This window comes from Oncorhynchus nerka, linkage group LG3 (genome assembly GCF_034236695.1).
Source record: "Oncorhynchus nerka isolate Pitt River linkage group LG3, Oner_Uvic_2.0, whole genome shotgun sequence".
In the NCBI taxonomy this organism is placed as follows: Eukaryota; Metazoa; Chordata; class Actinopteri; order Salmoniformes; family Salmonidae; genus Oncorhynchus; species Oncorhynchus nerka.
The window spans coordinates 28,138,490-28,282,668 of record NC_088398.1 but is presented as its reverse complement, the minus strand read 5'-3'; the positions used below and the strand labels follow the sequence as shown (position 1 = coordinate 28,282,668).

The 144,179-nt window shown below is 42.7% G+C and overlaps 1 protein-coding gene and 1 long non-coding RNA gene across 2 annotated transcripts; one reads left to right on the top strand and one right to left on the bottom strand.

The window, feature by feature from the left end:
* Positions 1-12,273: 12,273 nt before the first annotated feature.
* Positions 12,274-29,631, bottom strand: LOC115106175 (sal-like protein 3). Its single transcript, XM_029628738.2, has 4 exons — positions 28,186-29,631; positions 14,673-17,837; positions 14,137-14,480; positions 12,274-13,977 (listed from the first exon to the last, which is right to left on the bottom strand). Exons 1-4 carry the CDS (start codon positions 28,265-28,267, stop codon positions 13,537-13,539), a joined length of 4,032 nt encoding a protein of 1,343 aa, XP_029484598.1. The 5' UTR covers positions 28,268-29,631; the 3' UTR covers positions 12,274-13,536.
* Positions 29,632-32,359: 2,728 nt separating this feature from the next.
* Positions 32,360-126,449, top strand: LOC115115043 (uncharacterized). Its single transcript, XR_003861320.1, has 4 exons — positions 32,360-32,459; positions 32,561-32,627; positions 125,420-125,545; positions 126,091-126,449. It is a non-coding gene; the product is annotated as an uncharacterized LOC115115043 (long non-coding RNA).
* Positions 126,450-144,179: the final 17,730 nt, after the last annotated feature.

The following is a 144,179-nucleotide window of genomic DNA, read 5'->3' as shown; positions in this document are numbered from 1 at the left end:
TGTAGTTGCCTGTCAGTACGTGTGTCTCATAGCTTCACGGTCGTTTTGTTGTTTTGTGTAGTTTGTTCAGTGTTTATTCTTCATTAAAAGAAGAATGTATTCTTATCACGCTGCGCCTTGGTCTCATCATTACGACGAACGTGACAAGTTTGGGATGCCCATATCACCTTGATGCCCAATGGAGATGGACCATAGACCGAAAGGTTGGGAGAATAACTGATACAATCAAGGTCCCTAACCCCCTCCCTGAGAACCACGAGATCTGTGTGTAGGGAATAATGTAGGGCTGGAGGGAGCCGGTGTGGGAGATAAAAGGCCACATCAGAATGATGATCTCTATTGATCGGCAACCTTGGGCCCGCAGAGGAGGTCCAGCATTCGTCACGTCGAAGCTGAACCCAATAGCTGATCCACGCCGCCTCTGATGGATGGAGCCTGCTCTCCAAGTTTGTTTAATTGATGACATGTTTCTTTTGAGGTGGATCACCACTATGTTCTACTCATTCATTGATTTTCCAAAACACTTTTTTTCTCTCTTTTCTCACTTTTCTTTCATGACCCAACTACACAAGATAAACTCCCCACTTTGACAAGCGCCCACACCAAGTGGTGTATCCTTCAAGAGGCCCACGACCAGCCGGTTAGATCCTTGAGCACCACTGATGAATGTACCTCTTTGTTAGTGTAGAGGCCTGCTCGGTGTTTCGACTTCAAAGTATTATGAGAACTGATTAAAAATAAAAAAATGTTTCCATCTTCTCATATCGCTATCCCCCAAACATGGATAATTGAGTCACTGATGGTGGGGCACAAGGCTGAGTTGAGAGAAACTCACACGTATGCACATGCCACATGTTGCCCTCCCTTATATTTCCCCTTTGGTTTGCAGTGATCTTTAAGATATTGCGTGCCTTATTTGATACTTTTACATGATTTTCTATGTGTTGCTGTGTTTCTCCCTCTTGTATTTCCTAATTGATTTATTGTAGACTCATCTCCCTTGGCTGGTCTCCATGGCCATCTTAACTACCCTGCAGCAGCATGGATTATCTCTGCAACTAAATGTATGGTTGGTGTTAGCCAGACAGTGTTGGGGAGTCGTGAACTACATGTAGTTCAACTAGTAATTTAACTACGTCATGCCGTAGCTTATAGGTAGTTGAACTAAATGGACATCTTGACAGTGTTTTCAGTCGCCAATACATTTAGTGGTGTAGCTTTTGTGGCGTCAGACCTGCCTAATTGTCTCTTGAAACGTTGTTTTTGTGTTTAATAGTTTTAATTGCACATTCTGATTATAGAGTGATCTGTTAATGCAATTTTAAGTCTGACATTTCAGATTTAGATATGATAATATATCACAAAGTAGTTTGGATGGAGTAACTTTAGTTAGTTTTCTTAAGGGTAGCTTTGGTGTAGCTTTACTTCTTCCAGTGTGAAGTAATTGGTAGCTTGGTAAACAATATTTTCACAGTAGCTTCCCCAACAGCTGCACTGTGGTCAGACAAGCTTCCTGTTTAGATTAAGACACAGCGGAGCCGGCACGAGATATGGCTTAGAAAACGTACCTCTATCCAGGGATGAGAAACGCATTTCACCACAAATTGTCCTATTATCCCAACTGCTACACCGAGAAGATTGAACGACTGCTCGCTTTGAAGTAAACCGTAGTTTTCGTCCTCATGCTAGCTAGCAGTACCCACAGCAGCCATTATGGAATGACACTTTACGTTGAACATCAAAGGAGCTGAATGGCTGATACTGCCATTCCAAAAGGGCTGCTGTGGCTTCTGCTATCTAGCCCAAGGACAAAAAAGTATGTTTCTGAGCCATATCTCACACCGGCTTAATCTGTGTCTTAATCTAAACAGGAAGTCTGTCCGACCCCAGTGCAGGTGTGAGTCAGCGTAGGGTCGGAATCTAGTATTGCTAAGTTGGTGTGAATGTGTGTGTGAATGGTTTCCACTACCCGGGCGGAAAAAAACCTGGACCATTGTTACTCTAACATCTGCGACGCATACAAAGCCCTGCCCCGCCCTCCTTTCGTAAAATCTGACCACGACTCCATTTTGTTGCTCCCAGCCTATAGACCGAGACTAAAACAGGAAATGCCCGTGCTCAGGTCTGTTCAATGCTGGTCCGACCAATCTGATTCCACGCTTCAAGATTGCTTCGATCATGTGGACCGGGATATGTTCCGTATAGCGTCAGACAATAACATTTACGAATACGCTGATTCGGTGAGCGAGTTTATTAGCAAGTGCATCTGTGATGTTGTACCCACAGCAAATTTTAAAACCTTCCCCAACCAGATGGCACCATTCGTGATAAACTGAAAGCACGAACCACTGCTTTTAATCAGGGCAAGGCGACCGGAAACATGACCGAATACAAACAGTGTAGCTATTCCCTCCGCAAGGCAATCAAACAAGCTTAAGCGTCAGTATAGAGACAAAGTAGAGTCGCAATTCAACAGCTCAGACATGAGAAGTATGTGGTAGGGTCTACAGTCAATTATGGGCTACAAAAATAAAACCAGCCCCATCACGGACCACTATGTCCTGCTCCCAGGCAGACTAAAAAAACAAAAAAAGAGGAATACCTATGTAAGAATGCTGTTCTACAGCTCAGCATTTAACACCATAGTACCCTCCAAACTCATCATTAAGCTCGAGACCTTTGGGTCTCGACCCCCGCCCTGTCGAACTGGGTCCTGGACTTCCTGACGTGCCGCCCCCACGTGGTGAGGGTAGGAAACATCATCTCCACCCCGCTGATCCTCAACACTGGGGCCCCACAAGGGTGTGTTCTCAGCCCTCTCCTGTACACCCGGTTCACCCATGACTGCGTGGCGATGCACGCATCCAACTCATTCATCAAGTTTGCAGACGACACTACAGTGGCAGGATTGATTACCGACAACGACGAGATGGCCTACAGGGAGGAGGTGAGGGCCCTTGGAGTGTGGTGTCAGGAAAATAACCTTACACTCAAAGTCAACAAAACAAAGGAGATGATCGTGGACTTCAGGAAACAGCCATATTCACATCGATGGGACAGTAGTGGAAAAGGTGGAAAGTTTTTAAGTTCCTCGGCGTACACATCACAGACAAATTGAAATGGTACACCCACACAGACAGTGTGGTGAAGGCGCAACAGTGTCTCTTCAACCTCAGGAGGTTGAAGAAATTCGTTTTGTCACCGAAAACACTCACAAACTTTTACAGATGCACAATCGAGTGCATCCTGTCGGGCTGTATCACCGCCTGGTAGGGCTGCTGCCAACATACTGACTCAATCTCTAGCCACTTTAATAACAAAAAATTGGATGTAATAAATGAATCACTAGCCACTTTAAACTATGCCAATTTATATAATGTTTACATACCCTACACTACTCATCTCATATGTATATACTGTACTCTATACCATCTACTGCGTCCTGCCTATGCCATTCGGCCAACGCTTATCCATGTATATTTTTACATACATATTCTTATTTATTCTTTTACACTTTTGTGTATAAGGTAGTTGTTGCTATGAAATTGTTAGATTACTTGTTAGATATTACTGCATGGTTGGAACTAGAAGCACAAGCATTTCGCTACACTCACATTAATATCTGCTAACCATGTGTATGTGACAAATAAAATTTGATTTGATAATTAAAAACTTTTTGAAACCTGTATAACCTTTACTATGTGGTGGCCTGGGATCTCAGAACCAGTTTTTGACACACACACACACACACACACTCACACATACACAGTCCCTGTGGAGTATCAGTTTCAGGTGGGGAATACCTCAAAAAACATGAACTGTTATATTTACATAAAAACTCTCTAATTTGTTCCATTTTAATTCCAAGTATATTTTCCTTTTGAAATGCGGTAATTTACAAACCTATATGTGAAAAGTGTCAATTTCTCAAGCCTTTGAGGCCTCTTGTCCTCCAGCTAGAGTTGAATACTGTTGATTTGTCCACCACAATGAAGGTAAAGTAAAGGAGAAGACTTAGTGAAAAAACACCATCACATTATGTTACAGTAAATATGGACATGGTGGACAGAATTGAAGCCTTGTGTGATGAAGTAATCCTTACCTGAACACATCGCTGACCACTGTGTAAGTAGACTGCTATGTGCTCAAAAACTTAAACATTCAAGTGGGAGCAGGTATTAAACAAAACAGTGAATTGTGTTGTGAAACTCCAGAGCAGTTGTCCATCAACTGTTTGGACAGAGAACCCAATATGAGCAGCTAATGTATTGGACCTGTTCAAGAGGATAAAGTGTAGCCATGCCTAAGAGGTTCTTAACAATCCACACAGGAAAGCATTTGAATTGGTAAACCACACAATCCTATACCAGGGGATCTGGAGTGCGTAACTTTGTCATCTCGAGGGCCGCTGTGAAAACTAACACTTACTGAAGCAGCCAAGCGACCAGTCAAGCGGCAGCCTTTGGCCTTCAGAGGGAAATTCCAGCCTCAGGGGGAGATTCAGAGTTTCCAGAATATTATTCAATGGCATAGTCAGAGAAGGGTAACATTCCCTGGGCAACAATGCTAACCAGAGAGAGAGGGTGGTCTCTGTTTCTGTTGGAACAGGTAATGCAGGCTGATTCAGGCAAATCTAACCATCATTCTATCCTCCTGATTTTCTGTTTACAAGCTAAAACTAAAACAGGAAGTACCAGTGGCTCGCTCAATACGGAAGTGGTCAGATGATGCGGATGCTACGCTACAGGACTATTTCGCTGGCACAGACTGGAATATGTTCTGGGATTCATCCAATGGCATTGAGAAGTATACCACCTCAGTCACCGGCTTCATCAATAGGTGCATCGACAACATTGTCCCCACAGTGACCGTATGTACATATCCCAACCAGAAGCCATGGATTACAGGCAACATCTGCACCAAGCTAAAGGCTAGAGCTGCCGCTTTCAAGGAGCGGTGATGTCTTGTGAGGACCTGCCTTACAACAGGCCTACAAGCCCTCAGTCCAGCCTCTCTCAGCCTATTGCGGACAGTCTGAGCACTGTACCTGTCCCGCAGGTGTGATGTTTGGCTGTATCGATCCTGTGCAGGTGTTGTTACACGTGGTCTGCCACTGCGAGGACAATCCGCTGTTTGTCCTGTCTCCCTGTAGCGCTGGCTTAGGCGTCTCACAGTATGGATATTGCAATTCATTGCCCTGGCCACATCTGCAGTCCTCATGCCTCCTTGCATCATGCCTAAGGCACGTTTACGCAGATGAGCAGGGACCCTGGGCATCTTCCTTTTGGTGCTTTTCAGAGTCAGTAGAAAGGCCTCTTTAGTGTCCTAAGTTTTCATAACTGTGACCTTAATTGCCTACCGTCTGTAAGATGTTAGTGTCTTAACGACCGTTCCACAGGTGCATGTTCATTAATTGTTTATGGTTCATTGAACAAGCATGGGAAACAGTGTTTAAACCCTTTACAATGAAGATCTGTGAAGTTATTTGGATTTTCACGAATTATCTTTGAAAGACAGCGTCCTGAAAAAGGGACATTTCTTTTTTTGCTGGGTTTAGTTGTTAAAGCTGTGTAACATGTCCAGTGTTACGAAACCCTTTTTAACTAGCCTACTAATATTGTTGCACTCACAAAGTCTATGGGGTCTTAGGCCTAGTTAACTGGTCTGTATAACCTGATTTAAAACATGCATCTACGTGAGAAATCAATTACCTTGTTCCAGGGCCAGCACTGTCTTGACCTCTCGGTCAGCCATCTAAGCTGATTTATTATTTGTTCAGATGCAGATGCCACATAAATATGTACAAAAAGGAAAATACAGAAGGCATGCCCAAACTAAAGACTCAAAAACATAAGGAAATGCCTCTTGGCCACCAAACAAAACCAGCCGCCTCATGGCTTGCATACTGGGACACTGACTGACGATCACCGTACCCATGAAGGTCTATGCCCTGTCTAAGTCGTGGGGTTTCTACTAAGCTATATGGAATTGTTTTAAGAAGGTCATACCAATGATCATTTTTCTATTTGATTTTGAATTTAAAGACCCCTTGAAGGTTTATCTGCTATTAGCCCATCCAAACACATTGAATAACATTTTCACTACAAGGAACAATAGACCCCCCCCCCCCCTCAAAAAAAAAAAAAACATTGAAAGGAAGTTTGTTTTGAAGTATATGTTCTATATCTGAGAGACATCAGGAAAAACTATTTTTTTTACATGCATTTAACCCCTTATTTGTGTCTCCATAGATACTTCCATATTTATTTTTGATTGGTACCGGGTGACCTTATGACCTTATGAGGCCTGTGGGCGTTCTTGAGGAAAAACTATATGTACGTGTTCATGAGAGTCTCACCTTTACACAGAGGCGTCATATTCGTGTGTAGCCGAAATTGTTCAGACATGACGGACAAAAGTTGGCAGATTGGCTGTACCGACCTCGGATGAGACGCTTGTCTCATCGTGTTCATGAGAGTCTCGTCTTTCCATAAATGGGTCATAATAGTTTGTAGGCCAAACCGTTCGGACGCTACAGATGATTTTGTGAGAAGATGTTCTGTCTCGTGTTCTGACCAACATCGACCTTAGGGGGTTAATTGGCAGCACCTGATGTGCTTATCAAATAGGCTCAACACCTCGACCAGGTTGCTGCTGCCCCCTGGGGGAATGGAGTGTGGAAGTGTATCCTAGATAATGTGTTTGTCTATGCCCTGACACGAACCCCATATCATAACAGCAGTAAAATCAATTTTAAAAAACAGTCATACTACGAGGGCAAATGGGTTCCCGACTAGGGTTTGGCATCAACAACAAAAGGAAGGGAAATTGTGCAAAACAAAACACACTTTTTTCTCTCAATTTAAAGCACCTATCTAAGATCCAAGGGCCCTGAGAATAGGATTGGATTACTGTCGGGCAGATTTACTCGCTTAGCTCTCAACCACTGCATCATCGTAGGGCCCCCTGCCTCTGGATCAATAGGGATATTTACTGCACCTGTTTCAGGGAGACTTTCACAGTGGGCAGGGCATTAAACAAACACAAGACAGGACTCGTCCCAATGACAGGACGCTCTGTCTGTCTAATTGTCTGTCTGTCTGTTCTTCTGTCTGTCTACACTGTGTCACGCCCAAAATGTCACGCGCATTCACTTAAACGGGTATTAGACCAGCAGGCAGGAGATGGGAGGGCTCTAGGCTATTATTTCAACACGAGACAGTCTGAAAGAAACAGAGAGCATTTCACTAATAAAGCAGGCGCATTTCACTCATACCCGCGGACTGATAGAGCGGTCTGTAGCTTTCACTCCACAGTTTGTTCAGGATTTGGTCAAATTGCAGATTGTTTGAGGAGAACCTTATTCTGAAGTGTGATGAACATAGTGACAATACTGCCATTCTGACACACATTTGCCTAAACAGTTATACAGTAACAATGATCGTTTGTTTGTTAACATCAAGTAGTAGCTGCAAAACATTAGGCACAACCAAGTGAAAATGTCCTCTACACATAATGTCACGTTTAGTAAACACTTCTCACTGCGATGACATAGACTTAGATGCATTACCTTAGTAAATCATGTTATGATATTGGGTTTACGGAAGTATCAAATGTATACCGAATTGCCAATTGTGTGTTATCAACCTCTGCCCTGAATCCCTATGTAACCTCCTGCTCTGCAGGCTGGTGCACCATAATTGAAATCACTTGAGGTAAAACGGCCTTCCTTCACAAAGTGCTTTTTATGAAGGTTAAAGCGGCAATCAGCAGTTCAAACCGTAACTGAGCCACAACCCCATCACTGTTTTGGTAAAAAGCTGAGGGATGGGGCTGGAGAAATACAACCACTCTCAAATTCCTTGACCTCTGGATGCGAAGACTGGCCATCCATGATATCAAAAATATCATTTTAACCATATTTTGAGGCTATACCGTGTTTGTTTACATGTACCTTGTCTACAGACTTTGGAGTAAAACGAGCTTATATGTTGGCTTCTGTTCTACAGTTCTAAGTTATATTCTTGAAGAATCAATGGGTATATATCATTCATGTACAAGTCACAAAATGCATGTATCAATCGCAGACTGCGTCTTTAAGCTACAGGCTATTGAATTATATTATAAAATGCCACACAACTGCTACTCCCCAAGAGTTGAACAAAAGTCTTTATATTTTTATGTCCTGTCTGGAAAATTTAGAATTTTCACTTGGTAATTGCCAGCACATGAGCTCAAGGATGTGTGGAATGCTGTACTCAAAAATAAGCACAGCAAAAATGAAATTGTATTAATTTGCCAAGGAATTACTTGAGAAAGCCTCGGTAAGGACACATCTGATTGCAGTGACACAAAATGCAGCTGAGAAATACTTTGTGGCATACATTTCCACATCAGCACCGAAGTGCACCTCAGGGCAAACTCAACTGACAGTCACAAACCGTTGTGTAATACCCCAGTACAACAAATAAGTAAAGTTGAAAAGAAATCCTATTACGTGTAGTAATTATTGTCATGTTGAATGTGGTTAAACTCCTTGTTAACGTGAGGGCTCTGGGTAAGCAGGCTCTCAGCCCCTATACTGTCACTCATCACTAGAGACAAAATATTGCATCCAGTCGCCAAAGGCTGATGTGCTGATTTGTGAACTTGTTTTTACAATAGGTAAAAAGAATGTGGGATACCTAGTCAGTTGTACAACTGAATACATTCAACTGAAATGTGTCTTCCGCATTTAACCCAACCCCTTTGAATCAGAGAGGTGCGGGGGGCTACAATAATCAACATCCATGTCTTCGGCACCAGGGAACAGTGGGTTAACTGCCTTGCTCAGTGGCAGAAAGACAGATTTGACCTTGTCAGCTCAGGGATTTGATCCAGCAACCTTTTGGTTACTGGCCCAACACTCTAACCACTAGGCTACCTGCCACTGTAGGTGTTCTACTGTGCTCTGTCCTCACATATTACTTTTTATATGATTACATACATTTTTCTGCCCTGAGGCCCTCTGATTGGATCAAGTCATTATCATGTCTGCAGCTCCGTAGTCATAGCCATCAGCTGCTTGAAGAGAGGATGCTGGTAAGGGGGAAGAGACAATTATGGCCAAGACATTAACTTCATTTTCATGGACACTGTGGTGTATACATGAGGGACAATAACAAAAAGCTGAAATCAAATAATCATATTTGTCTTTTGGAGCTACTTCAGTGGTTTTATTTTGGTCTCATGCATCATTTCTTTTCATGTTAAATTGAAAGACGTTCTTTAATAAACCGCAATGGAAAATGTGTTTAAAATAGTGTTAACAATTCACCTAATATTGTATTAAGGAATCAAATATCAAAGGCTACATTATCGTCCATCATATCTACATGTCCTATTGGCAGAGACAAGGCTATGACAGAGAAACATTTGTTCCTCTTGACATGAGTGCAAATGGAATTAGCTGTTTACAGGTTTAATTCACACATTTTTTTTTAATCTAAATGCTCTGTCTGCAAGTGCATGATAATGTTGGGTTTAATTGTATCTCAAATTAGAAAAACATGATAATAAAGTGTTCATGATTGCGCATAAGGAAAATAACACCCAGCCTTACCTACAACACAGACATAACTGGATAGGAGGGGTATTTAAAATGATTTAAAACAACAAAATTTAAAACAACAAAAGTATCTCAACACAGGAGATTCAATCTCACACCAGCACAGGAAATGTTAATTCTTACCAGATGGCCTTTCTGTGTGAACATCAGCAGTGTGTTTGTGCGTGCATCTCTGTGCGTTCGTGTGTCTGTGCGTGCATGCAGACCATGTGGGAGGTTTTGTGTGACACTCCAGGGGGCGATGCTGGGCGGCCGATCACCAGTGCTTGCTTTCTCTGTCACACACACACACACACACACACACACACACACACACACCACGGCAATATGAAGGATTGCATCTTGAATGTGATCAAGTAGAGAACTTGTCACTACACTGCTGGTGATAGAGGAACATCATCTTCACATGCAGAATCTTTCCCTCTGGTACAAACAGTTCGAAACATTTTTTTATCACATCTGCCATCGATCATGTGACCTGTCATTGCTGTCATTCCACACTAACGAAGGTATATTCTCTGTGACACAGTGTAATATGTCTGTGAGACGAATGCTCTTTTGGGGCCATGTCATTACTAAAGGGGCATGAATCAGTGTCCCACTCCAGCTACATTTGCTAAGGAAGCAGACAATATGCTGTCTGCCAACAGAACTTGCTCAAACAAATCAAATCATTTCTAATGGAAATGATTCAACAACAAAAAATACGTACATAATTTGAAACAAGTGTAATATGGAAAATGTTTATATTATTATTATTATTATTACCATATATGTGTACGAGAAATACTTTTTGTAGTATTCACTGCAGTACTTTGAAACATAAAAGTACCTTTTTATTTGAAAGACTCGGAGTTGCAAAGTACACTACCATGTCTCGTTTCAGTAGTACAGCAAGAACAAAATTGTATTACCTTGTGTCATTGGTAAACCAAACAAGGCACCATCTTTACTTATGATAGGCTACCCCATAATCTAAAGCTATACTAAGTGGGTCATGAGCCAATATCATTTCAAAACTGTTTTTGTACATACTACTGGCTGCACTAAAAGCTCTGAAGGATATTTGCCAACACTAGTGTTAGAAATAAAGTGGATCGGATTTGTAAATATTATAACTTTTCTGCTACATATCATCAGCATGGAACACTGTAGATGTAAACCTGCATTGTATACACATATATCCTAACTTCATTTTCCCATTTCCATGAACCGAGCAGTAGGACAAGCAGTACTTACTATTCCTCAGGTTTGAATAACGTCTATCTTCTAATAGTCACACACACGCGCACACACACACACTAATTTGTGACTAAATCATCATAGATATGTTGCCCATGTTATCAAGTGATGTAAACAAACTTTTACATCACCAATCTATTATGTTAAGATCAGATCATATCTGTGCAGTGTAAGTGTCCTTTTTTTCCCTTCCAGATACAAGACATCCTAGTCAAGGGAAGCTGGGGGACAGACGCTTGCTAATTATGTTCTTTCATTAGATTTTGTATTTTTTTTACTCTTCAAGGGAAAAATAAATGTTCCTAAATTGAACATGTTCCCTCTCAGCCTCTGTCAGGATTCATATATGTTTTATTCGCCATCAATGTCTGGGAATCCAGCTCTTAACTGCTATTCTTGCCCAGAAGGACACTACTATTTATTTTATGTTCCCAAAATAAAGGGGCCATTTCAAAGGGGCCATCAGGAAAATGCTTTTACATAAAACAGAAGTCTTTTTTTTTTTTTAACATCACCTCAAAGCAGAAGTTCTGTATTTATACTGGGCCTATTGATTTCACAACCGATGCCTTGGGGATGACAACCTACATTAGGGGGAGAATACCTTTGATACTTGTAATGATGTTGGAAAAGCTACATGAACTATTCACTACCCTTACATACCATATTTTGCCTATGCTATTACAATTCAATAACGTGTCTTTTGTTTCTCAAAAGTTAATGTCGGCAGTATAAAGGAAAGAAATCATAGCTGCTGATGAACATTATTTAAACTCAAATAAAATATTACAGGAATTAAATTTGGAAGCATTTCCTACGACGGCTACTGTGGTTGTTTTGATATGTTGATTGGCTGTGAACAAATAGAGATTAAAGATAGGGGTCTGTTGGGTACACTCATAGGGAACAAAAGGCGCTATCTAGAACATAAAAGGGTTCTTCGGCTGTCTTGTATGTAGAACCCTTTCCACAGAGGGTTTTACATGGAAACCAAAATAGTTCTACCTGGAACCAAAAAGGGTTCTCCTATGGGGACAGCAGCTTCCCCTATGGGGACAGTAATGCTACATGTTTATTATTTTTAAACTTTTTTAGAAACTTTTTCTGCATCTTTGGGTTTTATAGAAACATTCAGCACCAAACTGTAAATATAAATTGTTGAACTTGAGGTATTGGGCTTCTCTCGAACCCCATGTGACATAAAATGCCCAAACAAGAATTAGGACATTCCTAACTGCTTATTTTGAATGTTATTTCAAATATGTCTTTCTAAGTAAATATACAGTAGAACGAGAAAGATGTAAAAAAAAAAATCACATTTTCACATATTTTACTTCATATAATCTCATCACAACCTTCTAACCCCCTTTGAAAGAAACCAGGAATCCAGCCTGAAATTAAATAAATAATAACAACAGCACATGTAGAGAAGGAGACCAGTCAAACACAAGTGACCTGTTCTCTCTTTTTTTTATTGGAGAAGGATTTGATTGAGTGGATGAGGTTGTACTCTGATGAGTAGCATAAGATACCGTACCAGAGGGCCAACTCTGCAAATAGTAGGAGTGGTACGCTGAAAACAATCAAAACTACACGTGATAGACAGCTCAGTCAAAGGTTAACGATAAGTCACGGACAAAACGTCTTGTTTAAAAAGTGCATTCACAAACATGACAAATACTCTCAAAGGATGTCTATTTTCATGTGATACAAAATATGCATACCTGTTTCAGTTGTCTGTATTTCTATACATATGTATTTCTTTAAAATGACATTTTCCCCCATCTTAAAAAATAAAAAAAAAGAAAGGTTAAAATCAGGTTTGTGATAATAGCAGCTTCAGATATCTCAACTTCTTCACTGTGCACCAGACATGTTACACATAGTCTTGGCTAGATATCCAAATAAAACCTTCACAATGTGTCTCTGTCGTACAACTGAAATGACATGTTGTCTTTATTGAAAGAGATATTTATAAGTGAAGTCTGCAGTTTAGAAAAAAAAAGGATCAATAAAATGCTGGGGCTATTAAATATATTTTCGTATACCCGCTTTTTTTTTGTCAATATCATAAATACTAAAGACACAGGACAATATTATAAGACAATGCTGGGAGACTTAATGTAAAGATTTAAAATAGTTTAAACGTTTTTTCAAGTGTTCTACTTCATGAGAAAAAAATTGTAGGCGAGCACAGTAACACCATAATTCCAATTTACTTCAGTCTGTTGCTCTTTATCTCAGAGCAAACATAAACATCAGCCAAACAGCAGCTAGTCAGTCTATGCACATATAAGAGTTCGCTCGGCTTCATTTTAGTCCTTTCACAATAAGAGGCTTGCCCGTCACAATTGAGTCAAGATATTACTTTTCAAAAATAATCCTTAAAAGCAGTCAAACATACTGATAGAAACCAATAAGTACCATGCAAATCTTGCAAGACGGCATATTCTCAAACAAGAGACAAAGTATTCTTCGTATGAGCGAAATATCAATGAGGAGGGGTGAAAGGGCAAAAGTCAAAGACCTCTAATGAATACTAAATATTATATTTCCAAAAACAAACCAAATAAAAAGTTTTCTGTACATAATATAGTACATAAGAGTTCAAACTGGATTAGCAGTTTCTTTCCTTTTCGTAAGACTCTTGTCTTTCCTCAGTCGTTTCCTTACTAATAATAAAGTCATTAATTGATCCCAATCTCTTTATTTTCCTCCATAAATCGAGCGAAGGGGCGTCTAGCCCCAACCTCCAGACCTGTCTTATCCATCCCAGTCATGGGAGGACTGCTGCTGGCATTCACCCGGTTCATATGGTCCATACCTCCAGACATGGCCCTTAGCGAGGTCATACCTCCTCCACCCAGGCTGACAGGCAACTGGGGGATGCCTCCATTCTGGATGACGGAGATCTCGTTGTTCTTCATGGCCAGGCCGTTGGTGATGGCGGCAGCATACTGGTTCCAGAAGCCAGGGTCTACGTTCATGGCCCTCGCCGCCAAGTCCTTCTGAAACATCTCGCTAAACTTCATGGCGTCCCCGCCCAGCAAGGCCATGGGGTTCTCCACGGAGAGACGGCGTCCACGACGGGCTGGCGCATTGTTCCACATGTGGGTGCCCATGTGCACCTGCATTCAGTCAACAGGAAACACAAGGAACAGACATTATTATTCAAGAGCCTCTGGTCTTTTTTTCATGTTCTTTATATAACTTTATTTTTGAGGCAGACAAATGTACCCCTTTTCCTATACTTTAAATGCATTGTATTATTATATTCTCTCTCATACCTTCAGGTTGCCTTTCGTGGTGAAGGCTCTTCCACAGATCGAGCAGCCAAATGGTTTCTCTCCTGTGTGTGTGCGCTCATGGATCTGCAGGGCACTAGCTGAGGAGAAGTTCTTCCCACAGTTGTGGCAGTTGTGCTGCTTGGGAGTGCGACGGGGAGTTGGCGGTGCCAGCATGGGGGTGATACTGGGGCTCATGTTGGTCTGGGGTGCAGAAGCGGGTACTTGGATGCCCACAGGCATGTAAGGACCGTCATTCAGGGACATGGGCTTTCTGTGCCTGTGCCCATTCATCTCCATTTTGATCATGTTGGATGCTGTGTTTAGCAAGCTAGAGTTGCTCAGACCTAGAGAGAAAAAAATAGGATATGTTTAGTTGGGAGAACGGAGACGTGTGTTATTCAAATGACACGTGGAACACAATGATTTTAGACATTTCAGATATCATTCACGTAAATTGTGATTTGTATTTATTAATTTTCCTAGGAAACAAATTAACAATAAATGAACCATATCAAAGTCAGGATCATTGAATATACCTCTATCTCTGCCCAGGAACATCATGTTGAAGTGGTTCTCCTCCTTGATGAAGTGCCTGCTAGGCTGGGTTAGGCTAGCAGTCAGGTCCAATGCCACATTACCTTCAGACACAGGTGCCGGGGATGGGGTGTCTGACTTCTCAGACTTCACTGTAGCCATATCGTTGTTCTCCTGCCCCTCTGCTGCAGTGCTGCTGCTATGGTTGAGTGTGGCTGGGGACTTGGATCGATGACTCTCAGGGTGACTGTGAGCAGGGGAGAGGGGCTGCATGGACCCTGAGGACTCAGATAGTGCTGGGCTTCCAACACTCTGGCCTTCCAGGTCCCCCGAGGCATACAGCGAGTCATTGTTGAAGAAGTTATTCTCCCCTCCAAACCCGCCACCATTCTGCATGGGCTTCAGCCCGAACGAGCGGCTCATATTGACAGAGGAGTCGATCATCTTCATCTGGTTCTCCAGAGCAGCAATGCTGGAGATGACAGAGGTAGGTGGGGAGCGACCAGGGGACATTCCTGAATATGGATGGAGAGGTTTGGATGGGTCCATCATCATCTCTCCTTCTTTCAGCTCTGCTTCATCCTCCATAGCTGCCTCCATCTCATCCAGTAGCTCGTCATCATAGTTGCTCATGGCGTCTAAGCTTTTCTCGTCAAAGGAGAGGTCGGTGTCCATCTCCTGAAGACTCTCAGGCAGGGGGGTGTTGGGGATCTGGCCCCCCATGTGCATGCGGATGTGCTGTTGCAGGACTACAGCGTTCGTGAACTTCTTCTGGCAGATGGGGCAGGAGTGTTGGACCCGGAGAGGGGGCTTGGAACGATGGACCCCAAAGTGTGTTTTCAGATTGCCCTTGGTGGTGAACGCTCGGCCACAGACCTTACATTTGAAAGGCCTTTCCCCTGTGTGAATGCGGTAGTGCATCTTGAGGGCGCTCTGGCAGCTGAGCACACGGTGACAGATGACACACTGGTTGGGGTCGGTCATCTTCTTGTCGATGTTCTCCACCAGCTGCTGCAGCTTTGAGGTCTCAGACGTTTGCATAGAGTCCAGGAGGCCGCCGAACGGAAACTTGGCCTTGAACTGATCAGAGATCATGGGAAGGATTGGATGGGCAACAGAGGAGGGGGCAATGATGGGTTCAGTATAGCTGCTAGTGGATGTGGTCGCGGTGACCGTGGTGGCGAGGACCACTTGAGTAACGGTGGTGGTGGTGGTCGTGTTCTCACCAGGCCTGGAAGTGGGTAGGTTTGGGGGCAGGTGGATGCCCTCTGGTTTAAGAATGGGAGGCATGTCACCCCCTAAGTTGGGCTGTGGAGACTGTGAGGTGGTGATCATGCCTGCTTCAGTGAAGAGGTTAGGTGACTGAGAGGCACACTCACTGGAGGGTGGGGAGGGCCTTTGGGGTGATCTGCTAAGGGGAGTGAGGCTCGGGGAATCACCGTAGCCTCCCATCATGCTGGGGAGAGTTGTGGGGAACTGGAGCCCGACTGAGGTGGGGACTGTGGGGAGAACAGGTTTGCTGTCCAGCCAGGTGGTCACCGGCTTCTCTGGGGGGAAGGACATACCATACGGTATGCCTGAGCTGGTCGGCACGTTATCCAGGTATTCTGGCACGGGATAAGGGTTCATCTGGACGTGCGGGTACTTCTCCTTGTGCCTCTGGAAGTGGACCTTCAGATTGCCCTTGGTGGAGAACCGGTTTCCGCAGATGTTGCACTTGAAGGGCCGTTCGCCGGTGTGAGAGCGCAGGTGGATCTGCAGGGCACTGTCACTGCCAAACACCTTGGCACAGAACCTACACTTATGCTTGAAGAAGGGATCCTCGGAGCTGGGCTTGGTGTCGAAGATAGACACGTTGGGGGGCTTTCCCTTGCGGTGCCTCATCAGAGCGGAGAGTGGGTCAAGTGCATTGGCCGTGGCAGCTATACTGGCTAGCGGGTTTGGGAAGATGACACTGCTAGATGAACTTTGAGGTATCAACGGTAGATTGGAGGGACTGGTGCTCAGGAGGCTGCTGTGGCCTAGTGAAAGGGGGCTGCTGGAATTCCTTGGCAGAGCTGTACTGCTGCTGCTCATGCCTCCTCCACCTGTGGATTCAGCTCCACTGCTGCTGCTGTGTGTGATTGAAGCCATGCAGGGAGGCAGTAGAGACGACAGCACATTACCACTGGATGGAGGGAAAGAGGAGTTTGCTGAGGTGGTGTTGGGCATCGAAACATTTGACTGCTGCTTGCTACTCTGCTGGGTATGGGAGAAGAGGGGCCCATCTATAGCAGAGGTGAGGGAGGAGGAGGAGGAGCCCAGGCTGTTTAGTGGTGAGGGCAACCTGATGGGTAGCTGGTGGACAGGGGGAGTGATGAAGTTGTGTAACTGCTGGAGTTGGCTGGGCACGGCAGGGAGGCTGGAGGATGACGGACCCTGGGAGCCAGCAACTGTGCTGTGGTGGTGGCGGTGATGGTTCTGGGTTGGCTGGGTGACGGAGGGCTGCCTTTGCATCAACGCCACCTGACTGCGGATCTGTTCGATCAGTTGGAGTTGGTGGATCTGTTGCTGCTGCAGCGCCATCAGCTGGTCCAGGATCATGGGGATGGCCAATGGGGAGACCCCGCTACCGGCCACCGCGGCATGGACACTCTGGGAGAACTGAGCCACTGCCACGCTGGTACTGTGTAGCGTCTCCAGGGTGACGTTGGTGCTCGGCATGCTGTAGCTCTTCACAGAGGATGGGGCAGGATCGCAAAGCTGAGGTAGAGCACCATCTGGCTGTAGGGAGGTGTCACTCTCTTCGAGGTCCACCGGTTTCTCAAGAGACAGCTCCATGGGCTCGTCCTCCTTGTCCAGGGCACTCATACCCTCCAGGGCTATCTCTGCGCCCTCATCGTCCTCACCGGGGCTGTGGCTGCTGCCCTCTCCAGCGTCCTCGCTGTCTGCCTGGTCACTACGACAGCTTGGCGAGGGCGATGGCTCTGCAGGATACTCCCGGGAGGGTTCAGTCTCGTTTTCGTTTACTATGAGCACCAGGGGGTTCTTGATGCAGCTCGTCAGGTGTTCACAGAAATCAGACCACTTGAAGAACTCGGCACAACACTTCTCACACACATGGGTCTCCTCGCTCCCACTGCGGCTCTCATTCCCACTGTCTGCGTCATCCAGCACTTCTCCTGTGGCTGAGGATAGAAGGGGATGGAAGGGGGAGGGAGAAAGACAGAATGATGGGAGGGAGACAAAAAATGTGAATTAATGAATAAATAATCAATAGAATTTCAACACATATTCTGCAGAGCAGCTCTGCAAAGATTTAACCTTTAATTATTTTTTTTCTTTCTTTTAACGTGACTAAAATCAATATTCTTTTTTTTTTTTTTGTCTGAACAAATTGCCCTAGTTCACCAATTCTCAAGACCCAGTTTTGCGCATTCGAGCCCTCTCAATAGAGCCAGGCTAATAATTTTCTTTGTGCAATCCATCAAATTATGAGGGCCTATCAATTGTGGATACTGCCGCTTAATGAAATTCCATAGAAGCTATTGATTTCCAATATTTCATGCAATTCACAGCTGCCTCATCTGTTGGGTACAAATCAGGTCTTTGATGGGCCCATTATGATTCTCCTATGCTATCAAGCCCCGCCATATCCACCTGAATTTCAAATGCTTGAGCCTCTTCATTTAGCATTGCTAAGGTAATACATAAGCCCTGCATCTAAAGTGAATAAGTGAATAAATAAATTCAACCTTCAGCAACTGCTTGTGACTAGCTGCAATGCAATATGGAGGCCGAGTGTATTCTACTTTGAGAGATATTTATAGAATATGTTTCAGATTAAAATGGTTGAGACTTGTTGTTGCTATTGTTGTTGCTTATTTCTCCCAGAATGTCCTGGGAAATTTGACCCATAATGTAAATGAGGATGTTAGCCCAAAATATATAAATTACCGAAAATTGTGCCCTTATGACAGTACATCTTTTGAAATGAGAAACATTCTCTTTTTAAATTAGTAACATGCAGCTTTTGTTACTCAGTTAGGTTTGTTCATCTTTCCTCCTCTCTCTCCCTTTTTGAAATGAGACTCAACAAATGACATGCTAGTGCCATGGCAGCAGTCTCTGATTAGTTACACATGTTTAATCACAGTTGTAAGAAGCCACTTCCTCTTCCGCATACTGCCATCAAGTGCCAAGAAAGCAAGTAGGTTCATCCGAACATGGTCCTAATTCACACCTGATAAAACCATGAATATATGCCCCCTTATCCGTTTATTTTATCTCATGTTCAAGTGGATGCATGGCTGAGTCTTTGTGCGCGTGCGTTTGTGTGTGTGTGTGTTAATTATTCCCATAGTGAGAGCTTGCTACTCTCCTACATGAAAAACTGCATGACTGCTTTACTTCAGAGACCCCAGCCACTATGACTTGACACCCATAGATGTGTTTTCTAGCTCCTCAGAAACACAATTAGCTTGTTTTGAAGTGCTTAACCTGTGTGTAAATAAAAGATCACAAGGAGAGAAATAGTGGGGGTCGACGTGAAACCTTTGAAAATGGTTAAATGTAAAGACATGGATCACCTTTTAGGTTACTATGGTTCAGTGGTTTCTTTCAGCCTGAAAATGCGTTTCAATACTATTTATTACCAATTAGTATATTATCTCAATCAGTGAATTATGTAATAATTATATATAAAAAGTATTTGTAGTGGATCTATTGGATTTATTTTCTTTAGCAAATGATCATACAATTCAATATGTTTTTATTTTGAGTGAGTTAAAATTCATGTTACTATTTAAAGTTGTATTAATCTTTTCACACACACACACACACATATATATATATATATATATATATATATATAGTAGTATTCCCACACTAACCCTAACCCTAGTGCAAGTGTTTTAAAACCTAATTCAAAATGCCATCCCAGGTTGTCATGTTTATATATATGTGTGTGTGTGTGTGTGTGTGTGTGTGTGTGTGTGTGTGTGTGTGTGTGTGTGTGTGTGTGTGTGTGTGTGAGAGAGAGATAATAGGGTATTGTAGGTGTTTATGTATGAGCATGTTTGCCTGTGGGGGCAAAGGAACAAACACAGGTGAAACAAAAATCAAAGCAAAACCAAACATCGCACTTCTCCAGGGAACCACTCAGCCACAAGTCAACAAATGGGAGGAACGTACCAGGACACATGCGGTGTTGATGCTTGCAGTTAAGGGTTACATTTAGACTAGTGTGGAGTCTGTTTCGGGTGGCTTTTTGTTGTTGTTGTTCAAATGTACTTTCAAAATGTCAGAACACACATACAACTGTCTTCCACCCCCAATACACCCTCCTTTTTACTATTTAGACAAAAGTGGTGGCCATGTCCAAAATATGCTGTGGATGAGGGAGTACTATACAGGTGTACTGGAACACACACACACATCAACAACAGGAATACCTTCTCATGTCCATAAATTATCCCCCCCCCCCCCTAAATCAATCCAAACGTTTTACATTTTACAGACTACAGTGGTTCATTCAACACGCAGAAAACAGTGAGGGAACGTATGTTGCTCTATGCTTCAGTTCATTTCGAAGGGCACGACATCGCCGACCTGTATCACGGCCTTTGTGACTCATACGTGTCAGTTTAATGAGTCATTAGTGAAATAATTCATCACTCTTCTTGTAATTTCTGGCCAAGGGGGCGATGACACTACACCATCAGGGTCCGGTGTCTTTAACTTAATTAATAATCAACCGAAAGGCCTTCGGAAATGCTATCCGTTCATCCCCAGGAACACACTGGGGGCAGAGTGAGGCCAGTTGCAGGCATTGTTTGATTTCTTTCTGTGTGGTGTGACACAATGGCATAAATTTAAAATATACAAAATGAAGTTAACGATATGACAACAAACACAGTGGGAGCCAGGCATGAAAGAATTGCGTACCATTCAAACAGTATTTTTCATATATTGTGTCTTTAGTGGTGTACATAAAGTAATTTTAGTGGTATAGGCCACACAGCTTCCATTTGCACAAATGTACTTACGTATGCTTTGTGTGAAATGAGTTATTGACTTCACACGACACCAATACAAAACTATGAAAAGAGCAAGTTATTGGAAATAGAAATGCCACGTGATTGAAGGCAGAAATCCCCTTAGCCGATCAACAGACACAGGGGCTCATTTCCATAATTCAGGGTGAAAGGTCAATAATCTCAATGAGTAGGCATTGTTATAAACCGATTCGTTATTAGCATTTATTATAGCAGTTATTATTGTCAATCTAATTTCATTCATACAATTTGCTTTGTAAGTGAGTGCATTTGTTGTCCTATAAACATTGATCAATTGTGATTTGAGTATTTTAATATCTGTTATCTAGATCTAAGCATTTTGGGGATTTTGCATGTTCAAGATGAATACAAATGAATCTATTGAGAATTCTCACTATAGTGAGATTACTGTAAGTGATTGAATTTGAAGGGCAATTATTTGAGGATGTGTATATCACATACTGTACATTTCATTGCATTCCAACAGAGTTAAGTTGAGGCCCCAATTCTGGCCATGTCCTACTGTTCAGAACATTTATATGAACAAGAATTTGAAATTGAGGTATCACCGCTTTTCAACAATCCCTTTCTTTGCTAAAAATGTGTTGGTCCACATACATGTGTCATAGAAACGTATCACCACAATCGTTTCTTTATTTAATTGACTTTGTGAACTGATTGAGCTCATATGTGAATCATCCCTATCGCTAAAATAAAAGCAGACGACGGTAGTATAATGCAACTATTCAATATATATATATATGCCTACAATCTGGAATGTACAGTTTGTTACATAGGAATATCATTTCAGGAGTAACATTGGGAAGGGTATCGCTGTCTTATTGAGACAACTAGAGACTTCTTTCTGGGAAGATAAGCATTTGATTACGGGGTTGATTTTCTCATTCTGGTGCAAATCTCTGCAAATAAAACAAATACGTGGTAAATGAAACACATTATTTTTTTTTGAGATGATACAAATGAACTACCTTTTCTAGAGGAAGTATAATACACCAGACAGGTTGTTCTTTAGGTTCTATGCGACTGAGGCTAGATCTTGTTTCGTGTAAATGTGACTTTGTGTGTGTGTGTGTGAGGGGGGGTATTGATTCTCTTATAGCATGAGAAAGGAAGGCATTGGAAAATCCAATGTGGTTTTCATTTCTTTAAGAGTCTTCCTTTACTCAAATGCAAATATGAAGCTCAACACAATCGATTGTAAGACGTTGTATCGTTGTATCCACTATCTTGCTCAGCAATCTTCGGCATGCTAACGGGAACCGCTAATCTCACATGTTACCTCAAAAGAGGTATTCATGCTCTCTACTGATTCTGTGACAGCCACTGAGCAATGTATTTAGCAAATTATTAAGCTATTACAAAGTCTCCATTCTTAAAGGTCCAATACAGACATTTTTATCTTAACATTGAAGCATTTCTGGGTAACACTTAAGTACCTCACTGTGATTGTTTTCAATAAGAATGGTAAAATATAAACTACAATAGATTCTTAGCAAAGAGCTATTTTCCAAGCAAGAATTGTTCTAGGACTGTATGAGTGGTTTGAGTGGGAGGGGAAAACTGAAAATGAGCTGTTATTGGCAGAGAGGTTAGGAACTCTCTTTCTTATTGGACGTAACTAATGTACTGCCTGGTGATGTCACCAGGCAGGCCAAATCTCCATCCCACCAAAACAGCCTGAAATTTCAGGTGGTCTTTTCAAAACAGCTCTTACACTAAAAGGGCATTATCACAGTATTATTCCGACCTCATAGTGTGGGAATATATATACAATCATGTTTTTGACTGCACTGGGCCTTTAACAATTTCCAGATTCACAAACAGCAGGGCAAACGCACACACCACCCCTACACCCCAAACACACACACAGAGATGTGTGAGGTACAGTCATACATGCAAGCACACACACACACACACACACACACTTGCAAGTCATATAAACTCTATAATCATACAAAATAAATAAAAAGCACCCAAAATGTTAGAAAATAATTATTTTATTACACAAGTTACAAAAGCTTTTTACTCTGGAAAATTACATGATTTAATTTAAAAGCTTCTCTTTTGCCTAAACAAACATTGTTTCTTATGATATCTCATGCTTGATGACATGATAGCATGGCCTGAACCCTCTACCAAACACTTCCACTTAGGTCCGAGTTCAGCCTCAATCACACATCCCCGGACTCGCCAACTCCTCTTCCCCTTTAAAAAGCATTTTTTCCCCTCCAGCATTTAGGAGAGCTTAGGATCCTTAAAAGAGAGATGAATCGCTATAGGTCCAGCCCAAGCTGTGAGAGAGGGGGGTGAGGAGGAAGGATAATAAGGATGCCTGCAGGGTTCAACAATGTTAGAATTCCTGTACAAATTACTTTTTTCCACTGCATTATTTTTCTCACTATCTCCCCCAATTTCCCTGTGTTGCTTTTACATTTCGACTACCCTTTTGTACGACAACCGTCCCGTCAAGATGGCTAAGGAGCAGAGGACATTCCCAAAATGCCACCTCTCCAACACACACACACACACACAGCGGTGACTATCCCTGCTGCCTCCCTCCAAGACAGAGCCGCTGGTGATGATGTATGTACGCCACGTCTCAAACAGCTCCTCTCTCTCGGATCTCCCCACCAGGACCATCACGCACATCCCCATCCGCACCTGCAGAGCAGTCCCCCACCAGGCAGAGCTCTCTATTTCACAGGCCTGGCCCTCACGCATAGTGGTACAGTAATATCCTATCCTCTCTGACAGAGGGGTCTTTGTCACTGCATGCAGATGTGGCCCCAGCCCAAACATTAGCGATTTGTTTGCCTAAGCGTATGCAATACAGTATTCAATGACAGCCTTCTCTCCGGATGATTGTTTGTCACGACGCTGGCGAGTTCCTCTTCATCAAGGGGAATGATAGTTATTGTGTGTTTTTAAGCTCTAGGGGTTGTAATTAAAAGACAGCCATATTGGGGTGCCTTCTTCTTGGAAACATATTTGGCATGGCTGTGTGGGTGGTCCAGAGTCTTCCACTGAAATGATGAGAGAGGATTAAAACAAATGCCAAACAAAGCCTCACTGAATGGCAAGTGGGGATACAGCCCATGTTGTCACTGCTATCAGGACGTTCCCTCACTATATATCATCTCTCCTTTATGTCTTTCTTAATTCCATCCATCCACTTCAATATGTTTTCCCTCTCTTGCTTCGCTCGTTCACTTGCAAATGTTTCCTAAGCATTAGCAGACACCCGAACACTGCGTCACTTAAAGAGGTTTGCCATTATGAACGGCTGGAGAGGATTCACTTTAAATAGTTGTATTTTCAGGTGTGTGTGTGTGTGTGTGTGTGTGTGTGTGTGTGTGTGTGTGTGTGTGTTCTCCCTCACCCCTGGGGAAAGAGCTCTAAAGGGACCTGATGCAGAGGAAGCAGCAGTGAGATGAAAGCTTGTCGCTGTTAACACTGTCTAGGACACGGGTAAGCCGCGCTGCCAAGGTCAATGGCACAGCTGTTCTAATTGTATTATGAGCTTGACATCTAGCCGCAGCCCCTGGCAGGGCGAGGTGGGCAAAGGTTAAGTCAGCCAGCTCTATCATAGCTTTTCTAACCAGCCAACTTCAGGGCAAGTGGCTGGGAGGCCTGGGGGGGTTGGGGGAGTAAGGGGGGGCGAGAGACGCTTGTTGGCACTGCATGCGATTCCACTTTTCCAGGGCCACCACACAATAGGGCCCTAAAGTGCTACATTGGACAACAACTTAACTCCCCACAAAAGACCTAAGCACAAGAAAAAGGTCAAATCAAGGCGGGATTTAAATAACTGATAAATCCCATTTAGACGCAGGCAGGAGGTGTAACGCAGCCGAGAGCAACAGCATGATATCAGAATTGCAGAACCCGGAACCCCGAAAAGATATGATATAAAAATAGAAGTCTGGATTCATCCAATAACATTTAGAAAAACGTCTACTATGGTATAGGTATAGCAACTAGTTTCTGTAGGCCTCTGATCCCTTGCTGTGTCGTGACTGGGAGGTTACACACAATCAGCCAGGTCGGCGACTAACAGAATGGATAATAAGTCCTAACAGTGTACTGAAAGAGAATTGGACCCTCTGAATTCCTTCGTACAACATACGCCATTTTGACTTCAGGCAGAGTAATCAATAGTGTTGTCAGTAGCTGTTCTACAGTACGTAAACGGATCACAGTTACATCATACGTTTTGTCTGACATAAAGTGGTATAGTTAGTTCAGGTCGTATCGGTGGAAATACGGCATTGTAGGGTATCTTATCGAATGGTCTATCACTGTCTTTTGTCCAAGGCGTGTGAAGGCTTCTCTCAGTGAAGCACAGTCTGTTCTGACAACAAGCAAGTCAGTGCATTCTTCCAACATCAGAAAGGATCCTCCGTAGCAATCGACATCAACTTGCTAAGCAGTATGGCGCCGGTAGTTCTCACACAGCCATCGTGTGTGTGTGTGTGTGTGTGTGTGTGTGTGTGTGTGTGTTGTGTGTGTTGTGTGTTGTGTGTGTGTGCGTCTCTGCATACACATGTCTATGAGTGAGTGTAGCCGTGTGTGCAGACAGGTCACCCGTGACACAAGTCAGTATTGAAATGAGACGTTTGAAAGAACGTCTAACTCTGACGTGAGACTCTGAGAGCTGGTAGCAGCGTGATCCACCAACTACGTTCGTCTTCATCTCTTTTCATAAGTCAAGACGTAGAAGACAGAAGGAGAGAGGCATTCCACTCAGATCTATTTGCCATAAGAGGAAAATATCCAAACCAACAGAACTGAAGAGGGCTTTCTCATTGACACAGCTGTTTGATATTTTGATATGAGAGAAGGAGATGTGACTTTTTCTTGAACAGGCCCATGACAGTAGGCTCTTAAGAATGCGCCACATAGAGCACTTCTTTTCTCATCTTATTGAATTCATTGGGAAAATACGGATCTCCTTCCTCCTCCTACTCACGTAAAACGCCCTTATAGTTAACGAGGATCATCTTTAAATGAATGCTTTCCATTATAAGGTCATTATTACCCTCTAAAACACAATAGATGGCATATGACAATCATAACCACACTGTTATCAGCATATATGCCTGTAACTAATAGATAGATGCCATTTCACTATCCATGGTTCTTGACATATACAAGAGAATGTATTTCTAGCCTGTTATACAGATGATACTTTAACCCTGGCTTTACTCTTGCAATTCATGGCTATAATCAACCTACAAGGGAGGCAAGTGTGATGTATTGTCCAATCAGCTTAGCTAGCTACATTACATTTTTGGGGGGGGACACTGACTGCCCTATTCATGTGTTACGTCTGGTATGATAAGACAATGCGTAAATAAATTAATCACAACCCATGCTCAGCATTGTGACTCCATCACCCTAAAATGTTCACAAGGAAATAAGACTGTTATTTGTCCCTAGGGATGACATCACACTTTTATTTATTTTTTTACAGGATCAGTACAAAGGATGTGCAGTATGTGCTGGTCAGCGATGGTTCAAGATAATGACAGTTGTTTTGTCGAGAATACCACGTAAGCTGTATGGATAGTCAATAAGAAATGCTGACTAACACATGACACTCTTTCTCGATCTAATAGGAAGAAGGAAAATAACGTGTTGGTAATTTCAGAATGTTGTTAATAAAATGACTTCAAAAATCCTTAGGATTGCAATATACATTTTGGAGAGGAAAAACAAAGAGGTATTGTGAAGGTTTTAAATGATAAAATATCGCAATAAACTTAAATATATTTATATTATTTTTAAGGTATATAGGAACTTTTGCAAACTGCAGATACTTCAATTTTTACAAATAATTATGTAGCTTGATCACGATTCCTGAAGTATAAAATAAATAACAAAACAAACAATGTCATTAAAATATTGAACGAATCTTTACTCAATAATGAATCGTGCATAATTACCCATGTATGAGTTTACATGTGCATTAAACTACATTATAGACAAATCACCGGGACCTGATGTAAAACGCCATCGAAGATTTGTATTCGATAAAAAAGGTTTTTCAACATTAATATATGGAGGATTTCTTAAAATCTTTATTTAAAAAAATGTCCGGATAGGCTATAAAACCAAACTGACCTGCATTTTCGTGTCGTGTGCTTTGGGTGAAGATTTCACTTTAGTTTTCGAATTAAAAGGTTTTACACTCTTCAGGCGCATGCAGCACATATTTTTGGAAAAGAGTGACCCCATACACACGGCTAACCCTGTCAACTGACCGTGTAGACATGGGGATCTACACGAAAACAAACCAAGTGTGATACATTTATGTGAGGGAGTAAACAAAAACATTTCCATGACAAAACATGCTCTGCACTTAATCTATCGCAGAATATGCAATCCGCTCCTTTGAATGCCAGGATAGGCATCGACACTGGAAAATAACCTACCGTATGCCGACATAAATAAATCAAAACGACTATTTATTGTCCTCTTTTAGGAAGAAAATGTTATGCAATGTATTGATGTAAATACTTTCTCAAAGTCCGAAGGCATAAATATGATGTAGAGCGTGGTATGCGTGGTACATAATTACATTGCTTGGTATTTCAAATGTTTACATTTTGCGTGCTGTGTGTGTGTGTGTGTGTGTGTGTGTGTGTGTGTGTGTGTGTGTGTGTGTGTGTGTGTGTGTGTGTGTGTGTCAGAGAGAGAGAGAGAGAGAGAGAGAGAGACACCAACTGATGAGGTTGCGTTTAAAGAAAAAACATTTTTGATTAATATAATATTTGAACTCATATTAAAATAGTTTCAAACTGTTTAGTTTCTTGATACGAAAACTATCGGAGTTTCTTATGAACCATACTCTGAAACAGAGTTGCACTCGTATAACGCAGTAGGAGATCTATTTGCATCTAAAAACTAGGACAGGTATGAAATTGTTGTGGGAGTTATCGAATTAAAACTGTTAAATACCGACTTGAGGCCATTGCATTTGCTTGTGTTGTGTTGCTTTGTTACCTAAAAGCACAACCAACAACCGTAGGCTATTAAAAGTGACTTCAAAAGTGTTTTTGATAGTACCTTAACGTGCTCTGAATAAAGCTTGAAATGTCACCAAATGACTTTCTTGTAATAAAACAGGTAGGCTAGTTATTGGAGTAAGTAAATAAAGAGTTCCCATCTAATTTGGAGGTTGCGTTGGGTTTCACAACATGATGAATCCGGTGGAAGCGACAAGGAGATCTATGCGTAAAACCATAAGCAAAGTTTCGCAGGGACCGCGACATATAGATACACATTCTATTTTAAGTCATATGACCGATATTATAAAGTCACTTCTACATAAATACATTGCCTTTCCAACACAAATGATGTCCCGGAAAAGCTTGCATTCGGAGAAAACAATACGTTTTGTAGACTTGGACATGCGTTTAAAAAGATTGTCCCAACCGCAGATAGAAGCATAACTTACCATTTTCGGATACCACCCCGGCTATTGTGGAATCCTCGTCCGACTTGAGGTGCTGTGGCTTCGCTTGCTTGCGACGGGACATGCTGCTGATACGCTGCGAGATGTTTCTGCTTTTTGCAGATACATCAGCAGCGACCGAATGAAAAAAAAAAAATCACAAATAGTCTGGTTGCAAAAATTACGGGAATTAGCTAGTGTTGCTGTTGCGTGGATTGCGCATGTCGGTATATAATTATGATAGTGAATAATGCATTACGATTAATGGTACTGTGTGAGAGGGATTGGCTGAAGTCCAGCGGACACACACTGGATATGGTAATGAGGGACAGACTAAGCAATTAGCTGCTTCACTCTCAGACTATCTGTCTCTCTTCTCTCGCTATCCACCTCCTCCAACAACACACAAAATCTCGCTTGTTACGCCCAGCATTCATGGGGGTCTACGTCGCGGAAGGTCAGCTTTTCTCCTTTTCTGTGGAGCTTTCTTTCACTGGTGCTGGAGATTCATTGATGCAATTCTTTTCTTGCGTGTATCCAATACTTCAGCCATGCTTTTAAGTAGTATTTTCCACTTGGGTTGTGAACTTCTGATAATTTAGATGACGGAATTCGAACAGTTTGTCTCAATGCTCATACTTTCCACCCATCTTTTCTTCCATATTATTTAGGCTAGATAACTTTTGTCCCACGACTGAGTACTTCCTGTGAATGTGGCTGTGTGCATCTGAAAGTGTTTTTAATGTCCCTGAAGTGGTTCAGTCTTTTTTTAAATCTTCATATAATTGACAGCATCCTCATTCAAATAACCTCCTTGCCGTTGGACATCAGTCGCCGACACCCGCTAGAAGCGGATGGGACCGATAAAGTTTTTGAGGATGGTTGTGAGTTGTTCCCAGTGCGCCTTGATGATGCAATTCCGTTGTAAAGGGGAATCATAAAAGTTCGGTTTGATTGCCAGCGGACAAGCAAGGAACATACTCGTTCGAATTGCCACTCAAAGTTTGTTTTGCGTCTTCTCAGAATCGGCGCGCCTTGTCGGAGTTATGAAGTATGAAATAGTTCCTTGTCTCTATACGCACCTAATCGTTTGTATAATGAGCGTTCATAAAAAATACAAAAAATACACCCCAACTGGCGCTGGGTGGCTAGATGTGTTCTTCCCCCTCGTGGTGCTTTGCTCCCGGCTGCGCGTTTGTCTCGAGCTGCTCTCCAAAGTCCCCTCTCTTCCGTCAGTTGCTCGCCAAAGACCCCGGTCCTTTCCAAGGAGCTTTAGATTTTTTTCCGGATCGATCTACGTTCTCATATGTCGAACATGAAAGTCGTCTTCGACTTCACTTGAGGGTTCGTAACAGGAGCACTGCTTGGGAGGTTTGATGTAGCCGTTGTTGCCCTCGCCTTTAGCTCGGTGTGTGGGGTCTGTGTTGTGTGTGAGAGAGTTAAACCTTGGGCTAGGTTCAGCCCATTGCGATGAGCGACCGCTAGGATGTACCACACCGTTACTGTTTAAGTCATAAGCTTCACACTAGGCTCTGGATTCCACGACGAAGCGTATTTGATACCATATAGACATATATTTCCAAATATCAACCATCGGAATAATCAGTTTGTCTAAAGTGTAGTAAATAAATGTATCTAAAAATGGGTCTTTGACTTTATGTATATCTAATTAGATTACGTTTCCCTATAGCTTCTAACATTAATTTATTGCGAACGATGTGCTCTATATTTTATCATATAGCCCTAATTTACATTTTTGTACATAATGTGGAAGAAAAGATTGGAAACAAAAGTGTTGACACAAAGAGTTAATTTGTATTTCATTGTACATTTGACTTTGGTGATGCTGTGCTGGAGGCCTACTTCACCCCCTTTCGATGCAATATTAATTAATAAATTAATAAAGAGCGTTATTATCCACAAAGAGCGTTTATTTGCAGCAGTCTACAATTACATTTTTAGTGTGCAACGTGTTTTAGTTCAGTTTCAGTTCAAGATAGGCTATAACAAACAACCAATAATGTATTTTCATCTGTGAAATAATATGAATGTGTGTTTTTTCTCTTCCTCTGTGTTCTCCTGTGTTAAATAAACATGCCCTGGCTACATTTTCTTGCAACTGGTGATTTACATTGTAGCCTAGTAGCCTAGTTTGCAAGGGTGGGACTTGGGGCGGTTGGGAGGGGTTCATTCGGGGTTGGACTGTATGAGTGACAAACACCTGTGTTGCCATATTTTGTCAATCCCTGCATGGTTTACGTCAAGCATTTTTTTCTTCTGATTTTCAAAAGTCAGATTGTGTTAACCACATAGAAAACGGTAAGTAATAATTCATTTAGTTATTTTTCATATCATAGTAGACTATCAATTTGTTTCTCTTCCCTGATGCAGAAACGAACAGGAATGCGCGTTTCCCCGTCGTGTATGGATACCATTCTAACACTTGAATATTTCCTTACTGTGAAATTCTGTATAGCCCTTGATATATATCCCACCCCACCCAAAAAATGAAATGTAATCTTTCTCAACAATCACATCAATAAAAGTGCACTTTTCCTATTGTCCCCAAATCAAACAGCAGCTTATCAACCAAATGTAAATGATCTGATAATGTAGGTTAATACCTTAACATATGTCAGTTAACCTAAGAAATACGATTATAAATTACATTCTTAGTTTATGTCGTTTTATTTCCTATAGTGCACCTTGTTAGAGGATCCTCTGTGTTTGCTATCAAGATAGGCCTACAGCTGAGTATTTTTCATTGTATTGGGCTGGGTCTTTTCCCCTGTGTCTAACATGTGGTGAGACACATTTTCATTGACAACAAGGTCATCCAATGAGCAAACTTTTAAAAAATTCCATCATCCCCTTAGAAGTTATGTCCAGAAGGATGTTATTATCTGGTATTAATAGATGCAGCCCTGGGAAGACAAAATCAGCTATTGATAATTGCAAGGAGTATACCGCAGCTACTGTATCGATCGGCGTGTCCTCCATTCCCCTGGTATAGAGAGATAAGAAGACAGACTCTTTAGAGCAATATAATTTCTTTTGACCTATCTGCTTGCTACAGACTTATGATGAATAGCTAGAGTGGCTAAAGTCCTTTATCACGAAAGTTACCCCTTGATATAATATTGATTCTTTATAACTAGCTCGCCACACAAAAATCAAACTGTCCACTTGGCCATCATCATCATCAATATCATCACAAAGGTAGAGAAATGAAGATCCCCTGTGCCTTCTAAAGGGAGCTCTCACAATCTCCTCTCTAATCTTTATTTCGCTGATGATGAAAGGAAAAGAAAAGATACAAAATGCCATTTAATCCTGTACACACACACACCTTGTGTGAAAGGAAGACACAATTGGATCAGTAGTATTGTCGACTGGAGAGGCTTATGTTGAAATTGTTAATTAATTTGACGTGCTTTTTTTGATTGATGTAGCCTGTGGGCGCACGCGTCTCCATAAACGTCAATCTCCGAAGATTAACTTTTTTATTTATTTAACTAGGCAAGTCGGATAAGAACAAAACCATTTTTACAATAACGGCCTACCGAGGAGGAACAGTGGGTTAACTGCCTTGTTCAGGGGCAGAAGGACAGATTTTTACCTTGTCAGCTCGGGGATTCGATTCAGCAACCTTTTGGTTACTGGCCCAACACTCTAACCAGTAGGCTACATGCCGCTCCTAAAGATGATAACACTGTTCTAGTTCAAACCTACCGTAACCTTTACCTGCGAGAAACTGGCACTATGGGAGGCACTCATTCATCACGTTAAAATAGTCTAATACCCTGTTCCTCCCGCCCACTCCTTCACCCAAAACGCCATTCCTGTCACCATTCTTATGATGCAGCTGTGGACAGTTATGGCGTTTTCTTTGGAGTTTGAGTTGGATATTTATTTTAATGGAAAATTAGGATTTGTAAATGAGTAGTTTTGTTGGCATTGGATTAAAAACATATGGAGATTATCAATAACTCGAATAGCCCAGCAAACACATGCATAAAATATACGTATAACTATTTTGTGAACCTGATACGAAAATACAACTCTTCTGCCTTTTAACACTGTTAGCCTAATGATGACTGTATTAGGCTTACAATAAAATGTTTGTTGCACATATGCTATTAACCGTGCACTCTGTCTGTATCCGCTCCTTGAGGGAGAGTGCGCTGGTAAAGGGAGGGGGGGAATGAGGCAAACAAGAAACACGTAATCACCCAAACAACCGTTTTAGTCCTTTCCCCCTGGATTTGTGTCGTAAGGTAAGAACAGGGCACTTCTACTGCTAGTACTGTATTGTTAACATAAAATGTACCGGCTGACTTGTATTCCATACTCTTTCCAAACACCCTGCGATGAACAGATAGCCTACAGTATCTACTTCAAAGGATACACAGGGGGCCGCGAGACTGTTTCAATGGGACTTGAAGGTAAAGTGTTGCTTTTACAGTCCTAGTCGTTGTAAAGGGGATGTAGCCTATTGCATGCATAGGGACGAATAAGCAAATGAAAGTAATCTTCGTCATTTATCCTATGTAGCTGTGTTATAACAGAAACGTGTTTGTGTGGGGTGGTCATTTATCTGTTGGAGGTAATACATCAACATTCATCACAGTATTTTGAGGGGAATATCCGCAGTAGTCAATGTTTCGTTATTCATGTCTCAAATTTGCTAAAACACAGAGAGAGTTCCCGTTGCTGCGACTTGTGCTATTGTGATTTCTAATCCGATAGGATGCGTTGTACAAGCCACCTCCCTCACCAATGCGCATAGTTTTGTCTGGGGCTAAACATTTCATCATAGGCCACAGCTCTGAAGTAAATTGTCTTGCTGGGCTTTGTTGATTAAATATATGACAAAATCCAGTACATAGATTACCCCAGTGGTCTATTTTATTAAATAATTTTGTATTGGTTTGTCATAGCCCAAAGTCAGAACTAAACCAACAGTGGGTCACATCTCAGAGCAGATGTATTATATAACAGACACACACCAGTTCATGTCATGGAACTCGGAATCTATTTGCTTGATATATTTAAATCTGTGGTTATTGTTTCAATTTCAGGACACCACACCACAACCCCAGCTCTCACAGGCACAGCATTAGACATCCATCCACATGTTTCTCAAAAGTCACATTTCGAAGTGTTTAAGGTTAAGTTCAGGAATTAAATTCTTAAGGTTCGGCATTTAACTCCGAATAGTGAAGGAAGGGTCAAGTTTGGGATAGGGCTTAAAACTAAAATATTTAGAACTATTTCCTAATCAGAGGCAGATGCTTACACTCACCCACCAACCCCATCCACAAAGCCCTAGCAGAACCAAAATTTACTTGACGGTAACAGTGCTCACTGTTGCCCCTAGGGACCACTTTCCACATCCCCTCCCGAAATGGATGGAAGTCAAATACTTACTTGTAACAAGGGTGACCTGGCTGTGCATGCAAGCGTACACAGACACCGACCCACACATATATACACTAACCGTCAAAGGTTTTAGAACACCTACTTATTCAAGGGTTTTCTTTATTTTTTACTATTTTCTACATTGTACAATAATGGTGAAGACATCAAAACTATGAAATAAGCAAAAAAGTCTTCAACAAATCAAAATATATTTTATATTCTTCAAAGTAGCCACCCTTTGCCTTGATGACAGCTTTGCACACTCTTGGTATTCTCTCAACCAGCTTCTTCCAGCGTCTTGAAGGAGTTCCCACATATGCTGAGCACTTGTTGGCTGCTTTTCCTTCACCCCGTGGTCCAACTCATCCCAAACCATCTCAATTTGATTGAGGTCGGGTCATTGTGGAGACCAGGTCATCTGATGCAGCACTTCATCACTCTCCTTGGTAAAATAGCCCTTACATAGCCTGGAGGTGTGATAGGTCAATGTCCTGTTGAAAAACAAGTCCCACTAAGCCCAAACCAGATGGGATGGCATATCGCTGGAGAATGCTGTGGTAGCCATTCTGGTTAAGTGTGCCTTGAATTCTAAATAAATCACAGACAGTGTAGCCAGCAAAGCACCCCCACACCATAACACCTCCTCCTCCATGCTTTACGGTGGGAACTACACATGCAGAGATCATCAGTTCACCCACACCGCATCTCACAAAGACATGACGGTTGGAACCAAAAATCTCCAATTTGGACTCCAGACCAAAGGACAACAAGTATCAGCAAGTATCTTCTTCTTATTGGAGTACTTTAGTTGTGGTTTCTTTGCAGAAATTTGACCCTGGAGGCCTGATTCACGCAGTCTCCTCTAAACAGTTGATGTTGAGATGTCTGTTACTTGAACTCTGTGAAGCATTTATTTGGGATGCAATTTCTGAGGCTGGTAAGTCAAATGAACTTATCCTCTGCAGCAGAGGTAACTCTGATGAACTGTCATTTCTCTTTGCTTATTTGAGCTGTTACCATATAGGTCTATCTTCTGTATCCCACCCCTACTTTGTCACAACACAACTGATTGGCTCAAACACATTCGAAGGAAAGAAATTCCACACATTTTCTTTTAACAAGGCACACCTGTTAATTGAAATGCATTCCGGGTGACTACCTCAACAAGTTGGTTGAGAGAATGCCAAGAGTGTGCAAAGCTGTCAAAGGCAAAGGGTGGCTAATTTGAAGAATCTAAAATATTTAGTTTAATACTTTTTTGGTTACTATATGATTCCTTATGTGTTATTTCATAGTTTTGAAGTCTTCAGTATTATTTTATATCAGTAAAAATAAAGAAAAACCATGGAATGAGTATGTGTGTCAACTTTTGACTGGTACTGTATATAACACACACACACACACACACACACACACACACACACACACACACACCTGTTGCCAGATCCTTGCAATAGTGTGCAACTGCAGCACGCAATTTGGAGCATTCCTGTGTCCCCGAGCATCCCATTGTTTCCTGCATGCACCCCCACGAGCAACACATCTGCATGCCTGTGTGACACTTTTGAGTGTGCCCGACAAACGAGGGTGAAGGACATTGTGTACCGGTTGCCCCCGCCTCTAGCACAGCAGGCGGGAAGCTGGTGTGACACTGTGTGCTGGCTAACTAGCTAGCTTGCTAGTTAGCAACACTGTGTGCTAGCTTGCTAGGTATTTGGCTGTATATTTATACTAACAATACTGTCTGATTTACCTATCAGATGTCATAGCATAGTCAATATTAAGTGATTTGACACAAAAATGCACGTTGAGTTAATGTTTACACGGTTTCAAATTAGGCAAGATTAACTAAAAAGGAAACAAAGGTCTTGTACCGGAGATTAGTAAAATTTGATCTGACTGGCCCAATCAAGCCTTATTAAAATGAATTGAGTTGACCAATTTAATCTGCTACTGTAATTAAATTTGTAGCTTGGGTGTAATTGGACTTTGAGTTGGCACGGGAGACGCAGTGAAATGTTCATCGTTTTCAAGAAAGAACAACGTGTCAAATTGGTCGTGATAGGCAGTGTACCAAATGCAACCGGACGCATTGACAGGACCCATGTGTTACCAGCTCAGCACACAAACAAAACATATTTGGTGGATCTGTCAGTGTCAGACAATATTGTGGCACGTGTGGAGAAACAAGAGATGATCGCCCCTGAAGACAGATACAGTATGAATGAGTTGTCAAAATATCGTTTTTTTTTTGGGGGGGGGGGGGGGGGGAGGTTATACCGGACTCTTGTCGTTGTTCTTCCTGTGGCATGTAATGTCACGTAACGCAATGTGTCAGTTTCATCATAGTGTGATTCTGATCCTTGTCCCAGGGGTCAGGGCTATGGCAGATTATAATCGGACCAGGGTTGGTATCTATTCCATTTCAGTTCCAGTCAATTCGGAAGTACACAGAAATTCCAATTCTCTTCAATGCTTTTCAATGAGGAACATTTAGAATTTGAATTTGGCTTACTTTCTGAATTGACCTGAAATGGAATTGACCCCAATCCTGACTCGACTATACTCTTGACTGAGAAATGGGAGTCGTCAAAGTTCGCTTAGTCAGTGCTAAACTTGAATTAATCCTCCTGGGAGTAGAATGATGGGCCCTACTAGAATCTCTTAGACCATCTTTACACTCAAAATCATCTTGGATGAACCAATACAGAGCCTGTACCATACTTTAACCTTTCACACTCCAGAACGTTTTGCCATCCTAGTGAACACTGCTCCCTGCTACTGTAGTCTGGATCACTTAGGCCCTATATCCTGTATATTTTCACCACATTCAGAGTGTCATAGATGTGTTCTTATCTTTTCATAATGTAGTTATTTTTATTGCTAAGTTGTACGTGCCAAATTCTGGCATTGCTACAGAAAAAAATATTTCAGTGATGAGTGACTGAATATGAAATAATGCTGTGAGTTTCGCAGGCATGAAATCAGGAGCATCTCTTTGAAGATAAAGCAGTTTGTGTATGTGAGAGCGTGTGTTGGGGCAGCTATCTGTGCTCGTGATGTGAAGAGATAACTGTATCAACACATGTGTGCACGTCTGTGTGTGTGCATGTGTGCTCATGGACACACGCGCACACACACACACACACACACACACACACACACACACACACACACACACACACACACACACACACACACACACACACACACACACACACACACACGTTCATCCAGGTCCCCATCGGGAGATTACGTGAATAATGGCCATTAGGGGCAAAAAATATATAAAAACACTCTAGCAAGCCACGAGTATACATTGCTAGGCACTCGTTTTTAGTTTTCTTGTTGTAAAACCTATTCCAAACCAAAGTTTTTAACTTACAGGTCACAGGCAAAGGTTTCCCTGTTTTTCCAAACCTTTCTACATACAACAGCTAAATACATCATAAAAATGATCTGCAGTAATATAATTGTCAAGGTAGATGTTGTATCCTTGATATAACACACAAAGAGGGACGGCTACCTAACAACATGCTCTTTTGGAATTGTCACGGCCGTCTTCCTGGAAGGAATAAGTGGACCAAAGTGCAGCTCATAACGAGCATACATATTCCTTTTATTTATAGAAATGTAGCCAATAAAACAAGGACACGACCGTGAAGCTTAACTTCGGCTATTAATGCCTGTAACAAAGTCAACTACCCACAAAACAACAGGGAAAGAAGGCTGCCTAAGTATGATTCCCAATCAGAGACAACGATAGACAGCTGTCCCTGATTGAAAACCATACCTGGCCAAAACAAAGAAATACAAAAACATAGAAAATAGAACAGAATGCCCACCCAAATCACACCTGAACAAACCAAAATAGAGACATAAAAAGGCTCTCTATGTTCAGGGCGTGACAGGAATGCTTGAAAATTATGGTTCAAAGTTAGCGGATTTTAGTGCACAATCTGCTCACCTGCTGGATATTGTACTGTTGATAAATAAAATTGGAACTCTATTTCACATTGGACCAGCTATTCCAGTCAGGAATTAATCCGGTGCCAGGATATCAAAATAGTTTTCAATTTTCACTAGTGCTGCACTGTGACATTCTTGTCGGTCGGGTTTATGCAAATTCACCAGGGAAGATCAAGATCATGGATGTTCTTGACTAGCTAAGCCACAGTTGGGATAGCTAATGTTTATTAGCTAGCTATCCAGCTAGCTAATCTTGGGTCCACAGTACAATTGTCAGAAAGGGACTAGCTAGCTATATATGGTCAAATCTGCTGAATTATTTCCATGTAGTTAGCCATATTTTGGTTAGCTAGTTAGCTTGCTGGCTGCAGCACCAATGGCTAGATGGTTTACTTAGTGGGAAACAATTTTTCTAGCTAGCTAGCTAACATTCACTGTACACTGAACAAAATATGAAGACACCATGCAACAATTTCAAGGATTTTATTGAGTTACAGTTCAAATATGTAAATCAGTCAATTTAAATCAATTCAGTAGGCCCGAATCTATGGATTTCACACGACTGTTAATAGAGATATACATCTGTTAGTCACAGATACCTAAAAAGAAAGGTAGGGGAGTGGATTTAAAAAACTGTCAGTATGTGGTGAAGGCACCATTTGCCTCATGCAGGGCGACACATCTCCTTCACATAGAGTTGATCAGGTTGTTGATTGTGGCTTGTGTAATGTTGTCCCACTCCTCTTCAATGGCTGTGCGAAGTTGCTGGATATTTGCGGGAACTGGAACACGCTGTCGTACACGTCAATCCAGAGCATCCCAAACATGCTCTATGGGTGACATGTCTGGTGGGAATGCAGGGCAAGGAAGAACTGGGATATTTTCAGCTTCCAGGAAATGTGTACAGATCATTGCGATATGGGTCCGTGCATTATCATGCAGAAACATGAGGTGATGGTGGTGGATGAATGGCACGACAATGGGCCTCAGGATCTCGTCGCGGTATCTCCATGCATTCAAATTGCTATCGATAAAATGCAATTGTGTTCATTGTCCGTAGCTTATGCCTGCCCATATCATAACCCCACCGCCACCATGGGAACTCTGTTCACAACGTTGACAACAGCAACCGCTCGCACACACGACATTATACACACTGTCTGCCATTTGTCCGGTCAAGTTGAAACTCAAATTCATCTGTGAAGAGCACATTTCTCCAATGTGCAAGTGATTATCGAAGGTGAGCATTTGCCAACTGAAGTCGGTTACAATGCCGATCTGCAGTCAGGTCAAGACCCTGATGAGGACGATGAGTTCCCTATGACGGTTTTTGACAGTTTGTGCAATAATTATTCTGTTGTGCAAACCCACAGTTTCATCAGCTGCCTGGGTGGCTGGTCTCAGAAGATCCTGCAGGTGAAAAAAACTAGATGTGGAGGTCCTGGGCTGACGTGATTACACGTGGTCTGCGGTTGTGAGGCCATTTGGACATACTGCCGAATTCTCTGAAACAATGATGGAGGCAGCTTATTGAAGAGAAATGAACATTCAATGACCTGGCAACAGCTCTGGTTGACATTCCTGCAGTCAGCATGACAATTGCGTGCTCCCTCAAAACTTGAGACATCTGTGGCATTGTGTTGTGTGACAAAACTGCACATTTTAGAATGGCCTTTTATTGTCCCCGCCACAAGGTGCATCTGTGTAGTGATCATGCTGTTTAATCAGCTTCTTGATATGCTTTCCTGTCATGTGGATGGATTACCTTGGCAAAGGAGACATGCTCACAAACAGGGATGTAAAGAAATCTGTGCACAAAATTTGAGAGAAACAAGCTTTTTGTGCATATGGAACATTTCTGGGACCATTTATTTCAACTCATGAAACATGCGACCAACACTTTACATGTTGCGTTTATATTTTAGTTCAGTGTACATGTGTTGTGTCATACAACAAGTCTTATCAATTGAAATACACTGTCTAGCTATAGCTATCTAACTAGCTTGATCATATCTCATTATTTGCAGATGAGTCATTATTATTGACGTACATGTTTATTTCCCAGATACACAAGTGTCTTCTCACATCATATCAGTATCATTTCTCATCCATAAAATGACTCATAAAATCCTTGTCTCTAGCTTGTGCTCCTTGCAGTAAGTATTTTTTTGCCCTCAAACGATGTAATCCTTGCATTCTATGGCCAGAAAATCTTCACCAAAAAGCAGAAAGTACACCTAAATTGTAGTCAAAGACAAAAATGTTGTTGAGACCTATTTAATGAAGCCTAAATTAGCATTATTATGTAGTGTTGTGCTTTTTGTTGTTGTTGTGGAGACCTTTGCCTGCCTTCCTTTAACCATTCAGAAGTCATGCTTAAACTTAACAGTCAAGTCGTTTCTGTTTCAACCCTATCCCAAACCTTAGCCCTTAACTTAACCAGTCAGATTCTCATGCAGGGAAAAGACACTAGTGCATAACTGAATTTAATAACTATTTTTCAGCGATTCTCATAATGCATTATCATGAGTTTTTGTGTGTGTGTGTGCGTGTGTGTGTGTGCGTGCGTGCAAGTGGGTGCTTGCATGTGTGTGTACACATCTGTGCGTGTGTGCGTGCGTACGTGTGCATGGAGTATATGTGTGTGGTAGAGGTGGCTGTTAGATATATCCAGCGTTGAAGGAACGTAGCCGGTGTGGAGGAGAGATTGTACAGCAATTACTTTGAGGCCTTGGTCTGGTCAGCTGTGGCTCTAATGCCATTTCCAAGAACAATGAGCAGAAAAGGGCTAAAGCCTCAATGATGACACTTAATCGCATTGGAATTCCTTGCCAGGCCTGACCTTGGAAAGATATTAACCACTAGACAAGTGACACCCGGTGCGCGTGTGTGCTTATGTGTGTCTCCCTGCATCTTCGTCTGTGTGTGTCTTTCTGCGCGTGCTTTTGTGCGTGCACATGCATCTAAAATAGTTTTGCGAGTTTCAGTCTATAATATGTGTGTGTTTCAGAAAAAAAAATTGGCACGGACATTATAAATCATTTTACCTTTGTTTGTTTAATCGATATTAAAATGACAGTTGATGCTTTATACACCAACATTCCGCATAATGACAATTCCCTGTTCATAATTGTAACGTAAAGTTCACATACAGTATGTGATGCTAAACGTACCTAATTTAAATCGGAGGCGTCTAGAGGGAGGGAGGCATGTTAGCATAAGACATGCACTTAAAGTGGTCGAAGATCGTGAGACTGAGAGACTGTCTGTGTTGGACAGGAGGCAGACCATGGGGGGGATCTGGGGTCTCTAGACCAGTGGTATGTGTGCCACATTGTCTGTTCAATAGAGGCCTTTGAATTTTTAAACAGCATCAGTTACGCCGGACTGTCATTGTTTTGGCACCCTTGGCCTTGGTAAGTGCATATCTGACAGTGTCGGGAGGGACGGATAGTGCTCAGGTGACTTAACTAACCATGTGTTTGATTAGAAATGAATATCACAACATTAAGGCATTGTTTGTAGAGGGTATGGGCTAACAACGTGTATGTGTGCACACGCTTGCGTGCACGCGTGGTGTCTGAGAAAGAGTGCGAAAGAGAGAATGAAAGAGAGCGATTGCCCACATAGATTCTTCACGCATGAGTAGTTAGTTCTTGTTGTAATGAATGCACCAATCCGCTAAGGTGGAAAATGTGTGTTTCTGGAGCTCTCCTCCAATGACTGTTTCCTTTCAATCCACATTACCTTATCCTGCATCAGCCATGTTTAATTGAACTCCCTTGGTCTCTACCACGGAAGGGGGTTTCAATGCGAACAAGTAGGGTCTATTGAAATGCTCGAAAGCTCGGCAGCCCTTGGGTGCCCTAAAAGCAGAAGCAAAAAGTCACTTAAGCTGATACTCCTCAATGTGAACAAATGTGTTGTCTGGAAGCTGTCCGGAAGCCAGTGAATAGAGAGAAAAAAGGGTGTTGCTCACCAAAGTGAAATGCTAAAGGCCATGGGACTAATCCACATAAATCATTGAACACTGCAATGATCTTAGATGGAGAAAATTGGTTGTTAATTTATTTTTTATTTTTTATGTAACCTTTATTTAACTAGGCATGTCAGTTAAGAACAGATTCTTATTTACATTGACAGCCTACCAGGGAACAGTGGGTTAACTGCCTTGTTCAGGGGTAGAACAACATATTTTTTACCTTGTCAGCTCAGGAATTTGATCCAGCGACATTTTGGTTTTTGGCTCAACACTCTAACCACTAGGCTACCTGCCGCCCCAAGTTTAACAGAATGTGTTTCTTCAATTTCTCCTTTTTACTGATTTGCATCTACCTCTCCCTGAGTCAGATCCAACATAGAAAAATGGAAAAGTTGTAGTCAGTACAAGCATGAGACAGCATACTTATCGAGTATAATATAATATAATACAAACAAAGAAACCAAGCTGGATTCAGAACTCTCACAGAGAGAACAAAACTCTCTTTTCAAAAAAGCGCTTCCCCCCCTCTAATATGGACAGTTGTGTGTCTGACATTCATATGTGCAGCATGCAATAACAAAAAAACAACTAAAAAGAGCTGCAGACAGCACTGTGGGTTCTGCATGTGAAAAGGCAGAGTAGAGCATTACCATGATAAAGAGACAGCGTCAATTAGAACAACGTGGTGTATATGAATCAAAAGGCTTATTAAAATGATGCCGCTAAGGCCCAGGTCACTGAGGCTACAGCTGGAAACAGCTTTGTGTAAGTAGTCCTTGACTTGTTGAATTCATGTCTGGGTTTGCCAGGTCCCCAGTCTGCTATCTCTCTGTCTCTCTCTCTCTCTCTCTCTCTCTCTCTCTCTCTGTCTCTCTCTCTCTCTCTCTCTCTCTCTCCTTACACTTGGCTGTGGAATCCTCGTCTTTCGAATCTATAGTAACGTTAATTCCTCACGGAAGCGTGCAGCGTTTGCCATTTTGTTTTCTAAGAACATAGAGACACCGGTCTCGTATTTCACAGGGACACTTCACAACGTCATGAGATATTCTGACAAGTTAGAACACTGACATGGAAATGTATCAATCGCATCCGAGGGTGTTTCAGAAACAGGGTTACTCATGCAGTGTATGTGTCAGTGTGTTAATGTTCCATGTTCCTATCTGTCTGCCTTGTGTTTTGGAGGCCTGCCAGATTGAAGAGGAAGAGCACCTATTTTGCTGAGAGGTAATTGCTACACAGAAGCCTCTGATTGCCAGGATCTTTCACTGGGAACAGTCCCCGGCTCCCCTTTCCACCTACACCCACCAACAACCTGATTACAAATCAACTTATTGATTTGATGAGTGCAAGATGTTTGCTAATAACTGCTCTCATACCATCTGTTAATCTTTGTTGTGATTAAAGAGGTAATCCCAATACCCATTATTCCCAATGACAGAGGCCAAGATCTTTCTCTTACGCAAGGGAGAGCAGCTCCAAGGATATCGGTGATCTCCGACTGCGATTGAGAAATCGTCTCCCGCCTCCCACACAACAAACGTGATACAAACAAGAATTACAACCCTCACTAAAAGTCCATTACCTCTTATAATCACACAAAATGATTTTTCTTAAATATGATAATAAATCACAGGGCGGATCAATAGCCCGAGGACCAACTGCTATGCACTGATAACGTATCAATCAATATTTAGTATTTCGATTTTAATTAATACCCGACCAGCGTCTAGAGGCCTGTTAACAGAGACAAAATATTATCTCTAAAACGAGAGACAATAAATAAATGGATGAAAAGAATAGAACCCTGTTAGCATGCTCAAGTTGCTCCTCATATCTGTCATGGATCAGTTAGTGGCTTAGCTGTGATTAAGGTGCTAGGAAATTATTTAAAAGTGTGTGTGTGTGTGTGTGTGTGTGTGTGTGTGTGTGTGTGTGTGTGTGTGTGTGTGTGTGTGTGTGTGTGTGTGTGTGTGTGTGTGTGTGTGTGTGTGTGTGGTGGGAGGGGACAGGCAATGTCAGCATCTACAGAGGGCCATGTTTCCAGAGCATGCTGGGTATTGATGAGGGAAAAGCATTACTAAGCTCCTGCAGCCAGGATACAAAAACATCCCTACACACACACACACACACACACACACACACACACACACACACACACACACACATTTTAAAACATCCTTCTTATTGATAGGATTACTATAATCAAATGTACACATGGAAAACCTGTATTTCTTTATGAACACATTAACTTAAATTAAAGCATCCCGTAAGATCATGGATCACATTGTATTCCTGTTCTTGAGTCTAGTCATTCACATAATTAACATACAACATATATTGCTGAGCCATTCAATTGAGCTCATTATAGTTATACTTAATTTACAGTAAACTCCACAGTCTAAATCACACAGACCTAAGGCTTGTCTAAATCACACAGACCTAAGGCTTAGCATTAATTGAAGTTAATTTCCTGAACTGCTTTGCACTGTACAGTAAAACCCACAATTAATTTGCCATCGCATGTCTCTACAGAAACACTTAAGGAAATAGTTTCAGAGGATTTAGTCATTACATCCTGAGCATGTTGCACGCACACTTTAAAGAAGGGGTGAACGAGGTAATCTTTCCTTAAGGTTTTAACTGGCAAATCACTGCTTAAACATAGGACTGCCAACTGTTTTCAATTGGATTGCCACCACTGACATTTGCAATTGCAATCCTTTTTCTTAATAAAGAGATTCAAATAGATAAATATTGTACAGCGTTGAGCATGGTGTATGGTTGCCACAGGCTGAATATACAGTGGATTCGGAAAGTATTCAGACCCCTTCCCTTTTTCCACATTTTGTTATGTTACAGCCTTAATCTAAAATGGATTATATATTTTTAAAATCCTCATCAATCTACACACAACACCCGATGATGACAAATAGAAATGCATTTTTTATACAGACAAAAACAGAAACCTTATTGACATAAGTATTCAGACCATTTGTTATGAGACTTGAAAATTAGCTCAGGTGCATCCTGTTTCCAATGATCATCCTTGAGATGTTTCGACAACTTGATTGAAGTCCACATGTGGTAAATTCAATTGATTGGACATGATTTGGAAAGCTACACACCTGTCTATATAAGGTCCTACAGTTGACGTCAGAGAAAAAAAACAAGCCATGAGGTCGAAGGAATTGCTCGTAGAGCTCCGAGACAGGATTGTGTCGAGGCACAGATCTGGGGAAGGGTACCAAAAAATGTCTGCAGCATTGAAGTTTGGAACCACCGAGATTCTTCCTAGAGCTGGTCTCCTGGACAAACTGAGAAATCGTGGTAGAAGGACCTTGATCAGGGAGGTGACCAAGAACCATATGGTCACTCTGACAGAGCTCCAGAGTTCCTCTGTGGAGATGGGAGAACCTTCTAGAAGGACAACCGTCTCTGCAGCACTCCACCAATCAGGCCTTTATGGTAGAGTGGCCAGACGGAAGACACTCCTCAGTAAAAGGCACATGACAGCTTGCTTGGAGTTTGCCAAAAGGTACCTAAAGGACTCTGTGTCATGCCCTGACCTTAGAGCTTTTTATGTCTCTATTTTGGTTTTTGTATTTCTTTGTTTTGGCTGTGTATGGTTCTCAATCAGGGATAGCTGTCTATCATTGTCTCTGATTGGGAACCATACTTAGGAAGCTTTTTCCCACATGGTTTTTGTGGGTAGTTAATTTCTGTTTAGTGTTTTGCACCTTACAGGACTGTTTCGGTTTCGGTTATTCCCTTTGTTATTTTTGTTATAGTGTTCAGTTAAAATGAAAAGCATGAACACTTACCACGCTGCGCTTTGGTCCGATGATTCCTCTTCCTCTTCTTCAGACGACGAAAACCGTGACACTCAGACCATGAGAAACAAGATTCTCTGTTCTGATGAAACCAAGATTGAACTCTTTGTCCTGAACGCTCTGTGTCATGTCTGGAGGAAACCTGGCATCATCCCTACGGTGAAGCCTGGCGGTGGCAGCATCATGCTGTTGGAATGTTTTTTAGCGGCAAGGACTGGGAGACTAGTCAGGATTGAGGGAAAGATGAACGGAGCAACGTACCCTGCTCCAGGGTGGTCAGGACCTCAGACTGGGTTGAAGGTTCACCTTCCAACAGGACAACGACCCAAAGCACACAGCGAAGGCAACGCCAAAGTGGATTCGGGACAAGTCTCTGAATGTCGTTAAGTGGCCGACCCAGAGCCCGGACTTGATCCCGATCAAACATCTCTGGAGAGACCTGAAAATAGTTGTGCAGTGACGCTCCCCATCCAACCTTATAGAAGAATGGGAGAAACTCCCCAAATAGAGGTGTGCTAAGCTTGTAGCATCATATCCGAGAAGAATCACGGCTGTAATCACTGCAAAGGTGATTCAACAAAGTACTGAGTAAATGGTATACTTATGTAAATCCAATATTTCCGTTTTAGTTTCTTAATAACATTTCTGAAAACCTGTTTTTGCTTTGTAATTTCAAGGTATTGTGTTACAATTGATTTAATCCATTTTAGAATAAGGCTGTAACCTAACAAAATGTGGAAAAAGTTAAGGGATCCAAATACTTTCCAAATGCACTGTAAGAGTTACTGAAGGACAACATTTGTCTGAAGCTGGCTATATACAGTACGAGCAAAAGTTTGGACACACCTACTGGTTCCATTCCATTTTTTAAAACTATTTTCTACATTGTAGAAGAATAGTGAAGACATTAAAACTATGAAATAACACATATTTCCATATGTGTTATTTCATGTAATAACCAAAAAATTGTTAAACAAATCTTCAAAGTAGCCAACATTTGCCATAAATCTTCTTCGGGATTGGTGTGTCCCCTGCTGGGTGGTTGAGGTAATGTAGGCTAATGCGATTAGCATGAGGTTGTAAGTACCAAAAACGTTTCCCAGGACATAGACATATCGGATATTGTCGGAAAGCTTAAATTCTTGTTAATCTAACTGCACTGTCCAGTTTACAGTAGCTATTACAGTGAAATAATACCATGCAATTGTTTGAGGAGAGTGCACAGTTTTGAACCTGAAAATATATTAATAAACAAATAAGGCACATTTGGGCAGTCTTGATGCAAAATTTGGATCAGAAATGCAATGATTCATTGGATCACACTAACACTTTGCACGTACAATGCTGCCATCTAGTGGTCACTATCTAAATTGCACCTGGGTTGGAATAATACATTATGGCCTTTCTCTTGCATTTCAAAGATGATGGGACAAATAAAATACAACAAAATTGTTGTTTTTCCTTTGTATTATCTTTATCCAGATCTAATGTGCTATATTCTCCTACACTCCTTTCACATTTCCACAAACTCAAAGTGTTTCCTTTCAAATGGTACCAAGAAAATGCATATCCTTGCTTCAGGGCCTGAGCAACAGGCAGTTCGATTTGGGTACGTCATTTTAGGAGAACATTTTAAAAAGGGGCCAATCCTTAAGAGGCAGCTTTTCACATTCTTGGCATTCTCTCAACCAGCTTAATGGGGTAGTGACCTGGAATGCATTTTAATGCATTTCAATTAATTTATTTCCTTCTTAATACGTTTGAGCCAGTCAGTTGTTTTGTGACAAGGTAGGGGTGGATAGCTCTATTTGGTAAAACACTAAGTCAATATTATGGCAAGAAGAGCTCAAATAAGCAAAGAGAAACGACAATCCATCATTACTTTAACCTCTCTGGGACAGTATTTTCACATCCGGAAGAAAAGCGTGCCCGAAGTAAACTGCCTGCTACTCAGGCCCAAAAGCTAGAATATGCATAGTATTTGGATAGAACACACTCTGAAGTTTATAAAACTGTTTGAATAATGTCTGTGAGTATAACAGAACTGATTTGGCAGGCGAAACCCCGAGCACAATCCATCCAGGGAAATCTGTTTTCCATTAGATTTCTATGGCAAGCCCGTTTTAATAGAAATATGCTTGCTGTTCCTATGGCTTCCCCTAGATGTCAACTGTCTATAGACATTGGTTGATGTTTTTCCTTTGAGTAATGAAGAAGTAGCCCTTTCCTTTCTGGTAGTCAAGCCAAGTGGACTCTTGTTTGGGGCGCGCGACCTGAAGCTCGCTCCACTTTAATTTTATCCACTATTGAACACAGTTTATCCCATCTTAAATTTTATAGATTATTTACATTTTAAAATACCTAAAGTTGGATTAGGAAAGTTGTTTGAAATGTTTGGACCAAGATTACAGGTAATTTATTAGATAATTTGTAGTCATGATGGGCGAGTTGGAACTGATGTTTTACTGAATCAAATGCGCCAAATAAATGGACATTTTGGAAATTTAATGACATAATTAATTGAACAAAAGGACCATTTGTGATGTTTATTGGACATATTGGACTGCCAACAGAAGAAGATCTTCAAAGGTAAGGCATGAATTATATAGTTATTTCTGACTTTTGTGTCGCGCCTGGCGGGTTGAAATATGATTAACACATTAATGACACATGGCATGTCTGAGTAATTTGATAAGTGTTTCTGATGAGGGTAGTGTCAATCTACACTACCGTTCAAATGTTTGGGGTCACTTAGAAATGTCCTTGTTTTTGAAAGAAAAGCTAATTTGTTGTCCATTAAAATAACATAAATTTGATCAGAAATACAGTGTAGACATTGTTACTATTGTAGCTGGAAACGGCAGATTTTTAAAGACTTTCTTTTTTCTTCTATTCTTGTTCTGAGAAATGAAGGCTATTCCATGCGAGAAATTGCCAAGAAACTGAAGATTTTGTACAGCGCTGTATACTACTCCCTTCACAGAACAGCGCAAACTGTCTTTAACTAGAATAGAAAGAGGAGTGGGAGGCCCCGGTGCACAACTGACGCCTCCCTGGTCCTCAACTGGCAGCTTCATTAAATAGTACCCACAAAACACCAGTCTCAACATCAACAGTGAAGAGGAAACTCCGGGATGCTGGCCTACTAGGCAGAGTTGCAAAGAAAAAGCCATATTTCAGACTGGCCAATAAAAAGAAAAGATTAAGATGGACAAAAGAACGCAGACACTGGACAGAGGAACTCTGCCTAGTAGGCCAGCATCCCGGAGTCGCCTCTTCACTGTTGACGTTGAGACTGGTGTTTTGTGGGAATTGCCAATTGAGGACCAGTGAGGCGTCTGTTTCCATATGGACAATTTCTGGGATGTTTTATTATAGCTTATGAAATGCGGGGCCAACACTTTACATGTTGTGTTGACATTTTTGTTCAGTAAATATTAAATTTTATTTCTGTATAGCAGCAATTAATATTTTACACTGTAAATGAAATGTAAATCAGTGTGCAAATTATAGGCTAAATTTGATAAACTAATTATTCAATTTAAATTATACAAATTCCAACATGCCAGTTGACATAAAGACATAAAGAAAAAAACTTTATTTTATTTTTTATTAAACACTTTTTTAAACAACATTATAAAGTAAAATGACATATTGTACAGTCACACATCAACACACTATCTGTTGATAAGTAACTGCTTTCTAAGCTTATGGTTAGGTTTAGAATAAGGGTTAGAGTAGGGGTTAAAGATAGAGTTAGGGCTAGGATTAGTGTTAATAGATAGTTAATTTAAATGTTACTGATAGACTACAGATGGCAAATCCAAAATAAGTGCTATTGTACATATTGAGTAAGGTGAATTGAGAGATCACAGCAGAGTTGTGAGTTAGAGGTGTTCAGATGTGGACAGAGGAGCCGGGTTGGTGGCTGGGTGGGTGTGTGGAGACTGGAGCTGGGGGCTGTAGGAGTGGCAGCTTGGCCAGGACATGACCCCTCTCCCTGGGAAGGCAGGGAGGTTGGTCTGGGCTAAGCGGAGAGGCTGCAGGGCGCTTGGGGTTACCGCTGGGTTTAAGCGTCTCAAGGCTGTCTGACCTTTTGTAGGTCAGCTGGCTATTAGGCCATAACTAGTGCAGGCTGCACACACACACACGCACCAAAGCACGCAACCACCAAGGCACACACACACATAGACACCCTCTCTCTCTCTCCCCCTACCCCACAGTCCTAACACCCAAGTAGGGGCAGTAAAGGGTCATCTACAAACAGGCCTCCACATCACAGCTCACGATCATCACAACATAGATGAAGGCGATCAAAAGTACACAACATGTTATGTGGAATCGTATAGCCTGAACATGGTGCCACACATGATGCGCCTACTACTAAAAACGACTTGGAATAATATGGGTTGTTGCTGTTGAGAGTTAAAGAAGGAGCACAGCCACTGTGTTTTCTTGTAAAGCTCCATCACCTAGAGACTAGAGCTGATTGGTCAATCCTTATTAATCCCTACTCACTATTCTCAGGACAGAATGCCAAGGGTCGCTGCAAGGGGTTGGCCTCCTTAGCCTTATGAGTCAGCTGTCTACTGCATTACAGTAATTGATTAATTGCATTTTGTAAGACAACTCATGAAAGCCCAGCGCACTATTCAGTTATGCTAAAAAAAATATTTAATAGATTTTAGAATAAGACTGTAACGTAACAAAATGTGGAAAAAGTTAAGGAATCTGAATACTTTCCAAATGCACTTTAATTTAAGAGCTACTGAAGGCCACCATTTGTCCAAAGCTGGTAATATACAGTACCAGTCAAAAGTATGGACACACCTACTGGTTCCATTCCATTTTTTAAATCTATTTTCTACATTGCAGAAGAATAGTGAAGACATCAAAACTATGAAATAACACATGGAATCATGTAGTAAACCAAAAAATTGTTAAACAAATCAAAATATAGTTCATATTTGAGATTCTTCAAAGTAGCCACATTTTGCCTTAATGACAACTTTGCACACTATTGGCATTCTCTCAACCAGCTTCATGAGGTAGTCACCCACCTGGAATGCATTTCAATTAGCAGGTGGGCATGTTAATTGGTGGAGTTTCTTTCCTTTTTAATGTGTTTGAGCCAGTCAGTTGTGTTAAGATAGGGGTGGTATACAGAAGATAGCCCTATTTGATAAAAGACCAAGTCAATATTATGGCAAGAACAGCTCAAATAAGCAAAGGGAACGACAGTCCATCATTACTTTAAGACATGAAGGTCAGTCAATCTGGAAAATGTCAAGAACTTTGAAAGTTTCTTCAAGTGTAGTCACAAAAATGATCAAGCGCTATGATGATACTGGCTCTCATGAGGACCGCCACAGGAAAGGAAGACCCAGAGTTATCTCTACTGCAGAGGATAAGTGCATTAGAGTTACCAGCCTCAGAAATTGCAGCCCAAGTAATGCTTCAAAGAGGAGACTGTGTGAATCAGGCCTTCATTGTCAAATCAAGTCAAATCAAATTGTATTCGTCACATGAGCCGAATACAACAGGTGTAGAACTTACAGTGAAATGCTTACTTACAAGCCCTTTAAAAAAAGTTTTATTTAACGCCTCCACTGCCCCTCTTCGAAGGATAAATATCTTAGTTTTTTTGCTATATATATACTGCACATACTTTTTTCCCTCACTGTAGGTAAAATGTATTTGATCCCCTGCTGATTTTGTACGTTTGCCCACTGACAAAGAAGTGATCAATCTATAATTTTAATGGTAGGTTTATTTGAACAGTGAGAGACAGAATAACAAAAAAATCCAGAAAAACACATGTCAAAAATGTTATACATTGATTTGCATTTTAATGAGGGAAATATGGATTTGACCCCCTCTCAATCAGAAAGATTTCTGGCTCCCAGGTGTCTTTTATACAGGTAACGAGCTGAGATTAGGAGCACACTCTTAAAGGGAGTGCTCCTAATCTCAGTTTGTTACCTGTATAAAAGACACCTGTCCACAGAAGCAATCAATCAATCAGATTCCAAACTCTCCACCATGGCCAAGACCAAAGAGCTCTCTAAGGATGTCAGGGACAAGATTGGAGACCTACACAAGGCTGGAATGGGCTACAAGACCATCGCAAGCAGCTTGGTGAGAAGGTGACAACAGTTGGTGTGATTATTCATAAATGGAAGAAACACAAAATAACTGTCAATCTTCCTCGGCCTTGGGTTCCATTCAAGATCTCACCTCGTGGAGTTGCAATGATCAGGAGAACGGTGAGGAATCAGCCCAGAACTACACAGGAGGATCTTGTCAATGATCTCAAGGCAGCTGGGACCATAGTAACCAAGAAAACAATTGGTAACACAATACGCCATGAAGGACTGAAATCCTGCAGCGCCCGCAAGGTCCCCCTGCTCAAGAAAGCACATATACACGCCCGTCTGAAGTTCGCCAATCAACATCTGAATGATTCAGAGGACAACTGGGTGAAAGTGTTGTGGTCAGATGAGACCAAAATGGAGCTCTTTGGCATCAACTCAACCCGCCGTGTTTGGAGGAGGAGGAATGCTGCCTATGACCCCAAGAACACCATCCCCACCGTCAACCATGGAGGTGGAAACATTATGCTTTGGGGGGTGTTTTTCTGCTAAGGGGACAGGACAACTTCACCGCATCAAAGGGACGATGGACAGGGCCATGTACCGTCAAATCTTGGGAGAGAACCTCCTTCCCTCAGCCAGGGCATTGAAAATGGGTCGTGAATGGATATTCCAGCATGACAATGACCCAAAACACACAGCCAAGGCAACAAAGGAGTGGCTCAAGAAGAATCACATTAAGGTCCTGGAGTGGCCTAGCCAGTCTCCAGACCTTAATCCCATAGAAAATCTGTGGAGGGAGCTGAAGGTTCGAGTTGCCAAACGTCAGCCTCGAAACCTTAATGACTTGGAGAAGATCTGCAAAGAGGAGTGGGACAAAATCCCTCCTGAGATGTGTGCAAACCTGGTGGCCAACTACAAGAAACGTCTGACCTCTGTGATTGCCAACAAGGGTTTTTCCACAAAGTACTAAGTCATGTTTTGCAGAGGGGTCAAATACTTATTTCCCTCATTAAAATGCAAATCAATTAATAACATTTTTGACGTATTTTTCTGGATTTTGTTGATGTTATTCTGTCTCTCACTGTTCAAATAAACCTACCATTAAAATGATAGACTCATAATTTCTTTGTCAGTGGGCAAACGTACAAATTCAGCAGTGGATCAAATACTTTTTTCCCTCACTGTATACATTTAGCATATAAAGTGGCTTGCGAAAGTATTCATCCCCCTTGGCATTTTTCCAATTGTGTTGCCTTACAACCTGGAATTGAAACCGATTTTTGGGGGGGGTTTGTATCATTTGATTTACACAACACTTTGAAGATGCAAAATATTTGTGTTGTTGTGAAACAGACAAGAAATAAGACAAAACAACTGAAAACTTGAGTGTGCATTACTATTCACCCCCCCCCAAGTCAATACATTGTAGAGCCACCTTTTGCAGCTATTTTTGCTGCAAGTCTTTTTGAGTATGTCTCTATAAGCTTGGCACATCTAGCCACTGGGATTTTTGCCCATTCTTCAAGGCAAAACTGCTCCAGCTCCTTCAAGTTGGATGGGTTCCACTCGTGTACAGCAATCTTTAAGTCATACCACAGATTTTCAATTGGATTGAAGTCTGGGCTTTGACTAGGACCTTCCAAGACATTTAATGTTTCCCCTTAAACCACTGGAGTGTTGCTTTAGCAATATGTTTAGGGTCATTGTCCTGCTGGAAGGTGAAACTCCGTCCCAGTCTCAAATCTCTTGAAGACATAAACAGGTTTCCCTCAAGAATGTCCCTGTATTTAGCGCAGTCCATCATTCCTTCAATTCTGACCAGTTTCCCAGTCCCTGCCTAGGAAAAACATACCCACAACATGATGCTGCCACTATCATGCTTCACTGTGGGGATGGTGTTCTCGGGGTGATGAAAGGTGTTGCGTTTGCACTAGACATAGAGTTTTCCGTGATGGCCAAAAGCTCAATTTTAGTCTCATCTAACCAGAGTACCTTCTTCCATATGTTTGGGGAGTCTACAACATGCCTTTTGGCAAACACCAAACATGTTTGCTTATTTTTATCCTTTGAGCAATGGCTTTTTTTCTGGCCACTTCTGTAAAGCCCAGCTCTGTGGAGTGTACAGCATAAAGTGGTCTGCTGTGGAGCTTTGCAGGTCCTTCAGGTTTATCTTTGGTCTCTTTGTTGCCTCTCTGATTAATGCCCTCCTTGCCTGGTCTGTGAGTTTTGGTGGGCGGCCCACTCTTGGCAGGTTTGTTGTGGTGCCACATTCTTTCTATGATTTAATAATGGATTTAATGGTGCTCCGTGGGATGTTCAAAGTGTCTGATCTTTTTTATAACTCAACCCTGATCTGTACATCTCCAGAACTTTGTCCCTGACCTGTTTGGAGAACTCCTTGGTCTTCATGGTGCTGCTTGCTTGGTGGTGCCCCTTGCTTAGTGGTTTTGCAGACTCTGGGGCCTTTCAGAACAGGTGTATATATACTGAGATCATGTGACAGATCATGTGACACTTAGATTGCACAAAGGTGGACTTTCTTTAACTAATTATGTGACTTCTGAAGGTAATTGGTTGCACCAAATCTTATTTAGGGGCTTCATAGCAAAGTGGTGAATACAAATGCATGCACCACTTTCCCGTTATATATTTTGAAATATTTTGAAACAAGTAATTTTTTTCATTTCACTTCACCAATTTGGACTATTTCAGGTATGTCCATTACATGAAATCCAAATAAAAATGTATTTCAAATATAGGTTGTAATGCAACAAAACAGGAAAAATGCCAAGGGGGGTGAATACTTTTGCAAGTTACTGTACATTTTACATACAGTACATGGTACTTTTTTATATAACAACAATACATTACCAACTCTTTAATCCCAACCCTCAGCCACTCTCAGCCCATCCCACCTATAACCATAGACCACCCTGGTTTCCATGTGCCATATATTTTTCAATTGTGCTGTGACGTTTTACAACATTTTAAAATCTTTCTAATCATATATTATCCACAGATTGTGAGCTAAAGATGAAAACCTTCCCACGAGTATTATTATATTATTTATTGTCTGGCTATGGCTTTCCAGATCGCCCAACACTACTAATTGTAAGGTTCATTTTAGGTGCATGTTGTAATTTTTTAACCATTCTTAACCTGTGACCAGAAACAAGCTACAGTTGGGAATCGGAAGTTTACATACACCTTAGCCAAATACAATTAAACTCAGTTTTTCACAATTCCTGACAATAAATCTACGTAACAATTCCCGGTCTTAGGTCAGTTAGGATAACCACTTTATTTTAAGAATGAGAAATGTCAGAATAATACTAGAGGGAATTATTTATTTCATCTTTTATTTCTTTCATCACATTCCCAGTGGGTCAGAAGTTTACATACACTCAATTAGTATTTGGTAGTGTTGCCTTTAAATTGTTTAACTTGGGTAAAACTTTTCGGGTAGCCTTCCACAAGCTTCGCACAATAAGTTGAGTGAATTTAGGCCCATTCCTCCTGACAGAGCTGGTGTAACTGAGGCCTCCTTGCTCGCACATGCTTTTTCAGTTCTGCCCACAAATGTTCTACAGGGTTGAGGTCAGGGCTTTGTGATGGCCACTCCAATATCTTGACTTTGTTGTCCTTAAGCCAATTTACCACAACTTAGGAAGTTTGCTTTGGGTCATTATCCATTTGGAAGACCGTTCTGCGACCAAGATTTAACTTTCCGACTGATGTCTTGAGATTTGCTTCAATATATCCACATAATTTTCCTGCCTCATGACGCCATCTATTTTGTGAAGTGCACCAGTCCCTCCTGCAGCACAGCACCCCCACAACATGATGCCGCCACCCCTGTGCTTCACGGTTGTGATGATGTTCTTCGGCTTGCAAGCCTCCCTCTTTTTTCCTCCAAACATAATGATGGTCATTATGACCAAACAGTTCTATTTTTGTTTCATCAGACGAGAGGGCATTTCTCCAAAATGTACGATCTTTGTCCCCATGTGCAGTTGTAAACAGTAGTCTGGCTTTTTTATGGCGGTTTTGGAGCAGTGGCTTCTTCCTTGCTGAGCGGCCTTTCAGGTTATGTCAATATAGGACTCGTTTTACTGTGGCTATAGATACTTCTGTGGATGTTTCCTCCAGCATCTTCACAAGGTCCTTTGCTGTTGTTCTGGGATTGAGTTGCATTTTCCGCATCAAAGTACGTTCATCTCCAGGAGACAGAACGCGTCTCCTTCCCGAGCGGTATGACGGCTGAGTGGTCCCATGGTGTTTATACTTGCGTACTATTGTTTGTACACCTTCAGGTGTTTTGAAATTGCTCCCAAGGATGAACCCGACTTGTGGAGGTATTTCTTTTGATTATCCCATGATGTCAAGCAATGTCAAGCACTGAGTTTGAAGGTAGGTCTTGAAATGCATCCACAGGTACACCTCCAATTGACTCAAATGATGTCAATTAGCCTATCAGAAGATTCTAAAGCCATGACATAATTTCCTGGAATTTTCCAAGCTGTTTAAAGGCACAGTCAACTTGGTGTATGTAAACTTCTGACCCACTGGAATTGTGATACAGTGAAATAATCTGTCTGTAAACAATTGTTGGAAAAATGACTTGTGTCATGCACAAAGTAGATATCCTAACCAACTTGCAAAAAGTATAGTTTATTAACAAGAAATTTGTGGAGTGGTTGAAAAATGAGTTTTAATGACGCCAACCTAAGTGTATGTAAACTTCCGACTTCAACTGTAGGTGTTCCTTTTGTCCAGGTGGGAAAGGGCAGTGTTGAGTGCAATAGAGATGGCATCATCTGTGGATCTGGTGTGTCGGTGTGCAAATTGGAGTGAGTCTTAGGTTTCTGGGATAACAAGCATTTCAAAGCGCTTGGCGGCTACAGACGTGAGTGCTACAGGTCGGTAGTCATTTAGACAGGTTACCTTAGTGTTCTTGGGCACAGGGACTATGGTGGTCTGCTTGAAACATTTTGGTATTACAGACTCAGACAGGGAGAGGTTGAAAATGTCAGTGAAGACACTTGCCAGTTGGTCAGCGCATGCTCAGAATACACATACTGGTAAGCAGTCTGGCCCCGCGGACTTGTGAATTTCGACCTGTTTAAAGGTCTTGCTCACATCAGCTAAAGAGAGCTTGATCACACAGTCATCTGGAACAGCTGATGCTCTCATGCATGCTTCGGTGTTTATTGCCTTGAAGTGAGCATAGAAGTAATTTAGCTCGTCTGGTAGGCTCGAGTCGCTGGGCAACTCGCGGCTGTACTTCCCTTTTGTAGTCTGTAATAGTTCTCAAGCCCTGCCACATCCGACGAGCCTCGGAGCCGGTGTAGTACAATTCAATCTTAGTCCTATATTGACACTTAGCCTGTTTGATGGTTCATCGGAGGGCATAGCAGGATTTCTTATCATCGTCCGGATAAGAGTCCCACTCCTTGAATGCGGCAGCTCTACCTTTTAGCTCAGTGCGGATGTTGCCTGTAATCCATGGCTTCTGGTTGGGGTATGTACGTACGGTCACAGTGGGGACATCAAATCAAATCAAAATCAAATCCAATTTATTTATATAGCCCTTCGTACATCAGCTGATATCTCAAAGTGCTGTACAGAAACCCAGCCTAAAACCCCAAACAGCAAACAATGCAGGTGTAAAAGCACGGTGGCTAGGAAAAACTCCCTAGAAAGGCCAAAACCTAGGAAGAAACCTAGAGAGGAACCAGGCTATGTGGGGTGGCCAGTCCTCTTCTGGCTGTGCCGGGTAGAGATTATAACAGAACATGACCAAGATGTTCAAATGTTCATAAATGACCAGCATGGTCGAATAATAATAAGGCAGAACAGTTGAAACTGGAGCAGCAGGACAGTCAGGTGGACTGGGGACAGCAAGGAGTCATCATGTCAGGTAGTCCTGGGGCACGGTCCTAGGGCTCAGGTCCTCCGAGAGAGAGAAAGAAAGAGAGACATCAATGCACTTGTTGATGAAGCCAGTGACTGATATGGTGTACTCCTCAATGACTTCGGAAGAATCCTGGAACATATTCCAGTCTCTACTAGCAAAACAGTCCTGTAGCTTAGCATGAATCAGATTTAGTAGAAGTGCCACTTACATTACATACATTTACATTTAAGTCATTTAGCAGACGCTCTTATCCAGAGCGACTTACAAATTGGTGCATTCACCTTATGACCTCCAGTGGAACAGTAGTGCATCTAAATCTTTTCAGGGGGAGGGGGGGTGAGAGGGATTACTTTATCCTATCCTAGGTATTCCTTAAAGAGGTGGGGTTTCAGGTGTCTCCGGAAGGTGGTGATTGACTCCGCTGTCCTGGCGTCGTGAGGGAGTTTGTTCCACCATTGGGGGGCCAGAGCAGCGAACAGTTTTGACTGGGCTGAGCGGGAACTGTACTTCCTCAGTGGTAGGGAGGCGAGCAGGCCAGAGGTGGATGAACGCAGTGCCCTTGTTTGGGTGTAGGGCCTGATCAGAGCCTGGAGGTACTGAGGTGCCGTTCCCCTCACAGCTCCGTAGGCAAGCACCATGGTCTTGTAGCGGATGCGAGCTTCAACTGGAAGCCAGTGGAGGGAGCGGAGGAGCGGGGTGACGTGAGAGAACTTGGGAAGGTTGAACACCAGACGGGCTGCGGCGTTCTGGATGAGTTGTAGGGGTTTAATGGCACAGGCAGGGAGCCCAGCCAACAGCGAGTTGCAGTAATCCAGACGGGAGATGACAAGTGCCTGGATTAGGACCTGCGCCGCTTCCTGTGTGAGGCAGGGTCGTACTCTGCGGATGTTGTAGAGCATGAACCTACAGGAACGGGCCACCGCCTTGATGTTAGTTGAGAACGACAGGGTGTTGTCCAGGATCACGCCAAGGTTCTTAGCGCTCTGGGAGGAGGACACAATGGAGTTGTCAACCGTGATGGCGAGATCATGGAACGGGCAGTCCTTCCCCGGGAGGAAGAGCAGTTCCGTCTTGCCGAGGTTCAGCTTGAGGTGGTGATCCGTCATCCACACGGATATGTCTGCCAGACATGCAGAGATGCGATTCGCCACCTGGTCATCAGAAGGGGGAAAGGAGAAGATTAATTGTGTGTCGTCTGCATAGCAATGATAGGAGAGACCATGTGAGGTTATGACAGAGCCAAGTGACTTGGTGTATAGCGAGAATAGGAGAGGGCCTAGAACAGAGCCCTGGGGGACACCAGTGGTGAGAGCACGTGGTGTGGAGACGGATTCTCGCCACGCCACCTGGTAGGAGCGACCTGTCAGGTAGGACGCAATCCAAGCGTGGGCCGCGCCGGAGATGCCCAACTCGGAGAGGGTGGAGAGGAGGATCTGATGGTTCACAGTATCGAAGGCAGCCGATAGGTCTAGAAGGATGAGAGCAGAGGAGATAGAGTTAGCTTTAGCAGTGCGGAGCGCCTCCGTGATACAGAGAAGAGCAGTCTCAGTTGAATGACTAGTCTTGAAACCTGACTGATTTGGATCAAGAAGGTCATTCTGAGAGAGATAGCGGGAGAGCTGGCCAAGGACGGCACGTTCAAGAGTTTTGGAGAGAAAAGAAAGAAGGGATACTGGTCTGTAGTTGTTGACATCGGAGGGATCGAGTGTAGGTTTTTTCAGAAGGGGTGCAACTCTCGCTCTCTTGAAGACGGAAGGGACGTAGCCAGCGGTCAGGGATGAGTTGATGAGCGAGGTGAGGTAGGGGAGGAGGTCTCCGGAAATGGTCTGGAGAAGAGAGGAGGGGATAGGGTCAAGCGGGCAGGTTGTAGGGCGGCCGGCCGTCACAAGACGCGAGATTTCATCTGGAGAGAGAGGGGAGAAAGAGGTCAGAGCACAGGGTAGGGCAGTGTGAGCAGAACCAGCGGTGTCGTTTGACTTAGCAAACGAGGATCGGATGTCGTCGACCTTCTTTTCAAAATGGTTGACGAAGTCATCTGCAGAGAGGGAGGAGGGGGAGGGGGAGGAGGATTCAGGAGGGAGGAGAAGGTTGCAAAGAGCTTCCTAGGGTTAGAGGCAGATGCTTGGAATTTAGAGTGGTAGAAAGTGGCTTTAGCAGCAGAGAGAGAAGAGGAAAATGTAGAGAGGAGGGAGTGAAAGGATGTCAGGTCCGCAGGGGGCGAGTTTTCCTCCATTTCCGCTCGGCTGCCCGGAGCCCTGTTCTGTGAGCTCGCAATGAGTCGTCGAGCCACGGAGCGGGAGGGGAGGACCGAGCCGGCCTGGAGGATAGGGGACATAGAGAGTCAAAGGATGCAGAAAGGGAGGAGAGGAGGGTTGAGGAGGCAGAATCAGGAGATAGGTTGGAGAAGGTTTGAGCAGAGGGAAGAGATGATAGGATGGAAGAGGAGAGAGTAGCGGGGGAGAGAGAGCGAAGGTTGGGACGGCGCGATACCATCCGAGTAGGGGCAGTGTGGGAAGTGTTGGATGAGAGCGAGAGGGAAAAGGATACAAGGTAGTGGTCGGAGACTTGGAGGGGAGTTGCAACGAGGTTAGTGGAAGAACAGCATCTAGTAAAGATGAGGTCGAGCGTATTTCCTGCCTTGTGAGTAGGGGGGAAGGTGAGAGGGTGAGGTCAAAAGAGGAGAGGAGTGGAAAGAAGGAGGCAGAGAGGAATGAGTCAAAGGTAGGCGTGGGGAGGTTAAAGTCGCCCAGAACTGTGAGAGGTGAGCCGTCCTCAGGAAAGGAGCTTATCAAGGCATCAAGCTCATTGATGAACTCTCCGAGGAACCTGGAGGGCGATAAATGATAAGGATGTTAAGCTTGAAAGGGCTGGTAACTGTGACAGCATGGAATTCAAAGGAGGCGATAGACAGATGGGTAAGGGGAGAAAGAGAGAATGACCACTTGGGAGAGATGAGGATCCCGGTGCCACCACCCCGCTGACCAGAAGCTCTCGGGGTGTGCGAGAACACGTGGGCAGACGAAGAGAGAGCAGTAGGAGTAGCAGTGTTGTCTGTGGTGATCCATGTTTCCGTCAGTGCCAAGAAGTCGAGGGACTGGAGGGAGACATAGGCGGAGATTAACTCTGCCTTGTTGGCCGCAGATCGGCAGTTCCAGAGGCTACCGGAGACCTGGAACTCCACGTGGGTCGTGCGCGCTGGGACCACCAGATTAGGGTGGCCGCGGCCACGCGGTGTGGAGCGTTTGTATGGTCTGTGCAGAGAGGAGAGAACAGGGATAGACAGACACATAGTTGACAGGCTACACAAGAGGCTACGCTAATGCAAAGGAGATTGGAATGACAAGTGGACTACACGTCACGAGTGTTCAGAGAGTTAAGCTTACGTAGCAAGAATCTTATTGACTAAAATGATTAAAATGATACAGTACTGCTGAAGTAGGCTAGCTGGCAGAGGCTGCGTTGTTGACTAAGTAGGCTAGTTGGCATTGGCTGCGTTGTTGACACTACACTAATCAAGTCGTTCCGTTGAGTGTAATAGTTTCTACTGTGCTGCTATTCGGGGCTAGCTGGCTAGCTAGCAGTGTTGATTACGTTACGTTGCGTTAAAAGAACGACAATAGCTGGCTAACTAACCTAGGAAGTCGCTCTAGACTACACAATTATCTTTGATACAAAGACGGCTGTGTAGCTAGCTACTTCTGGATGAGCATTTTCCTGTTTGCTTATAGCCATATACAGCTCATTGAGTGCAGACTTCGTGCCAGCATCGGTTTGTGGTGGTAAAAAGAGATCTACGAAAAATATAGATTAAAATTCCCTTGGTTAATAATGTGGTCTACATCTTATCATGAGATACTCTACCTCAGGTGAGCAAAACCTTGAGACATCCTTACTATTATATTTCGTGCACCAGCTGTGATTTACAAATATACATATTCTTATCTTACCGGAGGCAGCTGTTCTATCTTGCCGATGCAGCATAAAACCCACCAACTTTATTTTATCCATGTCGTAGTTCAGCCACGACTCGGTTAAATATAAGATATTACAGTTTTTAATGTCCTGTTGGTAGGATATTCGTAATCGTAGCTCGTCTATTTTGTTATCCTGTTATTGTATGTTGGCTAATAGTACTGATGGTAGAGGCAGATTAACCATTCGCCCTCAGATCCTTACAAGACATCCCGACCTCCTTCCCCGATATCTCTGTCTCTTTCTCCTGCGAATGACTGGGTTGTTGTCCTTGTCGGGTGTCTGAAGTATATCGTTTGTGTCCGACTCATTAAAGAAAACATCTTCTTCCAGTACGAGGTGGGTCGCTGTCCTGATATCCAGAAGCTCTTTTCAGTCATAAGAGACAGAGGCAGAAACATTATGTACAAAATCAGTTACAAATAACGCAAAAAAAAAAGACACACAATAGCACAATTGGTTAAGAGACCGTAAAACGGCAGCTGCAAAGAAGCCACTACCAAAGGACACCAATAAGAAGAAGACTTTCTTGGGCCAAGAAACATGAGCAATGGACATTAGACCGGTGGAAATCTGTCCTTTGGTCTGATGAGTCCAAAGATTTTTTGTTCCAACAGCCGTGTCTTTGTGAGATCCAGAGTAGGGGAACGGATGATTTCTGCATGTGGGGTTCCCACTGTGAAACATGGAGGAGGAGGTGTTATGGTGTGGGGGTGTGCATTGCTCGTGACACTGTCTGTGAAATCATTTTGAATTCAAGGCACACCTAACCAGCATGGCTTCCACAGCATTCTGCAGCGATACGCCATCCCATCTCGGTTGCGCTTAGTGGGACTATCATTTGTTTTTCAACAGGACAATGACCCAACACACCTCCAGGCTATGTAAGGGCTATTTGACCAAGAAGGAGAGTGATAGAGTGCTGCATCAGATGATCTGGCCTCCACAATCAGCCGACCTCAACTCAATTGAGATGGTTTGTGATGAGTTGGACTGCAGAGTGAAAGAACAACAGCCAACAAGTGCTCAGCATATGTGGGAACTCCTTCAAGAATGTTGGAAAAGCATTCCTCATGAAACTGTTTGAGAGAATGCCAAGAGTGTGCAAAGCTGTCATCAAGGCAAAGGGTGGCTACTTTGAAGAATCTCAAGTATAAAATATATTTTGATTTGATTAAAACCTTTTGGGTTACTACATGATTGCATATGTGTTATTTCACAGTTTGACGTCTTCATTATCATTCTACAATGTAGAAAATAGTACAAATAAAGAAAAACCCTTGAATGAGTAGGTGTTGTCAAACTTTTGACTGATACTGTATATGGGTCAGGGTTAGGGTCATGCTTCTGTTTGAGGATTTGACATATGTTTGTACATACACAACATTTACTTAGTCAGTCACCTGGACAAAAAAGAATTTGCTAGGATTGTTATACTTTTGCTTTCACGTCCATATTGCGAGGGGAATGTAGCCATGGTTGCTGAAACAATTTGGGACTATAAATCATTGAAATCTTCAGGAAATGCCAACTTTTTTTCTACAAAATCTATTCATGTGAACCATTACGGTACATGTTCTTTGTGTTGTGCTTTCAAAAATAGTTCTTCAGATAAGTGCTTTTACAGTGGGTGTGTCATCTTTTCCCAAACACTATGGTGAATCTGTTGTTTTGTGAAGGTCAAATACTATCATATGATCCAAGCCTAGCTCCTCTCTGAGAACATGGCACGGGCTTTGGACACTGTCCATGTCAGGCTACTGTAGGTCAAAGAAATCAAATACATTCATGGAACGGGCCAGGTAACACCTCACTTCCAAACCCACAGCTCTTAAAGGGAAATCACACCCAACCAGCACTCTCATGAAACTAATACCTGTTTGTGGTGTGTGTGTGTGCACGTGTGCGTTTGTGTATCTGTGTGTGTGCCTGTGTATGTGTGTGCATGCGTGTATACGTGTGTGAAGGCACCTGCCACCATGAATACTCAGGAGCCAAAAGGCTAAGACACTGCTAAAATTGAAATACAGTAAGGGGTGGAAGGAAAGAGAGAGAGAGAAAAAAAGGATAGTGAAAGTAAGAAAATACAGAAATAAAGGTGAGGTGGGAGAGAGAAAAGACAGTGGGGAGAGGTTGGGTGACAGGCAGCTGTGGAGACAGGGTTGTTAGTTTATGTAGGCTGCGGGCTGAGTCGACTGGAAAATTTTGATCACTTTAATTTACTATATCCAGCGCAGCCACTCTCCCTGTCCAGTGCTTTTATCAAGCCCGGTGAGCTGCTATTGATTTTTTTATTTTCTGCTCAGGATAAGAAGACAGAGAGTTAGGGAGCTCTAGTGACTGGAGAACTTTCCTCAGATTGCTGCTATTCTCCAGCTTATTGCATCCTGTCGTTTGTAGTTTCAGATGATGTCCAGTACGGCACGGCTGCTCCAGCCAATAAACAAGGTGACTAACAATGGAAGTGGACCAGGAATGAAGAGAGGGAGACAGGGTATAACCTCACAACACTCAGCAGTGAGAAAGGGGGGGGGGGTGCAACGTGTATCAAATACAAATGGTTTTATGCATCTGTAGTCTATTTTGGAATGATTAACATGTTGTGTAGTTCAGTGTACATCATTTTGATCTGACCAGAAGATGATATTAGATTGTTTTAAAGAAATATTTAGGGGTCTTAAAAAATGTATTGTTTTCTTTAGATTCTTGGGAATATCAAAGTGACATTCATTTAACAGATATAACAAATTAGTTGATTTTAATATACAAAATGGAAGAGGCAGGATAATGGAAATGATTTATTTCCCAGGAGGAAGTTTCACAAGTCCCATGATAGAATTAAATGATTTTAGGACTGAAGGCAAAAAGACTATTGAACTTTTATGTGTGTATGTATATTGGTGTGCCTCTTTGTGTGTCTGTGTGTCTCCTTGAGCAAAATTCATTATCACCTTTGCCCCACAGAAAATGCAATTAATTGTGGAAATAATGATTTTCTCCAAACTGAAATTAGACTTTTATTTCTTTCCCCAATTCATGGCTTATTGAGAACCTTGATATTAAAATTGTTGTACATTTCTATCGAATGCAAATTCTTGAGTGTTTGTGTTCACGTTAGAGAAAGGAGGAGCAAGAGAGAGAGAGAAAGAGACAGCGATAGGGTGAGAGAAGTACAAGGATAGGGAGAGAGCGAAAGCAAGAGATGGAGGGAGAGAGAGGCAGAGAGAGAGAGAGACAGAGGAAGAGAATGAAAGAAAGAAAGAGCGAGAGCAAGCGAGGGGGAGAGAGAGTGAGAACAAATCTCAGCTGAAAGAGAGGAGGTTAGTGACAGTCTGATAAAAGATGTCTCCAAAATACTAATTAAAATTGAATACCCCTGCAAATGCAATGCAACATGCAATCTCCAGGTAATTCATTTAGAGCAGCTTTCTCAGTGTGAAGCTTTCATTTTTTTATCACTGGTTCTTTATTGCAAAAAAAAAAAAGTGCCTTATACTTTTTATTTTATTTTTCACACTTTATCTTCTGCCGCCGTCTCTCTCAATCCTTTTAGGAGCTCTCGTTTCTTTGTGCTGCCCTTGATGTCACCCGCAAAGGGAAAATAAAATCAAACCAATTAACCCAAAGTGGGTCCTTTTTCCTAAAAACTTCAGAGGCTCGGTTCATATTTTTTTATATATATATATTTTTAAACACTCCCTAATGTAACTAACTCTAAAGTCACAATCAAGATCCCATTACTGCTGGATCCAGACTGGATGTCTTCAGTGGAAGAATGCCGGTCTTGCTCTATGACTTAACTAGTGTTTACATTGTCAAGGTTTTATATTTTCCAAAGTGGAGGATCATGAAGTAAAAGAGGTTGATTGTACAGTGTGGTGTGCCTTCGTACCCGAGAGCACTTGAATGATTTAGTCACGTACTACTGTAGGAGACGGTCCACTTTAGCCTCATGTTAAGGCGATTCTTTGTAAATTCGATCATGTTTAGAATGCAAGATGTGAAATGAAATAAACGACACACACAAGACAACACAAAACACTGAAAACATCTCATCCTAACAATTGTCTGTTGAAGATTGCTTTCATAAGGTTATTTCCCCTTTGCTAACATTTATATTCATTATGAGTTTTTTAGCAAACATTAATGTTGACCTTGGCAGTAACATGCATGATACATCTTGTGAACAATACTATTTGCAAAACAGGACAATAATCATATGAATATAATGTGAATCGGTGGAGGCTGCTGAGGGGAGGACGGCTCATAAGAATGGCTGGAACAGAGCAAAGAGAACGACATTAAACACATGGAAACCATATGGTTGATGTATTTGATACCATTTCACCCATTCCGCTCCAGTCATTACCACCAGCCCGTCCTCCCCAATGAAGGTGCCACCAACCTCCTGTGACGTGAATTCAATATGAACTGTGTAAATAAAGAATTGGTAAGTTGGTGCATAAATATTTGGGATGTTCTAGGTAGAAATAGGCCCCATACATTTTCCCTAATTGGTGCCTTAATGATTGGCTGACTCTATCAATGTGTTTACCTCTCTCGTCATGGGAAGCTCTACAATTGGTTTAGATCAGTCCAATCATGTCCTGTGAGGTTGCTAGCCTATCAGTCCAACTCCCATAGTCCAACCTAAGCATTAGGGGAACTGGAGGAAGGAGTGTTTTGGTGTGAGGATATCCTGACCGCACTCATCTAATTGTGTAATTGTACACTTTTCTTTCTTAAACTTGAAGTGTAAGAGAGAAAATAAGTAAGTATGTGCTGTCTGGTTACACACACACTAAACCAAAATGAGGACTGTAATCGATCACTCTTGCACATAATTACTGCTACTATTTGGATGTTTTTCCCAACCATCTTTAGCCATTAGACCTTTTCAAAGTGGATGAACTGAGGAGAGCAGAGTGCAATGTGTCTACAACGGTATCCATTCTATTGCTCAGTATTCTGCATTTATTTTAGTATAGATAAATGAACCGAAAACAGAAAGATTTGTGGGATGAAAGTTGAGAGATGTGTACTAAATATTACAAATAAACAAGCAAATGATGGTTAAAAGTGATGGATAAAAGTGATCTCCTCCACAGACAACGTCTTCACATGTAATAATAGCCAGGTTTCCTTTCACTAGCTTACTATCCCAGGTTACAACGCATCACTTCCCCTTTTAACTGGGGGTTGGAGGGCACCGGAGGCTGTGTTGTGGCAGCAGTAGCACTTTCACTTCCTGTTGTCTGGGTTAGGAGTACCAGCCATGTGTCCATGTGATCTCACTTCACAGGAATTCACACAGCTCTCCGAGACCGGAGTCATAACACCATGCAGCCACCGGCTTCCTTTAATAAAGCACATACGCTTCACAAGAAATATAATTTTCCCAATATTTTCTTCAAACTATTTCAGCTTGTGTATATCACTTGAAATGAGGGAGAAGGCACCGCAACCTCTTCACTGTTTATGTCTGGTTTCAATTATAGTTTAGTCATGAAGACATGGCCGCTTTCTGTGGATACGCTGTCCATTTGGGTTAAGCCATGCCCCTGACTCATTTTACTGTATGCATTTCTCAGCAACCTTTCCCAGAAAGAAAGACAAATCATATGACTAACAACATAATCACACTGTATGGCATACCATTTTGTGCATGTACGGAGGAGCTTTTTCAGAGAATACTTTAGTGACTAATCGACTTAAATGCCTTGTTTATTCTCAGCTCCCCCTGAGGATTTTGATACATTATTAATAGCAATGCCAAATGTTTTCCTGTTATTGTCACAGTTTCTTGTCGTCATAGTCCCCAGTTACTACTTGATTCACAGAGGCATCGTGATGCTAATGATTAATGCTCCTAGCCCCTCAGGAGATGGGAATAACCACCTCTTCATCCATCCTCCATTGATTATTGTTATCATTAATATGTCTAACAAGGACATACGTTGACAATTTTGCCAAGTCCGTGAGGTGTGACAGTGCCATGTCCTACAAAACATGGTTTCTTCCCTCTGAAATCAATGCGTAGACAGAGGACAATGCCAGTGTGAGTCCGTGTGGATATATAGGTCCTTGGCAGTGTTACTGATGTACTGTATCTCACATGATGAAATATAGGCTGTATGTGTGGTGCCTAAGAGATTGAGGAGTGATCAAGATCAATGAAGTAGCGTGAGCATTAATACACTACAACTTCATCCCTTGAACACCCCAGGTAAGTTCTGCACTTACGCCCAACATAGACACACATGGACGTGCCTCAGTGCGCACTGGGAGAATTAGATTTTTCTGTTGGTGTTACAATCCAATATCTATCATTGAATGGGTTCTTTTCACAGCAATGGCCAAAAGGTCTTCCATTTTAGCATCAGCGAAGGGCCCCATTGGTCCTGAAAATCAAATTGTTTGTGTCTATCTGCTTAAAAATGGTACTTTAGTTTGTAACGTTTGTACCTGGGTGACCTTTGTGAACTGCATGTTTTCACTGAAAGCTGCAGTCAGTAATGTGACATTTACTGTATTTGATGGTGGTCATTTGAGCACAAGCCCTTCATATGGATGAATGTACAGTCTTTTTTATTTTTTATATATTAAATCATAATTATTGCGGCATCTAATTTTTATTTATTAACTGAACACAAATATGAACTCAACATGTAAAGTTTTGGTCCTGTGTTTCATGAGCCGGAATAAAAGATCCCAGAAATGTTCCATATGCACAAGAAACGTATTTCTTTCAACTTTTGTGCACACATTTGTTTACATCCCTGTTAGTGAGCATTTATCCTTTGCCAAGATAACCCTTCCACCTGACAGCAGTCGCATTTCAAGAAGCTGATTAAACGGCATGATCATTACACAGGTGCACTTTGTGCTTGGGACAATACAAGGCCACTCTAAAATGTGTGCAATGCAGCAGATGTCTCAAGTTTTGAGGGAGCATGCAATTGAAATGCTGACTGCAGGAATGTCCACCAGAGCTGTTGCCAGAGATTTGAATGTTAATTTCTCTACCATAACCCGTTCCAACGTCGTTTTAGAAAATTTGGCAGACCTCACAATCACAGACCACGTATATGGCGTAGTGTGGGCGAGCGGTTTGCTGATGTCAACGTTGTGAACAGAGTGCCCCATGGTGGTGTTGAGGTTATGGTATGGGCAGGCTTAAGCAATTGCATTTTAGATACCGTGACGAGATCCTGAGGCCCATTGTCGTGCCCTTCATCTGTCACCATCACCTCATGCCTCAGCATGATAATGCATGGTCTCATGTCGCAAGTATCTGTACACAATTCCTGGAAGCTGAACATGTCCCAGTTCTTCCATGGCCTGCATACTCACCAGACATGTCACCAATTTAGCATGTTTGGGATGTTCTGGATCAACGTGTACGACAGCGTGTTCCAGATCCTGCCAATATCCAGCAACTTCGAACAGCCATTGATGAGGAGTGGGTCGCACAAAATATTGACTGGTTTCCTGATCCACGCCGCTTCGTTTTTTAAGGTATCTGTGACCAACAGATGCATATCTGTTCCCAGTCATGTGAAATCCATAGATTAGGGTCTAATTAATTTATTTCAATTGACTGACTTCCTTATGTAAACTGTAACTCAGTAAAATCTTGTAAATTGATGCATGTTGCATTGATATTTTTGTTCAGTGTAGTAAAAATCTTCCATCAAACAACAGTTCAAGGACTCAAGACCCTCTTGAATGACTCAGTAAAGTTGTTAGAATAGTATAACTAAATTTGGGATCCTATTTTCAGACTCATATTACAACCATGCATTATCCTCCACTGGCCAGTATGAGTTGTTCATTTGAATAGGTCTGTTAGTGAGAGACAACAGAGGGGTTTTGTCAACCAGCTGACCTTTGAAGTGCACATGAAGGACGAGAATGAAGGGGAGAGAGAGGGGGTGGAAGGAAAACTTGGGCCAAGGTCAAGAAAGCTAATTTGTTTCCTCTGTCCCCTGCAGTCCCTAAGAGACAGACCACACGCTGTCCATACAAGTGTCTTTATTGTTAGAAAAAATCATGGCATGAGGGTGGCGTCATTAGCTAGTGCATCTTTAGATCATGCAGAGTAAATCATATTTTATCTAATAGAAAAAGTAGAGGACTGATCACTAACATATTGAAGTTGCTGATACTGCATTTCAGAGTTGATCACCGTTTTTCCTGACTAGTTATGTTTGTCAATGTACAGATGGATGTCTAGCCAGTCAAAAAAACAATGCAAATGCAAACCTCAGTTACAGTAGGTCAAACAGTCTTGATAAAAGACTACTTCTGCTGCTCAGCGTCTGACTGACATTCCAGACAGACAGAGAGAGAGAAAGAGATGTTTGAGAGAGAGAGAGAGAGAGAGAGAGAGAGAGAGAGAGAGAGAGAGGGGGAAAGAGAGAGAGAGGGAGACAGAACTTCCTAAGACATTATTTCCTCCATGACTAATCACATTCCCACAAGACACTGCCTGCTTGAAGGGATGGTATTTAATACCTCATATCTAAGATCATACTGTGTGGTAGTGTGAAAAAAATCATTGGCTGCTCAATAAAACCTTTAGTTGCTGACATAGTAACCCACAGTTGGCTACTTCAAACAGTTGAAGACAAAGAGGAAGTTATTCCTTATGGTTGCCACCTCTAGGGCACACATGGCAGCCCAGCACAAGCAGCAAAGCAGTGGCTAAATCACAGCCTGTACATTGCTGTACAGCCTAAAGTGGGAAAAAAGCATTATATAATTAGGAGAGACATTTCAATTGCCAACCCCTCAGGTTTGTCAAAGACCAGACCCTATAACTCACTGTACATTGCATTAGTTGACGGCTCTTCTTTTGGAAATAAAAGGAACCATTTGTGAGCACATTTACCTTGGCAAACACAGCACCAAAACACATCACCAGTCATCAAGCAGGAGAAACGTCTGATAGGTGTGCAACTATAGAACCAATTTCTAGACTTGATCATATATTCACTGCATCAAACCCCTACTACCAGTGGGGACAAAGGGGTTTTTAACATTAATTTCATATTTTATTTAAAAAACAAAACAAATTACTTCATCTATTTATCTGCCATAAAAAGAAATACTAATGACAAGTCATCAGAGTCAGAAAAATATAAATATAGATAAATAAATAGAAGATATATAAAACTTTTAATTATTATTTTTTTAATTAGCACCTGTGAGCTGCTTCCCATTAACACTGTGCACATTGAAAATCTCCCTGCTTTTCTAATTAAGTAAAGTGGAAACAGATTAGATCGCCTCTTTGAACAAAGGTCAGCTATTGCATCTCGGATCGTTCCTCTGTTTGTTTGTTTGCCTGACACTATAGAGAGTTCCTCGACTTACTCGACTGAATGTCACTTCAGAATGGGTGTTTGTTTTGGAAAAACCTTTTTCTTCTCTCCATCTTGACTCCATCATCTACTTTTTCCCCTCTTTCCTCGAATGTGATCGATAGATAAAGACCTTTGCTTGCCTCGGAACAGTTCTGTGGTGATTATTCTAGATTCAGTATAAATATCCTGTTTAACGATATACTGTATTTATACACGATTATGTCAAATAGATTTAGTTCATATGAGTCATAAGACAAGTCAAATGGCAGATTAAAGCTGGACTGATGAAAGATGAGCATCAATCAAAAGGTCCCTGGAGACTCTCAAAGACATGACATGGTTGTCAAGGAGAGAGGGGAAGTGCAGCGACTCACTCCCCTACCCTTCCATTGATTGGTCTTTCATAACCATTAGTCCTGCTTTCAGAGCCCGTCTAACGAATGGCCAGTCTATCGATGTGATTTAAGACCTGACTCCTTTCTCAGAAAGAACTAATTCAAGAGAAACATTGCTATGAATTGTGTAACAGAGAGTTTAAATGCGTGAGAAATGCATCCATTTCGATCACGAGAGAATTTACATTTACATTTACATTTAAGTCATTTAGCAGACGCTCTTATCCAGAGCGACTTACAAATTGGTGCGTTCACCTTAAGACATCCAGTGGAACAGCCACTTTACAATAGTGCATCTAAATCTTTTAAGGGAGGGGGGTGAGAAGGATTACTTTATCCTATCCTAGGTATTCCTGAAAGAGGTGGGGTTTCAGGTGTCTCCGGAAGGTGGTGATTGACTCCGCTGTCCTGGCGTCGTGAGGGAGTTTGTTCCACCATTGGGGGACCAGAGCAGCGAACAGTTTTGACTGGGCTGCGCGGGAACTGTACTTCCTCAGTGGTAGGGAGGCGAGCAGGCCAGAGGTGGATGAACGCAGTGCCCTTGTTTGGGTGTAGGGCCTGATCAGAGCCTGGAGGTTAATTAATTAATTAATTAATTATTCATTTAATTTGAATCTCCACTTTCAATCGATCCGCTGTGGCATTAGTCTCAGAATTTGATGAGGAAATATGCGTCTGTCACCTTCTGCTGTTTCCAATAAAACATTGTTTTTACGAACTCAATACTCGACAGCCATTATTTATTATTATTTTTTAAGTTAAATATTGTACATTGATTAAACAGGTAATTTCATACAATGCTATGGCTTTTTAAAACTTTTCTAAACAGGAAATTCAGTGTAAAGTTTGGTCAATGCTTCCACCCTGGACTCTCCTAAGTTTTGTTTTCTAAGTGAGATGGTCTAGCTGGCACACAGTGGTATGACCACCAGCATCACATTCTTTTCAGCTTGACCCCCCCCCCTCTTCCCTCTAAAAATCTGTGAGTTACGCATGAGAAGCAGCTGACAAAGGGGGCCAGACGGGAAGGAGAGCGACAGAATTTAATAAAGTTCAACAAGGCAGAAAGGATTGCGCAAGCAGTGAAAAGCAACTCTGCTTTTTTTCTTTACAACTTCTGCCTACTTAAACATTTTTACACCCCAAGCTTTTATCTGTGTCTGCATGCATTGACAGAGAAATAGAGGGATGGATAGAAAGAAGAGGGAGAGAGAGAGAGAGAGACGCTCATTCCGTTTTTATTGGAATGTTGACCGAGGATGGTCCCCATCTGTGCAAACGGTCCAATTCCTCGACTCTCTCTGTGGCTTCTTCGCATCTGAAGTCATAAATATTGGAGGAAGCCTCGCTTCTGAGATAATCCAGAGAATATAATTGATATCGTTTCTGTTTTTCCCCACTGAATTCATTTCCTTATGCCTTATTTGTTTCTTTGTCTCTTTTTTTTCTACTTTGAAAAACCCCCATTTAGGCCTATTTGCTATTGAACACGGTTTTAAAATAATAGCTTTTTGGGCCTTTTCCCTTTCCAGTATTCACTATGACATCTGGTCCTTTTGTTTTACTTGTTTGGTGTCATAAATCTGACCTCTTTATTCCTCCGGAATGCCTCCCTACACTTATGTGTTGAGCCTGCTGTAGTGGGTTTCAATCATACGAAAGCTTCCACCTGGTGAATACTGAAAAGAGAGTCAATTGCATTGTTTTTAGTGGTAGAGATGCATTTTTTTTTTAAATGACAAAATGATGGAAGAATGTTTATATCAATAAACCCCTCCGGTCCTAGCGTAAGAAATAAGCTAGTGATTCTGTGCCAGTAATACATTTATGAATAGAAGTGCCTTCTTCAGCACAGTAGGGATACCCATTACAAGTGAGCATGGGGAAAATAATTGTGATGTGCAGATAGAATACACTTCAGAATGGCGATCCTGCTGAGGAATTGTTTAGAGAGCTGTAATTTCCCACTAAAAAGGGACACATGGTCACAGGCTCCCTGGCTCATCCGTTTTTCGTGTGTCCATTTCAAATCCATTTTTTTTAGTTGTAGTACATCGTTGGATTCGTTAGATCGATAGTTCATCCCAAATCCCTTTTATCCACCCAAATGCATACTAAACCTATTGATATATGGTGTTTTGTAGCTGGCTAAGGTGGTTCATATATCGAAAAATTTACCGTATTTCTTGTAGAAAAGGCGAGCTTTACTAAACGTTAACCAGCTGTTTATATGTTAGTCTAGTAGACCATTATAACCATGGTTCTTGACAAACTCAAAACAGGTTTTGTAGAGACAGAAAGAGGGGTAATGTCAGCCTAAAGCAACTCCTAAATTGCATTAACATGAATATGACCTGTTCACACATGGCACCTGCTCTTTCCAGGTACAAATGCAAATGTCCTCCGGAAACGTGATATCTCTCAGTTTACAATTCATGATTTTTGCACAGAGACGCCTGTTCCACATTACTGCCATCTGATAAGAGTGCCACTCCCTCAGAAACACCTTTGCTCGGTATAGGTGATGCTCCTGTTTTACCCCCTTCAGATTGCGCTTGCGTTTACACACACAGAACATGGAACGCGGGATGGAAAGAGGAGTGCAGAACAAACGCCAAAAAGCCTAAAATTGGCCTTACTGAAACACTTAGGGAAAGATGACGCCTGACAAATATACTGGTATCACGTTGCTCAGTCTCCTCCCTCTATGGGCCAATGAATAAGTCCTGTATTTTACTGGATTTTTATACATTTAAGAAGGGAGGAAAAGATATAGACTAAGAGATAGTGAGAGAGCCATGCTTTGGTGTTTTGTCCCAGTAATAAAATGTCTAGACACCAATTAACATCAATTTCCCTCAAGAATTTGTGTCATCAGTGTGAGAGCTTTTCTCGCTACTATGGGCACCAGTTTAAATATATCCTCTCATCAATCAATGCTTTCTTCCTCTATTTTAATTGAACTTTGTTTTCTTTTGTCAAGACCTTTCTTCTGGAGAACATGTCTCCTTGTCCTCACTGTAAAAAGCCAGACCAGATCAATCAGTCTAACTTTGTTTCCTCCTTATGTCCTTTCACATCCTGCGGGTTTGACTCACGCTGGAGCCCTTTTCAAAATGCAGTGTCGCCCTGTCCCTGTGACATTAGACTGGCCCATTGGTTATTTCATCATGAGCATTCTTTATTTGATAATGATACAAAACAAACTGTTTTATTAGGCGTGCACATAAAATAATGTCCAAAGACAGATCTTTAAACTTACAGGCAGGTTTGTGTGTTGCTTCAACCGGACAGCGGCATTCTAAGGACATGGAACCGACAGGAACATCAAAGTATCTGCGTCACTGTGGTGACTAATTACTCAGGCATTATGCTGAATTATTCTAATTGGAAACACAAAGGTGCCAATGTCAGAGAAGAAACCTAAAAGCAGGGAAGGAAGCAGTTGGCAGTGTGTTGAGGAGAAACATCTACTGTACCTGAGGTGATTTGAACCATTTAGCACATGCCAACGAACATGTTCCTCATGTTCATCTGGGTATCTTTTGACTGGGGATGGTGGTATGGCCACTTGGCAGTTAAAAAACATTTTTTTTATGTCTGATAAATGTAACTCAGCAGCTTATGTGGGTTCCATCCACCTACTCTGTCTATTTATTTTCAACGTTTTATCTTTTTTTTTACATTTCTTGCTTCGTCTTTCTTAGCTTTTGGGAGAATTGGCACCTGAATCGGAGAGAGGTTTGTGCAGAGCGTCCCCATCCATCACGACAACTGTGTTTCCAAGGTGACGTTATTGAGATTGTAAATAAGAAGAGGCAGACATCATAGAACCTGAAGGATTATGGGACACAGACAGCAAAGGTATAATTAGAGCTGTATGGTACGAAGTGAGTTTCCAACCATACCTTTCATTGTCTCCTACCACAGCAGTTTGTATTTTCCTCTTCCATTTTCTTTTACGTATACATAATGAAAACACAATTTCAATGAGGTCCACAATTTCATTTTGTGTATTAGATTTTTTTGTCTTTTTTAAGATGTCTGTCTTAGACCATACCTGATTGCCTTTACTTAATAATATTGACAGATTCTTCCATTTCCCCTCGAGATAATAGCCTACTGTACCTCCTCTAAAGCCAGTCTATGACCGAGATAATACAACAATGTATAACATGTTGTGCAAAGTGAGACATTTACGATCTAATATAATATGGTCTTTTCTCAATGTTTGATAGTCACAACAGTATTTGCAGAGAAAAGGGGTTTGCTAGGCGTTGTCCCCACAGTTTCACCAGCACTATTATTGACGTACAGTGTGTCCCCGAATTTGTAGATATTATATATTATAGATAAGATTGAAAAACATGAACGGGATTCAAAGGATGACCGAAAGGACACAAGATCAGTGGGACTATCTTTCTTTATATGCAATTAGTGAAAACATGACCATGTTTATCTCTCAATACCACAAGGATGACACAAGTTAAGTTAAGTTGAGTGCTATAGGTTGGTGATCTTTGAATGCCGCAGGTAATCATTCTTGAAGTCAGTACTTAATCTATTGACTTTATATACTAATTCTGGGGTCAATTTTACTAATGGTTTATGTTAAGATATGTCAAATATTTTCACCATTATTTTCACGATATTTGACATTGTTCATCTGTATAATTTCAATCTAACATTCATTTGCATGAGACAAGGTCCTCTTGATAAATAGTTCATTCTCTAGTATCATATAGTGCCACTGGTGCCAATGCCATTTATAGTGCCACCAATTGGTCTGGTGCAGCCATCTAAGGTTGCAGTGACTTTATATTCACACAGCTTCTAAGGACATACATAAGGTTTTACATACCATACCATGACCCCATGTCCATCGGTTCAGTTCTTATAACCCTGGTGAAATATGATGCCGTCTACAGAAATGGTGCAGTGTGGACGACTTTAAATTCTCAAATTCACCAGAGGCTAATTCTTTGAGTCTGTATACCAAATCTGGATTAAATCAGATGTATTGTTAATGAGAACGGGGCGGCAGGGTAGCCTAGTGGTTAGAGCATGGACTAGTAACCGGAAGGTTGCAAGTTCAAACCCCCGAGCTGACAAAGTACGAATCTGTCGTTCTCCCCCTGAACAGGCAGTTAACCCACTGTTCCTAGGCCGTCAATGAAAATAAGAATTTGTTCTTAACTGACTTGCCTAGTTAAATAAAGGAAAAATAAAGAAGTATGTTTTAGAATATCTGCTAACGTGCATCTATAGGTACAGTGCTGGCATCTTTGAATACAGAAACAATTCTTTCTCCAAACCATCCAAGAGTGATGTAATGAGTCTACATACAAAATCTGGAGTGAATCTGACATATGGTTGATGAGGAGAAGATGATTGCAGATGATTTTGAGCATTAGCATTACATATGCAAAGATTGAGTTGTTAATAGTTACCTTGTTTTTGAGATATCAATGCCAAATTAAGTGTGGTTCATCTTAGGGACATGCATGATAGCGAGTTCACATTTTAAGTTGATAGGCCCATGTGGAGCGGACTTTAAATGAACATGTAAAATTAAAAATTTCTTGAATCTTTTGACCAATCCCTTAGATTTTCTCAAAATAAGTTAAGACATGCACCATGGGCCTACATTCCAAAGTTGGTGCCATTTGGTCCTATGGATTATGAAAATATATATTTTTTTAAATGTTTGCGCATTTTAGCATATTAGCATATGTGGTAATATGCATCTACTTGTGTAGTGTGGCCATCTTTGAATGCATCAATGTTATATTATAAAACTCTTTAGGGACTATTATGATGAGTCCAAAGACTACATTTGGAGTGAATCTGACCTTTAGTCCATGAGAAGAAGATTTTTTGTAATTATTTTTAGCATTAGTGTTACATAGTCAAAAGAGTGAATTCCCCCCAAAAATGGGTAATTTTAGTAATGTCTGTTATGACCTTAAAACGTTTCAAGTTGATTTACAAAGGATTTAAATGGACATGTAAAATCAGCCATCTTTGAACCAATCCATTACCCTTCTCATACTAAGTTAAGAGATATACCATGGGCCTACATACAGAGTATGTGTGTTATTTGGACTTGTGATTCACGGGAATACGCTTTTCATAGGTTTTCTAAAATGTCCAAGCTGGAGGATAATCTCTCCCGATGGGACCTTATGGATCCTTGAGGCACATTTATTCAACACGAGGAAAGACACCTACATACAAAGTTTCAAGTCTCTAGGTCAAATGGGGTGACACATATGAGTGTTGAAGTAAGGCTGCTTATAGTACCGCCCCTATAGGCCAATCGGTGCCATTGTTTTTGACCAATTTACTCATGGCCTCTAAATTCTGTGTGGGGAGAGACTGGTGCCCAAAACTGATGACGTATGTCGTGCAGTGAGAGTTGTGAGAGAGTGAGAGAGTGGGGACGGTTCAGTCTGTCTCCTTATGAGCACTCCCCAGCTAGCTAGGGGACGGTTCAGTCTGTCTCCTTATGAGCACTCCCCAGCTAGATAGGGGACGGTTCAGTCTGTCTCCTTATGAGCACTCCCCAGCTAGCTAGGGGACGGTTCAGTCTGACTCCTTATGAGCACTCCCCAGCTAGCTAGGGGACGGTTCAGTCTGTCTCCTTATGAGCACTCCCCAGCTAGCTAGGGGACGGTTCAGTCTGTCTCCTTATGAGCACTCCCCAGCTAGCTAGGGGACGGTTCAGTCTGTCTCCTTATGAGCACTCCCCAGCTAGCTAGGGGACGGTTCAGTCTGTCTCCTTATGAGCACTCCCCAGCTAGCTAGGGGACGGTTTAGTCTGTCTCCTTATGAGCACTCCCCAGCTAGCTAGGGGACGGTTCAGTCTGTCTCCTTATGAGCACTCCCCAGCTAGCTAGGAGACGGTTCAGTCTGTCTCCTTATGAGCACTCCCCAGCTAGCTAGGGGACGGTTCAGTCTGTCTCCTTATGAGCACTCCCCAGCTAGCTAGGGGACGGTTCAGTCTGTTTCCTTATGAGCACTCCCAACTAGCTAGGGGACTGTTCAGTCTGTCTCCTTATGAGCACTCCCCAGCTAGCTAGGGGACGGTTCAGTCTGTCTCCTTATGAGCACTCCCCAGCTAGCTAGGAGACGGTTCAGTCTGTCTCCTTATGAGCACTCCCCAGCTAGCTAGGGGACAGTTCAGTCTGTCTCCTTATGAGCACTCCCCAGCTAGCTAGGGGACGGTTCAGTCTGTCTCCTTATGAGCACTCCCAACTAGCTAGGGGACTGTTCAGTCTGTCTCCTTATGAGCACTCCCCAGCTAGCTAGGGGACGGTTCAGTCTGTCTCCTTATGAGCACTCCCCAGCTAGCTAGGAGACGGTTCAGTCTGTCTCCTTATGAGCACTCCCCAGCTAGCTAGGGGACGGTTCAGTCTGTCTCCTTATGAGCACTCCCCAGCTAGATAGGGGACGGTTCAGTCTGTCTCCTTATGAGCACTCCCCAGCTAGCTAGGGGACGGTTCAGTCTGTCTCCTTATGAGCACTCCCCAGCTAGCTAGGGGACGGTTCAGTCTGTCTCCTTATGAGCACTCCCCAGCTAGCTAGGGGACGGTTCAGTCTGTCTCCTTATGAGCACTCCCCAGCTAGCTACGGGACGGTTCAGTCTGTCTCCTAATGAGCACTCCCCAGCTAGCTAGTTTATGCTTGTGGCGTGAAACTTCAAAAATAATTTTAAACTTGTCTGCCGAAGTTGGGACTTGGGAAAGTGCTCAGAATTATTATTGATTTTCTTAAACAAAAATCTCGACGTTAATGGCGTAGTTGTACATTTTCGGTGAAAATTACCACAATAAATGTGTTGTAGCTGTCATCCTGGCCTGATATGGGTTACACTATCTAGCTACTTCCCTCTCCTTACTGCAGGACAGAAGTGCTCGGCATTATTCGGCAAAGCAGGAACGAAGGAGACACTGTTGTTGTGTTGTCAGCTCGCTGTGCAAACTCTCCTCATTGAGCAATAGACTGCATCAGGGTGACACCCAGATGGTTACTACCAATATTACAAGTTACTATATTACTCGAAGTACAATCAAGTGGAATGGAACAAATTGCCCATGTTAGCTACTGCCAGCGACATGTGATACAGCTGCTGGATAAAGCAACTACTGCCCAGTGGGAAGCATCTCAATGCAACACCATTGTACTGGTCATTCATACCACCGGGTTACGTTGTCTAATCAGCATGTCACGGTGACATCCAGATGGTGACCAATTCTGCAAGTTATTTCTCCCTCGCCCATCGAAATAAACATTGCTTTCTTTTAGTTTGAATGAGAGCCACGCCGCTGTTGCCACTCCACTCTCAGCTGCCATACGTCATCATTTTGGGCACCAGGCATGTCCGTATTAGCCTCTCCCTTAGTGTGCCAATTTATGTATTTTTTGCTACCATTCTATGCTTGAGGTTATTTGAGCAAAAATATTATTCACTGTGAACACCTAATAAGTTGTATTTGCAAAATAAGTTATTTAAAAATGTGCTAGCTAATTGTTATAATTGTTTATAATTATTATTGCTACAACATATACAATATTGTATTAGGATACATTAATAAGGTATTGCTTCTTGATCTCCTTTTCATTACTTAAGAGTGTACATGTTCAAAATAAATAAATACATTCAAATTTGAAATATCCATTGAAGATTGGAAGATTATTTAATTGTCCAATGTCCATGAATGCAGAGCACAAATGTGCCTTCTGCTTTGCCCCAACCCCTTTCACCATTAAAAAAAAAAACACTTCAAGGCTCAACACACTGGTCCAGCATCCACTTCAAAAACATGTCTGGTTGTGTACAGGCTCTTTTTCTAGCCGGTAGCTATGTCCACTAGATCCAGCTGTGGAATGTCATGTGAAACCATCTGCTCTGTTTCTGAGCTTCCGTTTGCTTGGTCATTATGGACAATTACCGGTTTAAAATTTGATATTGATGTTCACTTTCAGACACTCAGACATTCTGAGGATATTTACTTATATATATTTTTTTTATTATACTCTTGTTTGTGACATTTACCATGATGAAAATGGTAGGAGGGTGTGACTGTCATGCCGACGTTCAAGGTTATGTGGGGACATAGTGCGGTTCCAACATGGAGACCTTATCAAGCTTACATGATCTTAGTATCATATATCCTCCTCTTATGTATTACTTCTACCTTCATTATATAATTGTATATCTTAACATCATAGTCTTCTTTCACTGGATTCCTCCTCCTTGCGCTCCATTTGTTTGTGTAGGTCCGCTCTCAACGAACTATTGTCCCCAAAAAATTGAGAGAAAGAGAGAGAGAAACAAAGAGAGGGAGAAAGAATGGCACACCGAGAGAGGACGAGAGAGGGACGAGAGAGGAACGAGAGAGGAACGGAGGTTATAAGACAAAACAGTCAAAACAGTTGGATGTATGAGTTTCAGGCCCAGCGCCAGGAAGTGATGCATTGGTGTGATCTAGACTGTGAGAATGCCACTTTTATGTCACCCCTCACAAGCCTCTCAATGGCATGGCAAGCTGCCCCGGTTGTCATGGGAATGTGTGATTCAGAAGGCACATTCATCAAGGGGATTTACGTTTCTCTTTTTCTGTTTTCTTCTACATTTTCAAAAGGACACGTCACCCCTTGTAAGTTAGAAATCAGGAAAAGAAGCCAATTAATGACGTTCGATATCACAGTGCGCAGATCATGGGACATGTCTCGTTAAGATAACAGTTTACGAACGAGGAGAAAGAGGAATGCTGTGTTGGTTTGATGTGTATTGTTTACTTATTTGTGTTCGGTAGCAAATTAGACACATCGCCAGTCTGAAGCAGCGTTGTGTCGACTGTAAGAGGACAGTAACACAATAGAGTGCATGAATGTCAAAATGTAAATGTTAGAGACATCTCACCAGTTTTAGAGGAACGCGTTATGTTTGCTAGTGAAGAGCAGTGCAGTAGCTAACTGTTTTTGACCCACTGTCAAGTTAGTGAAGTCCCACACTACCCACTAGGCACAGATATCAGTTCAATGTCTAGTTTTGATTTACAGTCAGTTGAGTTAACTAACGTGGATTCAACGTGAAATCAACAAACACATTCACCATGTCATTGGATTTAGGTTAAAAGTTTTTTTTATTTATTTTTTAACTTATGTTGATTTCTTTTTGCAAATGCAATCAGTTTCCCACAATTGATTCAACGTCATCACATGACATGGTTTTTGTTGACATGACTTGGAAACAACGTTGATTAAACACACCGTTGGGTTATTTTGCTAGGTATTTTAAACACTGTTGTGCCAAAAACAATTACATGGTGTCTCCAATTGTAGGAGGTTGAGAGAAGAGCAGAAGACATGTCCATGACTTGTGGAACACTTTGTTTCCCTTGACACACAAAAACAGTGATTTAGGTACAGCTTGGTTTTCTGTCTTTTGCGGGCACAGGGTCTCCAAGTATCTCTCTCTATGATTTGAATTGAGTTTTTTGTTACCATAAGGCGCCAGAACATCCTAGTAGCTCAGCATCCTCTATCTCTTCGGGTTTACAGAGATGTCCAATCCAAGAGCAGCTTCCTTGACCCATCATAAAACTGCCTTGATATAAAATGTTGGACATGTAAAAAAAAATACTTTATTGAATTTTAGACTATAAATGAAGGTACTTATGATGAAAAACATTGCGCCCAGGGATCTTTCTGGAAGGTTGGCACAAACGGAGTTGTTTGACTCATGAAAGGGTACAAATCAATGGAAAATATCTGAGCATTTGGAAAAGTTTAAACTGAGTTATTTATATTGAATATTGAATATTATTGATCATTCAGAAAGTTGGGTATCAAAAATGATCCCCAGGGTACTATCCTGACAGAAGGAGAGAGAGGGAAGGAGAGAGTAGATTGATGAGGGGGTGACAGAGTGATATTGCATTCTGGGAACTGTAACTGTGACCATAAATCTCTGTTGTGATTCTGAACAGCATTACAATGACCCAATGTCTGACCCTCACAGGCTAGGAGGTCGTCTGCCTAGCATCCTGGTTCTCTCTTAATGTACAGTGATCATGCTTTCATTAAAGGGGGAACAATCTATACATGTAAAAAACTAAATGATGCTATAATAATTAAATGTGACAATGAAACAATGATAAACCAAATGAAAAATAAATACAACATTAGACATTTCCCACAATCCTTCAACCATATCCTGCTATGATTCCGTTCGAGGAGATCTGTCAAACCATTGTCTCTGCAGTATTAAAAAACAAATAAAAACACTTGGACAAATAAACACTCTAGGTTTATTTTTTTCGGCCTTGGTGAACCAGCTGTGCTGTGACTGCAACTTAACTCAGCTCTCAGCACCCTCCCGGAGTCCTGGTGTGTATTTGCTTACTTCTCTCTGGTGTGTGTCGATGAGAAACGCCTGGAGCTGTGTGTGTGTGTGTGTGTGTGTGTGTGTGTGTGTGTGTGTGTGTGTGTGTGTGTGTGTGTGTGTGTGTGTGTGTGTGTGTGTGTGTGTGTGTGTCTGTTTCTTTGTGTGAGGTATTCTTCTTTGGGGTGTGTGAGACATCAGTTTCATCCCTGGCATTTCATCCAAATTTGCTAAAGATGTTTGTTGACGGCATTACATGATTTGGCGACATAATTCAGCCTGCTCTCGCTCCTCGCCTCATCTGTGGAAAACCTATGACAAGAGTATGCTTTTGTCATACTAATTACAACAGGAACAGTGTGCATGTTTATTCAAATGAGGCGAAGCAGGTTTGTGTAGTATTGTTGAAAGGAGAAGTAAACGAGGTCTACCAGCTCATTGTATAAAATCTCTCCTCTCCTTAGCCAACGGAGAGGAAACCAGCAGGGACACCTGAACACTAGCTATGGCCTACCTACCGATCACGCCTGTTGGGCTTGTCATCTCCCTTGTGGCAGTTTGGATTCTCAAATTTTCGGTTAATTAATCAAAAATGATTTATTTTCTCATTAGGTATGCAGTTGGTTTGCAATCTGCAAAATCAATGTTTTACAGATGTTTCCCTGGCTTTTGTTTTTCGAGACGGCGCTGATTTTTATTGGGTATGGATTTAAGAGGGTGCTGAGGGAATCTCGCTGGCGTCTGAGCTAACCCAGAACAAACACACACACGCACGCACGCACGCACGCACACACACACACACACACACACACACACACACACACGCACACACGCACACACGCACACACACACACACACACACACACACACACACTAAGCTTCCACTGACTAGAGTCATGCGTTCATTACGGTAAGGACAGATGTGCTGTCCTTACCGTAACCCTAATCTCTACACTATAAACATGTTCTTCTAAACAATGGCTTTGTGTCATGATTATTTATTTATTGTGTCTGTGTCTGATAATAACAGTGTATCGAAATCTTACTACGAAATCTTACTAACATACAATAAATAATGAACCCTCTTCAAATCGGTGACTTTTACATTAGTTGTACTCGCCAGCTTAGAGTTATGATTCTTTGACCAGTATATATTCTGCAATATGCTCTACATGTATCCCACAATACTGTATTTTGCCTCTCATACTGCTGGTACTAAGCTGATCTGGCTATTCTATTTCTAGTCAATCACAGCCAAATCTATTGGGGTTGAACCACCACACACACTCTGGGTAGCACTCTTAAATCACATAACAGCTTCTGGTTCCAGTTCCTGTTGGTTGTAAACAAACTTAATGTTGCATTTCCTGTAGTCTAGACACAAGAACAAAAACTGGCAGTGCCAGAAAGGGGAGCACTTGTGGTTCCCGAGGAGTGGTTGGCACAGCTCAGCACCAAACTCTAGTCCCTAAGAGAGAGAGAGAGAGAGAGAGAGAGTTAAACAACAGTTAAACTCAAAACGTTGTCAGATATGTTCTGGTAATTATATGAGCTGGCTAGCCAGCTAAATAATAGTGGAACTGACAGCATTTGAACTACTTTGCAGATATGAAAAGAACAGACAGTCATAATATCAGTCAAAGATATCAAATGAATTCCCAGTTTGTGCTTCAAAACCAACTTTATTAGAGGTTTTAAAAATAGGTTCTATTTGACATGATGCACACTACGGCAAAAATGGATGGATGCAGTGCAATGCATGATTAATATAATTCACCAATACATTTCTTGGTAGTCCAAAAAAAAGTTGCTACCAGGGAGCAAATCATTGCTGACCAGGTACATTATTTGCTACCTCCACCAATTTGGGGTGATGCACTGTTTCAGTTTCAACAGCTCAATATTTTGAACAAAAACGGATGATTGTAACTAAGGCTGGGAATGGCAATACAATCAAACTAGCCATGGAAATGATCACAAGTCAGTCATAACATGGGTAATAGGCTAGCGCATGTGTCAAACACAAGGCATGACAGATTTCTATCCAGCCCGCGCAATGATTTGGGTTGTCAAATCGTTTTGGCCCCCTACAATACCACCCACGTTGGGCTGCACTACAAGTCACAGCAAGCACTGCCCGCCAAACGGCAGTGCTTTGCCACACACACAACCCTCCTCCCAGAGCCACACACACGAGCCAGCCAGTGGACTGTATTATATCATCAAATCAAATGACATGTTATTAGTCACATGTGCCGAATACAACAGGTGTAGACCTTACAGTGAAATGCTTACTTACAAGCCCTTAACCAACAATGCAGTTTCAAACAATATGGATAAGAATAAGGGATAAAAGTAACAAGTAATTAAAGAGCAGCAGTAAAACAACAATAGCGAGACTATATACAGGGGAGTACCGGTACAGAGTCAATGTGCGGGGGCACCGGTTAGTTTAGGTAATATGTACATGTAGGTAGAGTTATTGAAGTGACTATACCTAGATGACAACAACAGAGAGTAGCAGCTGTGTAAAGAGGGGGGTGGGGGGTGGGTGCAAGGCAAATAGTCTGGGTAGCCATTTTATTATATGTTCAGGAGTCTTATGGCTTGGGAGTAGAAGCTGTTTAGAAGCCTCTTGGACCTAGACTTGGTGCTCGACCGCTTCTCGTGCGTTAGAAGAGAGAACAGTCTACAGTCTAGGGTGGCTGGAGTCTTTTACATTTTTTTAGGGCCTTCCACTGACACCGCCTGGTATAGAGGTCCTGGATCGCAGGAAGCTTAGACCCAGTCATGTACTGGGCCGTTTGCACTATCCTCTGTAGTGTCTTGCGGTCGGAGGCCGAGCAGTTACGATACCAGGCAGTGATGCAACCCGTCAGGATGCTCTCGATGGTGCAGCTGTAGAACCTTTTGAGGATCTGAGGACCCATGCCAAATCTTTTCAGTCTCCTGATGGGAATAGGTTTTGTCATGCCCTCTTCACAACTATTGGTGTGATTGGACCATGTTAGTTTGTTGGTGATGTGGACACCAAGGAACTTGAGCTCTCAACCTGCTCCACTGCAGCCCCGTCAATGAGAATTTGGGCGTGCTCGGTCCTCTTTTTCCTGTACTCCACAATCATCTCCTTTGTCTTGATCACATTGAGGGAGAGGTTGTTGTCCTGCCACCACACGGCCAGGTCTCTGACCTCTTCCCTATAGGCTGTCTCGTCGTTGTCGGTGATCAGGCCTACCACTGTTTTGCCATCAGCAAATTTAATCATGGTGTTGGAGTCATGCCTGGCCGTGCAGTCATGAGTGAAGAGAGAGTACAGGAGGGAACTGAGCACTCACCCCTGAGGGGCCCCCGTGTTGAGGATCAGCGTGGCGGATGTGTTGTTACCTACCCTTACCAGCTGGGAGCGGCCCCACAGGAAGTCTGGGATCCAGTTGCAGAGGGAGGTGTTTAGTCCCAGGGTCCTTAGCTTAGTGATGAGCTTTGAGGGCACTATGGTGTTGAACGCTGAGCTGTAGTCAATGAATAGCATTCTCACATAGGTGTTCCTTTTGTCCAGTTGGGAAAGGGCAGTGTGGAGTGCAATAGAGATTGCATCATCTATGGATCTGTTGGGGCGGTATGCAAATTGGAGTGGGTCCAGGGTTTCTGGGATAATGGTGTTGATGTTGTAGCCTACAGATAATGTCATCTTGGTTGTTAAAAAGTTACAAGATAAAGGATTCATACGTTTGTATAAATTACTGCTAAAGGACAATAGGCAACAGGACACACAAGCAAGTATAAATGAGTCAAAAGTTGAGTTATCTACTTTATGAAATTACAGCCTGATGCGCTGGAATTGACAAATTCAACTTAAATTGCGCTCTTTTTGTGTGTCCCATTTACAGCTCGCAGCGAAGGGACAGTGTATAGGCATGTCACAGTCCTAGCTAGGCTACTAAAATGTTGCTGTCTGGCTTTGGTTTTTAAACCTTGACCATGAATAACCCAACAAAAACTAAACCTGAATCAAAACGCCTTGCAAAGGAGAAACATGTAGGCCTATTTACAGCAGCAATTGAGGAGTAGCCTCGACTGGCTACTCAACTACAGTACAATACATTTTGAGTGCACCATATAGCAATGCTGCATTCTGCATTCATTGTTTACTTACCAAGCTACAAACACAGGGCCTAATGTTAGATAGCTAGCTACTAGGAGGATGTCACGTCATTGGGGGTGTGGGTGAGTGACCAACTTTTTCCCCTCATATCATTTTTCGGTGGCTACAGCTAGAGATGTACAGTAGGTGTCATTAGATAGTAAGAAATGTGAATCGCTTTGCTAGCTAATGAGCTATTCTGAACTTGAATGACTGCTATCCATAGTTAGCATATCTCTTGTTAGCGATTCAAATGTATTTAGCATCGATCAAATGGGCGGTAGGCAGGAAAGTTCCCATTCAGCTGTCGAAACGTGGGTTGGGACATAAGCATGCATTTGCCGGCAAGTGGCAGAAGGATGAGCAGGCTACTGCTATTTTATGAATGATGGCAGGCCCATGAGGCAAATGGCTTATTTGCATGTAGGCCAACTGTAGCAATTGTCTGGTAGACTCTGGACCTGGACAAGACAGATGTTTTTATTAGGTTTTATTTACTGCAGAGCATATCAATTGTGCAAACGCACGGCCACTTTCCCACTCTATATTGCTATAGAATTTTCACAAATGCCTTACTATACATCATTCCCAAACATTCAATGAATTTATGAAAATGTAAAAATGACCAAATTTAAGTGCTCGCTTGTCAGAAAATATATATGTTTTGTTATATTCTTCCTGGGGGTGTATATGATCAAATTTAAATAAGATTTCCTGTTGCTAAAACGTTGTCAGTTTCACTTTAACTAACAAGCTAACAACAAACCAAAACAATGTCTAGAAAGTTGCATTTATTTGCCTGGCTTGCTAGATTTATATAACCTACAGTGGAAGTTAGAAGTTTACATACACTTGGAGTCATTTAAAACTCGTTTTTCAACCACTCCACAAATTTCTTGTTAACAAACTATAGTTTTGGTAAGTCGGTTAGGACATCTACTTTGTGCATGACGCAATACATTTTTCCAACAATTGTTTACATTTCACTTAAAATTCACTGTATCACAATTTCAGTGGGTCAGAAATGTACATAAAGGTAAGTTGACTGTGCCTTTAAACAGCTTGGAAAATTCCAGAAAATGATGTCATAGCTTTAGAAGCTTCTGATAGGCTAATTGACATCATTTAAGTAAATTGGAGGTGTACCTGTGGATGTATTTCAAGGCCTACCTTCAAACTCAGTGCCGCTTTGCTTGGCGTCATGGGAAAATCAAAAGAAATCAGCGTAGACGTCCACAAGTCTGGTTCATTCTTGGGAACAATTTCTAAACGGCGGAAGGTACCACATCCATCTCTACAAACAATAGTATTCAAATTATAAACACCATGGGACCCCGCAGTCATCATACCGCTCAGGAAGGAGACGCATTCTGTCTCCTAGAGATGAACGTACTTTGGTGAGAGAAGTGCAAATCAATCCCAGAACAACATCAAAGGATCTTGTGAAGATGCTGGAGGGAACCAATACAAAAGTATCTATATCCACAGTAAAACGAGTCCTATATTGACATAACCTGAAGGCCGGTCAGCAAGGAAGAAGCCACTGCTCTAAAACATATTTATTTATCTGTTATTTTACCAGGTAAGTTGACTGAGAACACGTTCTCATTTGCAGCAACGACCTGGGAAATAGTTACAGGGTAGAGGAGGGGGATGAATGAGCCAATTGTAAACTGGGGATTATCAGGTGACCGTGATGATTTGAGGGACAGATTGGGAATTTAGCCAGGACACCGGGGTTAACACCCCTACTCTTACGATAAGTGACATGGGATCTTTAATGACACCCGTTTAACGTCCCATCCGAAAGACGGCACCCTACACAGGGCAGTGTCCCCAATCACTGCCCTGGGGTATAGGGATATTTTTTTTAGACCAGAGGAAAGAGTACCTCCTATTGGCCCTCCAACACCACTTCCAGCAGCATCTGGTCTCCCATCCAGGAACTGACCAGGACCAACCCTGCTTAGCTTCAGAAGCAAGCCAGCAGTGGTATGCAGGGTGGTATGCTGCTGGCAAAACAGCCATAAAAAGGCAGACTATGTTTTGCAACTGCACATGGGGACAAAGATGGTACTTTTTGGAGAAATGTCCTCTGGTCTGATGAAACAAAAATAGAACTGTTTGGCCATAAAGACCATCGTTATTTTTAGAGGAAAAAGAGGGAGGCTTGCAAGCTGTAGAACACCATCCCAACCGTGAAGCACAGGGGTGGCAGCATCATGTTGTGGGGGTGCTGTGCTGCAGGAGGGACTGGTTGATGCTTCACAAAATAGATGGCATCATGATGGAGGAAAATGATGTGGATATATTGAAGCAACATCTTAAGACATCAGTCAGGAAGTTAAAGCTTTGTTGCATTTTTTTTTTATTATACTTTTTTTTTTTTACCAGGTAAGTTGACTAAGAACACATTCTCATTTACAGCAACCACCTGGGGAATAGTTACAGGGGAGAGGAGGGGGATGGACGAGCCAATTGTAAGCTGGGTCTTCCAAATGGACAATGACCCCGAGCATACTTCCAAAGTTGTGGCAAAATGGCTTGAGGACAACAAAGTCAAGGTATTGGAGTGGCCGTCACAAAGCCCTGACCTCAATCCCATAGAAATCGTGTGGGCAGAACTGAAACAGTGTGTGTTAGCAAGGAGGCCTACAAACCTGATTCAGTTACACCAGCTCTGTCAGGAGGAACGGGCCAACATTCACCCAACTTATTGTGGGAAGTTTGTGGAAGGCTACCTGAAACATTTGACCCAAGTTAAACCATTTAAAGGCAATGCTACCAAAAACTAATTGAGTGAATGTAAACTTCTCACTGGGAATGTGATGAAAGAAAAAAAGCTTAAATAAATCATTCTCTCTACAATTATTCTGACATTTCACATTCTTAAAATGAATTGGTGATCCTAACTGACTTAATACAGGGAATGCTTTTACTAGGATTAAATGTCATCAATTGTGAAAAACTGAGTTTAAATATATTTGGCTGAGGTGTATGTAAACTTCCGACTTCAACTGTATATACATTTTGAAACGGATGCTGTTTTTGTTGTTGCAAAAAAAATAGAGCAGGAAACATTGCTTTTTGGACCAAAGCCAATACGATGAAAGGGTGACATTTACACTGAGGGGTTGGCGGGACTTTTATACGTATTACGGAAATATAAAGAAAAGTTGGCGGCATGCTACAGTTGGCGGGAACAAGGTCTTCGGTTGAAAGGTGTATGATTGGAATTTTGACCAATCAGATCAGATGTGAGAAGGCCTGACGCAATTAGTCGAAAGACCAATTAGTGGGAAAACAAATATCAGGATTGGGCTGCCTGATTAAACGTAGCCTTAAGGTGCGTTCCTCTGCTCAGGTGTTGCTGATGCCTGCCAGGTCTTACAATGCCTGGATAAATATTGTACGTATCAGCTAGTCATATCATATGTTATACCAATCTGTCAGTCAATGACACAGTAGATGAAGTGGCACGCGACCATTGGTTGATGCACGCAACGTTCTGAGCAGGGGAACGTGACCTTAGGCATCTGGTTGATCTGTGTCACTAAGGACTATCCACAAGGCAAAGGCAAAACATCAAAATATAATAAACATCACATTTTCACTGAGTTTTCAACTAGAAATTAACCAGGTACATTGAAATATTGTCTTTAATAGAATGTAAAATCAACATTTCACATTTGGACCAGGTCCAAACCATTCCGTGACAGTCACTTCTTTAAATCCGGTGCTTTGTCAGACTGAATATTCATTTAGTCACTTTAGAGTTATAAAGATCTTCATTTACTATAAGGGTAAATCAATTTGTTTTGGTTCAGAGTAACTGTTCAAATTGTCATATAAAACATTTCCTTTCTGTCCAAACCATCTGTTTTTGGAGTTGTTCTAGCACTGTTGATGTTTACAGATTCCCCCTGTTTGAATTGTACAGCCTTGTGGTTCGTTCGTGTGTGTGTGTGTTTGTGTGTGTGTACTTTCCCTGGCCGTTCCGCTCAGCTACAGAGGAAAAATAATATGAAGCAGAGGAGCCAAGGAGCCCAAACATAAATTATTATTGATTTAATCACATAATCAGCCGCAAACACTTCAAGCCAAGATAGCAAATCCATAATAGCCTCCCCACATAACCACCCTTACAAATTTACCATCAAACCCCTCCATGCGCGGACAGCAAACAGAGGAGCCAAGGGTCACCTTCAGTCGCCGGCAAAATATTGACGTTCCTAATGCTTAAATATGTTTTTGAGTTAAGCGTTATCAATCACCGATAAGGGCCTGCCGACTGTAAAATCTGATCTAGCACATCTATCAGAGGACAAGGGGAGCATGACATCAATTGTGTTGGAGACAGACATGTCCCTTTGTGGCAGGTTTAGCCATCTGTGGTACAGACAGCAATGTTGTCTCCCCTTCTTTAAGACTCAAACGCTTATGCTTTTTGCTCTCCTCAGAACACAAACAGACCAATCAATGTATGTGTGTGTGTGTGTGTGTGTCTTTGTGAACATACACTCATACAAAACATTAGGAACACCTGCTCTTTCCATGACATATAGATGACCAGGTGAAGGCCATGATCCCTTATTGTCACTTGTTAAATCCACTTCAATCAGTGTAGATGAAGGGGAGGAGACAGGTTAAGAAGGATTTTTAAACTTTGAGACAATTGAGACATGGATTGTGAATGTGTGCCATTTAGAGGGTGAATGGGCAAGACAAAAAATGTAAGTGCCTTTGAATGGGATATGGTAGTAGGTGCCAGGCGCACCGGTTTGTGTCAAGAACTGCAACGCTGCTGGGGTTTTCATGCTCAACAGTTTCCTGTGTGTACCAAGAATGTTCCACCACCGAAGGGACATCCAGTCAACTTGACACAACTGTGGGAAGCATTGGAGTCAACATGGGCCAGCATCCCTGTGGAAAGCTTTCAACACCTTGTAGAGTCCATGCCCCGGGTGGGTGCAACTCAGTATTAGGAAGGTTGTTTGGCATACTCAGTGCATATTACAATTATAAAGATATTATTTTAGCATCACATATCGGCATTATTCAGTGCTAGCAGTGAAACTTAAGAATACATCATTAAAATAAATAACATTGTACTTGAGTCTTTGTTAGATTACAGTGCACAGGAAAAAGGTTATCTTCAATAAGAATATACAAGGTGACAAAATCATTTCACACTGAAATAAGCTGTTTTTTAATGAATAAAAACAAAATACTTACATTGTCTTTATTTTTCTCATAATTTGAAAGTATATCGACAAAACCCTCATGAAACTTCCTGAAGCTCCTGAAGTCGGCTTTCTTTGTGACCTTGGGAGCAGGCGCAAGGTCAAATTGTGCGCTTACCTTTTCCAAAAAGTTTTTCATATAGAGACTGGGCTTGGTTGGTGAATCGGAAACAGGTGCGTGACACAGTAAGCTGCTCTCTGACCCGTGGAGGAAACCCTGAATGGCATTTGCTCTATTGGTACAGTGTTCATTCTCAGCTCTGAGAAAGATAGCTATCATAGCAGAGTTGATATACAGTAAGACTAACACAGAAAATGTACCTTCGATTTGTCAAAACCAGACCTTTCTGAATTGGTTGGAATTAATATTGATGTGTTTCACCATGCATTCCCTAATGTGAACTGCCTTACTAATACAAGAGGCTCTCAAGTCATACACAGTAATGGAAAATGGAAATGACGGCCATCTTATTTCACACGGATATTGAAAAATGAATCAGATGCAGTTTGTAACCCGGCTTCGACGCCTAGCTATGCATCCATTCAATTGCCCATCCCTGTCCACATTGCCTTGAGCTATGCAAGCCTAATTGTTTACCAAAGGGTTGCGGCTCATTTGCTCCTGGAGATTGGGCCTAATTAACACTAAGTTGTCTGAACACGGAGGAGCGCTGTCCACTCCACTTTAATCTAATCTGTAGTCTTTCAAAAAAAAAGAATGAGATCATTTACACCTCATTAACGAGGGAATGTAATGTCTGGGCATTCATCATAATGATTGCTTATCATTTCACTTTGCAATATTATCTCCTCTAATGAAACGGTTCACACAACTGCCAAGAGGGTCTTAATTGGTCGTGTGAAATCACAGAGCACCCGGCAGCTTGCCACTACGTGTGTGAAGTTCTAATTTGCAAGGGGGGAGGGGTTCAGTGGTAGCAGTTGATGACAACACTCACACTCAAATGCATAGATAAATACCCTCACACCCGTGGATAGTGAAGTATAGACCTACATAGAAATAGAGCCAAGAACATAGAATCACATAAACAGGTTGAGTTAATCGCTCAGTGACATTCACTGGAATCACTGGAGTGAAGACAACACCTGTGCTTTAAGTTAAAAGCCTTGTTTAAAAAACACAAATACTTTATAATTAGGGCATAGCAAAGGTGAGCATTGACATGTCCTCTCCTGTGGACAGTGGTAGTTCTCAACTATCTTGCTGTGCCTGGGTCTGTCCATGATTCTCCTAATGTTTGACTGTGGTGCTCCTCCCTGTCACTAGTGTACTAGCAGGTCTAGGACCAGGGGTGAATGTGATTAGCCTGGTGGACATGGCTTTCACACTGATCCCAGCTTTGCTCTCCCGATGGGAAGCATGACAGGAAAAACATCCTGCCAATATTCCACTTTTGCATGATGTACACTCATATTATCCCATTGCCCAGCCACCAAGAACTCTCATTTCCTTGGTAGAGTTCTTTAATAGAGGATGAAATGCATCCTTGCCAGGCTGTGGTCCACCTTAAGAGAGTCCATGCTTGACTAGGGAGAGGGATGCAGCACTCTGCTCACTACCCTGGCTCTGCTGGCTTAGAGGAGCTTAGACGGAGATGTCATTTTGCGCTCTCGCCCCGGTCAGAGTGGTTAGGCGTTAATTGTGGCCCCTGGTCTGTGAGTGGAGCAAACGTATGTGTAACTGAGGAGCAAAGACTTCCCTAAATTGAAATCTGAGCAGCGTGTCTGATAGCCCAGGCTATTTTCACACCACTGTGCAGTTTTGAGACGCGCTAATAAATCGGCAGTTCATTTTTAATCAGCCATTGAAAAGTTTTTGGGGAATTGGACATTTTTTTACTGCAGTCCCATGAGCCTGCAGCACTCCTCTCTCAACCTTTGCCGTTTCTCTCCAGATATCAGTCACCATCGCTATCTATCCCTCATCCTTCCCTATCCCGCCACTCTTTATTTTTCTAATTGTCAAAATACACAACGACTTTCTCTGCAGATGTCTTTTCAACCTCTTCTTACACCTACTCTCTCCCCGACTTTTCTCACGCTTGAGTTATTTTCTACTCCGTCCTCTGTATTCTTCCCCTTCTCCTCCCGTTCTCCCTCTCTTTCCCTCGCCACAGAAGCCGACTCATAACCCTTTCCAGCGTTATTAAATACCCCTCTTAACATCTCCTCTGCGGAGGCAAACGGCCGCCCTGCCTGCCATAACCGTGTGCTGATATGATTCATTCGGTCCCAGCGGAGCGGTCTAATGAACAGAGATGTATGCTCAGTCGCCTTGTACATGTAACCCCGGCGTGTTCCGAGGGGCCGGCCGCCGCTGTAATATGATAAGTGCCCTGTCGATAGGCTGTATGATATGCTAATGATACTAACACACAGAGCCCGGGGCACTCTAGCGTTTATTTATGAAGGCTTGACCTGAGGGAGAGCAATAATTGGCTTTTCTCTGAACTCTCTAACCCAGAGAGCCAAGGGAACCGCCAATCACACACATCTGAGTCGTAGAATTCCCCCCACTGCTCTCCTCGCCAATGAAATGGCAGATTTATGCAAACATCCCAGTGTCTACATTTCCCTCGCTCCTGTTTGTCACGGGGGTCCATGTCGACAGTGGAATTATTAGACTAATTATGAAACTACACTGATGGCAACATACATTGATCTGCTATATTGCATGTACTGTCTAGTGGCCTCACATGTTTCTTTGGCTGGATGTTTTCTGTTAATTCACTGTATATTCATGTGTTACTACCCTCTTACAAAAAGGGTGGTCCCCATAGGAGAACGCTTTTTGGCTGCAGGTAAAACCCTTCTGGGGTCTGTGTAAAACCCTTTTTTTCACATGGAACCCAAAAGGGATTTTACCTGGTACCAAAATGGTTCTACCTGGAACCAAATAGGTTTCTTCATTTACATTTACATTTAAGTCATTTAGCAGACGCTCTTATCCAGAGCAACTTACAAATTGGTGCGTTCACCTTAAGACATCCAGTGGAACAGCCACTTTACAATAGTGCATCTAAATCTTTTAAGGGGGGTGAGAAGGATTACTTTATCCTATCCTAGGTATTCCTGAAAGAGGTGGGGTTTCAGGTGTCTCCGGAAGGTGGTGATTGACTCCGCTGTCCTGGCGTCGTGAGGGAGTTTGTTCCACCATTGGGGGGCCAGAGCAGCGAACAGTTTTGACTGGGCTGCGCGGGAACTGTACTTCCTCAGTGGTAGGGAGGCGAGCAGGCCAGAGGTGGATGAACGCAGTGCCCTTGTTTGGGTGTAGGGCCTGATCAGAGCCTGGAGGTACTGAGGTGCCGTTCCCCTCACAGCTCCGTAGGCAAGCACCATGGTCTTGTAGCGGATGCGAGCTTCAACTGGAAGCCAGTGGAGAGAGCGGAGGAGCGGGGTGACGTGAGAGAACTTGGGAAGGTTGGACACCAGACGGGCTGCGGCGTTCTGGATGAGTTGTAGGGGTTTAATGGCACAGGCAGGGAGCCCAGCCAACAGCGAGTTGCAGTAATCCAGACGGGAGATGACAAGTGCCTGGATTAGGACCTGCGCTGCTTCCTGTGTGAGGCAGGGTCGTACTCTGCGGATGTTGTAGAGCATGAACCTACAAGAACGGGCCACCGCCTTGATGTTAGTTGAGAACGACAGGGTGTTGTCCAGGATCACGCCAAGGTTCTTAGCGCTCTGGGAGGAGGACACAATGGAGTTGTCAACCGTGATGGCGAGATCATGGAACGGGCAGTCCTTCCCGGGAGGAAGAGCAGCTCCGTCTTGCCGAGGTTCAGCTTGAGGTGGTGATCCGTCATCCACACTAATATGTCTGCCAGACATGCAGAGATGCGATTCGCCACCTGGTCATCAGAAGGGGAAAGGAGAAGATTAATTGTGTGTCGTCTGCATAGCAATGATAGGAGAGACCATGTGAGGTTATGACAGAGCCAAGTGACTTGGTGTATAGTGAGAATAGGAGAGGGCCTAGAACAGAGCCCTGGGGACGCCAGTGGTGAGAGCGCGTGGTGAGGAGACAGATTCTCGCCACGCCACCTGGTAGGAGCGACCTGTCAGGTAGGACGCAATCCAAGCGTGGGCCGCGCCGGAGATGCCCAACTCGGAGAGGGTGGAGAGGAGGATCTGATGGTTCACAGTATCGAAGGCAGCCGATAGGTCTAGAAGGATGAGAGCAGAGGAGAGAGAGTTAGCTTTAGCAGTGCGGAGGGCCTCCGTGATACAGAGAAGAGCAGTCTCAGTTGAATGACTAGTCTTGAAACCTGACTGATTTGGATCAAGAAGGTCATTCTGAGAGAGATAGCGGGAGAGCTGGCCAAGGACGGCACGTTCAAGAGTTTAGGAGAGAAAAGAAAGAAGGGATACTGGTCTGTAGTTGTTGACATCGGAGGGATCGAGTGTAGGTTTTTTCAGAAGGAGTGCAACTCTCGCTCTCTTGAAGACAGAAGGGACGTAGCCAGCGGTCAGGGATGAGTTGATGAGCGAGGTGAGGTAAGGGAGAAGGTCTCCGGAAATGGTCTGGAGAAGAGAGGAGGGAATAGGGTCAAGCGGGCAGGTTGTTGGGTGGCCGGCCGTCACAAGACGCGAGATTTCATCTGGAGAGAGGGGAGAAAGAGGTCAGAGCACAGGGTAGGGCAGTGTGAGCAGAACCAGCGGTGTCGTTTGACTTAGCAAACGAGGATCGGATGTCGTCGACCTTCTTTTCAAAATGGTTGACGAAGTCATCTGCAGAGAGGGAGGAGGGGGAGGGGGAGGAGGATTCAGGAGGGAGGAGAAGGTGGCAAAGAGCTTCCTAGGGTTAGAGGCAGATGCTTGGAATTTAGAGTGGTAGAAAGTGGCTTTAGCAGCAGAGACAGAAGAGGAAAATGTAGAGAGGAGGGAGTGAAAGGATGCCAGGTCCGCAGGGAGGCGAGTTTTCCTCCATTTCCGCTCGGCTGCCCGGAGCCCTGTTCTGTGAGCTCGCAATGAGTCGTCGAGCCACGGAGCAGGAGGGGAGGACCGAGCCGGCCTGGAGGATAGGGGACATAGAGAATCAAGGGATGCAGAAAGGGAGGAGAGGAGGGTTGAGGAGGCAGAATCAGGAGATAGGTTGGAGAAGGTTTGAGCAGAGGGAAGAGATGATAGGATGGAAGAGGAGAGAGTAGCGGGGGAGAGAGAGCGAAGATTGGGACGGCGCGATACCATCCGAGTAGGGGCAGTGTGGGAAGTGTTCTTCAAATGCTTCTCCTATGGGGACAGCCAAAGAACCCTTTTAGGTTCTAGACAGCACCTTTTTTTCTAAGAGTGTAATTGTCATAAAAGTTATCTATATTCACTATCCGGCCTAAGGCCCACACTCCACTTATCAGGTATGCGCTTAAAAGGTTATTTCATTAGGCGATAATTGAGCTTTTTTAAAGTGTTCCGTTCAGCGTGTAACAGAAAACACACAGTCGAGATAATCAGGGGATTGTATTTTGCTGGTACTTGAGGTTTCTTGGCAGCGGAAGATGGGTGGGTGGTCAGCGGAAGTCAGCTGGGCTCTTCATTTGTGCTGTGGGAGGGACATGAATAATCGCCTCCGTCAAAAGCCCCAGCCTCACACAGGGGGAGGCTGATCTGATCTGTTTGTCAATTTCTCCTTGAACCTTGTCTCTTAGAAACAACTTGCATTTGGCTTTGGATGTTTGCATTTCATTTCATTGGATTGAGCGATCATGAGCAATCCTACAGGTAAATCACACAGCCACCAAGAATAAGCTCCATGTGACCTTTGCATTGTAGTTTACCAGATGGGGTGTGTTTAAGGAAGCTAAAAGGGAATGAGAATCTGTCTCACACTGTCATAGGCTCAAAACCCTGCTATCCAATTTGCTATCCAATCAGTGTACAGTTATGCTACCTGTAGTGATGAGAAAATAGCCAAACAGCTCTCTTCTGTTAGTATTAGTCAGGTTTGGTGTTTTGAAGAGTATGAAGGCAGATACAGTATGTGTATTTTCCTCTCACAAAGTTTTTTAAGATGGAAATTCAACTTTTAATTTAATTCATGATGTGATGGTGATAATGTGCTCATAATAGGAATACTTTTTAAATATTGCTTTCAATTTGTATATATTCAATATATTACACTTCTTATTTATTTGGTCATTTTATTTGTTCATAAAATTGGTTGATTTTTTTGTTTTTTTGTAGCATCAGGTAACCTGTCAAGAAACGATGAAAGCTGTTTAGTTCTCCGAAGATTATAGGGAGCATTCAATCTGAAAGTATTAGCTCGTTTTATTTTTCTTTGTACAGTCTTGTGTTTTACTCAAAACAAAAAGTGCAAATGTGTGTTGGGGGCGGAGCGAGAGCTAGTGCCTGGGCCTTGCATCTGTGAGCTGGGGGAAACAAAGGTTTGTTTGTGTGCCTCAATCACTCTTGCTCATGAAAGCAGACACTTACTTGGAGAAAAAAAAGTCTCCTTTTTTCAGGGAAACACTCTAAAACCAACATCCTGGGTATAAATTTGCAAAACGCAATACAGGCCTTATTGTGTGTGGTGGATGTGGGACGCATACGAATAGCCCCCCTGCCCCCTTCTCTTCTCCTCCTCCAAATAGTCCTGCCTCAGTCCCCCAACCCCCTCTGCTCTCCATACAACCTAGTGGCTAATGTACAAGAAATCAACAAAAGAGGGTCTCGGAGCCACTGTTATTTTATCTTCTTCTTTTTTCCCTTTTTTTTATAGTATTGAATTCTAAGTTTTCTCTTTGCTTCTTCTCACTGACACTCTAAACCAGAATTCAACTTACTCCGAGCCTAATCTAAGAGGAGATTGATAAGATGATTTCTCGTCCCTTTATCTTTTAGAGAGAGATCATTTTGTGGGGGGGGGGGGGGTAAAGTTACAAGTGTGCTGCTGGGGCGGCGGCGCTCGACAGTATCTGAGGAGCGAATGAGACGGCAGGCAGGAGGCTGAATGGAGCAGCCAGTTAGGCCAGAGGAAGGGAAGGCTGGGAAAAAGAAGCCTTGGCAGTGATACCAGGTCAGCTCCAAGCCCCCACCATAGCCCAGCCCACGGCACCAGGTGTCCTCTGAATTCAAATGATACTCTTATTCATAGACTGAACTGACTGAGTATTAAAACTCAAAAATTTGCAAGTGAATGCTGATATAATCCCAGGAAATATGTCTCCATTAAAGGGGGTGTCCCATTAAAGGAACAAGGTGGTCTTTGTGCGAGACTTTATGTATATTTATCAAGGTTTAAAAAGGAGGCAGGGGTGAGTGTGGGGTGGGGTTGGTGAGGAAGGCATTTCCAACTGTTTACATGTTAATTCCAAACTTAACAGCCCTTGTCCTGGAACTATTTATACTTAAAATGCTAATCATTTTTTTCTTTTCTTTTCTCCTGTTTTGCAACTTAGACTCTTGACTGTAGACGTGCTAATGCAAATGTTTGTATGGAAACTAGCTTTGAAATGTAAACACTTTACGAACAGAGATTTTCGTGCTATGATCATTTTGTCGGTTAGTCAGCATCCGGAACGACACAACGTCAAGATGATAAAGTTTGAGTTGCTTAATTTGACCTACGTCATATTTAGTATTATTTGCACTGTGAGGCAAGAGTCTGGTTTGATTTTTAAAATGGTGAATAATAATGTCAGAATGATTTAGTGTTTGTCAAGGCTCAGGAGAAGACCCAGATGCAGACAGTTTCGAAGCAACAAAAGTGTATTACAAAAACAGGGGGGCAGGTAAATGACAGGGCAGGCAGAGGTCAGTAATCCAGAGCAGAGTCCGCAAGGTACAGAACGGCAGGCAGGCTCAGGGTCAGGGCAGGCAGAGGTCAGTAATCCAGGGTGGTGTGACAAGGTACATAACGGCAGGCTCAGGGTCAGGGCAGGCATAGGTCAGTAATCTAGGGTGGTGTGACAAGGTACAGAACTACAGGCAGGTTCATGGTCAGGGCAGGCAGAATGGTCCAAAAAAAAGAGACAGAAAGGAGCACGGCAAAACTGCTGGTAGGCTTGACAAAACAAAATGAACTGGCAAAAGAGAAACAGAGAACACAGGTATAAATACACTGGGGGTAATGAGGAAGATGGGCAACACCTGGAGGGGGTTGGAGACAAGCACAACGACAGGTGAAACAGATCAGGGTGTGACAAGCGTTGATCCAGGAAATCCTCTTTCTGTTTGGTGCATACTGTACGCTCGGCCCAAAGGTTATTTATAACTCTGGGAACTTCAATGGTAATCTCATGCAAACACCAAGAAAAATGTACTTTATGAATAGTGCAGTGGAAGACAGAGAGAAAGGGAAGAAAGAGAAAGGAGAGAGAGGAAAAGAAAGGAAGAAAGCATGAGAGAGGTTATGAATGTGGTCAGCTCTAGCGCCATGGCAACTGGTCAAGAGACCGCAGAAAAGGAACGTGGGTAATGAAATGCTTTTACAACCTCTCATACAGTCTATGGGTTGGCGTTGGACATTCATGTTCAGTCTGGTTGATTTTCTGTTTGATTTGGTATGCTTTCGGTTGACTTTCTTTTGGTTGGCTTACTTTAAGATGACATGGTTTGGTATATGTTGTGATTTGTTTGGATGAATTCGAGCAGGGATACATTGAATTAAGTTTGTTGCCCTTCCCAATATCGCGCCAGTCAGGGTTATTTGTTAAGTGCTGCTTTTTGGCAATTAAAATGTGTGACGGTAAAGCATCTATTCCCTATTGAATGTGTCACCACGGCCTTCCTTGCTTGATACTTTTGTATATGCATAAAGACACTCAAATTACATTTCATATACCCTGAATAGAACATTGGATCTAGCCCAGTCACTTTAAATCATTAAGTATGAGCACAGACCTTGCAATATAAGTTAAGTTCCATAAAGTGCCAAGTTCATGCAGTCTTTGCAAACTCAAGCTGAAAGCTTTGAATATGCTGTCAGGCAAATTGGTTTGCACCCATTTTAAGGGTGAATACAGTCTTTACATGTGAGCAGTTTCAAACTTCCAAACTACGAGAACTGTCACGCAAACTTTGTAAAAGTGTAGGCCTAGAGTTGGTGGTCAGCGCTATGGCTGCGTGAGATAGTTACGCTGGATTTAAGGGCGATGCATTCTGAATCGAGAGCTTTTATGACTACTGATAATGATGCTGTGTGTTTCAGTTTTTCTGTATAATTATCTTGCACACAAAATGGTTTGATAACAAACATTTAACATGCAAATTCCCGATTGGACTGGATCCTCATCAAACACCAGTAACTGATACCTCGTCTAGAATTCAGGCCTCCACACTCTGCACTTCGGAAAATCTGCATGAATCGCAACACTCTCTTTCTTTCAGTCTAATTATGATGCTAATATTAGCACTCTGAACAAAGAAGCAATTCCAGTGACAGAAATGAGAAACGAGAATGCTCTCCTTATACAAAAGAGGAAGTACAGGGGTATTGTCTGGTCTACAAGACCGCAGGCTCCAAAAAGGCTCAGAAGCCCATGTCTACAACAAGGTTGTGTTAGCCTGCTTACATGATCACCTGAAATTATGCACAGCCCATTGTGATCAAATATCATAAATGGATGCATGAATAACCACAGAACCACCCCTCATCCAATGCGGGCCAAATGACTATTTCTATAACGGCCAGAGCTGTGGAGTAGACAATTAGTCATATTTGTCTGCTGAAATTAATTGACAGAGATGCGGGAGACAGAAAGAGAGAACAAAGGAAGCTTTTTGTCAGTTCTTCCATCTGACAGGGATAATTAGATATATGAAATTGAAATTCCTCTGTGGGGGGTCCTGTTTACAACCCCAGTTTCCATTCCACTCCTCTCTCCTCTCCTTTTGTGTTCCTGTTTACGCTAATGTGGCTTCAGTGCTTCTCCCTCTGTGCTAAAAGCAGGGTCCTCTAGCCTGGCCATGGGAGAAGGCAGTAGGCACACCACTCACACAGCATTCAACCTCTTCATTTTTCACCTGAGACAAATGTTCAGAATTTATTAGGACAGTGTTGATTTTGTTTCTAGAATTTGTACACCACCGGTCAAAAGTTTTAGAACACCTACTCATTCAAGGGTTTTTCTTTATTTGTACTATTTTCTACATTCTAGAATAATAGTGAAGATATCAAAACAATGAAATAACACATATGGAATCATGTACAGTAGTAACCAAAAAAGTTTTAAACAAATGTTATATTTGAGATTCTTCAAATTAGCAACCCTTTGCCTTGATGACAGCTTTGCACACGCTTGGCATTCTCTCAACCAGCTTTACCTGGAATGCTTTTACAAATAGTCTTGAAGGAGTTCACAAATATGCTGAGCACTGAGTTGCTTTTCTTTGACTCTGTGGTCCGACTCATGTGTGTATAAGGAGAGCATTCTCGTTTCTCATTTCTGTTACTGGAATTGCTTCTTTGTTCAGAGTGCTAATATTAGCATCATAATTAGACTGAAAGAAAGAGAGTGTTGCGATTCATGCAGATTTGCCGAAGTGCAGAGTGTGGAGGCCTGAATTCTAGACGAGGTATCAGTTACTGGTGTTTGATGAGGATCCAGTCCAATCGGGAATTTGCATGTTAAATGTTTGTTATCAAACCATTTTGTGTGCAAGATAATTATACAGAAAACTGAAACACACAGCGTCATTATCAGTAGTCATAAAAGCTCTCGATTCAGAATGCATCGCCCTTAAATCCAGCGTAACTATCTCACGCAGCCATAGCGCTGACCACCAACTCTAGGCCTACACGTTTACAAAGTTTACGTGACAGTTCTCGTAGTTTGGAAAGCATTTATTTGGGCTACAATTTCTGAGGCTGGTAACTCTAATGAACGTATCTTCTGCAGCAGAGGTAAATCTGGGTCTTCCATTCCTGTGGCGGTCCTCATGAGAGCCACTTTCATCATAACGCTTGATGGTTTTTGCGACTGCACTTGAAGAAACTTTCAAAGTTCTTGAAATGTTTCGTATTGACTGACATTTATGTCTTAAAGTAATTATGGACTGTCGTTTGTCTTTGCTTATTTGAGCTGTTCTTTCCAGACTTGGTCTTTTACCAAATAGGGCTATCTTCTCTATACCCCACTACCTTGTCACAACCCAACTGATTGGCTCAAACACATTAAGAAGGAAATACATTCCACAAATTAACTTTTAAGAAGGCCCACCTGTTAATTGAAATGGATTCCAGGTGACTACCTAATGAAGCTGGTTGAGAGAATGCTAAGAGTGTGCAAAGCTGTCATCAAAGCAAAGGGTTGCTATTTGAAGAATCTATTTGTTTAACACTTTTTTGGTTACTACATGATTCCATGTGTTATTTCATCGTTTTGATATCTTCACTATTAAATAGTAAAAATAAAGAAAAACCCTTCATTTAGTAGGTGTTCTAAAATGTTTGACCGGTTGGTGCATGTGTGCGTATAATTTTAAGTATAATCGTAAGTATAATTTTGACAAACTATTTTTGAAGTGATGATGCTAGTGCTACTCTATGTTCTGGAAGACAGACTATAAAGGTCAGGGAGTGACTTCTGATGAAAGGCCAATGTGGTTTGAATGGAATTATGGGTAATGTCACCGTTCACCACAAAACAAGAAAGGCCTCAGGATAGTTTCCCTCTTAAATGATGAGAAACATAGAATGTCATTTTTCTCACGGCCCAGACATCGAAGTGTACAAGACGATCCAGATGTCAAATATGACATTTTAATTGTGTCATTCAACCGTCCAAGGATATCTTGCCACGCTTGTGTACAATTGCAAATATGTAAAAAAAATATATATATATATATATAAAGATTTTTTTAAAGATGAACTATGAACTATCAACCAGTCATTTTTTTTTAACACAGGCACCCGCAGATAGAAAGGAAATGTCACAAAATGTCACCTGCTGACCATCTTTCCAGTGCAGCGTTAATTATAATGTTCTGATCAGTACAGGAACAGGTCAGGGATATTGGGTCCAGCAATTGACACAGTTACAGTAAGTGTTCTTTTGGATGTAGTCACATCTGAACATGGGCAAACTCTTACCTCAATGGACTAGAACTATTCCATATCTCACTTCTGTTTATTCTGTAGCTTCTGTGGCAAAATGCCAGTCGACGGTTACATCTCTGTCACATAGACTGACTGACCAAAGAAATGTTTAGGAAATGACACAGGACATCTTCATTGGTGAGTTGTTGTGCTTTTGATGTAACTGGGCTTAAGGGAGACGACGTAATAACAAGTTAGCTTGGACTTACAAATTAAAATCATACATTTTTGTTATGTACAGCATAGTAACATTCGATGACCCCCTACTGTCTTTCACCAAAATAGACCTCCGTCAAGGCGACAAAACTCGAGCCAAAGTGATCGCTAACGGTTCCTCCGAGAGCTGAAAGAAGAAAAGGGGTCAAGAAAACAAAGGAGAAAAGAAAGAAGTAACTCCCAAAGGAAAAGAGGAAGGCCAGGATGCAGATATGATTTGAACCCGGAAAGAGCTTTGTGTCTAATGCTTGCCACATTCGCTCTTGAACGAAGGTCTAATTACCCATTGGTATTTGGTGCCAGCGTTCCCATGTCCCAGGCCCAGCCTCTGGGCTCTACAGCCCCATTGCAGTGCTGCGTCCTGGGCCAGCTGCCTCCCAAACACTTGCAGGTACGGCTGGGCTAATGGTCCTACCACAAGGGAGGCAGATGAAAGAGCAGGAAACTGCTGCCAGAACCCCTGAAATGGTTTATAGTGAAGAGAGTAGAGTGAGAGAAGAAGAAAACGAGAGAGAGAGAGAGAGAGAGAAACAGTGAGAGTGAGTGAGAGAGAAATTGAAGGAGAGAAGGATGGAAAATGGAATATAGAGCATTATAAAAAACAGAGAATAAAAATGCTAAGTGTTGTCCAAATCCTCCAGCGCACAGTGGTTTGAACCATGGAAACCAAGATGGGTCATCTTTTTGTTGTTTTTGGAAGGACTATTGTGGTGAAACTGGGATACTTGAACCAACAATTATTTCCTTAATCAATAAACACGTTCAACATCTGATTAATCCAGCCATATTCCGTGAGGCGTATTGAAAATGCATCTGTCTGTGTGGGGAAAACATATCTTGTTTTGAAACACACTGACATTAAAATAAAATAAAAATGCATTCCAAGCATTCCAAAAGATTTCAGTTCTATAACTACTTAACTTTGCAAGTGTAATGGTTAAAGGGTGTCCTTCATATCCTGGTGTCAACGGAGGTGATAAAGTGAAAAATGAAGGTGTGGTCTAAGTGACACAGTATTTCCAGAGCTCAGTCTCGGTGACTCCATACACTCCAGAAACAGGAATTCCCACAAGCTGGATAAACACGTACAAGTGTTTAAGGGGAAAAAGCCATGAGATAATCTATCTGTCGTTCTTTAGCATGAACATGTTCAGGCTTATGGGTATATCTTATCATAGACATGTGTTTTAGCCATTCGTTTAGGCGTGGATGTGTTTGTCGGCTATGTGATAAGACATCCCTTAGACACTGGCTCTCGTTTGAACATATTATTGTATTACATTATGGAATTTTCTATTGTCATAGTAGTTGATTGGGAAAATGTGTGTGTTTTTGAGGGGGGTGGGGGGAGAAGAATAAGAAGAAGAGAGAAACAGAGAGAGAACTCTGGTGTGTCAAGTGGAAGGGAGGGAGGGGGAGAACAGGGACGAGAGAGCGCTGGGCCAGACATTTTATGACTTTCAGTATTACTTCAGTTTGTGTTCTTAGAGGGCTGACTGTCACAATGAGATGGCTCAGGAAAGGCAGTAATAACATGTCAGTGTTTCTGAGGAGACAACTCGAACTATGTTGATCCTAATAGATTTAGGCAGCTGGCTTGATGAATAATGGGCTAAATGGAACAAGCAAACATTTGCGTTTCTTTTCTTCTTTTTTGTTGTTGATTTTGTTCCACATTGCCACTATTTCACTTTGCATAGCTGAGGGTATAAATCTTAGGACTGTGTTTGAAATATGGGGCCCGTCATTGGACTGTGTTACTATGCTACAGCCTCTCCCTTTCGGCTCAAACAAAGTCTGGTTGGCTTATCAGTGTGTGTGTGCTTTTGCATGGATGTGTGTGCGTGCACATTTGTGGATGACTGTGTATCTATCACATGTATGTGTTTGAGAGAGAGAGAGAGAGAGAGAGAGAGAGAGAGAGAGAGAGAGAGAGAGAGTCCACTGTTGTGCTGGAGGGGCAAGTCACTAAAACGCTCCAGTGACAGAGAATGAAAAGCTGTAATTCCTGCAGTGAAGTGAAGTCTGACTTGCTGGCGTGAAGGACTTCCTATCCATTGTTCTGGTGTCAAAGGGAACTAAAGGAGAGGGTCAGATATGGCTGGTAATAAGGACACCGTATAATGAGCAGGTGAACATTTAACAGATGCTCAGGGAGAGGGACTATGACAACCAAATCAAGCCTAGCAAAACCTTAGCATGGCAACTGGTGAGAAGCAGAAATACAGCAGCTCTGCTGCCCATACATACAATACCAGGCCGATGGAAGACCTAGATTTGACGTTCACGCCAATAGTCCCAGTCATGGTCAATAACCAGGCCTTGTCCCCTCAGGATCCTGCTAAGGGATTCCACTAGCTACCAAAGGCTGATTGGGATTTTTCCTGGATGGATGTGATCAGCTCTCATATTGATAAGCAAAAGGAAGGAAGATGGGGGCAGAAATCAATCAGCTAATGAAACAAAGCAATACAATAGATCCGCAGGGAAAAAAGTGAAGTCATTAATTTGCAGAGACGGGATGATCCCCACCAACCACATGCATTGATTAGAAATGAGGTCTTTGTGGAAACCCTTGTGGGGGTATCATATTAGGAGAGGAGAACAATGGACGGGGGTCATATACTCTTTGGAGAATTTGTGCTTTACTGTGGCAAGAATGTAGGTTGACCGGATCAATCCTTAACCAAATCTCCTTTGACATTCCAAAGGCCTTGTCTCGTGGATTGTGACCAGTATGGCTGCAGGTGTGATCTTTTCCTTATATTTTTATGAATAACATCCGATAGATTTTCCCCAGCAAGTTGACTCGAGCGTGATTATGATATTGAATACGCCATAGCGTACAAAAAAGGTCCTGGGCAAGGGTCAGAGGTGTTGGCTAATGTTCCATTTCTATCAATACTGCTATTGTTAATCATGATTTGTAATCAATTGCACTGCTGTGAGTTGTCTTCAGTGGTGCCTGTTAGAATGCATTTTGCCTGGCTGAGAGCTATGGGGTTTGGTGATGTACATGGGGGGGGGGGGGGGGGGGGGCATTACAATCTGTGTCTGTACGCAGATGAGCTCAGGTCTAGCTCTCTCCCTCTCAGCTTTAAACTTTTAGGTTGAACCCAACACAGCCAATCCTATTCCTAGAAATCCACAGTCCTCTCATCACCTCGCTCCTGGAGGACAGGACATGTTGTACTTCTCGAATCATTTCATGTACAGAGAATTACTATTATTGCCATGACATGCAATATTATGTGTTCTAATGACCCCGGGCCCGCCGTTTCATTACAGTATGCATGGTGTACGTTATAACGAAAAAAGGGGATGATCTCCTCTTGCCTGTCTTTTTCTACTGAGCTATCTTTGATGGTTCGCACACACAACCGAAACGTTCAGCGCGTTTGAGCCGAAACCGAAAAGTGAAAAGCAGAGATACTCTGCACCATACTCTCATCCGAGCTGCGGACACTGCATGCCTTTTCTGCAACCATTTGGAGGGGGGGGGGGCGGAGGAAAGCGGGTGATGTGAGATTGACGACTTAAATACTTCATCAATCAATGCTGAGGCCAATGTGTTGTTTTGTGATTGGTGGAGAATTCCGGCAATCCATCTTTTTCTACCAGGGAACTGGCCACTCAGGATTCCTCTCAGGTGCTCCCCATGTTATTCCTCTCTTTCGTGATTTCCCGGGTTAACCTGTGTTGTGGGTGTGGGGGGCCTGTGGAAAGGGCCACATGCACTATGCCTTCACCTGTCATTAGTGTCTCTGTGACATGCATGCTGCCGCTACAGGTCTACGTGTCCACTATGGCACACTGCAAAACACAAAACTCCAACACTCAACATTCCACTCTGCTCATGGGAGAGTTTGTGGGCATGAACTCAACAGAGGTGACACAGCAGTGTCCTGGTGATCGAGTGCCAAAATGAGTCAATGGGCAGGGAACTAGGCTGGACAGCTAGTTAGATGTTCCACTTCTTAGAAACCACTTTGCCTTTGATGAGGGGTTGAAGAGCCTCGAGAAACAACTGGCACGAGATCTGTTAGATTTAAAAATAAATATATATATTTAAATGTTAATTCAATTCATCAATGTAGGAAATACAGCATGCCTCTAATAGCACAATATGGCTCTCTCTCTCACGCCTCCCTCGCTCTCTCTCTCTCTCCCCTCCCTCTCTCTCTCTCTCTCTCTCTCTTCCTTTCTTTCCCATCTCCAGTTTCCTGTGGTTATAGTATTACTGAAGCCCCTGGGTTTGGTCAATTAAAATACATCCCTTTTTCTGCTCCCCCAGAGTCCTGTGATAGAATAACTGTGCAAGGGGTTAGCTTTATTTAGCTCCTTGAGGAGATAGCCAATGTTGTGTCAGGCAGCCACTCACAGCTAAATCAACAAAAACCCAGAAAAGAGGGTGAGAGAGGGGAGTGAAAAAAGAAATCCCACATCATGTAAGTGAACGGCGCTCACTGCAGCACCACAGCCCATGCTAAGCTCGGAGCTTGAACTGAAATCCTCTCACTTATCTCGAAATCCACGGTGAAATACTGTTAGATGTGCTGTGATCCCTGGAGTTGGGTGGGGGACTGACAAGCATGTGGAGGGGAGATGAGTGTTACTGAGGGGATGAGAGGATGTGGGGACTGGACACAATGATATATCAGCAGCGTTGTGAGTGTGATTGACTGTTATCTGTGTGAGTAGTACCTATATGCTGTGATTTATTTGTGTGATTGTGTGAGTATGGTACAATAAGTATAAAACAAAAGTTTTATAAATATTGGGTATTTGCAGTTTTGTCTGAATAGTTTGTACTGTTCATATGTGCTGAGGTGCCTGTGTAACGTGTCATTTTGTTTTTTCTGTGCGGTTTTGTATATGTGCATGTTTATATTTGCGCTCATATGTGTGTGTCTGTGATTTGGTGCTCTAATGTTTTATGAGGGGGGGTGATGATATTGGGAGTGTAGGCGTTCTTCATCTATACATAGCTGTAAGGCAAAGAGCAGGAAATAGAGTCATAGCGTTTTGTTGTGCTTCGCTGCACCTTCTTATTAGAGGGGAACAAAATATAAAATAATGACTGGAAAATTGTAAGCTTGGTTCCATTATAATTAGGGAGATCACAGGATGCAAAAATCCAATTATTTTTTACTTAAAAGCGAGCATAGGAATGTATTAGAGGATGTACAAACTCACACCCCGTACAAGAACACACTTTGGAAGCACTGTGGCTGTAGTAAAATGTATATATAGCCAGGACAAAAACACACACACACACACACACACACACACACACACACACACACACACACACACACACACACACACACACACACACACACACACACACTGACTCAGGCGTACACAGATGTACAAACCCCATTTGGACACAGATGCACACACACACCACACACTAACTCACATTACAACAACATACAAATAATTGAGAAGAATTTGCTGCTACATTAAGTTTAATGTGCTTGACATTCAGGGGGAAACGGTACACAGGGAGATCAGAGGAGAACATCTCTGCTGTATATCTCTGTCATCAAAGCAGCGCAGGAGCCCATTTTAAGACCCAAAACCAGGGCCCTTAACAGTAATTAGCAGTCGCAAATGGACACAGGTCTGAGCTCTCAGCCGAATGGCCCACAGAGGGGTCACTAAAGGTCAACCCTCCCGTATGGAATGATATAAACAATCATCTATAGACCACAAAATCAATAAATCCCTTTTAACACTATCCACTTCCTGCTTGGACGCCCCTAAGGGTAAGAGGTCAGCAGACAGAGAGAGAGAGAAAGTGTAGGGGGCCAGAGAGACCGGACATTGTTCAGGCACTGGAAACACTCGGTCACTTACATCTATGAGGTTGGTATCTTCTCTCTAAAACTCACAGTTTGTTGTGAGCAAGACATGAAATCATGAACTGGAACGTTTGGAAATGTGACAATGACAATTTGTACAGTGGATTTATTACGTTTTCATACGTTTTCAGCAAGCAGGGAAAGAGAAGTGAAAGTATGAGGCTGAGACAGTTATGACTATGAATGCTTCTACATACAACAGGAAACTGGTAAAAAGAGACCAAACCAACATCCACAGGAGATGCCTCTGTTTATTTATTCCTCTGAGGCAGTGCAATGGGAGTGGAGGGCATGAAGCTGCTACCTAGCTGGATTTGAACCTCCATCAACCAATGAACAAACTACACACCGTAAATTCATTCTGACACCATGGCAACCCTTTTCTGGTTATTGTGAGAACAGTGTCTGAACAGGAATATGACTTTATCACGTGTTCAAATCACCTCTCTCTCAAATCCTTATGTCTCAAATATCTTCGAAATCAAAAAGTATTACCTCAGCCAGTAAATATGCAAACATAATTGCCATATCGATTGCTTTTTTTCTTTCACTATTTTACATGTATTGTGTTGATACGTGGTGTTGTCAATAAAACATTCAAAATAACTAATTCTCTCAACGTTATTCATATCTTGTTGTTTGGTAATGTGGTAAACCAAGAATGCCAGACATTTTTCGTCCATGGACACCTGTCTTTGTCCAAATGATCTTTAATTAGCTAGATAGAAGAGAGTGAAGAGACAGTGAAGAGAGAGGAGGACAGAAAGAGAGAAGGAATTATAGAAACAAAGGCTTGAGGAATTGAATTACCAGACCCTTTTCTCATTATCAGTTATAGCCCCACCAGTAAGAGATAATGTTCCCATGACCCTGTCCAATACAGAGGCATATTATTCAAGCCTGGCTTCTATGAAATTCCTGCAAATAAAACCTTTGTCCTGGGCAACGGCTAATTATTTGACAGATTGCTCCCCCGCTGGCTAAGGTTACAGTGTGGAGTGCCCATGTTTTAGGCCCCCGCACCCCCACCAGCCCCCACCCCACCGAGGGGCCACTTTGAGAAAATCCCAGAGGGCCTCATTCTTTTCAGGAGATTTTTCAGTCCCCCCCCCTGCCTCCCCCTTCCATCTATCCATCCAAAATCAGGGGAGCGTGTGTGAGTGTGTTTGTCTGTGTTTGTGTGTGTGTGTGGTGTGCGTGCGTGCGTGTGTGTGTGTGTGTGTGTGCATCCTAGCATACTCATGTGCGTTGTTCCGTGCGCATGTGTGTGTGCATGTGTGTGTGCACGTGTGTGTGTGTTGTAAGGTGGGGGTGGGGGGTAGCAGGGCGGTATGTGTGTCAGTGACGGCAGTCATTTCATATTTTAAAGGGTGTTCTCAAGCAGAACTATGTATTCTTCCCAGGGAAATAAGGTTGATGGGGGAAGGCGAAAAGAAAGCACTTTTTTCACCCTTTAGAATTGCCCAATAAAATATACATTTTATCAAATAAATTATTATTGTATACATCAAGTTGTATTATGCCTATGATCATCCAATATTTGATATATAATGCTGAATGGGACACAAAGAGATACTACTGTATTGTATTGCTATAAGCTTGAATTCCATTTGTAACCAGGATATGAAACATGACGTGTTGAACATCAGCACATGAAGGGATTGGCTTTCACAGTGTGACATCAGTGTTGGACTGGATGATCTAAAGAGATGGTTTTTGCTTTGAATTGTCTTCCCAAATGTCCAAACGTTACATTCTGCACTGCTTGACTGGTGGATGAATGACAACTTTGACCAAATTACAGGAATGATTACCCATCAATTGTCTCAACGTAATGATACTTTTAACAGTCATTTCTACATAGCAATATGCTTGCTTTGCACATAAGTGTGGTTCAACACAATTCCACTTGAATGCAGAGAGAAAGGAAACACATACATGTGTCTGGTTGAAAATACAACAATATAGATATATATTTTTTTACTTTGCAGCTTGGCCATATAGTGGGATCCAATTAAACAATTTTAGCTGCCATTTTGGGACCAACAGTAGTTGTTTGTGCCTGTGTTTTGTGGTGGCGTGGTTCTTTCCGAGGCTGTGCTCACCTGGCATGAACCCAACCAAACAGAGCCTGGAGTATTCAGTGCTCAACCTGAGTGAAGGTCACACCAGACCAGCCTTTCACACTCCCCCTCCCCAATGAGCAAACATATGGCCACGGAGCACCTTGAACAAGTTTGGTTGGCCAGACACACTACTCCAGCCTGTAGAGAGAGATAGAGACTAAAGCAAAGGGCTCTCACTAGCTAGCGAGAGCAGGACAATATCAGGTCATCGTTAATGTGTTTGTCGTCCACAGGACCTGCTCTCACCTTAACCAAAACTTACCCAGGCACACATAGTGGCAGACAAAGAGTGGTACACAACGTTGCCGCCTCTCTCTCTGTCTAGTTTATATATATATATATATATATATATATACACCCATATATAAGTGGGTGTAATCATAAGGTACAGTATCACCCCCTTGTTCAAACACCCTCAGTAATAGCTTCCATGCTTCCTCTGTGCTAAGCTCATTAGGGATTGACCCTAAGGCATTAAGGGGAAAAAAAGAGAGACCAAATATTTTGGATAATGGATGCGTCCTGTTTGGAGAGACAGTAAAAATAAACAGGTCTGCTTTGATAGTGAATATGCTCTAAAGTTGAGCCCTGCAGAGTGTGAGTTCATCACACGGGTTTAGTCTAGTTCATAACTCAACGTGGTGTGTCTTTGTGTGTTTGTGTGAGTGTGTGTGCATATGTGTAAACATTCGGGGGGTGGGGAGGATGATGACACACTGTTACATACTTTGTGAATGGGATCAGAGAGAGAGAGAGAGGGAACTCTGGTGTGTCAGTGTCCAGCTCACGCTTATGGAAGGCCGACTTCATTAGTCTCAAAGAGGAAACAAAGGAAGATGCTTCCTGAAAAAGTACCATCCCTCATCTGTGAGGCCACCTCCTAACACATTAGGAATCTGTATGCTCAATTAACCACTGGCAGGCTCATTTCTCTCTCTCTCTCTCTCTCTCTCTCTCTCTCTCTTTCTGTCGCTCTCTCTCCCCAGCTAGCAGATTTGGTTCCTTGGAAGTTGTGGGAACATTTGTTATTGGTTTCAAGAACTTTGAACGTTTCTTCAAGTGCAGTCGCAAAAACCATCAAGCGGGGTCTCCCGAGTGGCGCACTGGTCCAAGGCCCTGCATCGCAGTGCTAGCTGTGCCACTAGAGATCCTGCTTTGTGTCCAGGCTCTGTTACAGCCAGCCGCGACCAGGAGATCCATGGGGCGGCTCACAATTGGCCCAGCATCATTCATTAAAAATAATAAAACCATCAAGCGCTATGTTGAAGCTGGCGCTCATGAGATCCGCCACAGGAAAGGAAGACCAGTTACCAGCCAAAATAAATTATTAACAGAGGTCACAGTCACCTCTCTCAGAAGAGACTATGGGAATCAGGCCTTCATGGTCTAAATGCTCCAAAGAAACCATTACTAAAGGACATCAATAATAAGAAGAGACTTTCTTGGGCTAAGAAACACAAGCAATGGACATTCGACCAGTGGAAATCTGTCTTTTGGTCTGATGAGTCCAATTTTGCAACTTTTAGTTCCAACTGCAGAGTAGGTGAACGGATGATCTTCGCATGTGTGGTTCCCACCGTGAAGCATGGAGGAGGAGATGTGATTGTGTGGGGGTGCTATGCTGGTGACACGATCAGTGATTTATTTAGAATTCAAAGCACACCTAACCAGCATGGCTACCACAGCATTCTGCAGCGATAGGCCATCCCATCTAGTTTGTACTTAGTGGGGCTATCATTTGCTTTTCAATAGGACAATGACCCAACACACCTCCGGTGGTGGCAGCATCATGCTGTGGGGATGTTTTTCAGTGTCAGGGACTGGGAGACTAGTCAGTATCGAGGGAAAGCTGAACGGAGCAAAGTACAGAGATATCCTTAATGAAAACCTGCTCCAGAGCACTCAGGACCTCAGACTGTGGTGAAGGTTCACCTTCCAACAGGAGTGTCATCGGGACAAGTCTCTGAATGTCCTTGAGTGCCCCAGCCAGAGCCCGGACTTGAACCCAGTCAAACATCTCTGGAAACACCTGAAAATAGCTGAGCATCAATGCTCCCTATCCAAAGTGACAGAGCTTGAGGGTCTGCAGAGAAGGATTTGAGAAATTCCCCAAATGCATGTGTGCCAAGCTTGTAGCGTCATACCCAAGAAAACTCAATGCTTTAATCACTGTCAATGTACTGAGTAAACGGTCTGAAAAATGATGTAAATTAAAACCTGTAGGAATCGTTATGCTGAAGTACTGAAATTCCCACAGATTGACGTTGTTTCTTTATGTTCTCTAAACTATTTGAGAATATTCCCAGTGTCAAACCAGATGTTCCTAGAACATTACCAAATTTGAAATGAAATGTAACCTTGTTTGAACTATCAGGAAACGTTCAGTAAAAGAAATGAAATACCAAGAAAATATGTTTTTTTGTTGTTGTCAAGTTCTTAAATGTACTGAGAATGTTCGAAAGCCAAGCAACTATCCTGCACCATTCCCAGAAATGTGTGTGAAGGTTGTATGCAAAATACATATGGTACTCAGAACATTATGTGCTAACTGGGTCTATTTTGCTCTCTCTTTTCTCTACACACTCTCTGTCTCTCTGTCTCTCTCTCTTAATTTCCCTTCAAAAAGCGTTTCCTCTCAGTGTCAGTTAGTTTGTTTCATAAGCTTGACGGACACTACGTTTTGCTACTTAAATATTTCTTATCAGGTTGGTGATTGGTGGAGTGATTCTCATCCTGTAAGTAATATTTTGTAATTCAACTGTGGATGTGAGTGGTCAATGATTAAAGTTGGAAACTGAGACACAGACCATGGCCATGTCCCTTCAATTCCCTCAACTCTCTCTCTCTCTCTCTTTCTCTCTCTCTCTCTCTCTCTCTCACACACACACTACCCTCCCCGCCCCTGCCCACACACGCACACTCATCCCTCCCTGCCCATTTCCCCTGTTGGGCCAGCCTGTCAACTGGGGATCCTTATCTCCCCATGAGTGACTGTGAAAAATGACAAGTGTGAGGAGGACACACGGAGGATGATGGTGGCGGTGATACGCACCGCCGTCTGATTAGCAAGGTGAAGTGCCGCTCTTTAAAAATGCAGGGGTCAGAGGTATGAGACCTCCATCCAACACTTCACCACACTTCACACGCCCAACTTTTTTTATGGCCTTTTGCGCTCTCTCTCTCTCTCTCTCTCTCTCTCTCTCTCTCTCTCTCTATCTCTCTCTCTTTTGGCGTGCAGCTGGCTGAGCACTTCCTTCTTCCTGTGGGGTCAGCAGTTCACTGTGCTGGTAGAGACCCTGACATGTCCATTAATTAATAAGACTAGAGCCCTCACATGATGGGAGACATGACGTCTGCATTCTGGCTACATCATCCTCTCCTCTCCTCTCCTCTCCTCTCCTCTCCTCTCCTCTCCTCTCCTCTCCTCTCCTCTCCTCTCTCTCCTCTCCCTCCTCTCCTCTCCTCTCCTCTCCTCTCCTCTCCTCTCCTCTCCTCTCCTCTCCTCTCTGTCATTTAGCCTAGATAATTTCCCTGTCACACTTTAGCGTGTTACCTCCACCCCAGGATAAATGATATAACAATAGTCTCAACATTTTCTGATGTTCATTGCTTCGTGCAATCTGGTCAACAACATGTTGTTTGTGTGTGTGTGTGGGGTAGAACACAGAATGACAGACTGGTCCAATCTGGTCAGAACTAGAATGGGCCCAAAGAGAGGTGCTAATCATAACTCTGAGCTGGTCTTGTTGTGCTGCTGGCTAATTACCGCCATTATGTAGATGCAGAGTGCTGCTGATCAGTGTAGCTTGTTGTGTGTTTATGTATGTGTGTATGTGCATGTGCGCGTTTGTGTGCGTGTGTGTGTTGTTGTATGTGTGTGTGTTTTTTTGTGTGCCGTGGTGGCAGGGCCGATTAAGAGGGAGATTAGCTGGCCGTCCCAAGGAGGGGGGCGGGCTAGGGGGGCGAGAGGGGGGGTAGCGAGGGACGTCCCTCTCCTGGAGACGAGCCCTGACCTTCTCATTTCATCCTCATTAGTATCTCATGTCAACAGAGCAGCCGCTCCTTAATCATCTGCTATCATCCATGCACACACTCAGAAGCACTCATACACACAGACACGTGCACACACACACATGCTCAACAAAAATCCCATTCACGCAAAAACAGACACAGATACATACACACATGTAAACAACCAATGCCGAGACACAAACTAAAAGATTTATACCATATTCACACACCTTTTATTGTATGTGTGTGTGACCTTTATTTAACTAGGCAAGTCAGTTAAGAGCGAATTCTTATTTACAAGGACGGCCTAGACTGGCCAAACCCGGACGACACTGGGGAAATTGTGCATTGTCCTATGTGACTCTCAGTCAAGGCTGGTTGTGATACAGCTTGGATTCAAACCAGGGTGTCTGTAGTGACACCTCTAGCACTGAAATGCAGTGCCTTAGACCACTGCACCACTCAGGAGCCCATATCTGTATGTCATGAGAAGACAATGTATATAAGACAATGTATATAAGACAATGTATATAAGACAATGTATATAAGACAATGTATATGAGGATAATAACAACCTGTTATTTCATTATACTTTATTTTTAACGAACAATAGAGTTCACATTCTGCCTTGGGCCAAGCATATATGTCTATTTATTGAATAAATAAGTGATTCTCTCCTTTTGATGTTGTTTTCTGTTCTATGTCAGAGACTGGGCTCGTCTGTCTGGGTCAGCCTGTGTGCCACAGTGGAGCCCAGTGCAGGGTGAGGGGGTTAGGGGACAAACAGGGCCCAGGCAGGGGCGAGGAGGGTGAGGGGACTGGGGGCTCGTGGTGCCAGCACAAATGAGCCCCATTCATTTCCCCACGTCGGCATATGGTGGCCCATTGTCCTCGGCCACAGAGGCAGAAGTGATGCAATTTGTTGGCATGTCCTGTCATGTCATAAACTGCCCATCCCACTGAGGCCCCGGCAGGACAGCAGAAGGGCAGCTTGTTTCACCGAGTTTCACAGCTTCACATGTGTCCTCTGAAAACAGCAGTGGCTCAGACACGCACGTGCACGCACACGCACGAATGCAAAACGTGCGCACGCACAAAGACACCGACATGGACATATCTGTAATGCTTACCCAGCACTTGCTATAAATATTTTGACATCAAAATGATTCTCCTCAAAGAATAACATGCATTTCAATCAGAGATCAAATCATGCGGAGGATTACAGCATATATATATGTCAATCTCCGTTCTCCATGTTATCTCAATGGAGGGCTTTTGCTGTAGTTACAGATGGGGTCACCCAGAGTATTAAGATTTTATCATCATCTTTATTTACATGATCCTGTACTTGTGAGTCAGTGTCCTGAAATTAAACTGTACATGGCTCACAACAACAACCACAACAACATAACCAAAAACAACGGTAAGAATCAATTAAGACTCGATGAGCCACTTCACTCTTGAACCCCGTGTCGTTTCATTACTTCACCATGCCCAAGCAACTCACAGCGAGCTACTCTCTGTCTGACAGGGGAGGGAACGAGCCTTGTGGAACTTCCTTTAAAAAAAGGAACTTTTTTTGACAGAGGTGCACAATATATGCAGCAGAAAACTGTGTGAGAAGTGTCTAGACAGTAGCACGTTCAGCTCAGACAGAGGAAAGCATGCGATCGCACAGTCACGCACATAGATAGGGCTGATGTGTTGAAAGAAGCTTGGGTGGCACAGGTCAAGTGTCACTGAACCCATTTCACACTTACATTGTGTGTGTGTGTGTGTGTGTGTGTGTGTGTGTGTGTGTGTGTGTGTGGGTGGGGGGTGGGGGTGGGGATCTGTGTGTGCATGTGCCGCCGTGTCAAACAGGATCTTATTGTCCACACAGCTTGCTCTCCTACCTTCCTCTCTGAAAGACAGCGGGGTCTCCCGGAGTCAACACAGAGGAGAAATTAGTCAGAAAAATACCCAAACACACCAAGAAAACTTGGCCAACTCCCCAACTGTAGAGATGAATGAACACTTTTTTCAATGGTGTGAGGAACAAGTAGTCCATAGAGACTCAGTTACAAGTGCATTACAAGAGCAGGGAGTGACATCAGTAATTTTGGATCAATTGTAGTACTGAAGCAACAGAGTGGGTATATTTGCCTTAGATAGACTTAATCTAAGATGATACAGTAAACAGCTGTAATGCAAAAGCATAATATCATAGGTATATCTATGACCTATTACGCGGTGGGTTTGGTGGTCAGCTTTTGCATTTAGTAATTGGGCAGACGCTCATTTCCAAGACACAAAGTCAAATCAAATCAAAATCAAATCCCAATGTGTTTTATAAAGTCTTCACAGACGCGGTTGTTTGGGAGGTCAAAAATCCCACGAGAGACGCTCAAGAGATGATAGATGACTTCGACGGTGAAGAAGTGATCTCCTTTTTTTGTCCCCCCCACATGGTGGACCTGTCCCCCCTGTCCCCCTCGACCCCCAGACCCCCGATCTACCCCCATACCCAGCCAAGCCACAAGCCCCAGCCACCAGTCCAGGCCTGTCACTGGCCTGCTCCCCATGTCTATCACTGGATGATGGATGGGGTGGGAGGTCTTGACCTCAACTCCCCAGAGTTCACAGATCTCATCAGCGCTGCAGACACCTCCAACCGCCGAAAGACAATGTCCCAAAATCATGTCTTTAAAGTGGGAAAATCTGAAGAAGAAAATAACACATTAGACACCGGTCTTCATCTACATGTGGGGATAGTACAAGCGGTGAGGTCACGTTTTTACAATAAGCATATTAAACAAATAATTCAGCAAAATGACATAATGAAATATCTGTTTCCTTATCTTGGAAGCAGTCTACAGACGACAAGGCCTACTAAATCAATGGGAGAGACTGCAATCCACACATAAACTAGCCACTGCCACCAAATGCTAATATTAGGTGTGCGACCATTTATGTAATTCATTTGATGTATCATATAATCTCACATTTAGAAGGAGCATAGCCTGGGTGAGCTATAATCCTGGAGGTCTGGGAACATTTAAGACTAAAACACATATTTCCAGCCATACAACTGGCCCACCAGGTAAGATGGGGTGTCTAAAAGTAGACTCCTATAAGTCTTATAAGCTACAAGAAGTGAGAGAACCCAGCCAGCCAAGTCTACAACCGCCACCAATCTGACCATGTTTCAGCCAGAGGAGGAATCTCCGCTTCTCCCTTCGGCCCTGCGTTACTACGACAGCGAGATAGATTGATCTGCTAAAAAGACACAGAGACATAAATAAATAAATAAACCATGCCGAATGGCGTCAAGTTACAACCCACTGACACCGGGCATAGATCACTGTTATTTCCCGCTTTTGCAAAAATATCTAATTCCCCTTATTTAATCAAGAGACTCCTTCGCCTTAGACCGAGAACCACTGCGCCTGTCCGTCCCGCTCGCCACCTCTCAGCCGTGATTTACGACGCCCGCTGCCTTTATGAGTACCTGTTTCATTTTCTTGTCGCTACTCTGACACCTAAAGTGATAGGAATTTTATGCTTTTGATAACTATATGAGTTTCGCTTTGGCCTGGGATTCATGGCCCTGTCAGCAGTCGATAAATAACGGCTAGCGCTAGCATGACTTCCAGAGGAGACATCCACTATATGGGATTTGGCTGTGGAGGCAGGGAGGAGCAGGGAGGGAAACACATGGGGCTATGGAGAGAAGAGGATGGGAGAGGATGGGAAGAAAAATTGTGTCAAATAAGCCTGGATCATTCTAAAGGTCACGTCAACATGAGCGGAAGTGCATATGTTGTCTTGTGTCATCTCTTCGGAATTCATAACCGGGCATTTTGAGAATGTCATAGAGTGATGTCATGCGCTGACACAGTGTGATGCAACACAAGAGGCACACTGAGAACTGACGCGCAGGTCACACAGCACATGCACTGCGTCCACATACAAATGTGCAGAGAAACTGAGAGTTTTGCTTAGGAGCTTTTATGTTTATTTCATGAAACAATACCTTCCTTGAACTAATGTTTATGGACAAATGCCATCGGAGCAGTGCTTGACTTGGCCTGAAATAGGTGCCGGTACTCATTTTGGGTGCTGGTACTGATTATATTTAGGTGCAGGAGCTCCACAATACTTTTTAGTTCAAATTCATTAAGAGGTGCAGGAGATCAAGCAGAATAAAATGTGAGTTGTCGGTACTCAGCTCTGGTGAGCTCCTGCCTAAGTCAAGCACTGAATTGATGTAAGATTTGACCATGACTGGTCTTGTCATAGGAATGTTGTATTATACTCTCTATATATATATTTTTTTTCCTTCGGAAAGTGTATGTGCCTTTAAGAAAAATGTGGTCATAACAATGTGTACAATACAGTCATGACTGAGCCAGCAAGCTTCCTGTCTGTGTTTATTTGTGGTTTATGACACTACTAACATGTATCTTTCGGAGTGATCACAGGTTAGATCATGTCTAGATAATAGCAGTTAAAAGTGGAACTGAAAATGGGGATTTCAGAAAATACAGGCAGTGCATGGCGCCCCGGGTGGATTTGAAAGTGTCTTGCAAAGAGAGTTGCGTAAATTCCCTCCAAACCTATTCTTACCCCTGTCCCTCCCTCACAACCGTCCTCCGCTCTACCCTCACCCGCTCCCCCTTCCCACGACCCCTCGGGAACCTCATTTCAATCTGTCCCGCCTGTAAAATGTGTGAGAACGTAATACACCAAAAATCCTCATATGCATATGAAAAATAATCCTGTGAAAGGGAGCCTGGGATTAGGACAGGATAGATTTATACTAAGCTTTACACATTCCATTGACACATTTGCAGTTTCTGCATTGTTGCCTAAGACCTCCTGGTTACTTAGGCGATGACATTAAACTGGGTGAAAATGGCTTATTATGTGCGATAAATTCAAACAAAGTTGACGCACTGTACCCAGCGAGTACATCTAAAGAGTGGGGAGGAAATGTCAAGCATTTCAAAAGGAACCTTCTGTAAATTGTGTTTATGGAGACTATAACGAATCTCTCCATGGCAAAAGGTCTTTGTTCGAAACCCTGCTGGTCCTCACTGAGTGAATATTATGAGGAGTTGGGTTGAAAAGAGGGAGGGAGCTGGTGTGTGTGTGTGTGTGTGTGTGCGTGTGCGTGTGTGTGTGTGCATGCTTGAGTGCGTGCATGCGAGTGTGTTTGTGCGTCTATGCGTGTGAGTGTGTTGTGTCACGATGGGGATTCAAAATGAAAAAGAAAAGAGAAGGTTGAGACAAGAATTCACTGCTAAAGGGGTGTGAACTGGCACTGCCACTTGGCTTGAGCACAATGCATGGAGGGCTGGCATGGCCCAAAGGCCCTCTGACACAAGCAGCCCACACCACAGAGGTGCCACAGAGAGAGAAGGGTGGGAGGAAATCACAGGAACCAAGGGGAAATTGAGACAGACTTGTCTTGCAGGTGTTGAGATAATAGACTAACAAATGATGTAATTGTTGTAGCATTTGGGGAGGAGGGGTCTCCCTCAGATGGGGGAAGTGTGGATCAGAAATCTGGAGGGACACACTCAAACACAAACACACTTGGTGAGATGCAAACACACACACACAAACAAACTTGGTGAGATGCACACACACACACACACACTGGGGGAGACACATACAGGCACACACAAGCACAACCACACACACAAACACACTTGGTGAGATGCACACAGACAGACAGACAGACAGACAGACAGACAGACAGACAGACAGACAGACAGACAGACAGACAGACAGACAGACAGACAGACAGACAGACAGACAGACAGACAGACAGACAGACAGACAGACAGACAGACAGACAGACAGACAGACAGACAGACAGACAGACATGATTCAGAAACATGAGTGGGGCCTAACCATATTCTCCAATGAGAGTGTGTGGAGGATATTTTTGGAACATCACACTTTTAAAAGCATGAGCTTGAACTCCCCTGGGTCATTTTCTGCTCTGGTCTTAATTGAGAGTGTTCTGGAAAAATCATTACTATATTAATGATTTAACACAAAGTAACTACCTGCTTTTTCCAAGAGGAAAGGGAGATTTGCTTCCAGTCAATACCCCATGCACACTCATTATAAGGGGAAAGTTATAGTAATTAGGCAGACACCAATAACTTTTAATGATCTTTGTTTTTAATTGCATATTATCGGGTTGCACAGTCTCTGTGTTTATGCCCAAATGTGAGATAATAGTGAGGGGAGGAGCAGATTAAAGAGAAGTGGCACCTGCATCGTTTTTACCTTAGCAACAACAGTAGCATGGCTAATTTTCTCTACTGTGCAACCAAGAGGCTAGATGCATTAGCCTGTCATTATAGCCACTCTTATTTCTACCTTTCCCTCGACTCTCTTTCCTTCTCCCTCTCTTCCTCCCTCGTTTGCACGCTCTCTTTCTAATGATGTTTCTAGTGTCTATACTGGCACTTAGTGGCGCTCTAACTTTTGTGGAACTATGCACTTCTTTGTATCTCGTTGGAAGGAACGGGAAAACAAGAACATCGACAACAACACAAGGTATGTCTGAAACGTATTACAAAATACCAAAATACTGACGGGGGACTGATCGGATCATTTTCAATCTCCAACTATTGCTCAAAGAACAGGCAGAATAAAAAAACACTTTTGATAGACCTATTCCAGTTTTGTAGCACCAGTATACGTTCGTAAGTCTCCCCACAATAAGAACTAAAGAGCCAAAACAACCCTCCAATCACCCCCGAATCATCACCGACTCTCAGAGACAGCCCGTCTTTGTCTGTTAGAGAGGAGTAGAGAGGTGCTCACCCCCCCCCCCGAAATGAAAGAGAAATATGAATATGAATGAAAATCTATCTAAAATGAAGGACTGATGAATGGCCATCTGTTAGCTCGTTCAGGGGAAGTGGACTATCCAAAGCAAAGCAGTGCAGGGAGCGAGTGACAGAGAGTCTGAGAGTCGGGGGGATAGAGAGAGTCCAGGAATGGCAGACTGGCACTCCAGTGCCACTCTGAAAAAGTGAGCCAAGAGCCCTCCTCCTGATGCCCCGCATCCTCTCCTTCCTCCCCTCTTCCTCTCCTCTCTCGCCCCTTATATCTCCTCTGCTCTCAGAGAGACACTGTGGCAGATTGTAGACTCAATCACTCCCCTGTCAGGTGATTATCTGAGTGGTCTTCGTAATGTACTCGTTCGTTCACACGTACCATATTTCAATTACGGCCGCCATAGCGAAACAAGCTGCGCATTCAAATCACCCAATCACCTCGTCGTCGCCGTCTTCCCTGAACAATGTCAACTGTAAAAGAACCGACCGCCAGCTGAAGGCAATTATGCCATGTTGTCAGAGCCAATTATGATGGGTCTCTCGGCGGCGGTTATGCCACGAGCAGGGGAGTGTTCAGGAATATTTTAATGACAATATGCTTGCGGTCCATTATAGCGTGCCACCCGCAGCCACCCCCTCCCTTTAATGCCATCTCAGAGTGAGTCCACGGTGGGGACCATTAAACCTGATAGGAGCACATTATGGCCCCTCTCAAGGGCCACACTGAGAGGACTGGGAGAGTCTCACTGGGAGATGAGGGGCAGAGCAGAGCGGGGATGGCAGGATGGCAGTCATCTCACCCACATGTTCTTCTAGCTGCAGCCTGGCAAGAAGGAGGGAGAGCTGGGCTCAGTGGGCTGGTCCTCCTAACAACCTCACTGCACAGGGGACATACCCATGCTGCCACAAGCCTCAGAGAGAAAGAGAGTGAGAGGGAGAGCGAGAGAGGGAGAGAGAAATATAGATAGAGAGAGAGAGACAAAGAAATACAGTAGAGGGAGGGGAAGGGCATGTTCTGTGTCTCGTTTCCAACTTCAGTCAATGACTCTTCCCAGTGTTGAATGCATTCCCTTTGTTGTGTAAAATAATTATCCCAAGCATAGTCTTTTGACATATTTGTTTAGACAGCAAAGACAAGCACTGCAATTTTTTTTTATGTGGTAAAGGTAACTTGATTGTCACGCCCTGACCATAGTAAGCTGTTTTTTCTCTGTTGGTTGGGGCGTGATAGTGACTTGGGTGGGTGATCTAGGTGATATTGTATTTCTATGGTGGCCTGATATGGTTCCCAATCAGAGGCAGCTGTTTATCGTTGTCTCTGATTGGGGATCATATTTAGGTAGCCATTTCCTCATTCGTGTTTGTGGGATCTTGTCTACATTTAGTTGCCTGAGTGCACACCAGAAGCTTCACATTTCGTTTGTGCTTTATTGTTTTGTTTTTGGTGAGTTTCTGTTCATTAAAATATGTGGAACTCTACTCACGCTGCGCCTTGGTCTACTCCTTTCAACGAACGTGACATTGATACATATGTTTTGCCCCTATTATTCGACAATATTGGACACATTATACAGGCCTTCTGTATTGGATGTGCCTGTTAAATAGATTTAAAATTTGAATATATGGCATACCTATGAATATACATGTTTTGCTTCCATATACATAACCCAGTTACTGATTTAAAACCACCTATTCTTCAACACCATAATGCAGGTTAGAAAGGCTCCCTCCATCATTCCTTGGGGATATACATGTATGTATCAAACATGCCTTTCTCAGGGGTAGGTAGAGGTTGACAGGAGAAGACATCACCACAGTTCCTGTGAGATTGCTAATCCGACCACATATATTAATGCATCACAGCCCAGAGGGAAAAAAACATGTTTTAAATGGTGTTGTGTTGTATCGGGTGTCTGGCTGAGAGAGAGAGAATGTTGACCGGATTATAAGGCCTGTGGTGGTGAGAGATGAGGGATGGCCGTCTCGTAAACAAGTGACAAGCGTCCTGGATGACAATTCCTAATCCATCATAGTGCTGTCACTGCTGTGACCGGAGAGGTGACGAACAGGACCTGGGAGAGAAGGACAGGGGGAGGGATTGAGGAGGGGGACAGCTGCTGTGTGTTAATCCACATCATCATTTGAGAAGCTGTCCCACATGGCTCCCGGACATGGGCGAAAAAGGAAAGAAACACTTATTGAAAACATTGAGGGTATACAAAATATAGCCTTGGAACACTAAAGTGACACCCTTCCAAGGACACTTCGTGAAATTGAGCTGTTGAATACCGTACAAAATGTATAAGTAAACCCTTGATTCATGTTTGTTGGACACCATACCTGAAAAGCATAAAGCAGTCTGAGTGATATTGTTCTCTATTATTTGCAGGCAACAAACTCATCAAAGGTCCACCCCCCACCCTCTCAGCACATAGTGGTAATGACCCCAAGAACTATATGACATTATGGGGCATGCTGTCTTATGAGTTGGAGTACGCTGGCTCTTCTAATATAAGTATGTGCTTCTCTCTGTGGAACAGTTTTATGCACACTGTAAAGCTGTCATTCCCGTCTTCTCTCTCTCTCTCTCTCTCTCTCTCTCTCTCTCTCTCTCTCTCTCTCTCTCTCTCTCTCTCTCCCTCTCTCTCCCTCTCCCTCTCCCTCTCTCTCTCTCTCTCTCTCTCTCTCTCTCTCTCTCTCTCTCTCTCTCTCTTTCTTTCTCTCTCTCTCTCTCTCTCTCTCTCTCTCTCTCTCTCTCTCTCTCCTCTCCTCTCCCTCTCCCTCTCCCTCTCTCTCTTTCTTTCTCTCTCTCTCTCTCTCTCTCGTTTCCATTTGTCTAACTCTGCATTTTTTTTATTTTTGCAATTACTAAAAACAAAAACGATGTGATAGTATAAATTTCGTACTTCTCTGCATGGCTCACTGGTTTAGTAAGATCTACATGTTGGGTAAGGGCCCCCTCGTTTTACTCTCCTTTTCTCCTTTTCTCTCTTAATGCCCTGCTTCCCTGCCAAACCGGGGTTTCCGATTGGGCTTCAATAACACCTTTGATGTGGACAGCGGCCCAGAGTGTCGGAGTGAAAGGCAGGGTGCGGTGGAACAAACACAATGGGCTGACCTTCAGCCTGCATCTGCTCAGAGAACACACTAAATGGTCACATTGATGCTCATGTTTAGCTCTTTGCTAAGGGGCCTGATGGAGCCGACAGCGATCGGAGACACAGTGAGGGTCTGGGCCTCTGCCAGCTAGCTAACCCAGGGACAAATTGATTTAATCAAAGCCAGCTACAATTACATTCATCCTAACCTTGCATTGCTGTAAACATTTATGAAATCCTATGAACTTCATCTGAATGTAGTATGTATGGTTTATGAATGCATTATGAAGCATTTATGTAGGTACCCTTCAAAATAAAGTGTTACCATGAGCGCTTTTTGCTGTCGTTTTTCTTTTATTCTGTTTAGTGGTTGTCAAGTGCTGTACTTGTGGTTAGCAATAACGTGTTTGAATTGAATTAATTCCAATATTTTCTCCGTAAAGATGAGTAAGTAGTGATGAATGGTGCTTATATTAAACATAATTACATTGACTAATCTTGTTGCTTCACATTGTTAATGCCAATAGACTTGAGTCATTCACATGATGGCCTTCAGTCTAGTCAGCTCTCGCTTTGTTTATACACATACACACAGAGACTGCATCAATGTTGCAAGCAGCGTCATTTGTGTTGTCTTATAAAGGTGATTACCTACCTATCCCAGCTGCAGTTTCAGGTGGATCAGGACAAGATTCAGCCCTCCGAACAGCTTTCACAAGCGCTGCAGAGGCTGCTGTGCTGGGCCGGCGCTCCCTTCTTTGAATGTGTGGGGTTACAAGTGACTTTCCCAGCTGCTCCAGGAACACCCTCCTCTTGTTCCGCTTATCAGGCATCCAGGTAGGTTGATCTTGTTCCATATCACGAAGGCATTGTATAATGACACATCAATGATGTTATGGAACATGACCAGGGGCCAGCGGGCAGTCATCCTCCTGCAGCTGTAAGTTCCAATCACCTTGTCCAGGTTGTTCATGCCTCCTTTGTTGTGGTTGTAGTTCAGGATGATGGCTGGCTGGCTTCCTGTCCTCACGATCACTGATCTCAGCTGTTTTGTACAGTGTGTTCAGGAGGACCACATTCTTGTTCCTCCTTGGGAAGTAAGAAACTAGAGTGTTGGTGGGGGTGAAGGCAAACTTTGATGAGAAGGCCTTTCTCCCCCTAGTTGTGAGGAGGAGTGCAGGGGGGAGCTCAGGCTTGTTCTTTCTAACTGTGCCAACCATGGTGATCTTCCTCTTCAGGAGCTGCTGGCCGAGTTCATAAGAGGTGAAGAAATTGTCACACATGACATTGTGCCCCCTCAATCCATCTGTCACATCAAGCACAACCCGCATCCCCTGGTTCTTCTCCGGGCCTCCACTGGTCAGCTTCCCTGTGCAGACTTGCATCTTCCAAATGTAGCTGGATTGTGCATCACAGGCAACCCATATCTTGATGCCATACATTGCTGGCTTGCTGGGCATATACTGCCGGAAAGGACAGCAACCTTTTGACAAAATATATTACTATCAGTAATAAGTATCAGTGTCAGAGAAAACAATCACATAAATCAATGATATTACAGCAGTACATAATAATACGAACAGTGAAAACCACTTGTGAAAATAAAAATGTACCTCTGAATGGAACCAGTTGCTCATCCACTGTTACTTCAGTCCCAGGGTTGTAGAGGTATGGCAGATGCTCTACTCACTTCTCCCAGACCTCTCTTATGGCTTCTAGTTTGTCTCTCACACGTCTTGCAGCTCTTGACTCACGGTTATTAAACCGTAGCATCCTTGAGAAATTGTGAAAGACTTTCAGTGGCATCGTGGCATGGAAAATTGCCCATCCACTCTCTGCATCCCAGAGACTACATGTAGCCTCGCCTCGGGACCTACACACACCCGCTAAGATTAGCAGCCCTATGTAGGCACACAGGTCAATCTCATCCATCCTTTTCCAGCTGTCTCCATATTTACAGAAACCCTCCAAATTTGTCATCTCCAGGATGATTTTTTGGCGTGATGAACATGTAGAATGTGCTGGTGTGATGAACATGTAGAATGTTAAGGTGAAGTCCTGGGCATGGGCAACTGCATGTCCTGTGGGCCCTGGGGTCATCCTTAAGACATTTTGTGCTGCCATCCTGCCCTGCTTGTCATATGGTGACAAAAGACCATGTTATTTGTCTGCTCTTTGACAAAAATGTCTCTCTTTCAGTTTGGGGGACTTCTTCTTCATCTGAAGATGATGCATCGTGCTCTGGGTTGTATTCTTCCCCATCTTCTTCTTCTTCAGATACCTCCTCCACTTCTAAATCATTTTTCTCTTGTTCCTCCTGGACATCTGAAAAAATCAGATCTGCGACCTGTTGGGCACTGAAACGTGCACTCATGGCTTCAGCAAAGAGAGAACTGGGGGGACTGTCATCTGCAGCACCTTTATAGGCTCTGACTGCATTCCCCATTAGTAAACAATGCTTTCAATAACTTTTTATTTTGTCTGTGAACTTTGAATCATGTGTGGTGTCATGGAGGGGAGATGCTGCACATGCACAATAACCATTTTTTTTGTTTTACCTGAATTCAATCAGTAGCACACAATCTCAATTTCTCATTGTCTGTGTGTGTGTCTTTGTGGTTTCTGTGGTGTGTAAATGATTTTATAACTGTCGTGTCAAAAATGAACCTAAGACTATCTTTGTACCCTGGTGGCGTACAGCTTTCATGGAAATATCAACAAAGGCGACGTTTCACTTTTTCGGGGTCACTCACTAGGAAAAGTCATCAAATGTCAAGTTGAAAAAAATATAATGTAGGAGGTTTTCTCTGCTGTTAAACATAGTGGTGGGTAATGTTTGACCCTTAAGACAGCACAAGGGTTAACCTGCCACCTTCTGGTTGCACAGTGTCTGCTTGGTGTCTGTATGCCGCACTGCCCACTGGTGCTTAATGTAGTGCAAATATTTCCTCTGAGAGCGCTTTCAACTTCTCCCCCCCCCACCCCACCCCACCCCCATCCTCCCCCAGGATGCCCCCCACCACCCTCTCCCACCCCGCCAGCAGCACATCGCTGTCCTAGGCATACATAAGGTCATCAGGAACTAGGAGTGAGGAGAAACAGGGGTGTAAAAGGCAAAATGGTTTTATGTCGATTTAAGCAAGAGGGTAATAAGAGGAGGGAAAAAAATCAATAGCAGCATAAAATTGATTTAGTGCGTGTCATAAAACATAAGTAAGTGCTCTGAGATGGAGAAAACCCGAGTCTCAATTTAATCTGCACAAAAGCTGCACTGTACAGATGAAGTGATCTGAGGAGAGAGAGAGAGAGAGAGAGAGAGAGAGAGAGAGAGGGAGAGAGAGAGAGAGAGAGAGAGAGAGAGAGAGAGAGAGAGAGAGAGAGAGAGAGAGAGGGAGGTAGGGTACAGAGAAGATAGAGAGAGAGATACAATAAAATCTGAAGACAGACACTTAATTGTCATATTAAAGACTCTCTCCGGTGCTCACTGGAGTGGAAGGTTAGATCCCCATTCATCATCTGGCTAACGGCCACAACACAGAATGAAATCACAATTAAAATCTGCTCAATACTGTCTCGGAGATGTTTTGCGAGCATTAATTTTTTCCCATTGATTTTCCACCCCATAAATCAGAAATGTTGCGGCGCATGTAATGGTTTATGGGGAAAGGATTATGGTTTTATGAAGCTAATGCAGCAGAACCATCTCATTTACACAGGCCCTCAGCCTCCTTGGCTGGCCTTTATTTCTCACTGGGGAGAGAGTTATTACAGAGTGCCACAGACAAGCAGAGCAGAGCTACGGCTACTGTACAAAGGCTACATCTAGATTAGTAGATATTCACGTCAAAATGAACACACCGCTATGATGCACATTTATCAATAATAACATTTTTATTGATTTAAACTGACTCTGCTCCCAAAATGGAAGTCTATTTTTATGAAAATGTTCCTCCGTACACCATTAGTTTGGGGAAATTATATCCCCTTGTTAGAGTCTTTACTAGACGATAGGTCTTAGTTATGAAGTTGTAAAGTGAAATGGATGAATGGTAGAGGGAGAGGTTCAAGAGCTGCTTCTCACCATGGAGACAAGGCTATTTCCCCGTGGCTGTAGCCCAGCAGCTCTGGCTGTCATAGCTCATTGTGGTGGTGGAGCGGGGTGGTTGAGGGGGACCTAGTGCCAAGCGTCAAATCATCATCACACAAAACACTCCTGACACCAGCTAAAAAGGGAGATGGATCATCTGGTTTTGTGGGGCAGGAGATGTTTGTCCCCTGATAGTAGCTACTCTTATCCACAAACCTCCCCTCTCCACACACTCACACACACACATCCTGCTTGCCTGCCCGACCGACCAACAAAGAGGTCATTCCACTCGTGGGGGTCAACATCTTAACAAGGCCAGACTAGCCAACACTTCTCTTTGCAAATGTGTGTGTTTGAGTGCTGCATGTGCATGTGTGTGGGGGGGGGCATGTGTGTAGCCTTTATCTATGTGTGTGTGTGGGGGGGGGCATGTGTGTACCCTTTATCTATGTGTGTGTGTGTGTGGGGCATGTGTGTAGCCTTTATCTGTGCGTGTGTGTGGGGGGGCATGTGTGTAGCCTTTATCTGTGCGTGTGTGTGTGGGGGTGGGGGGGCATGTGTGTAGCCTTTATCTATGCGTGTGTGTGGGGGGGGGGGCATGTGTGTAGCCTTTATCTATGCGTGTGTGTGGGGGGCATGTGTGTAGCCTTTATCTATGCGTGTGTGTGGGGGGCATGTGTGTAGCCTTTATCTGTGCGTGTGTGTGTGGGGGGCATGTGTGTAGCCTTTATCTGTGTGTGTGCGTGTGTGGGGGGGGGGCATGTGTGTAGCCTTTATCTGTGTGTGTGTGTGTGGGGGGGCATGTGTGTAGCCTTTATCTGTGCGTGTGTGGGGGGGCATGTGTGTAGCCTTTATCTGTGCGTGTGTGTGGGGGGGCATGTGTGTAGCCTTTATCTGTGTGTGTGTGTGGGGGGGCAGGTGTGTAGCCTTTATCTGTGCGTGTGTGTGTGAGGGGGGGCATGTGTGTAGCCTTTATCTGTGTGTGTGTGTGTGAGGGGGGGCATGTGTGTAGCCTTTATCTGTGCGTGTGTGTGTGAGGGGGGGCATGTGTGTAGCCTTTATCTGTGCGTGTGTGTGTAAGGGGGGGCATGTGTGTAGCCTTTATCTGTGCGTGTAACCTGTACGTCTGTACTGGTGAGTTGTTAACTGAGAAAACTGATGCGTGCGCAACTCTGGGGCAAAACACATATGGTTGGCTCAAAATTAAAGGATTATTGACAACATGTAAACTATATTTTGCCTCCAACTCTGTTGAAAACATACATATATTTGGACAATAAGCACTTGTCTCTCAAATGCACAGCTGTTGGTTAGCTAGCTAGCAATTGTTTCCTTCTCCATATTAGCATAGACATGACATAAGTCAAAACACCTCAAAACAAAACATGGTCTCAAGAAGACCAGGTCAGAAAATAGTTGTATTTTGTAGTTTATTTTAAAGTACCAACTTTTCAAATCCTTGTGGTAGTCGATTGTACTGTAGCTCATGTAATGTTCCACCTAGAAGGCAACTTTTTTCTTTGATATCCAAATACAGGTCTGAATACCTCTCAGAAAATCAAATCATATCTGAAGGTATTTGAATACAGAGCCTTCAGAAAGTATTCACAACCCTTGACATTTTCCACATGTTGCTGTGTTACAGCCTGAATTTAAAATGGATTCAATTGAGATGGTTTGTCACTGACCTAGACACAATATCCCATAATGTCAAAGTGGAATTATGTTTTTCAAAGTGTTTACAAATTAAGAAAAAATGAAAAGCTGAAATGTCTTGAGTCAATAAGTATTCAACCCCTTTGATACATTGAGGTAAAAACAAGTCAAAGTCACATAATAAGTTGCTTGACAAGTCACATAATAAGTTGCTTGACAAGTCACATAATAAGTTGCTTGACAAGTCACATAATAAGTTGCTTGACAAGTCACATAATAAGTTGCATGGACTCACTCTGTGTGCAATAATCAAATCAAATGTATTTATATAGCCCTTCTTACATCAGCTGATGTCACAAAGTGCTATTCAGAAACCCAGCCTAAAACCCCAAACAGCAAGCAATGCAGGTGTAGTCTTAACATGATATTTGAATGACTGCCTCATCTCTGTACCCCACACAAACAATTATCTCAGTAGAGCAGTGAATTTCAAACACAGATTCAACCACAAAAACCAGGGATGTTTTCCAATGCCTCACAAAGAAGGGCGCCTATTGGTAGATGGGTCAAAAAAAAGACATTGAATATCCCTTTGAGCATGGCGAAGTTATTAATTACACATTGGATGGTGTATCAATACACCCAGTCACTAAAAAAATACAGGCGTCCTTCCTAACTCAGTTGCCGGAGAGGAAGGAGACTGCTCAAGGATTTTACCATGAGGCCAATGGTGACTTTAAAACAGCTACAGAGTTTAGTGGCGTTGATAGGATAAAAATGAAGATGAATCAACAACATTGTAGTTACTCAACAGTAGTAACCTAACTGACAGAGTGAAAAGAATGAACACTGTAGAGAATAAAAATATTCCAAAACATGCATCCTGTTTTCAACAAAGCACTAAAGTAATACTGCAAAAAACGTGGCAAAGCAATAACGTTTTCTCCTGAATACAAAGTGTTATGTTTGGGGCAAATCCAAAACAGCACATTACTGAGTAACAATCTCCAAATAGTACAAATCTGGATTCAAATAGTTGTAGTCACCTCCATAGTAATTATTTGTTTCCCCGAAAATGATTTTACTTCCCACAAAGCATAGTTAAAACTATAGTTATCCCAGGTCTGGTATCTAGAACATGATACAACTAGCTGAAACAAGCCACCTACGATTCCCCAGTTCAGCTTCCTTTCATTGTTGCTACCCTCTTAGAAATCAAAGGATCCCAAAAGGGTTCTTCTGCTGTCCCCATAGGAGAACCCTTTTTGGTTCCAGGTAGAACTTTTTTGAACTATGTGGAAAGGGTTTTACATGGAACCAAAAAGGCTTCTTCAAAGGGTTCTCCTAGGAGGACAGCCATATAACCGTTTTGTGTTCTAGATAACACGTTTATTTTTATTTCTAAGAGTGTAGCTATTTGACCATTTGAAGATAAGAACACACAGCTCTTAGCCTCACCGTAACTTGATATCTTGAGAATATTTAATATAATACAAGCAAGGTAGTGACTGGGGCCAACCAATCCTTCTTCCCCTTATCGTTTCAGTATTAACATGTAAAGTAATCCGTCTTTCTGTGGCTCCGGCTTTGTAGCAGGTACATATAAACATGATGAATGGAAAGAAAAATATGTATAAGTGCTTCACCACTGCTATTGCCTGTATTTATGTGTTGCACAGACCTGGCTTTGAGAGAGAGAGAGAGAGAGAGAGAGAGAGAGAGAGAGAGAGAGAGAGGGAGAGAGAGGGAGAGAGAGAGAGAGAGAGGGAGAGAGAGAGAGAGAGAGAGAGAGAGAGAAGACGGGAATGACAGCTTTACAGTGTGCATAAAACTGTTCCACAGAGAGAAGCACATACTTATATTAGAAGAGCCAGCGTACTCCAACTCATAAGACAGCATGCCCCATAATGTCATATAGTTCTTGGGATCATTACCACTATGTGCTGAGAGGGTGGGGGGTGGACCTTTGATGAGTTTGTTGCCTGCAAGTAGTACAGAACAATATCACTCAGACTGCTTTATGCTTTTCAGGTATGGTGTCCAACATCTAATCACATGAATTTTGTACGGTATTCAACAGCTCAATTTCACGAAGTGTCCTTGGAGGGGTGTCACTTTAGGCTATATTTTGTACACCCTCAATGTTTTCCATGGTGATGCCATCCCATTTTATTGGGTAGGTAATGTGTTTTATCACGATTTCCACCATATTGTTACTGATATATAGGAGTCAGGTACAGATAGGCCTATCTCAGGGGTAGTGCATTCTTCAGTCTAAGATTTAAATAAAAAAATACAAATCATGTGGATATACATGTTAACTTAACATCACAATTGAATGAAATGTGATCACATGATAACAAACGCTGTTGATATGGAGATCAGGGATTTACAGTTCCAGGGGGACAGGCACGATAGAAGGGAAATAAATGCCATCCTTAGCATGGCTCTGTAATTCAATCTTTGACTAAGATCTTTACGGTACTGCTGAGGCTTTCACCATGTAAACGCCAGAGCGTGACGCAGACAGTGGCGGCGTCTCCCAGATAAATCCCCATGACAGTCGGCGCAACGGTTCCATAACCGGTGACAAGGGATGATTTTCTGCCTCTGACAAGCCCTTGTATTGAGTATGATAACAGTTACTTTGTCTTCATCCGGAGAAGGAGTATAATATCAATCCGTTTGATGATCCGGCAAACCAAGTCGAGCACTTCTGTATCAATCTTCATACGATGCTGCCTGTTGTCTAACAAAGAGCCTAGAAATGGGATCATTCAATCACTCTGGGCTCGGCCGTCCTGCCTGCCTGTCTGCCTGCCTGGGCCTTTCTGCCTGCTGCTCAAGTGCCTTTACTCTCTCGCTGTCAGCCTCTCTCTCTTTTTTTATTCATTCCTCCATTCTTTTTTTTCTGCCTTTTCCCCTTCACTGTCCACTTTGTGAGCAGAGGCCAGAGGCATCTTGCTGATGATCTACACTACAGTAGTCATTCTGTTTGATCATAACCCAATTTGACATTTTCAACACACATAAATGACTGGTTCCAAATTGTAAACGTTTTGTAGTGTAAACATGTTGAAAGTGGGTCTGTTTCAACCTCTCTCTCTCTCGCTCTCTCTCGCTCTCTCTCGCTCTCTCGCCATAGGCCCATATTTCCGTCTACAAATGATCATTCCGTCCTGTAGTAGTTCTCTTTCTTTTTACCGATACAGCAGTCTTCCCTCGTTCTCCTCTCCCTCATCAGCCACACTATTTCCCTCTCATCTGTATTCCATTAGAAAAACACTGTCAAGAAAGGTGAACCCCAAATGCACAGCTGAGCTGTACTGTAATACCTGCAGCAGAATGATTGCATTTCGTTGCTTTCATCGTGGTAATTGAAAGAAAAATGTAGTTACCCGTGGCCTACAATTCCCTCTCTACCACGGAAATCTAATTAACGTATTACAGAAATTCTGTCTGTTTAAACTAGAGATATCAGATTTTGTTGCATGGGCTCAATCCACGACATCCGCCGATATCACCCTTCCGCATCTGTGGTGAAATGTGGGAGAGCTAGAGTGATGTTTGGCTGACCGTGACACATCCCGAAAATGTGTCTTCTCACAGAAATGTCTGTAGTCTCAGAACGGGTTGGCCTGCCACTCTACTGAAAGATGACACTCTCACAAACACAACATCATTCTCCGTTTTGCTCTGGAGGATAATCACAAGCCTCATCGGAAGGTCCCCATCTTTCTTATATCTCTCAGATATAGGACAGACACTTCAGAGCAAACGCCCATGTAGTGACTCTGTATTTCAATGAGTTTCTATTGGCTAATAGCAGTAATGCCAAATTCAACGTTTCATCATTTGAAAAAGAAAATAGGATACCTTAAAGGGGTCTTGAACTTCAAAATCAAATAATGAAATGATCATGGGCATTAATATGGAGTTGGTCCCCCCTTTGCTGCTATAACATCCTCCACTCTTCTGGGCAGGCTTTCTACTAGATGTTGTAACATTGCTTCGGGGACTTGCTTCCATTCAGCCACAAGAGCATTAGTGAGGTCGGGTGCTGATGTTGGGCGATTAAAAACAGCCCCAGACCATTATTACTCCTCCACCAAACTTTAGAGTTGGCACTATGCATTGGGGCAGGTAGGGTTCTCCTGGCATCCGCATACACAGATTTGTCTGTTGGATTGCCAGATGGAGAAGCTTGATTTGTCACTCCAGAGAACGCATTTCCGCTGCTCCAGAGTCCAATGGCGTTGAGTTTTACTCCACTCCAGCTGACACTTGGTATTTTGCATGGTGATCTATTCTTGTGTGTGGCTGCTCGGCCATGGAAACCCATTTCATGAAGCTTCCAATGAACAGTTCTTGTGCTGACTTTGCTTCCAGAGGCAGTTTGGAACTCGGTAGTAAATGACCATTTTTACGCGATACACTTCAGCACACGGAGGTCCCATTCTGTGAGCTTGTGTGGCCTATCACTTCGCAGCTGAGCCGTTGTTGCAACGAGATGTTTCTACTTCACAATAACAGTACTTACAGTTGACCGGGGCAGCTCTAGCAGGGTAGGAATTTGACAAACTAACTTGTTGGAAAGCTGGCATCCAATGTGCCACTTTGAAAGTCACTGAGCACTTCCGTAAGGCCATTATATTGCCAATGTTTCTCTATGGAGATTGCATGGCTTTTATATACCTGTCAGAAACAGGTGTGGCTGAAATAGCCGAATCCACTAATAAGAAAGGGTGTCCACATACTTTTGTATATATAGTGTGTATCAATAGCAATTTATTTTATTTAATACACCACTTCATGTCCAATTTTCCTAAAATTATTCTTGATTGAGTCTACTTTATTCTAGTAGCTTCTGCTGGCTCTGGTGTGATGTGCAGAGGGCTAGTATGAGCCTGGGCTATCCTTGTGAAATATAGCTCAATCAATAGGCGATCAGCAATCAACTATTGCATGTCAGTTTTGATATATCCTATCATAGCTGTAGGTTGTTTGGCCTTGTCTAATGATCTGTAAAGATGGGCTTTTCATAATCTTTCTTGTTTTTTTTCTCTTTTTCACCCCATCAATTGTTTGGGGTGTGGAGTTTTGTGTTATAAAACCTCTGAATGAACAGAGAGAGAGGGAATGAGAGGGGATAAAGAAAACGATGAAATGTAACCCCTTTAAAACTGTATCATTTCCAGAGCATACCTCAGGGCGGTGAGCGTTTAACAGTGGGAGGCGGGAAGCAGAGATCACTGGACTTGGTAATTGTTTCCTCTAAACCTGCTGAGCTCTGAGAAAGAAAACAAAATGCAGTTTTTCATCAGACGGCCGAGAAAGTGAGGAGGAAAGGACAACGCAAGAGAAAGCAACAATGCTTCTGCCTATCCATGTTTGCGTCTGTTACCATATCCAACTATATCCGAGTTACCACTGCTTAATACTGCTTACCACAACAAGTTGCTGTGCTAGATTATTGATCTTGAGGTGAAATAGATTTTTTTTTTGTATTTCAAGTGTTGACTTTATACCGTTGTTATGTTATGTGCAATCTTAATCAGCTAGCTTGGTCATTCTATTATTCAGGTTCATCAAAAGTATGTGGATTCAATGGAATAGTTTCCAATTCCAGCATATATACTTGTTTTTCTCTTCCAATAAGGCCCCATTCAAACCAGGTGTTTTGAAGTAACCCCTTTTCAGTTATAGATATAAGTAGATGCTGCAATGTGATGTTTTGAAAAGCACCTTGGCGCTAACTTGGTTTGACATTCTCCCATTTCGTCAAAGCCTAAGCAATAGGCCTGATACCTCATTTAGTGGTAAAGTGATGTGCTTCTCCACAGCCACAAAAAATGCATCAGAAAGGCAAAGTACGCTCCACACGCTCCACTTTGACCAATTTGTCTCCATCAATCAATTCATATAAACAATGAATGATTTAGCTAAAATAGTGGGAAGAATCTTGTGGGGATTTTTTTCTCCCCCACTTTCTTTTCATTATATCCCCAAGTATGTGTGGGGTTTGGTCTCCACCACAAGTGCGTTGCATTTGGCTTTGAAAGTCTGAGACTTAGCGCTGTGGTATTGGCTCATTTTTCATATCCATTGTTAGCTTGTCAGGGTGTCATAGCTGTTCCGCCGAGCTGTTAGATCAGTCCAAATGTATAAATCATCCAGGATCTGACACACTCATTTCATTTAGAAGGTTCTGGTGCGGCAGCACGCTTATTAATTGAAAAATCCCTTGCCCGTTTACTGACTGGGAACAGTCAGGGCTTTTTTATTTGATTTTTTATTAACATGGATATTCAGTAGCCTGTTGACTCCCCACCAAGCACTTTGTCATTTATCATCATATGCTATATTTGTCAATCTGTTGAATTCTTGGAGTCAAAAGTCCTCATGAAAATCACTTTGCGTATAAAGAAGGGGGGTGGAGCTCAATGGCCAAAGCTCCCTCTCTCTCTCCCATTCTTCTATGCCGCGGTGGTTCCAACCCTGGGAGCCTGTGTTATTGTTTTCCATCTGTGAAATAAAGTAACAGTTACTTAATGTACCAAAAACAATTTGTCCAGTGTTTCTTTCCCCCCCACTGAAGGCATGCATGGCTCGCTGAGGGCTCCCCTTATCTCAGCTAGCCTAATCCATTTTCACACTGCGCTCTGGCGCTCTCATTTTACAGCTGACGAGCTCGCAGGCTCCATGCTGGGCCCTGAAATGGGACCCCAGTCACTGCGGCCCCTCGGAGTAAGTAAGTGTGTAAGTGTGCAGAACAAATGCTGAAAAGTCTTAAAAACGTTAAAGGGGCTAGTTCTGGCTCAATTTCTTTTCTTCTTCTCTCCCGTCCCACCTGATCACCTAGACAATACACTTTGCCAGCGTTTGTGCAAAGCTGTCAGTGGTACATGAGGTTGTGATCGTGAAAACGTGGATACTTTGCTGGGAGAAAGAGTTAGAACAGGAGTGTTTCACTCATATACTGTATGTGTGTGTGTGTGTTTGTGAGCTTGTGTTTACTATGTGAACTGTGTTATTGAGTGTGTTTGAGGGTTATGTGAACTCCCTCTGTGCTGGTTAAGAGAGGTGGGGAGGGTAGTGTAGTGAGGAGTCAGGCCAGAGCTGGGTGATTTCCGCTCTTAACACCATGAACAAAAAATCCAATTTGAACCCTCTCCAGCAGGACACAGGGGCAAGATCAAAACAGTCACAATGACTGTGTCAAAACACAAAAGAGAAGAGAGGAAAACGACAGGGCCTTTTAAAGGAACATTATGCAACGTACTGACCTGTGCGGACTGACGGACTGACCTTCACAACCTTTTACACACCATATGGCGAAGTCATTCAAAGGTATAAACCAAAAAGCCCCAAAATGTCATGTGGAACCAATTCCAGTTTTACATAGCTAAAATGTGCATCCCATAACCTTGAGAGTTCACTGAGTGTTTCAGTTGAAATAGGATATGGTTAGGCACACATCCAATGGTCAGAAGAGAGTGAAGGATTACTATTTAAGTCACTTCTTCACTGAAATACCAATGATTTAAACTATTACTGTATGCATAAAGACGCAAATGTGACTGACTCTTACAAACAGAATCCAAATTGAGATTGAATTATGCACTTTTTTAGCTAAATCGTCTTTCCATGACTTTCTAGCGTTAGCTAGCACGAAATAAGCAATGGAAAGATGATGTTGCTAAATTGTTCTCCAAGTGCATAATTCCAATGTCCAGTGGTTTACTATGATAAAATACACATTTTGATTCTGTTTGTGAGAGTCACATTTGCATCCAATTAAAGATAGCAATGCTGTTCTTTTCACGGACGCATCAACAGTACCCAAGAAGGGCCATGATATCTGAATCTTAAAACAACATAAATGCAACTTTGACCGACCACACCACTTATATTAACTTACGTAACGTGCTATTCTCCTTGGAAAGTGTGATGCCGTCTGTCCTTTCACAACGAATCTGCTGTTTTTGGCGAGCTACATTAGCTACAGTCAACATCTCATCTGTCCTAGCTAGCCAAACATATGCATAAGCTGTTTTTGTTGCTGCATATTTTGATTGGTTTCATATACATATAAAACTAAGGGAAATTAAAGATTGCATGTAAAAGTATCCATTTATGCCCAAAACTTTCCAACAACCTATGACCTCTTATGTTAGAGCGGTTCACAAATTGAAAGTGATCGTTTTACTTGAATATGACAAATCAAAGATCGGAAATGGTATCAGTTACACCCTTTCCTAATAACACAGTCTATAATAGATTAAGGAAGACCGGTAGATAGAGAAGCCACCACATGCCCGTGGTCTCATGCTCTAACGTACTGGGACAATAACAGGCTTTTTCTCAGTCACGACTTGCTTCCTTCTTCACAGACTCACCGAAGAGGAGGTAACCTAAATGGTAGGAAGCAACTCTTTTTGTTATCTGTATGCCCATTGAAATCCACCAGACTGTGGTGCCCATTCTGCTCAATACGTTGGCAAGTCACTGCGTTGATAATGATATTGTGGTCCCAGTGCTTCCAAATGAATTAGTATCTAATGAGAGGCCTTCTGTTGATCCTGTACCATGGGCACCGGGCTACCAGGTAGGTACAGGGCCCATCATGTGCGCCTCTGCTAGGAACCTTCGAGCAGGACTAAATGGGATCACACTGGTTCAAAGGTATACAAGGTAAAAGCCAAGTTAGAGGGGAAAAGTATCATTCCCTTCTCAACTGTGGATTAATTCGGCATAATGATAATTGATTTGCAGCTCATTTATTAAACTAGGTTCATAAGAGAGTGGTCATCTAAGTCTTTGGCAAAAAAATAATTGCATATCAAAAAATGCTTACTGAATACTTTATGGAAGTGCTGGCTTTGATATTACCCTGTTCCTGCTCTCTGCCTTCCCTCCCTGGATGCAAGGTTGAACATGAGCTTATTGTCCACACCATAGGGCACATTTAGATACGGGGGTAGGGACAATGATTTGCATTTTTTTTTCATTTTCACCATGATATTGGTTATTCAAAAAGTTTAGGCAGGACATGACCTGACATACAACTTCTGTTTCTTTAGGAAGAATCATGGTTACTTTGTCATCTCTCTCTTTTTCAATGATAGAGGTCGCGACAAAGATACTCTCACTCAAGCTACACCTCACAAGGGGATTTGATCCTCTCTTCCTCACACGCGTATACTTTTAAGATCCACAACATCCTATCATTACATTCACTGTTATGTCCTTCAAGAATGGTTGATTTACTCCCGAGTCGTGCTTTCCCAGTCCCATGGTGTCAAGTCATTTAAGGCATCTGCGTCCTCTCTGGCCCAGCCTCGGCAGTCCCATCAGCCCCCTGTGGAGGCTCGTATCAGCGCATGCCCACACGGGCCACAAACGGACGGCACACGGATGGCCCAGCCAGGAGGGCAGCTGGCCCAGCAGCGGCCCAAGAGCTCCCAGGGTCCAGAGCAGCTGGAGATCTGTAAGTGAGCAGGCAAACACAGGAATATAACTTCAACCTCCATTTCAAAAAGATAACCTCCACAAATCTGTATTTGTCATGGCTTAGTTGAAAGAAATATACTCAAAAAAATCTTACAAAGTCTGTTGTAGGAAACTAGTTAAGGTTTGTCTTGGAATTATGCTGCTGCACGTAATATGCCATATTCATATATTTCACAGCCATTTGCAGATTTCTGTAAAGCAAATTAACCTTCCTTTAACCTTTCTAGCGCAGGACATTCTGCTGAAAAGGCAGCGCGCGAAATTCAAAAATATTTCTTAGAAATATGTAACTTTCACACATTAACAAGTCCAATACAACAAATGAAAGACAAACATCTTGTTAATCTACCCATTGTGTCCGATTTCAAAAATGCTTTACAGCTAAAGCACAACATATGATTATGTTAGTTCGGAGCCAAGTCAAAAAAACACACAGCCATTTTCCAGCCAAAGATAGGAGTCACAAAAAACAGAAATATAGAAAAAATAATCACTAAACTTTGATGATCTTCATCAGATGACACTCATAGGACATCATGTTACACATGTATGTTTTGTTCAATAATGTGCATATTTTTATCCAAAAATCTCAGTTTACATTGGCGCCTTATGTGCAGTAATGTTTTGATTCCAAAACATCCAGTGATTTTGCAGAAATACTCATAATAAACATTGATAAAAGATACAAGTGCAGTCACAGAATTGAAGATAGACTTCTCCTTAATGCAACCGCTGTGTCAGATTTCAACAAAAAAAAATACGGAAAAAGCATAATCTGAGAACGGCGCTCAGAACCCAAAATAGACAGAGGAATATCCGCCATTTTGGAATCAACAAAGTTAGAAACAACACCATAAATATTTGCTTACCTTTGATGATCTTCATGAGAAGGCACTCCCAGGAATCCCAGTTCGACAATAAATGACTGATTTGTTCCATAAAGTTCCATCATTTATGTCCAAATAGCCACTTGTTGTTAGCGTGTTCAGCCCAGTAATCCATCTTCATGAGGCGCAAGCATTTCGTCCAGACAAAAACTCGAAAAGTTCCGTTACAGTCCTTTAGAAACGATGTATGGAATCAATGTTTAGGATGTTTTTAACATAAAACATCAATAATGTTCCAACCTGAGAATTCCTTTGTCTTCAGAAAAGCACTGGAACGAGAAGTAACTCTGTCGGGAGCCCGCATCATGAGACCAAGGCTCTCTGCCAGACCACTGACTCAAAGAGGTGTCATGAGCCCCTCATTTACAGTAGAATCCTCAAACCAGTTTCTAAAGACGGTTGACATCTAGTGGAAGCCCTAGGAAGTGCAACCTCATCCATATCTCAATGTATATTCGGTAGGCCAAGCTTTGAAAAACTACAAACCTCAGATGTCCCACTTCCTGGTTTCTTCCTGGTTTCTCAGGTCGTATGAGTTCTGTTATACTCACAGACATCATTCAAACAGTTTTAGAAACTTCAGAGTGTTTTCTCTCCCATACTAATAATAATATGCATATATTAGCATCTGGGACTGAGTAGGAGGCAGTTCACTCTGGGCATGCTATTCATCCAAAAGTGGAAATGCTGCCCCCTATCCCAAAAGGTTAAGCCAATTGCAGCCCTCTAGTGAATAGCAACAGTCGTCGAATCCAACACTTCGGACAAGCTCATGTTAAAATCGTATGAAAGCCAGTAAGGGATATGGTAAAAACTGTGAGTTTTCTTTAAAAAACTATAAATGGCTAAATAATTTAACATTGCACCAGGAGTACTACTGTTATTCCTGAAATGCCGAGTATGTTGATGGAGTATTTTTCAAATCAGAAATTATGCTTTGGTTACATTGTTTGATAGCTCAGCTGGTTAGCTAGTTCTCAGTCTCATTGACCAAATACAATTATTGGTCACATACATGTGTTTAGCAGATGTTATTGCGGGTGTAGCTAAATGCTACACACGTTGCTAATGCTAGCTACCTAGCCACTTAATATACCTGTAACTTGGTTTCTCAAAATGTGTGTTGGCTAGCTAAGTTAGCAATGTTATGAGTACAACTCCCAAATGCTGTCGACATCAGGATACTATTTGAGAGCACTAATTAGCTCCAAAAGAGGTTATAGCTTTGACTGTATGCTGACAGTCAATTCAGAGCCACTCAGTGTCTAGCTTTACGAAAAACATAATTTTATCAGGTTACCGTGAAGGTTTTCTGTGTTTCATTTCATTGTGTTTTAGAAACACAGTTTGCGATCATTGTGAGGGGATTTCCACAGTGGTTAAATGTGGAATTGGGCTTCCCGGGAAAATGTTGTCCGAGGTTACAACAGTAACCAAGGGAGTCGTGGCTTAGCGAAAGGTCAATTTTGGGATATCCCCCTTTTTTCTACTCTTTTCCATCATGTAGAATATGCAAAAGAGAAGTAGCATCGTCATCTAGTGCATCAGCAATTGTGCATAAGTTAAAGACCAGTTGTTCCTGATGTGATTCACAGTTAAAACTGATATAAAGTCATTGAGTTAACCCCCCTAAATAAAACAACTGTAATGGATAGCATGAAAAATCTCCTGGCCCCCCTTTCGGCCCCTCCTCGGCAGGGTCATCTGTAGTTCAGCAGGAGGAGATAATTTAAAAAAACACTTCTATTCCTTTTGTGTTCACCACATCCTCTCCTGGGGATAAAAACAATAGAAACAAGAAAAAAAGAGAAAGATAACCAGACAAATATCTGAGTTCATAGACATTTTAGAAGCTTGGGTAGTTTATCTAGATTTTATTAATTGACAGGTTTATGCGTAGGATTGCTT

Coding starts and splice junctions, on each gene's coding strand:
- LOC115106175 (XM_029628738.2), bottom strand. CDS start 28,267: ATGTCCCGTCGCAAGCAAGCGAAGCCACAGCACCTCAAGTCGGACGAG. Junction 17,838..28,185: donor CGGGGTGGTATCCGAAAATG/GTAAGTTATGCT, acceptor TTCTATCCTCAG/CCACAGGAGAAGTGCTGGAT. Junction 14,481..14,672: donor GTTCCTGGGCAGAGATAGAG/GTATATTCAATG, acceptor TTTTCTCTCTAG/GTCTGAGCAACTCTAGCTTG.